The following is a 136,898-nucleotide window of genomic DNA, read 5'->3' as shown; positions in this document are numbered from 1 at the left end:
TTTCTGTATGAAATGATCAGATAGACTTTAATGGAATCTGTGGGGTTTTATTTTTTTTTTTCTGTAAACAACAGAAAATTAATTTAAAGGAATGTAGGTATTTAAACCTGAGATCTAAGATAAACCTAACAGGTAGTTTTGCTGAAATGGATGTTAGAAAGCTAAAAAAAAAAAAAAACAAAACTTAAGATGTTTAATACACATTTTCTTTACATCCAGTCAATCAACTCTGATAATTAAAATGAAACTGATTTACAAGTTCACTCAGCTACCTTAAGGAGCTCAGTTAATTAATAAACTTAAATCAACTTGGCTAACAGATTATGTTAGTTAAGCTAAAATAGATTCCTAAGTTAAAAGAACTACTAAAGTATTTGAATTAACTAAAAAACCCAAGTCAACTGAACTAGGACAAGAGTTTAAACAATAGATTATTTTAATTTAGCTGAAAGGGTTTTCCCAAGTAAAAATGACAATTAAAGGAGTTGAACTGACTAACAAATCTCAGTCAACTAAACTAAGATGAAAGTTTAGACAACATGTGATTTTTCATTAAGATAACAATTGGTTGTGTTATAAGAACAAACTCTATTTCTTGACTTAACTTAAAATTTTAAGGCAGCCCTTTACCTCATATTTTTAAGTTGAAACAACAAGTTATATTTTACAGTGTAGTAACTAGTTACTTTGAAAGTAACGAGTAACTTGAAGTAACTGAGTTACTTTTTTAGAGAAGTAACTAGTAATGTAACTAAGTTACTAATTTAAAGTAACTTACCCAACACTGGTCATAAATCAAGTTACCATAGCCAATGGTAAGGTGTGCAGAATCCACTTCACTCAGTATATCTGTACCTGCAGGGAAGCAAACATTAGTAAGCCACACTCTGGAGACATCAGACTGGTGTCAAAACTCAAACAGCAGGAGCAGAGTAATTAGTGCGCTCTATCTATGCTGCAACTGATTATTAATGTGGATATCAGCGCTTTAGATGTAGCCTCTAGCACTCACAATCCATAGGTGAATCGAATTGCCTCTATGCTCTTAATGCGCACTGTCTTGCAAGCAGTGCAAGTATTTTATTATTCTCCTCAGCTGTGTTGCACCTGAAGTTATAAAGCTATCATTTATCCAGGGGGAGAAAAAATGTGATTAAAATTTGAAAACAATTACTGTAGCCTTGTTACAAAGCCCTAATTGACGTGAATCTTTTTAGATGAAAACGGCTACTGGTTTAACATGAATAATATTTATAAAGTAGACAACAACTGGGACGATAAAATTCTTTGACCATATCGATCTTACATCTGTCCCTTCATTGTGATGTCAGGTTAAATATGGTGAATGAATTTACACAATTATACCTCTGTTGAGGTGACTAAATTTGTCCACGTGCAGATAGACAGCTACAGCTGCCAAACTGACATTTTGCACACCATAAAAACACATACACACACATAAAAAACACAGTTGCCAACAATTGCAACTGTTAACAAAATGGCTCAGATTACATCTGTATTAGGCCATCTACCATTAAACATTGTTTTCATAGCAAAACTACCTCTGTCTAGTCTGCTAATTGGTCATTTATTTAGTGAACTATGTCCAGAGTGATGTGCCAAAACAACATGAAAATGGCTAAATCTGCTATTATTATTTTCCCTCTTTGAAGTTGGCCGACAACAAAACAGTCCAAAAAAAGCAGCAAAACATAGCCTAAAGCTTGGATTAGATGGAAGAGTATCTACCTCTTGCTGATAATATCTGTCCACAGACAGACAGGTAAACATACTGTAAACACTTGCCAAGTATCCCAGAATGCTGTGTGTGATGGTTCATGCTAAAGTAGGTACTTCCAAGACTGTATTTTCTCCGTGATGATGTGCACACAGGAAGACTCACCGCATGAAAGCAAGACTGGAAGTTAATTATCTGATTTTTGTCTGTTTTCTGAGTTCTATTCATTTTAGTTTCAATACATCTAAGTGTTTTTTTACATATTTATTCATGTGTTTTAGCCTCGAAACATCATAAAAATTGGTTGTTTTTTTTCATGTTGTATTATGTCACTCACCTCACCACTTGACCTTATTTTCCTCTTATGTACACTTGACAACACACATTTAGATAAAAGCACTTTTGAATACTGCAATCTCACGTATCTTGCCTGACTAAAACTATTAAATTCAGTAATGATTTGTATTGTGCACTATAAAAATGTTAGTTCTGTCCTGTTAATGCGCTTCGTGTCAAATTTACTGCACCACTCAACCCTTAGAAGCCAACATTATTTCTTATCTTCCAGCAATCATGACATTATGTATACCAACCACAGGCACAATGTACAGATAACTAGAGAGTATGGCAGATCTGTGCAATGTGACATTACATGCTGACACATCCCCCCCTCAAGCCCCACTCAATAGAAGGAAAAAATACAATAGTTATCACATCATAAGACCAGTGGATTCAAAACTGCACCCTTGATTAAAATGCAGAGTGCTGTCTCTGGCAGCAGACAATGGCAGCTAAATCCTCTGACAAGAAGAAAAATTCACAGCCTCGCTTCCTCTCCGCCGTCTCTGTGCTCGCGTGCATTTATTCGTGTCTTGTGCACACTGTCTAACTGCTTAAAAATGTTTTGCATGATTTACTTTCTCCCGCTCAGTAATGTCAACCCTAGATGTCTGTAAGAGAATCAAAATCACCATTTATTTACAAAGCCATGTACCCTTTGACAACCCGCTAAAGATGAAATGAATTCAAAGTTAAAGGCTTTCAGTTTTAGGGAGTCATTTTAATATGCAAACACCTATATGCGGGCACGCTGACCTTTACGAAACACTAGCCCAGCATCATCAACCACTCGTTTCAAGCCGTCTCGGTATCGGCGTTATTCATCGAGTCGTTCTTCTATCAATTCCAGTCTCTCGCAGCTGCCCACCTGCACCAGAGCCTTGTCTACCAGACGGGCCATGCATAATTAAGATGATAACCCACAACAGAGACCTGACCCTGTCACAGCATTGAAAATAAGTCTGACCAGCCCAGGGGCACACTTCACCCTCGATGTGATGCTCAGAAAGTTCCTATTTGGCCTCTCCCAAGCTACCACAACTTATTGCTTGACAGTTTGCTGAACTGTTTTAAAACAATTTTAGAATAAATAAATAAATAACCTGCATATCTATCCCTATTGTCTGTTTAAATATGTAAAAAAGTCTCTATTTTACCGGCTTCTTAAGTATAATGAAATCAAAATTGTGAAACTGTACTTAATATATGCAACAAGAGGCTTATAATCTCTGTGAAGCCTAATTAACTTTTTTTTTTTGTTAAGTATAATTTAGGTGGTATTGGATATGGAAAAAAGATGCTGAAATATGCAGCGTTGTCCAAAAATGACATTCTACATTGAAAGCATAATCAAAGCATATGGAGATAAGGACCGTGGGCTCCATTCACACCATTTGCTATGACGTTTTCTTTCTTTAACCATGGAGGAAGTGATGTCTTTGCTGCACAAAGCCAACGTTTTTATAGACAAGGAGTTGCCAAACCCACATAAATAAAGGTCCATCATATGTAAATAGAAGACTGGTGCAGAATGCCCTTGTTTCCACAGCTGAATCAATTTATCAGTCTGTGATCACATCAGTGCTCATTTAGATGTTGTGCGACAGTTTAATAAATCAGCTCTAGAGAGGTTCATATGTCTCTCCGAGTGTTTGAATCTGTGCCATTTCCAAGACGCTTTGATAAATGACGGCCAATATTTTCAAGGGTGATGTCTACATGTCATTTCCTGATAATAGTGGTTGGGCTCCAACAACTGTAACCATTGTAGGAATACATTTTATAAGTCAGCTTAAGGAAGAGAATGGATGTCCTTTGAAAAGACATCAATCCCTAAACACCCACCATGACAGTAAGTCCTATCCCCTGATCCATCCTCACACAGTGCATTATATCTTGTCCGGATATTCTGTGGCTTTACTGTTTTTATTTATTTTTTTCATCTTTTTTTTTTTATTTCTTGCAACTAATAGCAACAACTCTGTTAGTGGCTTGCTCTGGTGCCTGGCTAGACTGACAAAGCCTACATTAAAGGACAGTGGGAGAGATAATCATTCCACCAGTGCAGCCAGCTTTTGCGATCTTTGAAGTTGTTGCTCGCTCGATCATTACAGCAAGGGAACACCCTGTTGTCTAGCTCTATACAGTGTATCGGTTTATATTTACACAGTTACTGTCTCAACAGCAGATACAATAGCAGTTGGTATGTCTGTATTATCACGCTATCATTAGCAAGTTTGTATTTGATCTGCTGTCAGACCTGAGGCCATTCTTTCTTTTTCTTTTTTTCCTTTTCTTCCTCCTGTTTTTCCAAACTGTCCTAATCCCTGATTAGTGCCACCTACGGTGCTGCAGTGCACCCACAGGAGCAGTTTGAGTCATCATTATCCTGGTTTACAAAAATGTGCATATCACTCTCTGTGTCCCTTGCTAACCACCAATTTTACACTGAAGGCAAAGAGCAGCTGGCTCTGGAGAATTGTTGTTGTGTAACCCGAGTGTTTTTCTTTGGCTTCTGTGTCACCTGAATTACCCAGCACCACTCACCGACTCACCCGCCTCTCTTACCTAACGGCGGAGGGGAATAATTACTAGATCCCCTGCTGAATTTGTAAGTTTGATCACTTACAAAGAAATGATTAGAATATCAATCAAAAACCCAGAAAGGAACACACATTACATAAAAGTAAGGATGTTTCTTGTAGTCGGTCACCAGGTTTGCACACATCTCAGGAGGGATTTTGGCCCACTCCTCTTTACAGAAACTCAGAAACCATGTCACCGCTGTGCTTGCCACCATGGATTTCTCCACCAAGTACCAAGTCATGCTTTGCTGGGAGATCAAATGCTTATTTTGCTAAATGACATGCAAATCAATTTATAACTTTTGTGTGATTTTTGGATTTTTGGTTGATATTCTGTCTCTCTCTATTAAAATTAAACCCTGATTATAATGAGAGACTGTTCATTTCTTTGTAAGTGAGCAAACTTACAAAATCAGCAGGGGATCCAAGTAATTATTTCCCCCACTGTACCTTCACTTTACCTATGCAGCTCATTTGTTTGAGCAAACGTGTGAGTGATGGAATGGAAACCAAATGCATCTGCGTTTGAAAAAACTTGTTTTCACGTCAGTCACTTCAGGTTTCTGGAGCTACCTCTTCGACTTGTCGTCCTGTACTCGACACTGTATATTTAAAAGGTCACAGAATGGTGGGTTTGACAGTTGGGAACGGTGAGCGGAACGAGACCATCAGCAAGTGTGAAGGTGGATAATGTCTAGACACAACAATCTGCTTCCTTATTTCTCTGCCATTGCACTTTTTTTTCCCATTGACTTGGTACCTATACCCTGCATTTCCAGTATACTGTCTTATACTCATCTCTGTTTTGTAATATCATATATTCTCAGTACTCTTATGTTAAAAGTAGCTGTAACTGTAATATGTCTGTATTACATGATAGCCATAGGCAAACCTAGTAGTAGTGGGATTTTGACCAAGACTAGAGCCTGATTTGCAATTTAATTCGCCATTGTTTGCTCTGATTTACTATGGAGGAGTGAAGAATGGAATGATGCAAAGCAGGAAAGGAAATTTATGATGAAACTGGGTTATGTATTGAGGTATTAATAACAGGTCCTTGAACTGGACCGACCTATAGCGCTGTGTTGTGGGTGTTCTAGCTGCTCTGTAGTATTGGTTTTACGTTGGAAGCTTAAGACTTAAAAAAAACAACAGCAAAAAAACCAAACCCACGTACATCCAGACAGCCACATCACGGTTGTGTATGCATGTATAGGCAAGCGTGTGTGTGTGTGTGATAAATTGACTTTTTCAGCTCTGCAGTGAAACAAAAGTACATCAATGATACTCAAACCTTCTTCTCACCCCATTGACTCGCTTTTTTTCTCTTTACCACAGCCCTGCTCTCACAGATATCGCACCGCTCTCTTATTTTCTCACCCTCTCTAACCTATTCTCAGCCTCTCCCTCCCTTCCTTCTCTTCTCTCCTGCTGCCCTTCCTTCAGTCCCTCCCTCACAAAACTACTTGCTATTCAGTTCAGGGAGGCTGCAGGCAGCATTGCTCTAGCTCCCCATACTGCTGCTGCAGGACTAGACTTTTTTATTCCCTACTCTCTCTCTTTCTGTCTGATAACCAGACATTTCCCCTCACTCCTTTTCTTATTCTCCTGAAACTATGCACCTAAAACCTTGGCTTACAGCCCAACACACTTAATATTTAACCCTCACGATTCCGCTGCTTCTACTTGTTTTCTTTCTTTCTTTTTTTCGGGGGTTGTGTTTTGAAGAGGGCATTCACATTGTACATAGAGATACTGTCTTTTCAAATAGGCAAACCTTTTTGGAAACTATACAAGAGTCCAATATCTTCCCATGCTGGGTAGATCTTACCGGGATGTCATAAGTATTTTATTCACTTCAGAGCCCTCAACAACCCCTGTTATAATTTAACATCACCTTTCCTGTTACCAGCTCAGCCGCTGACTGACTTTTTTTGGGATAATGGACAGTGATAGTTCAGAGCTTCACAGTGCCGTTGTACTGCATCTGACTAAATGGAAATGGATAATAAAATCTTAATGGCGTCTGTAGACTATGGCTGTAAAGGCCACATAAGGTCTGAACTAGCTTACGACTATCAATTCAGTAGCTTGGTTGAGCTTGTAATAGATTCATTCAATCATACATACACCTAATGTGTGTTCCTTAAAACCAAATCAGTTTATGTATTTACGCTCTTTATTTTAATGCGCTTTGTTCACATCTGGCTGTCGAACAAAGTGCACAGCGAGGTAATAAACTCGCAACCAGATATCCTTTCTTTCCTGCCTTTGCGTGTTTGTTTTTGTTTTTTTAATGGCACCACCTCTGTCTTTGTTGTCTTTTTGCTTCCCTGACCCCGAATTTTCATTTACATCAAGTTACAGTGTTATTTGTGTACTTTAAAAAGCTAGGCTGTGCAGTGTTAAACTGAGGATTGTCCTCATGCCCCGAGTGGTTTAAGATGCATACCAGCTTGTGCCCTTTGCTGCATGTCTTCCTCATTTCTCTGTGTCAGTGTGTATTTGTAGTGTGTCTTTTCAAAGGAATAACAATGCAGCAATCATTTATGGAGACAAGCTCGGGAGCTCTAGTGCATTTGGCTTTAAAAAAAGAACAAAAAACTTTGTTGAACTCTGTAGTTCTTCATTAAGTCTCTGAATTTAGTGTTTGTGTAGCATCCGTCAAACAATTAACATTTAGCCTTTCACACAGGGCGTTAATACTTCCTTCTGTGTTTGCTCCATCCCAGACAAACTGTTCATTTCATACTTACGATGCACTTGATGATAAGCCAGATGCTTCCTCTCATGCACAGCCTGCTTGACCACAGATGCTAATAGCCAGTGACAGGCCCACAGTCTAAACATGAGCCAGTGTAATGAGAGGAGTAAGCAAACGGCATCAGCCATTAAACATAAGAGGGCTTGCGCCAGAAGGCACTCCGGCTCCTCCTCAGGCAGTGCCGTTCTAGGCTGCATTAACTGTAACTGACAAGAGACTGCCAAGCTAAAACAGCACAGTTATAGATACTATGGGTAACCATGTGAGAGGAGAAGAGACTTGAAGCTCTCATATAAGGACTGCATGAGAGGTTGGGAGTCTAGTACTGTCTGCCTGAAGGGTTAGAATAAGAACTTTACTCACTCCTTCATTCTCCCAAAGCAAATGGTTTAAGAAGTGTGTGTGTGTATGTGTTTACTGTTTAGTATTGTACTGAATGTGATCAAGTAAAAGGTCATTGACCACTTATCTGACATTATACCGCTCATCAAGAGCGTGACAAAAAGCCCTTTGTTTAATCACAAGTAATTGGTTAAGCAACACTATGATCCAGATTTTTTGTTAATCTAAAATAAAATTAATTATAGATGAGACTGTAATTTACCTAAGCATTGTGTAGACCCTCCTCAAAATGATAACTGATGTGTATAATTAGTGAAACATAACAGATAATGGGTAACATGAAGCCGACAGGGATTCAAGGACTAAGAGCCGTTGCCTTGGGTCATTATTGAATTCATTAAGCCTCATTTATTTTAAAAAAAGAAAAAAAGGACAGGTTAGTGTTCGCACCTATGTGCTTGTCTTTAAAGACATCACTTAGTGTTCAGCTCATCTATTAATCAGAGCTTTCAGCAAGTCTTTCTTTTCCTATTTATTTCAATTTGGTATCATTTCAGCATCAGTTAGTGTAGAAAAAAACTTACCTGAGACTGTCACAAAAATAGCTGAAGCATGTAAAAATTCTGCAAGACAGGTAGCAAATAAAATGTGTCCAGTCAGTACCATTGAAATTATGTATATTGTGCAATGCAGCTCACCAACCTGCAGTGGTGGGAACACAAACAGCCACTTTCCTTCTGAGTGAACTGTGGGGGCAGACTTCTACTAAAACCTACTTGGCACAGGATAAACTTTTATTGAATATCCATATTTTCAGTTTTGTCTTTGTCCAATTCTTTTCCTGTCTTTCTTTTTTGTGTACTGAACTTTCTTCATGATGTTGTTTATTTACTCAGAGCTTTTCAAGGACATAATTTGAAATGTACAACTTTTAATTTAAAAAAAAAAGAAAACATTAAAATGGAAATAACTGACAAAGAAATAACAATATGACTCATACTTCATCTGCATTAATGCATCAGAAATTCTAAAACATTATCTTTTTTGGTTGTTGTGTTTTTTTTCCAGATGAAAACAATTTGCTTGCATATTAGCATTTCAGGAACATTTTATATAAAGACCTTTGTCCACATTATATGCCTGAATAAGAAAAAAACCTCTAATGCACATTTTTTCAATGGGCCAACAACAAAACTGTGTAATAGAAAAAAAACGAGACTACAGTTTAATGACAAGAGCTGTGTCTTTTCATATGCATAAGAAGCATGATTGCAGACAATGTTTCCCTCATTTTCTAAAGAAAAGCAGGGAAATTATTCACTCTAATTTACCTGCGGTGTCAATATGTGAACGGTCGCCTGTCTGTCTGTCTCTATGCGTTAGCCTTGTGATAAACTTGGATAGGTTCCACGGTCTGCATGATAAGCAGCAGGTGATGGATGAAAACAAAAGGGCATACCACCTTCACATATGCTCCTAACTTTTTCCATTGACCTTTAACCCCCCCGGAACAATTTTCAGGTAACTGACCTGTTTGAGTCTGTGTGCAGAGACATTTGAAAATATCTGGTCACATGCAGACTGTTAATATTTACTGTTATGCTTCAGGACTGAATTTTGCCTGTACCTAGTAGTTTAATGCGAGTTTAGAGGCTTTAATGAGATTATGATATGAGATCTTTTTCTGCACAACATAGCTCTATCATCTCATTTAAAATGAGTAAAAAGAAAATTCTAATCGGAACAACTGATCTCGAAGTTTCCTTTTTTGTCGGCATTGTAGTGTGTTTTCTTTTTGGGTATCCTGTAATCAAACTATCTGATAGCTGCCGCTGCACCTCTTTAAGATGCACTTAATGAGAACAAGTCAAATTGGCCCATCTGTGGCACTACGGCTGAGGGAGCACAACTTATCTTAATGAGGATCTAGCTACCCATTATATGCTGGTAACCCGACCAACATGTTACCACTATTATCATCCCCCACCCCTGGCTCTCGCAGACACAAACACATTTTCTCACCCCCTCATTATCAGCTCGCCTCCCCCTTTAAGCCTGCTGCAGACAGTGTAACCACATTGGACAGTAATTGTACCTCTCGCTCCTGCCTAATTGAATTGACAAGGAGCCGGAATTGATATCATTTAACACATTGATCTTGGGAGACAATGAGAAACAATGCCTAATGCCCCTACCCCTTCCACCTGACTTCTATTTTCTTCCCTCTGATTCATCTTCCCATTCCTTTGATTTGCCATGTTATTGCCTATGAATTACCATATTCAATCCAAATCTCTTTCACCAGCCATCGAGTTCGGGATTCTTTTTCCATTGTCATTTTTGTTTTTTATTGCATTTGTTTGAAGGGAGGAGCAGAGAACAAACAAGAACAACTATGTAGTTCATTTAATGCGTGAATGCAGTCACCCTGTCTTTTTGAATGGCTTTGAAAACTATTGACCACCTGCATTTTCTTTATGTCTGCTCATTTCTTTGTTTCCTAGAATAAAAGCTTTGGTCATTTATTCAGTTATTGCTCAAAACATGCCATAAAATAACAGTTTGGCCTCAGGAAATCAAAGACCAACAAAATAAAATGTATTTTCTCTCAATTCTGCCAAAAACATTAACTTACAAATGCATGCAGTAGACCTCTGTATCTGATATAAATACATACAGTCAAAGTTAAATTTCAGCCTTGTATCTTTTTTTAACATTTCAAAGTAACCATAAAAAAAAGGAAAGCACGTCACATCCTTTCGTGCATTATTCGGCTTATATGTGGCTATTACAGCTGTGATCTCACCCTTATTTTAGACATTAGTATATCCAAAGGTTTCCTCATTAAACATACAATGCACATGAAACTTTTCCTATGTCTCAGTTTAACACATTTGCATAACGAATTAGAGTCCAGGTGTTGGCCAGATCAGAATCAGAAAGACTGTATTTATCCCCAAGGGGCAATTAAGACAATTACAATTAAGACAATTAGGTTTTTGGGCTCAGTGCTAACATCTTCTACATAGAGTCTTGTGCTGGATTTAAGGATGTCAGATTGGAATTATGAGTCCTTATAAATAAACATTAGCAATGGATGTACTCTCAATGTCCATCTTTGCTCAGAAAATTGGATTAGTTTGTGTGAGTCATGCCTCAATCACTGTAACTTTCAAGGGATTTTAGAAGAGGCGTTATCAGGTGTGTGAAAGTGTAAAATTTTGCAAAAGCAACCTGTCTCGGGTGAGACAAATGGTCTTATTGTGTCTCATCATGAACTGAAGAACATTAATGAGACAAATTGTCTCATCAGAGAGTGGGCATCCTGCAAAGCCCACACCAGTAGCACGCTTTAGAGTCAAATAGAATTAAAGAGACACAAATAGAAACATCTACAACTTTCTAAAAAAGGCAAAAATTGGGAAAAAATGAGGATAAAAACATTATACGAACACGGTGCATGGTTTAGAGACACTTTACTTTTTTAATCGCCTGAAGAGGGGGTGTTCAATCAATCCATGTCAGAAATATGAATGAGTTTTATAGTGAAAGAGGAAAACTGTGGTGAAAGGACGTGTTATGAGTTTCTAATCCAGTGTGTTTAATAAAGGCATTAGAGCACAGCTGTGTGTGTGTGTGTTATGATATTTAGTAACACTGTGCTTGACTGGGTATGATCAGTCCACATTTTATAAGAATTCAGCGGAGATTAGAAAAAAAGCTTTTTCTTGCTACCATATATATCTTATTCCTTTGTAGCAGGGTTGAAGGTCAGGCAGTGTGCTGAAACATTTGTGGTGCACTGCACTACTCAATTACACACTTACTGTGAAAAAGCCAGCAAGAGTGAACATGCTTGCAGCCCTCAGCCTTTCCACCAGCACACACAACCACCATCTTCTGGAGTGGGAAAGAATAACTCCACTTGCTCTGCCTCCACTACCCCACATACACTAGATGCTTATTTTCAGGCAGCCTCAGTCTGTCCTCTTCTCACCAACAGAGAATGAATAAGTGCACACCAGGGGGTGCAGAATAATGGATGGGGGACAGTTGGGAACATTGTTGCCAAAGCACCATGGGGAATTGTGTTTACCAGAAAACCAAACATGCACATTTTATTATGTGGCGGTCAAAAACTAAGCAATCAATGTTGCTATATGGGCGACAATTCAATCAACATCCAAATGTGTTGTCAAGCTTTTAATGGTCATGAATCGGAGAGCACCATTGCCTACACTACAGGGAACACCTGGACGGGAATGAAGGAAAGTCAAATAGATTTTCAGATAAACACTGTAGATACATAAATCCGATATTGTGACTCAGGCTGTTTTAAACACTCATATGCACGCATATACCAAAGGTCGCGGTTTGGACTGAGCTGAGCTGAATACGAGCCCAACACATCGGCTAACCTATGATTCATCATTGTGGGACCGCCTTGTATATAAAGTTTGTGATGGGGAATTCATGCGTAGTCTTTTTAATTGGGTGTTTTATGTTTTTCAGAAAACCCAACATGAGCAATACATTTTTCATCTCAAGTTGAGGAAGCTTTGACATATTAAAATGGAAGAGTAATTAAAGGATAAGGGAAGCATATTTTCAGTAATGGTCTTTTTCACTTATTGTAGTTGTCAAAAGTGTCGTTGCTGCATCCGTCTTGAAGATTCAAGATCACACAAAACGCTGTAGGAGCCTTAAGAAAATACTCTGCTGCTGCTTAGCTGTCAGTAAGATCTCAAATATGCGCGTTCAGATTTTCGTCCCTTTACCTGACATCACTGTTCTGTTTTAATCTTCTTTACTCAGATTAATGAGTTCAGAGATCTGAGCAATAAAACATCTGAGATTTCCAGTTCTAGTAAATAACATGGTTTGGTTTATCAGTGTGCCTGATCATCAGATGAGTGTTTAGCGAGGGCGTTTACAGTATTTGTACCATGACGATGTTTCTCTTTCACTTCAGTTTGTCAGTTAATGTATTATAATACAAATATTTTTGAAGTGTCCTCAGAAAGGTTCCAGTTAAACGCCTTTTTATTTTTGATGGTGAGCGTTTATAATCCTGCACGTCCCTCTGGAGCCTTTATGACACATTAGGCTCTTTAGGCAAAACAATGACTAATGCTGTCGTGTCCTCTTCTCTGTACATTAACATGAAAATGTGAGGGCACGTGTAAGGCTCTAGTAATAGAAGGAAACTTTGTGCTGTCTTCATTTCCTCCCCTTATGTCAGTCAGAAAACTGGTTAAAAGCCATCTTCAGAGTCATATTTGCAAATATAATAAAACTGCAAGCACCGTCACATGGCCAGGTTAGGGTCAGGCAGATTTGTTTTTTAAGATAGAAGTGAATCTCAAACATGATGTTAAAATTATGTGCGCCAGTTTGCTTCTTGTCAGTTTCAGACATTGCACTGCAAAAAACTCCAAAATGCAGCATTGTGTGATTGCTGTTTGATAAGAAGGAGACTAACTATAGTCTAAGCTTGGAGATAAATTACTCTTCTTTTTTTTTTAAGCTTAACATCTATATGAACAAAAACCTTTTTGTTATGTCAGCTTTGGCTAAGAGCAGGGTGGTGATAGATTAGATAGAAAATCACACTGGGAATTATGTTTGTTTGGCTATAAACACATCAGTTAGCTGGCAGACATGTGAACTCTCCATAGCACATGCCCACAATGAAAATACATGTTGAACTTGGAGTGTGACAAATCCCAAAAAGAAAACACTACATGATTGTGGTTGTTTGTCTTCATGTTGGTATATTCCTGAATGTCAAGTCTTCTGTGAGGCCGGAGAAAAGAATTTGAGTCGCACAAGTTGCTTTTAACTTCCAGAGCATGGTGCCTGCTCACTAAAAATGTAACATAACTACACTAAAATAGCGACCAGAGCTAGTGTACTTCCCCGTTGTGCTTCCAGTGCATAGGTTCATAATATCAGTCTTTTTTCGGTTCCTCTGTTGTTCAGAGAAGGAGGCCGGGTTGCAACTAAACTATAATTTTATAACCCGATAGCCACTGAAAGTAACAATCAGTGTTTACCTTGAGAGCAGTTTATCGTGGGGTGAGTGTCTGATGTGGGCTTATTTACTACTCTGGATATAAACGCTGAGTTGACACAGTAAAGAGAATACTAAAGTCAAGTTATCTTAGTAAGTGTCTGAGCTACTAGTAGCCGCCCGAACAGCTTCAGTGCTGTTTGCATTGATTTTATAAGCCTCTTAAACTAAAGTCTCTCTAGAAAAATAGATTCTATATATGTAGATTTAGAATTTGTAGACATGGGACAGGACCAATTGTACTAGAGGTTTGCAGTTTTTTTTAAATATGTAACGAGAATGATACAACATTGGATTTTAAAAATCATAACATAGGTGCATCTACTTACAGTCTCAGTTTGAATTTCAGTGACCTTTAGTCTCTTTGGGAGACTAAGAACCTGAGCACTGGTGGCCACCAGTATTTTTCAAATTTATCTGTCTGTAAACTATAAACCAGCAGGTAGAAACTGGAATCTTGACTTTGAAATCTGCTGCCTACACCTGAAGTGCTGGAAAGCTTTCTGTTGCCTTTAAGAGGCCTTTAAGTTGGCAGACTAGAGCTGCACAATTGGTCGCCCATTCGTTCGCACATCGCGTATTGGCTTGAAGTTGGTTGCTTGTCGATATTCCACACACCAGTTGCCTAGATGCTTAAAGTCTGAATGTCATTCACTGTCTGTGGTCTCTGGTCACCACAGTGATGCAAATAGCTTCCAGTTTGGACTCAAGTTAACTGATACTTTGTTTCAAAACTGAGTTGAGATCTGGTGATTTTAAAGCCTACAATTCACATTAAATCATTAAGTGACCACCTCTCTACCCCAGCCCCAGTGCCCCATGGAAGAGGCATTGTCATCCTTGAAGAGACGACTCCCATCCGAATCAAACTGTTTCATCATAAAATAAAGGACTCAGACTGAAAAAATACCCTCCACAGCATAATAGAACCACTGGGTCCCCTCACTGCAAGATCCAAGGGTTCAGGTTTTCCTTTAATTTGTTACATGTTTGTTTGTCGATGGGTGGCATTATGCTCCATTTAGTTATCAAAAGGGCAAAAAAAGCAACGCTGAGATAAAGAGGCAGTCTCATGGAGCAGTACAATAAATGTAGGCCTTTTTATTTGACTCATTTTGTACTGGAGTGGTCAGCGTTTTTCCAAAATCCTCTTATAAAGCAGACATAAATGAAGTGAAGTTCATATGATCATGCGTACGTTTTTCTTCAAGGATAATTTGGGCCTTGATGCTGGGCAGAACTGTCAGATGGTTGCCTGGCAACAATACAAATAATATTTTACGCTGGTGTTGCTTTGACAGAAGATGACTGTCTTACAATCTGTTGATCATCCTGCTAACCCCTCTCTTTTTTTTTTTTTTTTTTAAATAACTTGACAAAAAAATGTGAATAAAAGGAGCCACGCCGTGTGAAGGTTTTCTACAAACAAATTTGGCTTTGTTTTGTTTTTCTCCTGTTAACTTGTTTGCATACAGCATGAATCACACCATTCAGTGAACAACAGGACAGGTTTCAAACACGAGATGAGACACATTTTTTTCTCATTTGTCAGTTGTCAAAATAAAGGGGCATAGTAATTACCATGAATGAATATTTGTTCTTTTAGTTTAAAGAGTGATGGCTTTTGACACATAATAGCTGATTGAAAGGTATTAAAAACACCAAATTCTTCACTTTTAAGGAACATTTATATTTTTCTCCATTTCCCAATTGTTACTTCGTCTGCAAAAGTTTGTTTCTTGTTCTTTTAGTGACACCTGTTCAGTGCATATTTTTAATAAAGCAATAACCTTTATTTATTTTAATCATAATAACTTCCAAACCAAGCTGCCATTGAGAATGGGATAGAAAAACTGGACATTCGCTATATGCATTTACATAAAAATGCCTTTCCAAGCAAAAACAGTTAATCCTCTAAATGAACAAGCAGTGACATGTAACTGAAGGTGGATCGGCTTGCTTGGCCACACTTTTCGGTGAACACAGTTGGCATATTGAGTCATAGTAGGTTAGCAACTTTAACTAGTTGATTGGTATGCTTGTTACTGGAAAGCATGGAAGTCTAAAACAGCAAGAAGCTCTGCACTGCTTGTTCAGTGAAACTCCCCGCAGTCAGGTGAAATGAAGCAGCTTGTGACTCTGCGTGTATCAGGTGAAGTCTACACCCTCCTAAAGCCAGCAGTAGGAGTTGGCACTGACAGGAAGTGCAACGCACAGGGGCACTGGCAACAACTGAAGTAATACATGCCAGACAGGCTAGTTGCTGGTGACATTACACACATTTTCTGATCTGTTTTCACTGACTCCTCTCGGATTAGGGATCTCTTGTAATGTTGGCACATGATTTTGTGGTGAAGCGTGTTTTCAGTATTAACAATCTGCACTGAATATACCAAAAAAGTGAGAAAGAACTGAAAAACTCACAAGAACTGTAAGATGTATTATATTGTGCATTGTACTGGAACTCCACTAACCTGTTTCTACTTTTTTTGTTTTTGTTTTTTGTTTTTACAGACTGGCAGAAAAGAGAAAGGTGACCCACTGAACTCAGCCATTGACAAAATGACCAAAAAGACCAGGGACCTGCGAAGACAGGTGAGTCCTTGCCCGCAATGTCTCAGACCTACTGCTGATGAAAACTATGTTTTTTAAAAAAAATAATACACCTCTAACAATGACCTTCACTAAATATTTTTGTTATTACTACCCCTATAAAAAGAGAAATACTAACAATATTCCAGTCCATCTCAGTGCTATTTCAAAAGATCAGGTCACAATTATGTATTTTTTAAGCTACATTTTTGGCAAATGTTTCTCAAAGAGCAGCACGTAGCGTATTTATTAGAGAATTTATTTATTGAAGTTGACTTCATGCTTTCGTGATTGTTTATAGCAGGCATATACTAAATATGGAATTGAGCTAATTAAGCTTATAAGTATGGCACAGAAACAATATTCCTTTGATGGTTTTTCGTTGGCTTTGTGCAGAAATGAAGATAAATGCCAAACATGATTTTATATATGTATATATACAGCACTTAACTTTATGAGACCACTTGTCACAAAAACTGACAAAAATGTGTTTAAAACTTCAAATTGTTTTAATTTGTCAGGCAAAAAAATGAATTCACATTTTAATACCCAAATTTAAGCTGGCACACTGGACTTCTCTGAGAAATCAGAAATTAATTAAGCATAACATTCAACCACTGAAACTAATGTTTCTGTTCAGAATGCAAGTAAATAACTCAATAATTTGGCATCTTAATCAAAAATGATGCCGTGCTTTACTATTTTTTCTGCTTTTCTTTTTTTTTTTGTTATAGAACTGTAAATCTGAAAATTAATGGATAACAACAATAATTATATTTCAGCATTAAAAATACAATTGTAAATAAATAACTTACTGATGGATTAACCTTTACACAAACAAAGAAAAAAAAAGATTTTGGCAATTAGAAATGCAGCTAATAAAGACCAGCGGTAGCATATATCTCTTTGCTGATGCAAGCTTGTAAAAACTAGATGGACCGGCAATATGCATATAATAGTATATATCATATCATTGCATCTGTAACAAACAGGACCAATAATTGTTATTGACCGAGCCCCTCTGCCACCTAATCGTGATAAGCAGCATCAGGGATCGTGGGGATTCATTTGAGACTGTGCTTTATCTGACCCTAGACAGGTCACTTCTAATAGGGAAACAACAGAAAAGTGTTCATGTAGCTTTAGAGCAGACAGAACCACCTTAAGGACTCAGACCAAGCAATACCTGCCATCTGCTGACCCTCTGTGCAGCTATCTTTGATAGCTAATGATACCTTTAGTCTGGGGCACTGCTAAAATAGCTCTGCCAGCATCATTCACTTTTTTGCCAGTGGTTTTGTTTTCAAACTACTTTGAGATTTCCTCTTATTTGGGTTAGCTGCACATCATGAACTAACAATTGACAAGAATTGTAATGAATAAAATTAGTATCAGGCCACATATATAGCATTAAATTCTAATATTGTATCATGAATCTGGATTAAAAAACAAAAAAAGATTTCTGAAGCTACCTTCTGGTGGTGAATAAGTACATGATTCATGCTGTGAGACAAAGTGTCAGAACTCAGAAGCAATGCTGGTTTCTTTCTCATCTTCACTACAGACCAGATTAATCTGGCTTTCCACTGCTGGATCTTACGCAGAGGAAAAAAACAGCAAAGACACGACAATACTTAATGAGTGCACACAGGTGTCTGTTGATGTAATACTGTGACTGCAGTGTGCTTTAGAGCTACTCTTTCAGTCCTAATCAATTATACTCAAGTGAAGACTTGAGTGCAGTTGAACCATCTCCTTGCCCCATCCAAAAAAAAAAAAAAAAAAAAAAAAAAAAAAAAAATCAGAACATCAGTTGTGTTCAGTATTCAGTTTTTCCACCGTCACTTCTGGCACTTTTTGGAAATCGACAGTAGCAGCTTCCTGCACAAAGGAGCTATGCCTGTCTTTTCTGACCTCTGAAGACCCAGAGGATCATTCCAGATGGGAGGCTATAACTCTCCCTCCCATCGGGCTTTTGGTGGGGCTGCCTGACAGGCTGGCAGGCGGTATTCACTCTGACAGGATGTTCTATTGACTCAGGGGTTGGCTTGACAGAATGGGTGGTGTGTTTGAGCTTTGAGTTAAGATGGGAGGGCAAACTTGCAGCACACTTGCAGGCATTACATAGTGCTGTGATACTGTAATTATGTCAACAAAACACATGTTGAGTTTAGCAAGTCAGTGGCACCGTGTAGAGACACAAGACCTTCCTGAGGGGAGGAGCACAGTTGTGCATTTGAGCATCCAAGTTTGCGACATCTCCATTGTGTAAAGGAGGGATCAAATAGCAGAGCAGACAAGCGCAGATGACAGACAGCATTTCTAAAAGTGGAGCAGGTAAGACCAAACATGCTGTGTGACAACACCACCAGAGACATGCAACATTGTTTTCTCTTTCATGCTGTTGTGTACACATAGATGGCAATCATAAGCTGTTTCTTATCCATAGACAATTCAGCTGATGTCTTTTCCGCCCTGATTTTGTTTTCTTGGAAAGTGAAAACTCTTGCGATGCTTTCTAGTCTGTTAGAGGAAATGCAGTGCGGCTTAACCCCACAGCATTAAACAAATGTTAACAAAATGTTCAATTGCCAACATTTTATATATTTTTTTGTTTTTCATCCAATGAGTGAAACTGAGAAATGCACCAACAAACGTAGAGCTGGTCTCAAAAATTGCAGCCTGGTTCCCTTTTATTCCATTCACAATGATTACACAGTTGGTCTTTATTCACAGCGTTTCAGTTTTTTGTATCTTCTTATGAGAGACCTTCAGTGAAGTGTGCAGTCAAGTTATTGCCCCCTTATTCAAGGTTGTAACGCCTCAGTACGTATGACGCCCGTAGCTGGGGTTGGTAGTCGATGCGGCGTCTCTTCAGGGAATATTTTTCAGTCATGTCACAAACACTTGTACTTAGCGATGAACCGAAAAATTTTTGGTGGTCAGGGTCAGTGTGACCTTCATCCTATTCTCTTAAACACAATATTGTTTGACAAGTTAAAAGAATTTCTTCAAATTCTGCAGAAATGCACATTTGTACGCAAGAATATACTGAGTAGTCGGTGGTGAGCAACAGCTCAAATGAATCGACTGCAATAAATATGATATGCTATTTAATTTACATAAATTAATATAATTATATAGTTCCATAAGTAGTTTGAGGAGCTAATGTACTCCTTCTTCACCACAAGCCTATGAGGTAGGCACTTTTGAGGCTCGTCTGTGGCCCTCAGCAGAGTAGAGTACTGTATTAAAATTTGCAGTCAGCACCACCCCTAAAAAAAGGCAAACATGTAGGCAGTCTGACTAAGAAAACCACCTGTGCACGCACTTTTATTTCTTGACAAAATCAGATAACAAGTTGTTGTTGTTTAGAAGGCAACTTTACATAAAACCGCTTCCTCATAAGAAGTCAGTTCCTTACCTTACAAAGAGCAGATGACCCACAGCTGCGATATTGCAATGAACACTGTTTATTGAGAGTAATGCTTACTGTAATTTAAGACACAGTTTGCTGGTTAATGAATTAATTGCGTCCACGGTAAACTAATATATAATATGTTAAGAAAGGTCCTTATAAGGTTTTGCTCGACACATCAAGTAATCTTATTTGTGCTGTGGTTTTCATTTTGCTCCAATACAGAGTAAATCCTTATGTTCTCGTAGAACCAGCCTTATTATTCTTATTCACTGTTTTAATCAAAGTACACTTGGTATAATTAAGAAGCCACTGCTGCTATGTCTTGTTTGTATTTTTTCCATTTTTTTTTTCACAAGTGTGAAACAAATTGCTTTACTACTCACTTATGATGCTCATGCAAAAGAGAAAGTAAATGGAACCCCATTAGAACATTTAAATGCAATTAAAATTTAACATAAAACTATCTGAGCTTTGACCTTGAGGCTTCTTAACAGATTAGAAAAATAAAATGTCAAGGCGGGCTAATGAGTGATTCGAGTATTCTGAAGCACAATAATTAGCCCATCAACTCAAGCTTGAAAATTAGCAATCCAAACTGGCATTTGTTTAGGAGAGTGGTCATTTCTAAAGTTCAGCTTATTCATAAACAGGCCATAATTTCTTTATAATATTAAATGCACATTTTAAAGCACTCACTTGACTTTTTCATGACAAAAACACTGTAATTATTTGTTCTCTCCCGCTACTGTTCAGAGCCGGAGGTAAACAACATAGCACTTTAAGGCTCGGCCACTTTGAGACATATATGGGGAAATATTTTGTGAAATAGGGGGAAAATGTTAGATTATAATAAATGTATGTAGATTTGCAGCAAACCCAAAAACCTAATGAGATTCGCTCTTAAATCATTGGGTCTTCTATAATGCCCCTAGCTTTGAGTTTACCAAGTCGGCCTGCATTTGTGTTCTGCACGAATGCACTACAAAGTAAGTTATTGCATTTAAATTAAAGGCCTGTTTGCCTCAGTGCACAAGTAAACGGTTTCTTATTGCAGTTGGATATATCAATCTTATTTTGTCAGTGATCGTTTGACTGTCTTTAAAAATCTAAGGTTGGGATAGTTGCACAGGAAGCACACTGAGGAGCCTGGGAGAAAGTAGTCATTTGGCCTCTCGAACAGAGAACAGCGTGGAGTGCTTTATTCACTTCAGAATAGGTGTGAAATGCACACCTACTCCACAGATGTAAAACACATTTCCACAAACAACTTAGTTCAAGCACATCAGTTGCCATCCAATAGTTATAGGTAAACTCCCCCCTTTTCATTTCTGCGTGTTTCACACTGAGTGAGTTGATGGAGACATTGTTTTCTCCATACCTGTAATCAACGAAGCAAGCAAAACAATTGAAAAGACGTTTTTTTGCTTGAAATGGGAGGGTGAGTGGACTTTATATAAGGCAGGCATGAAGAAACAAGTATGTAAAAAATATAAATAAAAACACTCATCCAACCTTTAAACTATAGTATAATTCTGAGTTGTTGTTTTTCTCTCTCTTTATTAACATTCACTTGATAGCCAGACCAAAAAAGCCATTGGAAATGAGCCATGTGTTGTACCTCCTGTCATCTTGTCTGTAATGGATGCATCTGTCAAGTCATCTCTCTGGGCCATTTTTTGACTGATGGCTGATTCCAGGATTCCCTATAGCACAACTGCCACGCATATTTTGCCTCACAAATTTAGTTTTTTTTCTTTTTCACTCCCTCCCCCTCCTCTCTGTCTGCTTTGGGTTGTTGAAATCATTTCCATTTTTGCTATTAGATTGTTGATTGGTGCAGCTGTTTTTTAATTGTTTGGGGTTTTCATGTTAAGGAGAAACAGCTGGCACGAATCTTGTCAGCTGTAACTCTTTGTTTAGACTAACAATTTCCAAATTATTTTTGAATCCCTTTGATCCGTTTTTTTTTTTTTTTGCAAAGTGTTTTGAGGCTAAGTATTCAAGTTTCATTAGCTATGGTAGTGAAGACTCCTGGTTATCTCGGGGGGCTGCGAAAAAAAACCCATATTTTTCGGATTCGTTTATATAATTGTATATGGTCACCAGCCACTTTATTAGGTTAAACTTGCTGGTATCAGGGTGTACTACCACGTTCAGAGTTGTTTTAATTCTTTGTAGCCTGGATTCAGATGCTCTATTGGATAGAGATCCGTGACTGTGGAGGCCATTTGAGTACAAGGAACTCATCGCCATGTTCAAGAAACCAGTTTGAGATGGTTTGATGTTTGTGACATGGCATGTTATCCTAATGGAACCAAGCATCAATGATGAATGTGGTCAACAGTACTCAGGTACGCTGTAGCATGTAAAAGATGCTAAGTTAGATCATACTGAGATAAGATAAATATCCCTGACACCATCATGCCACCACCAGCAGCCTAAATTGTTCATATAAGACAGGATGGATTTATGATATTTATCCCAAAGTCTGAACCTACCATATGAATGTCACAGCAAAACTCAAGACTTATTGGACAAGGCCGTTTTTTGGATTTTTTTATTCGTCTATTGTCCAAATTTGGTGGGCCTATGTGAACTGTAGCTTTAGTAGCTGACAGAAGTGGCACCTAGTGTGGTTTTCTGCTACTGTAGGCCATTGAAGTTTAGAAATGCTCTTTTGCACATCTCGTCAGCTCAGAGCATTTAGGCCATTCTCCTATGACCTCTGGCATCAACAAAGCATTTTGACCCAGAGAACCGCTGCTCACCTTTTCAGAACGTTCTCTATAAAACCAAGAAATAACTGTGTGACCAAATCCTCATAGATCAGCAGTTTCTGAGATTCTTAGAGAAGCTCATCTGGCACCATCAACCATGCCATATTTAAGGTCAGTAAAATGACCTTTCTTCTCCATTCTGATGCTGGGTTTGAACTTCAGTAGGTTGTCTTGATCATGTCTACATGCATACATGCAAGAACAGCTTTACTTAATCAGTCAATGAATGATTGTACATCAAGTTGTGTTTTTACACATCAACATAATCCTAAATCCATGTTGTCCCTGCTTTGATTACGTTTGAGTACAATACAGAAAATGTCCAAGTGCATAAATAGAAAGATAATAAAATCTAGGCATCAATATCCTGTTTTCTATTTTAAGAACTATAAGATGCTTTTTGGGTGGCCCAAACATCTATGTGTGAAAAACTTCCACTTTAGAACCTTCAGGGCTGTTTTCAGGGCAAAAGGAACCTACCCCGAGAAAGTCTTTGGTAGGGCTAGAGGCTGATTGGTTTTACTTGAAGACAGATAAACGTGACAGATTTAAAACTCCTGCAACTGAGTGCAGGCACAAGAAAGAAAAGAGAATAGGTAAAAAAAGAAAATATAAAAATATAGGTCAGAAATACATCGAAGAGGCGTTGCGTGTTTTTTCTTCCTTTATTACACCAGTGATGAAGTCCAGAGAGATTTCATGTCAGAGAAAGCGAAAGGCAGTGAAACAGACAGAGAATGTGAGCAGGAGAAGTAAAAAGGGAACGAAGAGAACCAGTGGCGTTAATGAAAACAAAGCAGTGAATGAGAGAAATAAAATATAAGTGTCTAATTGTTTAATATTGGCGACATTCTATAGCACTAAAATTACGTGTCTACACATTTGCACAACCCTGCAGGAAGGTGCCGCATTGCTGGCTTTTTGTAACTGAAGACTAGTCTTCATTCTGTCCACTGCTGCTGCTTTGTGTGCGTGCACACAGACCCGCAGGTACAGAACAGAAAGAGATGGATACAGTCGAGAGACAGAGAGCAGAAAAGAGAGTCGGAGACAGACAAGATATAGTCTGTATGTGTTGGAAACACGGCAACAGTACTTCGAAGGAGCCTTTTAGCAACCTGAAAAGGTTCCTGAGAGCACAACCTCCAGGTTGATTGGAAAATGAACCTTTTCTTCTTTTTTTCCCCCACAGTCAAAACACATGTATGCTAGGTTAACTAGAGAATTTAAATTGGCCATATGTGTGGATTAAAGGTGGCTATAGTGCTGAAGTGCATGCAGTAAAATGTCACTTGTGTTGAGTGCTTTGCACAGTTGTAAGGCTAGAAGAGCCCAATAAAACTGCCAGTCCATTCTATTTGAATCCTTACTTCTGCTGCATTTTATCTTGTTTTCGAACCCTGTAAGTTTGTTTATAGTGGTTACTCCGCTAACTCCAATGACTAACGAGTCATGATCATGCCCCAGTGAAACATGGCTAAAGCAGACCCTGTTTGTCGCAAACCATCACAACTTTGTAGTCAGACTGCAGCCTGCCCTTTTTCCTACTTTTCCTTCTCCAAATGTGGCAACACTCTTCTCATTACACTTGCTAATAATGTGCATTTTCAGTGTGTGACATTAATGATTGAAATGCTACTAATCAATGTAGCAAACTAGGTTAGTTAGCCACTGCATATGTTGTAGAATTTTGGATGAGACAAGCTTTAGGATATAAAGTAAAAACAAAACAGCTCAATAAAGGTTCATAATGGATAATGTGTAACCAAAACTATGTATTTAGGGTTGCAGCACGGTTACCATTCACCATGAACCACTTCTGCTTGCCTCCTCATTGATTAACAAGCAAGACTAGAGGTAATTAGGCTGGGCTTAGAAGAATAAAAAGATGCCAGTCAGAATTCATCTGCTCCAGTTTTAGGACAGACTAGCGATGTGGCGCTGTAACACACTGTGGAGCATAGGAAAACCTGACTTCACACGGAGCACAAATGCTTAAAGCAAGACAAGCACCATTTTTCATGTTGGATACTTCTGTTAGTACACTTCCTTGTAGTACACTGTCTACACAGTGGCATGCAAGACTTTGAGCACCCCTGGTTAAAGTTTTGGTTGCTATCAATAAATAAGTGAGTAAAAGATGACCTGATTTCCAAAAGGCATAAAGCTGCCTTCTTATAGCGTTCTCCTGTTTTGCGGTTATCAATTATTTAAATTTTCAGAGTGCTAGGCAGCTGCTTAGAGAAGCCCATGGATGCAGATTGCTTAGACAAGGTTTTAGGAGTCCGAGTATTTAAAATGCTTTGAAATTTACATCACTTGGCCTTTTCAAACGATGATTGTGAACTTGCTAATTAAGGTCTGAGACCTTAGTAAAAGTTATCTCAAAGCTCAGATCTCTTGGGGTGCCCCAACTTTTGAGTAGGACTCCTTTCCTTTTATTCATTCTAAAACTGTACAAAGCAAAACCCATTGCTTAAATGTTGAAAAAAATGTTGTATCGTGTTTAACTGTATGCCTTTTGGAGATCAGTTCATACCACCCCACCTCCCTTTCTTTTATTCTGCTCGGCTTAGACCCTGCAGCCACCCTGGCTCAGTTCCCCAGCCCCACTCCCCCCTAAACTGCTACTTCTACTACTTTGGTGTCTGTTTTTTGTTTGCACTTAAAAAAAAAATCCCGGTTTTATTGTTAGAACTGGGATATTTATAGTCTCTGCCACTTTTTCCTTCCTCTAGTCTCTTAAAAACAGATCACACTCAACTTTTTGGCCATTGTGAGTACACCATCTGGATACTCATAATGCACTGCATATTGTAATAATTGTCAGCGTGAGCGTGCTTATGCACTCATACTTGCAATTGTAAGTAGGATTCAAGACATGGCAAAGTACTGTGTGAGTGTTTTCTGTTATTGCAAGCAAAGTAGGGAAGGACAGTGAGGATAGAAATGAGTAAAACTGGAATAAAGGATCATAGTGCACCTACACAGTGTGTGTGGATAGAAAGAAAGAAGTGTGTTGTGCTTAGAATTGGCTTTATAGATTTCAGCTGTAGGCTGAAAATGCATTTTACAATGATTCCTCAGCTCTTTGAAATCAGCCTGTAAAAATATAAATGTTTGTAAATACAAATATCATTTATTTATATGATAAAAACCTCTTTTTTTCCACACAGTCACTTCCTATGCTGATCAACTGCTGACATACATAGATTCAAGGCAAACACTCTTGCGTGCACCAGTCATTATCTGTTGCAAAGAAATGAGTTAACATAACATCATGGCTTTGTGACCCTGAACAGACTGGAGCTGTAGAATGAGTCAGTCTCTCTCTGATTTGGTCTCGTGGAACTTTGAACACACTGGCTTCTTTCCTCATCTCTAACACATTTGTTCTTCTATGCTAAAGTTTCAAATCACTAGTTTCACAAATGAAAGTACTAACTACCTTAAGTAGTACCTTCCTATATACCTAAATATTGTAATCACTTTAATGAAAAAATTTTTTATATATTATTTTATGAAAATAATATTTAGGTTCTAACATGCTCTATATGAAGAGTCCTGAGGTCCATAAAGATCATCATACCCTAATTGAATTTGACTGATTTCACCACCAAGTTCCTCATCTTGACTCTTTTTGTTATTGCTGACATTTTTAAAAGTGGAAGTTGTGTTATCAATCCGGCCAACTGGGCAGCTTTGGAAAATGTGAAGGACAGGATACATTTTTAACTTTAAACTATATTTTCATAGATTCCTCATGCTCATTTTTACTATACCAAAGTAATAAAGTAATAGATAAACAATTAAATGACAGAAAGGCTCCAGGTTTTATACATTTTTGTCGTTGTTGTTGTTTTGTTTTTTAAATAGATCCTTACTGGAAAAAATTGAACATTTTCTGTGACTTAACAAAAACTTTCAATATTATAATTACAGGACAGACTGGGCAATGAGCTACCAGAACCTTTTCTATAATTTCTATAATACAATATAATTCCAAAGAGTTGTGCTCACAGATTTCTTTCATTTACTACAGCAGCTTTTCTTTATCATATAGAAAAACTGAGACACTCCTTTTTCTTATTTTAAGATATCTCAGGGAATAAATGAGCAGTTAAACTTCGTGACACCGACAGAAAGGAGAATTTCACTGGTCCGGCCCACTTAAGATCAAAATGGGTCTGAATGTAAAATGAGTTTTACATTCCTGCTCCAGTGTCTCAAAACAGCAATCGTTCATCTTTTTTTTAAAAGAAATGAATAAAGTTGAAAACCCCAAATACAGGCAGTGATCAAGGTTGTGAGTGAGGTTTGTGTTTGCATGGTCACAAAAAAAAAGACATGTTCAGTGTGTTCTGAGCTGGAAGAAATGGGATACTGGGATGCACCACAGTTCAGGTCATTTTCACTGAGTTTCCTCTCTGAGTCCTCAGGACATTACAACAGAACTCACTCCAGCGGTGACACGTTTACGGTGCACAACCTGATAAATATTGAATAAAACTAACGAGCAAGCTCATGGTCTTGCTCCTCACCTGACACTTTGCCCTTGGGGTTTAGAAAATGTGGACTCTTAAACTGCTGACAACTGCTTGGTCATAGCTGGAGTCCAGGCTTTCAGCACCTGCCTCAATCCTTGAGATTCACAGGGAGCAGAGTGCAAATGGTCATTAATCTAACAATAATAGCTGTATTGGAAGCTGTCTGGACATGCCCAGGAAGATGACTTTGAACATGATCAAATTTTAATCAGTTAATATTTTTTATAATTTATCGGTAAGAAAAAAAAAAGCATTTAGATAACGACATTAGATAACATTTAGTCATTAACAAATAATTACTGGCATTACCAGAAACCAGAAACTTCCTCACTCAGCGTTAATCATGAAGCATCTCCACAAGTACGTTTCATCTTCTGCAAACACAATAAGACAATCAGTACGACTCAGTGAACTGCGTGTTGAGACTATACATCCACTAATGTAACTGAAACATGTAACATGTACTCACAGCGACAATGACGTTGGAACAGTTCCACTGAATCTAATCGAATTTCTTTTCTGTCACTCTGGGCTCAACTGTCGTCATGCTGCAGGCTGATCAACGCGTCTGGTCGCACAGTAGATGTTACATGCAGATGGAAGACATTTAAATGAGTTTGTTTTAAATAAAAGCAGGAATAGTCTCAGAGAATCTAATATATACAGAGAGAAAGAGTGAAATACAATCATGTGACAAAGAAAGTAGACCCTCTGTCAATTCTAAATTTTAATGCATGAAGATCTAATGAATCATGTGGCACTTAGCAGGTCTTAAACTTAGGTAAAGGTGGCCTCAAATTAACAACAACACATGACATACTAGACATGTCATTATTTTTTTGAGCAAAACTCAGGCCAAAATGAAGAAGCAGTGTGTGAAAAAATACGCACAACGTTATTTATTCCATAGGAATTAAGAAGGTAAGTAGCAGCCAGGAGCTACTAATAAAATTTATTTGATTAATGAATCATCAGCAAGTGTGACCGCCTCTATAAAAGCAGACGTTTTGGCAGTTTGCAGGCCTGGAGCATCGAGGTGTGTGTTAACACCGTGCCAAGGAGGAAAGACATCATCAGTGATCGTTGGAGAAGCAATTGTTGCTGCCCATCAATTTGGGAAGGGTTATCAGGCCATTTCCAAACAATTTGAAGTCCGTCTTTCTATAGTGAGCACGATTATTAACAACTAGACACCATAGACCACTTTCAGTCTACCCAGGAGTGGACATCCTGGCAAATTTACTCCAAGGTCAGACTGTACAATGCTCAAACACGCTAAACTCAAGAGCCAGTGCACTTCCCTCCAGCACCATCCAGCAGAAAGACAAACTTACCAGTTAGCTAGCTGTTAAACACCCAGAAATACGTCTTAATATTATTAAAGAAAAGGTTTGGCGCTTAAAAGAAAGCATGTAATGGGGCTGTTCCTCCAGTTAACCAGAAGCTTCAGTCCACCTAAATGCCAGTTTTCTTCCTATTTAACTGTTTACGAGAAAGTGCTTGATATCAATTTATTACGTCAGTAATGTTCAGGAATTGTCAGACCCCCAAAGTTATTAAAATACATGCTGCTTATTTCTGGCGATGAAATTTGGGAAGCACTAAAATGTCAAATCAGTGTTTATTCTGAGTTTCCTTGTTTTCAGCACTGGATTCCCTGGACTAGTGTTTTATTCTGCAAGATATACTAAGGCTCTGGGATTAGGTATCATATGTGTTTGTCTACAGGCTATTGATGCCCTCTCAGTCACTCTCTCACCGTTTCATCTCAGCGCTCTCCTCTCACTCATCATCTTTGAATGCTGCCTGATAGATATCATATATGAGGGCTATTACTTAATTTTTGATTTGCTCAGGCTGTTTTCCCTCAGCCATTACTCTAGCCGCTTAAGCTGTGATTGCTCCTGACATTTTAATAAGAAACTTTCCTGTGCTGACCCTAAGGTACCCACCACTATGTGTTCCGAATCACAAGTGAAGTGTAACAGAAACTAAAGTGCAAAAGTAAACATTCAAAAATCCACCACGGTGTTCTCTTCCAGATTCAAATCCACGATTTCCACTTAGACTGTAAACAAGTTACTAGAGTCTCTCATGCATGTGTGTGCAATCCTTTGTTTTCCAGTGATACACTGATGATAGTCAATGTTTGCAAAAATTTCCCTCAGGATCTGTTTTCTTTTTGTGACAGAGCAGATGCCTAATCCCACAAACTGCAGATTCCCCATAACTGAGCAGATGCAACAAATGATTGCTCATCTTATTTTTGAGGATCACCCTCTTATCATTGAACAACGTTATGTCAAGATTTGTTAATCAGATCATTTTAATGTTTGTTCTTTTTTATTCTTTATGTTAACCACTTCATTATCTGTTGGGATTTGAATGTATCTTTGGATTAAACGACTGAATAAGCAGGAATAATATAACATAATTTCTCAAATTATTAAAAGCCACTAGCGAATGCCATTGATCATCCTGATGTTATAGCTCCACAAAAAACAGAAAAAAAATATTAAAATCCAGTTGTAATCACATTTGATTCAAATGCCTCTTCAATTCTGCTTGACAACCAATGCAACAGTGACATTGGGTCATCTATCTACATCTACTGGTGTGCTGGTTTTCAAAAAAACATCCTTTGCATACATATGAACATTAATAGTACATCTTTATGTATCTCTATCTAACTTGTGGAATGTATTTATTTATTTAACCTTTTAAAAATGGTTTTAAAAATAGTTACAATGTGTTATTTTTGTTATATTTAAGGTGTTTTGTGTGCATAGTGGCTGTTTTTTATTACCCTTAAGCTAAAAAAGGGTGATCGGGTATGGGGCTGACAGCCAACATGGACACCTAAGTTTGTGAATGCGATAACTCAAGAATGACGTAACGTAGCAGCTTTAGTTGATACCATAGGTATATCTCCTAGGAGGCTGAGAGGTACCACTGGAGGCCTCCGGTATTTTTATGTCTGGTTATGCTGAATTACTGGTTTACTTTACGGTTTCTGAACCCTTCAACATGTGGAGTTTGTTTGATCATGAAAAAGATGGCCCTACATTAAATCTGATGCTGCACGGTTACTAGCTAGTTTCCCAACAGTTAATGTTCGTTTACATGTTCATTTAAAAGCCAGTATTACATTTAGCTATTAGTATGATAGTTTATAAAAGCATATAAAAACTTTAGTAAACTAGTTAGAAAGATAAAACTAACAGAAACAGAGTTGCTGCAGTCACTTTCATGCTTGTTGGAGTAAACATACAATCCCAGTTGCAAATGCCATTTGATCAGCCTCCACTTGTCTTGGGAGGCTCATCACAAGATTTTGGTATTTGAGTGCAAGAATGTTCTCCTGTTGAGGATCAGAAGTATTTGTGAGGTCAGATACGGTGGCAGTAAAGCCTAAATCACCATTGATTTTCTAATTCATCCCAGAGCTGTGCAGTCAGGCTGTATCTCTCTGTGTGCTGTCTGCTTTTTCACTCATTTTCAGTCAATGCTGTACCATTTTCAAGGGAATGTTTGTCTTGTTGGGTTTTTTTTTGTTTTTTTGTTTTGTTTTTTCCTTAAGCCACTTAACACTGATCTGTGGATCATTCAAGCATATGAATGGCACCTAACTCAATGGATGAACCAGTGTTGTATCATAACAGACAACTTAGCAAAGAAACTATTTTAAATTGTTTTTTTAGGCACTTTGTGTATATGAGCTGCTGCAAAAACACATAACATGTTCTGCTTTTTTTTTTTTTTTTTTAATGAATGTATGATGAATTTAACACAGTTTGACAGGCATAAAATAGTGTTTCTCCCAAAGATCTATTACCACAAACCTAACCTCACAATTATATCACGATATTTAAAGGAACTCTTCAGGAACTACAGTACTGTCACATGATAAAATAGGTTGCTGTAACTTTTGTCAAGCTCTTTAAACAGCTGCTCAAAGCACTCCTTTTCCACCATGTAACCATCCACTGTTTGCACTTGCTGTCCTCACAAATGCTCACAAAAACCTGATATTTTTTTCTTTTAAATTTACATATATTTCCTTGTTTTAGCAATTAAATGGATACATTAATGTTTTTCTGCTGCCTGTAGGTGGCAGTACTGCATTTAGAAGTGGTTAACCTATCTCCATTAAACAAACAAAAAAACCTGTTGTGTGTGAACAGTGACATTTGATTTTTACTACACAAACAAAAGAAGAAACTTAAAGAGCAAAAGGTTACAACAACTTTTAAGTGCTTCTGAAAACTTCAATGAAATCGCTGCCAGAAAAAGCTAGCATGTAATTTGGGAGTGCAGCGCGATGGACAGCCTTTAAAAAAAAGGCTGAACAGCCTGATGATTGGAACATCCTACCACACAGGTTGGTTTTATAAGCAATGGACTATTAGCATTAAAAATGAGCCCAAATCATTAGAAAAAATTACCTTTAACTTTTCCATATACTTCTTTGTCTTTGACATGACAGCAGTCTCACAACTTTTTCATTTTTCTGATCAGTCTACATTCTTACAGCCAGCAGGACAGCGCTCTATAAAAATAAATAAATAAATAAATGCATAGCTATGAATGGCACTCAGAACTTAATATTCATCTCACTTCTCAGGAAATACAAATATTAATATGTAAAACTTTCATAGCTAGAACCGCACTGCTTGATAGGTGAGACAAATGGCTCCCCCACTAACTTGTAATGGGCAGAGCCTTTTCTATCTTTTGAAATTCTAGATCTATTTTCTTTAAGTGTAAGTGAAATACAGACTGGCTGTTAGAGGAGAGACAGTGGGGGTGGAGTATGGAGGGAGGTGAGATCTGAAAAATTGAAGATGGATTTCAGAGGGAGTGGTGTGTGGGCATTAGAATGCTGATGGTGCAGGAGAGCGTGCAACTTGGGAAATCTCTAGTCTGTATCGCTTCTGCACTGAAACATTAGGATCAGTTTCACTGTTAGGCTTTCGTGAGTGTCCTAATGCCTCACGCACTTTTAGGTTCATGCATGTCATGCATGTGTATTTATACAGTTAACTAATGATTGATCATCATCAACAACAAAAACTACTCATGACAACTGCGAAGACATTTTACTATGCGTTTGCATTTCAGTAAATGACATCATCTCTAAGATTATTGTTATAACCTTCACATTTAAAATGAAAAAGGTCTGTTTTTTAATTTGTTTGTTTGTTTTAATACAGTATTCAAACTAAACTGTGTTTGGCAAACAAAAAAGAATACCATAAGGACGTTTCTGTTAACAATAATGCTCAACAGAAATCATTTCACTGAGCAATACCAAGATAACCGAACACAGAGAGAATTATTTTACTTTGCTGCCTTTAATGCACAAGTGACATTCATCAGAACGGAAATGATTGAAAGCACATAATTGATGGAAACGCTTTTCTTTTTCGTTGTACTTTTGTTTTGCAGTTATAACACAGTGTAAGTCTGATCTGTTTCAAGTAGATAAAAAGTAGATCCAATCTTTTTTGCTTTTTTGTAAGCACATTTGCCTCCATAAGCCATCTTTCCCATTGGCTTATTGTGTTACATTGTGTTGTTTTCTGCTCTGGAGTCTGTTCTAATTGTTCCTAATTTTACTAATCTAAATAAAATAAATATGATGGACATGCAACACATATGAAAACATACATGTTATATGAACATGCTGCATTCAAAACCTGGATAATTAATAAAGTCATATAACACAGTGGTTGTAAGGTAATTATTTTCCCACATGCAAAATGCAGGTCACCCTTTATATCCTGAAGTAAGAAGTAAGATAAGACCTCCAGACAACTCAGATCTTTGCATGTATCCACCACGACTTTCCCGTGTGCTGTAACATCACTAGAACAGTGTGAAGATGGTTCTGGCAGTGCAAGATTTTTATCTGCACTGTTTCCTCACCTTTCCACGAGGTGACAGGATAGCAAGGTTACAGAATAGCACTGATGCCGGTCTCATCTCTGCAGAAAGAATAAGATGCAATATTCCCAATTCAGAAATGGCAAAGTTTATCAGCCTTTGAGAAAAGCATCATGTTATGGTATTGTATTGCATCTCAGATGCATTGCTTCACATCGGTGAGCCGCAAGTGTATAGTTCTGGAGGAAAAAACAGTGAGAGCACTCCTTTATCCAGAACCTTTTACATGTTATGTGCTTACACTGAGTGTGGGCTTCGGGGCGGTTACAGACCTGTCCTCACCACTAAACTGTCCAAATCTAGTCTGTTCCTAAAGGTAGTGGTGATGGATTATCTGCCCTCCAGAATTCTCAATTATTCTCCTCTCCTCTGTGGACTGGCAATTAAGTTTGTTATTGCCGCAGGTGATTTAAGTGCGACTGACAGACTAACATATGATTTTTTTTTTTTTTTTTTTTTGTAGGCTAAATGATTTTTTCTTGTCACTCGGTGCTATTAGTCTTCTCTTCTGTGTAGTAGTCAACATTTGTAATTTAGGAATATATAAATGACCTATAAACCAGTTTCATCTTAAAGTTGTTATAATACAATCAGAAATACGAAACAGTACATTACTATTTTAATTTATATCAACTTTAACTATGTTTGATACCAGTTTTTTATTTCTCATGCCACCGTTTTCTATTCTTCTGTCCTTCTAATTTGTTTTTGTGAAAAAACATCAACAACAACAACAACAACGGTGATAATTCAACCCACTGGAGTTTTACAGTGGCACTACATATAAGCAGTATTTATTAAAGGTAGATAATTAGAGCATTAGTGTAGTAATTAATTAGTAACAGAGGCTTTGCAAATGAAAGGATCCTGAAAACAAATATCTGCATGTGCGGGAATCTACTTTCTTTTCTTCTGACGTCCGTTCTTGTCTGTCTTTGCTCTGGCCTCATGTCCTCATGTGGATATCTCCCTCTTTGTGTAAGATAAAGGACCTGTCTATAGTGGTTTCTATACTGTTTCCTTTGGCATCTCATCAGATATCACAGTGAGCAGGATCAGGATCCATTTACTGTCTTATAAAACAACCGGTCCCTTGCCAGTTTGGTACAAAATGATTCCATAAACAAAGTCACAATGTCTGCCCCAGTAAAAGGCCTTATGGGAGCAATGACACCTTATGAGCAATTTACGCTCCTGGCCTGGAGTTTTTTGTTTTTTTTGCTCTGTCTTTTTCACTCTTCTTCTTGTATTCTCCTCTCTCTGTCCTTTCACCTAATTATGTTACTACATCACATTCATTACAATTCTAAGTGATATGTAATCATTGCCAAATGTAATAGAGTGAAGTCATCTGCAATATTATTAATAATATGACCTCTTTTCTGTCTCTCTCTCTCTCTCCCTCTGTAATCTAGTTGAGGAAGGCAGTGATGGACCACATCTCAGACTCTTTCCTAGAAACCAACGTCCCTCTGCTGGTGCTTATTGAAGCAGCTAAGAGTGGAAACGAGAAGGAGGTGAAGGAGTACGCCCAGGTGTTCCGTGAGCACGCCAACAAGCTGGTGGAGGTCAGTCATGAATTAAACACGGGGGCACAAACACACGTACACATGCTCACTGATTTTCTCTAAAATTTTGGCTAAAGGTATATATGGACATGTAGTCTCTATAAAATGTCCTTTACTTTATATTAAATGACACATAACAAGAAAAAAACAATATAAAGTTTATAAACTTTAGACTTAAATTAAAATGATAGAGTGAGCAGGCAAACTGCAACTGAACATGTAGCTAGAGGTTGTTTTTTTGTACTTGTCTTTTCTTGACTTTAGGTTTTTCTCTGCATATCCCTGAAAATAAACTATTCTGCTGGACTGAAAAGACTATTCTGTGTATTAAATGCACTAACAGAAGCAAGTGTGCATGTTCATGTGCACTTGACAATTAGTCATTGTCTCTTTGGCTTGGTTTGCCAAGTAGTCTTAGCTGCATGGAGACGGTATGAAAAGGTTTGACTCTCTTAATGAGTCTTTTCCATTCATTCACATGGACAAGGCACAAGCTGCAGCTTGGCTTCATTACGTAGCAGAAACTACACAGAAGCATATCTGACATGACGTTAGGCTTAAATGTTTGTCAGTAACAGTGTCTTTATCGCTGCCGTAATGGCTCGTGTACCATATGTGCTATTGGCATATAGCATCAACCTCACGCATATTTTATTAGGCCACATGCATGGTGACAGTTTTTGTGTATTGGGTTCAGAATGTGCGTGAGTCTGTTGCTTCCACTATGCTTTCTATGTAGAGATGAAGGGAGGCAAATGTCTATGCAGCAGTAAAAGGAATCAGACTAAACTTATGACTAAACTACTTGGACTTCTTCCCCAAAAGGTTAGAAGCAGTTCTCAGTAATATGGTTTTTGAGGTTTTGATTGGCCTCGGAGACTTAGTCAGTAGAAGAGAAAGAGAGATGGACTATAACTTCCTCAATGCAGTCTTAAAATTGTCGGAGCAGTTCAGACAGGCCACTGTGAAGACCTTTTGGCCAGCATGCCATTCACTGTCTATGACGTAGCATAATTGACTGCCGCAAATTAGGATGCAGTCAGGCAGTAAGAAGGATTTTTTTAACCTAATAATTTAAGCCTTCATGCTCTCCTTTGACGGTGCCCGAAGTTCCCAGTTTAAAAAAAAACTGTGACCTGGGATTTCGGGATGGGGTATGTTTTTTGGTATAATTTTGGTGGTCTCACCATACCGAGGTTATTTGGTATAAGGGTTCCGGTAGCTAGGAATCCGGTACTGGAGGTTTCTTGGGCAGGCGTTGTTGTATGATGAGGTGCCCCATAGGGATCTATTCCAGTCCATGTTATATGGACTGTCTAAGTATCTCCAAAGGTTGATTCTGTTCATCTGGACGTAGTGTTTTCAGAATCAACCTTTGGAGATTTACTTACCTGGATGATTGAGAATGCATCAAGACGACTGTCCAAGTACTAATTCATCAGTAATTTCCCAGCATGGATGGGATATCACAAAATACCCCTGATAAATAGTGAGAAAGGTTAAAAATGTGGAAGAATATGTGTCGTGTTTCACTTGAAGTTGGTTTTAGGACATTCCATATTGCTTTTATGAGGTTTTTGTTTATTGCCCATCCACTCAACTGCAGGGAGATAGTGGATGGAGTCCTGTGATAAATGTCTGTGCCCTTTGATGGGAGTTGCCTTTTGTTCTCATGGTCCATTCAGGGGAGCCTTTAGAACCTTTAGAGCCTTTATGTGGGCCCCTCGTAAAATACTGTCACTTAAAACAGCACTCTCGCTTTCGTTGACTTCAGCTGAGCGAGTGAGTGATTTGTGTGCCCTTTTGGTTTCCCCCAGCTGTTTGTTGATGAGAGAAGTCCTGACTGATGCTACACTCAAAATCTGTGCTTTGCATACAGCAATCTTAAAGCTTTCTGTAGCCCTGGGACATTTCAGGCAGATGAATTCTGTTCTCCTCATAAAGGAAAAAGGAAGCGACGTTGCCTTGCGTTTATATGCAGTTGTTTGTGTGCATTGAGTTGGCTGTAAACCCCAGTCAAACCTGAGGGTAGTTTATCAGCTGTACATTGGTTTGTTGCAAGTTGTTTTTGGCTTGTTGCAAGTGGTTGTTAGCAGGTACAAAACCCAGATCAGCTGTGTGTGCAAATTATTTTATCGAGCAAAGTGAAAAATATTTATGACAAAGTTGTCTCTAGCTGCGAACACATAATGTGCACATTGTAAAGGTCTTGGATGTTAAAATTGTATTACAGTATCCTGACTGTAACTGTCTGGTTCTTTCAGGTCACTTATTCTCTTTTAACGGTTTCACCAGATGTAGCTGTGGGCCAATATGCTTCTAATGGAGCTAGTTCTACACAAACTTTCTTTGGTATAAAGATGATATTTTCCAATGAAGACTGATTGGGAAAAGATATTTTCATGCCCCAGAGCTCTGTAGGGTTAAATTGGTTCATCAAATGCAACCTGCAGCGCAGCACAAGCATCTAAATTTCCGTTCATGAGATAATGAGGTGCTATGTCAATAAAGTTCTCTTACAGTGCTTAAGCCGTGATTGTATGCCTACATTTATGGTTTCTTTTGAGTTATTGGAATTAGTTATCATTGTGGCAGAACACTGACTCGGCTGTCACGCAGTTAAGTTTTTTTAAGCAAACTTGTTAAAGGAGTTTATAGAATAGTGATCAGCTCATTTGAGATTTTTTCCTTCATCAGATTTAATACTAAGGAAGCATTAAATTTGATGTTTGAATTATAAATTGATTTGATTCTTAGATAAGTGTGAGTGCTGCAGAGAGAGAAACATTATTTTAAGTATTCCAATTAAAACTTCAAAACAGAATGTGCAACACATATTGGCAGCTTTGTAAGTGCATGTTTCATGTGAGAAAAGTGAACCACTATGTAACTCATATGGAAAAGTAATGTACTCAGGTGTGTCTCACTGACCACTCAAAGTTCTTTAGACTACAAGTCACATTTAATCATGCATGTGCATTCATCCAGCTTTGTATTCTATAAGTTTTAAGCACTTTATCTACATCAATCCAAGCCCAATTTTTCGAATCACTATTTTACTTAACATGCATGTCTTTGGACTGTGTTAAGAACCCAGAGTATCTGGAATAAACCCACAAAGGCACAGGGAGAATATGCAGACTCTGCAGAGAAAAGCCCCAGCTGGGGTTCAAACCAGAAACCTTGCTGTAAGGCAGCAATTTTAAACCACTGGCACAATACACCAACCTAAAAAGTATTTACTGTTTTATCGTTCTTTTCTCTTTGTTCTTCCTTTCTCTCTTCGCTTTGCCCTCACCCTAACTAGTGTAGGCAGATGGCCACCTTCCTGCAGCCTGACTCTGCCAGAGGTTTCTCCTTGTTAAAAGTGGACATTTTCTTTCTCCACATTGTGACCAATTGCTTTTTTTTCCTTTGTTTTCTTCTCCTTAGTATTGTCAGGTCTTTACTTTGCAGCATAAAGTACCCTATAAGTACTGTTAAAGACTGTTTGTTGCAAAGAAAAGGTAATCTCACAAATCCCAATACATACCAAATTAAAAAGTGCCATATGGATATTACAAGTTTAGAGTGTGCAATGTGCAACTCTGCGCTTTTGTCAGGGTAAGCATGTAAATCACTTGTCCATACTAGCTAATACACTCACGGCTGTCCTATATAGCCGGCAATATCATTGTCTTTCCTGTCATCATCATTATTCGTGCTATCGTAGACATAGTCATCATAGCCACCATTGCAATCCTCTAATATATTATGGTAATTAACATTCTGATGAATGTCACTGCAGTCATCTCCCTGATGTCAGGGAGGAGCTGTCTTAAGCCATTAGAACAGAGTTTGGACACGATCAGAATCAAAGTAAAGTCAAATCAAAGTGCCTCTCTTCACGTCTGCTTGGTTTCCATTTAATTCTGTCCCATTTGGCTCCACAGTATACAGTGTGTGTCTTTTCTTTCACCATTGTTCTTTTCTCACTTCGGTGATGAGCAAAGTTTACCCTGAGGACTCCTTAATCACATCATATTCATTACACCAGCTTGACCACTAGCAGGAAGTAAATAAACTTTAAGCTGAGAATGTGATTGGCTTAAAGAATCGTAATGGCAAAATGAAAGTTGATGCAATGAACCTGCCTTAGCCAGGCAAAGATGTCTGTAACTTCCAGAACTGATACTCTCAGTTGTATTAATTTGATCACATATCCTTTTTTTTTTCTTTTTTGTGTGGGATACATGCACAGAGAAATACAGCATTAGCTCTTTTTCAAGTCGGCGAAATAAATTTCTGGGTATCTGTTTCACTATTCTATTAGCACAGATTGTGCTAATTAATTCCCATGACTATCCTTAATGAGGACCTAATACTAACCCATCATCAGTCCAAACAGAAGCATCAGAGGTAACAGCATAAAGAACTTTGACTCCGCTTACACAGAAGCTTCTAAGATAAAAGAAATGAAATGTGCAAAGGAAAAAATATTATACTATAATGTTTCCTCTCTCAGGATTTCATGCATATGTGCGTTACATAAACATTCAATATATCCTTATATATAGTTAAGGCATAACTTTTAGATAACCTGTTGTTGAATCACAAATTTCCTGTATTGCAACTATTTTCCAGTTGAAGTCTAGATATTTTTCCAAGTTGCTTGTTCAGTTCTGGCTGTTATAATTGGAGCTATTTAAATGTTTAGATAGCAATAAACTAATTAAACATGGGGGGGTGGTTAAATATAAATTTATGAAAAAAAAGCCTTTCAGTACTAATGATAGATCTCTTTTGATCTTTACTTCTAACCGCTCTTTCCTGACTAACTGTATTTGTCTTGCTGTAATTGTTTGTTTTCTACTTTCTACTAAGTACATATGTACAGTTTCATTTGAACTTTTCTATTACACCTGCAGACCGAGCTCACCACTGCCCACATGGATGTGCTCTTGTTAATTTAAACACAAGATGAATATCCAATCTTTTAAAGTTACCGTAGTTCCTTTTTATTACCACTGCAGTGAGAATCTATACGTGCCAGCAATTCTTGGACATCTAAAGGACGTTACGCTCCATCACTATTCTAATGTCAGAATCAGATTTTCCTCTGACCTTGACTCCATCTTGGAGCAGTTCTGTTCAGCAGCTGTGCCGTTATGAAGGACACTTCTACATATGCTTTATCTCTAAAATACCTCTGCAGTGCTTTCAGAACCATGCTTGGTAAACACACAAGTCCACACGTTGTCTGATGCGTGATTAGGTTGCTTGGCCTCTTTGCAAGCTTTTAGATTTTTGTCTTTTTTCGTCTTGTTTGATGAGATTTTATTTTATGTCACAGATTGTGCCACAGCTTAATCCCTTAAGTTAAATATGCACTAATTACTCACAGCAAATGTAATATTTCCTGTTTAGGAATTTGATGTATTGTTGTCTGTGAGCTGTAGAGTTTTCTCCATACGTGGCAACTTTTGCTGTTCAGTTAATCTTCACCAGTTCATTAGCTTTTCTTACTTTTGATTTACAGCAGCAACCTTACTTTGGACATGGACTGAATAAAGGGGATAGTCATACCCTCTGTGATTATGCTTAATCAATACAAAGTTGAATGTAACAAATACTGAACTGGCCTTCGGGGCTCAACGACATGAGACAGACTGCAGCACTAAACATTCCTCTGAGGTCACTGCATTAAGCACTTTACTGGACGGTTAACGGGGAAGTGGATGGATCACTGTTGGAACAGGTCTGTTTGCGATGACCTGAACCTGTAGGCCAACATTAATCCTCTCTTTGCATTCAAAGTTTTTAGCCCCCAAAAGAAATCATCCTTTGAAAGATTGGAAGTGCATAAAAAGGTACATCACATGGTACCTAATCCACCTCATGTTTTTCCCTTTTTGAGTTATTTTTCAGGTGTGTTGATAGCAAGAAAATGCCATAAACAAATGCAGACACTCAAACACAGTCACACTCGAACTGATTTCTTTTATCATTGCGATTCTTCCAATAAATCATGTGATTGAATGCAAATTCATATTTTTGCATCTAAAAGCCACACTTTAATTTTGCTTGTGTTCATTTTGAATTCTTGACCATATTCTATATGTGAAACACAAATACATCCACTATAAACTCGATCAACAATAGCAGCCTTTACATGAGTTAAAGTGTTTGTAATACAGCTGCAGCCATTGAAATTAACCACTTGTTATGTGGAGCTAGTTTTTCCACTGGGTGCCAAGTTTCTCTGATCTAAAGATGCCGTCTTTTTTGTGGTCACCTCTGACTGCAAGTTTAAATCCGCTTAAAGTTTGAAAGGGAAGTTCTTCTCCTCAGTTTTACTTTTCATGAAATGACCACGAGATTAGATGGGAGTTACAGTTAAAGTTTAGCACAAAGGAAGTAGAGGAAGTACTTTCATTTTCTCAGCAAAGCAGGTAAAACTGTTGAGCGCACACTGAGTGCACGCTGAACTTCCCTGGAACTGTAGGTGGGTTTTTTTTATAGTCAAAGCTATTGTACTCTTGTATTTCCCTGTGGTATTGTAGCAAACTATAGTCGTGATACAAAGCCAGCTGGCACAAGAACACTGCCCAGCACCTATAAGAGTCTTTGAGGTGGGTGTTTTTTGGTGCTTATTCCTTAGGCCTCTTGGTGCTTTTCTACCCATCAAAGATATCTAATGGGCAGCCAAGGTTTTTACACATTGCAGGGCATGTCAGACCTGAAAGTGTAGCGTCAGTTCAGTCCATTAGAATTCAAAGAGAGAACTGAGGAGAGGTATACCTCTGAGGGAAGTACAAAGGGGATTTTGAAAGAATGTGGTTTGAAAGAAAAAAAAAACCCAGTTGGCTGCATCATTAGGAAGTAATACTAACTATAATAGACCTAGTAGTGATTGAAATAAACTAGACAAGAGTTTCCCTGGTAATAAAAATGAGTCTGTAATATACTGGCAATATCTGATATCTCCAGAGAGCAAATGTCAATCCCAGTTCAGTGAAGTCTGTAAAAATGTAGAAATGTATTGTGTAAAAGATCAGATCAAAGTTTATTAAAACAAATAAATAGATTCTAAGAATAATCCTACTTATATTGGTAACTGACATGTTCAGAGTGGTCTAAATTTCACTTAAAAATAATAATTATTTTTTTTTTATATAAATTGCAGTTTTAATCGGGAAATGTATTAAATTTTATAAATGATTAAAGCGGATCCATTAAATTAATTCAGCTATTTAGCTATGGCTCCCATGAAGAGTCTTTAATTAACTCAATCTTATAGACTTTAAATTTGCTTCCTAATGACTTATTGAAAACAGCCAGTGAGTCTTTAAAAAACACTGGAGCAATCTGCACAACAGAGGTCACACAACACTGTACTGACGCTATTAAACCAAAGAAAGTGTGTGAGGGACATGTTTTTAAAGTCATGAATTTAGATTTGTGAACACAGCATTTAAAGAAACAAATCGTCAACATTTAAAACGCAGAAATTAAGCTTTTTAAAAAAAAGTTGATTTGACTAAACCAGAACTGTAAAGAAAACATTTTAATGTCCACATCTAAAGTGATGCAAGTGAGGATACTAGACCCACCAGACCAGTGGCTACCACTCTACCAGACCGACCTTGATCACCAGCAACAAAGCACTTTTTTCATCCTTTTTTTCACACCTTGCACATAGCTATGGGCATCCTCTGACTTATTAATGACATTTAGTATAATATTTAATTACAGAATTAAATTAAAACTCTCCCTACATTTCCATATACACTGATATTCACAGTTTTTTAAATATGAAAATATTCTGATTGTTGTATTAACATTACATAAACGTGTTCTGAAATGTAACTTTTTTCAATAAGACAGGGTCATAGACCATACCAGGTTTTTTTTTTCTTCTTGTTTTTAGCACATAGGAAATATGAGGCTCGATTAAGGCTTTTCCTTCTGATTTCCAACCCACGGCTTGTTTCCTTTTTATAGTTATCTCCGTACTGCACACAAAACTGCAAACCAAAATGAAAACCCCACACTTTCAAAAGAAGACTGGTAATGGTTTCGGGGATTTTTGCCGTGATTTTTTCTTTCGTTTTATTTATGTGCAAAATGTCACGACAGACTTTTCAGCTTTTTCATTTTTTACATTAATTGAAACGTGTGCTAATGTATGTGAATTGAAATATAAGTTAAATATTCACATTAACAGGCTAAAATAAACCAAAATTGTAATATTTTGTGCTGATAGATGTAATTATTCTAAGACGATTACATTTGATAATATGGTCAAAACTAAATTTGCTGCCAGATTTGCTTGGGGGAAAAAAAAGAAAACTGGCAGCTAAAGTGAGACCCAGTCCCTGCGCTTAGCAGTCATTTCTTACAGTTTAGTATTGAGGGTGGTCTTAGGGGGATCAAACCTAAAGTAAAGTAATCTGATCAGTACTGCTACAGGCCACAAACAGTAAGTCTCAGCCTTGAGAGGTTCTCACTGAAAGAGAGCCACTGCTAAAGTCATTTATTTCTCTCAGCTGTACTGTTCCACGTTACAGTAGTGATATGGCCTGATATTTTAGCACTACCATCATTATCACATATTATTCTTGTCTGCTCAGTATTAACATTACATCAGACTTATGGAAATACTATGACAGGAGATGAGGTTAAGCTGTTTGCACTGATCATAAGGTTTAAAGGTAAGATGTGTTTAATAAAAACCTTAATTCTTCTCCACAGTGGCAGATGCTGAGGAGACATCGTAAACATATATATATATGTATATATATATATATATATATATATATATATATATATATATATATATATATATATATATATATATATATATATATATATATATATATATATATATATATATATATATATATATATATATATATATATGTATGTATATATATACTGTACATAATGTAGAATTTGGATTCTAATAATAACGCGGCATCTTTGGCAGCTTTTCCTCTTGGGCTCTTTGTTAATTTCTCTCTGACTCATTCCACATTTCTGAGAGGGAATTTGTCATCATCCCTTTTTCTGATGAAATACCGCTGCGCCCTAGGATGGAATCAAGCAATCTTTTAATCTGAGGCTGACATTTATATTCTTTGTGTTACATCTCCACTGTCCCTAAAAGGGGGAAAAGAGAGATAAACAAATGGAAATTACACTGGCATCAAGCATGTATTCACAAAAGAGTGCCCCTAACCTTCCGCTGCAGGCCTAAGGGAGTCAACTCAAGGGTCTGTTATCTCTCAGAGAATACAAGAATTGGTTGCAGTGTTTGTGTGGCAGACTTCACCAAACCTTGCCCGAGCAAGTTGCCGTGGAGATAAGCTTAGTTCTGAGAAAACAACGTCAGCATTCCCGCTAAGAGCTGGGATAGCTTCTCTAAAGGTGCTACATGACAAGGACTGGAGGAATTCCTGTCATGTTTTTCAGATATGACACTAAGTGGATTACACAAGATTAAGTCTGACAAAAGAAAAAGCAAAAGAGGAATAAGGCTTGACATAGTACCATGGTTCCATGCTTTGAACAAGTATCCTTCCTATGGTAATATGAAATATAGCCCAGCATAAATCCTTAATTATATCATGTACCCGTGGGGCTTTAGTCATATCACTTGAGATGTCACATAATGCCTGTTTCCCTCAGATTCATGTACCATTTTTCCAGGATACGAACAGAGTTTTTTAGCGTGCAAGGCATCCGGACATACGCCTTCTGTCTGTAATGCAGAGCTACATAAAAAGGAATTCTCCTCATTACTCATGCAATGAATAATGTATAGTATGAACTCCTGGGACAACATTTTTCTAAATATCTGGTAAGGAAATGAGTAGATGATGACCTTGAATCGAAGTGTCATATTAGTTTTCCGACCACTGAAGACTAATAGGTGAGGAACACTAACCTACAGCTGAGCTAGTCCCTTTGTGGTTTTATAGTGAAAAGCATGGAAAATGTGTGCTGTGTGGGCATGGCTTTAAAGAATAGTGCATTAGAGAAAAAATTATTTTCTTATTCACATCAGTGGAATATGAACCTCAATTAGTCATTGATTGTGTAAAGGGCATATACTTTGAGCAGGGCAACAATTCAGTATGTGCAATTAGCTGCACAGTGATATTATATCACACACAATAGTCTGTCTGTGTGAAATAATTCGAGTTTTACAGCCAACTAAATATCACAATAATGCAAAACAATGGATTAAAGTGGATTTTTATGGTGGCTGTGAAGATTCACAGCTCTGATGTGAAGAGTTTCTACATGTTCAGTTGTGTGGGAGATGATAGATGTCTCTTATATTAGGAAAGAGGTTTAGCATGCATAGCGTTAAAACAAAGCCAGGGTCAGAGGTGAAGATGTTTAGACTACATCTTCACCAGCTCACATACTATAGGTGTGTGAGCTGTGAAAACAACTCGCATTGTAGAAAACCACTCAGTTCAATCTGTTTTTGAGAGGACACACCTGAAACTTATTCATGCCACCTATGTCTTGACTACCCGAGCCACAACTGGCTAAGAGAGAGGTCTATTGCTATGAATAGAGTCAGCATGTAACTTGCAGTACCATAGAAGGCCTGGATACATTCATGCACAGAACAGTCCATAATTTTCAATTTTTCTCTTCTCCTTTTCATTGAAGGAAAGACCTCCACTAGTCATCTTTTGTCTATTAAAATTTATCATCCATAGAGCTACTGTAATGGATGGTGAAGAGACCACATAGAACTCTCTGGCAGCTTATTTCAAAGTGAAAATTGACTCTTTGTACCTGCTGATGGGTATTTTTAAAGCGAGATCTTAAACTCAACTCTGTGAATGCTGAGTGCAAAGAAAGATAAATGAAAGAGCTGACTGACAAAATAAAATGTTTTGCAAAAATGGAAGTCATTTGGCCTACTTCACTGAACATACCTACATTCTCGGTAACAGCTTTAGCTAAAAACAAATAAGAGATGGGAATTTAAAGGATTTCATTTTCAAATTGGACCTTGCCTCCATAAGTGCTTAAATCTGTACTATTGTCATAGATTTGACCACAAGTATCACAGCGATTCTCTGAAAGCTTAGATTGATCGGGACTATTGACTGCTCATCCAATTCCTCACTCAACCTGTTCACCATCAACCGTGCTAATACACCAAACCAGGGGTATAACTCTTTTCCTTTGGCTCATCAATTAAACGACCTCTTTATAAAAGGGTAAATTAAACCTCGTCCCACAGCCATTTTACCTCACCGACAGCAGGTTAATGGCTCATCAAGAGTCTGTTCTCTCTCCTCAAACTGATCTCCTCGATCTCACTCCTGCTCGTCCTTATCTACGTCTCTGTTTATGACATTGTGCACATATACATGTAAAGGGCAATCTTTTACACATGTGTGGCTTTACTACAGTAAAAACTGATTTTGATTTTCATGTTGAGTAAGTGGAAAGCTAAAATTCAAGGTTTTGGTGTCACAGAAGGACAAAAGAAAGGGAGACTCTAAGTAACCTTGTGTAGTGTCACAAGCAAATGAGCCCAGATTAACTCATAACTCAAAGGATGAACCAGTGTTATAGTTAGCAAATTAGCAACTTAGCAAATAACCAGTTAAAAATTTTATTTTTAGGGATTTGGTCACTATCAACCTTCTGTAAAAATATATAATAATATTAATTGGTCCCATTCCTTTAGATAAATATATATAATATAAGTTAACACAGTTTGGCCAGTTTAAAAAATTGTATTTTTGCACCAACATAATTCCTAAAGACGAAAACTTGGCATATCTAGGCATAATGTGTAGTATTTGCTTAACAATTTGAGAAAAATAGGCAACTAGAGAACTAAAGAAGTGTCAGATTTTTTTTTAAAAGAACAATGCACAGCAGATGACGAGTATCTAAAAGTCACATCCTTAAGAAAAGAAAAAAAAAATCAGTCAAAGACCTCAGCCCCTTAGATGTAGCTGCACCTTCAGTTTCAGTTCAATTGTTCATTGATGCCTAATCAGAAATGGTCTGAGTAGAAGGGTGGCGGTCAAGACGCTGTTCTTAAGGAGGGAAACATGGGAAAAAGGCTGAGGTAAATTACAGAAGAAGTGGAATGAAAATCAGTGGCCACATGTCTTATTTTTACACAGCTGAGGCTCTGTCATTGCACTCAGTGATGTTAGGGATCTTATCAAAACTGCAATCTCATTTTTTTGGAACTTGTGTCTATAGGTGAGGGTAAGGATATAGATTGACTGGTAAAGGCCACCTGGGTTGGCTGGAAGACTGTTTACTTAGCCTGGCAGGGCGAAGGACACTGTCTCAGCTGAACTCTGGACACGCACACACATACATATACACTGATATGCACACACTCATCCCCCCTCCCTTTCCAAACGCCTTCGACGCTTATTCCCTTCCGATGCTGACGGTGGATCATGGAGACCAGCGCATAGGCTGCAGGCCCGGATGTACTGTCTAAATCGGCTGTCTCTCACCCTTTACCCGCCCCTGTTGCTTGTCATGTGTTTCTTTGGTGTATTAAGAGTTTTTTCATGTGCTATGTGCAGAGGTGTTTTTTTCTGTTCCCAAACTGATCTCCCTGTTGGAGCTCAGTCTGGGGGGAGTTATTTTTTTCTCCTTATCTTTCCTCATGTTGTGCTTTTCCATGTTATACCCCTCTGACCTGTCTTCCCCATGTGATGTTTTGTGTAATGTATGTATGGTCGGAGGGTAAGATGGCGCCGCCATTGCGTGCAATAGGTCGGCAGCCTTATGAAATTTCCCCCTTGTGGGACTAATAAAGGTATATCAATCAATCAATCAATCAAATCATCAGATTTGTTTTCCATTGTCAGGTTTTTCTTCACCACAGCAGCCCACTGTCTGTCGTGATGCAGATGCTACCTGCTCCATCTGTTCATCTCCCACTTTCCTCCTCATACATGGCAAAGTTCACCACTCACTGGAAAGAGTCAAACTTGTTGCCATAAGTGCAAAACAAACACTCCCTGGTTGTAATGAGACTGAATGGATTCATAGCAATGGACCAGATAACCAGCATCCACCATAGGAGCCCATCCTCCATTCAGCCTTCTTAATCGTCTTAAAAATAGGAACCACCCCAAATCGCCATGCCACATTCACCAAGACATCCCCCCAACAGTTAGAGCTTTAAGTAACTCAGGGGGAATCTGATCCACCCCAGGGGGCCTGCTACCAAGGAGCTGTCTAACTGACTTATTGACCTCATCCCCTGTGATGGGGGAGTCATCCCCATTTGTCCCCAAATTCTCCTGCTGCTATAGAAGGTGGGCCTGCCTGAAGACTTCTAAAGAAATTAGAAGAAAGCTTGCCTCAGAGAGTTAAAGTTATGCTGAAGGACTGTCAAAACTCTGTTTTTGCCTTACATACTATAATTCCATGTATGTGTGTACACGTTTCACAGCAAAATGTAAAGAAATGAGGGTTGAGACTATTGCACACTACTGCATTATTTTAGAATACAAGTGTATATAAATCACTGCAAGGAGTGTATACTCAGTTGATACAGACAAACTAAAATGGTTTGACTTGCTTCACCAGTGTCTTGATGTCAAATAACCACTTGCAGCTAACTGATCACCTGATTCCAAACACCAACTTCAGCTAGCCTTTCTCAGCTATTGGGAAATAGTCCTCATCAAACTTTCCCAGTGTTCGCATTGATGTGATATCAGCCAAGTGCATCAGAGTGAGTACAGTTGTCGATCCCTGTTTAGAAATAACTACACGAGAAACTGTGTGCAGTGATCCCTTAAAGTTCCCTGTAGACATATCTTTGATTTTTAAGAACACGCTTCTATAACTGGTTTCCTGTATCATTAATTAAGGCTTAAAAGAAAAGCTACAAAAAAGATGAATGGCCACTATTATAAAAAACAAAACAAAAGGAAAAATGAACCATCATTTTATAGCCCCAGTATATTTAACTTTCTCTACATTTACATTTTGTCACTGTGCTGGTATTTGAAACTAGAACCATCCTGTTCTGTAATATGAATGTTAAAAAATGTACCGCTCGACTCCTACCAAGCTAGATTGCTAATGCGGAAGTAAAATCTCGAAGGAGCTGCTCCACAGCCCCGTCTTGCCTTCCCTGAGGTAGAAAGCCCTAGTTTGAGTGTTCACTTACATCATCAAAGGGCCCTTCTGTCTCATGTAATATTAACATGTGCTAAATCAGTGGCAAACAGCAGCAGCAATGTTTACACAGCATTAGCACAGGCTTGCAAAGTCTCATAGACAGGGTCTCTCTTTGTGTTCAAAGATTAGGAGGCTGTGACACCCACATGAAGTGACAGGATTATTGTATATATGGGTTCAGTGTTTTACAAGGTGGTTAATTTAGACTCATTGCATTTGTCCCCTACAGGAGCCTTTTTGAGCAGGGGGGGACATTCCTGTGTAAACTGTCTGACTTTTTGACACTGGCTCAAATCTAATAATCAGAAAGCTTTTCGAGGTGAAGTAGGCTGTCACCGTGAAATCAGATTTGCTGGAAATTAAGTCCATTAATCACATAGTGTTTCATTTAGTCCTTTCCTATATACAGCTCTGAAGTGTGCCTAGGTGAGAGAATAGGAGAGACCGGTGCCTTCAGTTGGAAATACTGAGAGAAAGAGAGAAAATGCTTGGTGGTGCAGAAGAAAAGCCATCAATTCTCATTATGGACAATAGATCATCTCTCCTAATTAGTGCTATGGCTTTTTACCATAGTACAAATGCCAAATAACGCAAGCTAGCGATTGCCGGCACCTCCCATCTCTGATTAATTAGATACACGAATAATACCTACAAGGGGCTCGAGTTTTTGCCCCAGATAGCTTATTAAAGATAAGATGTGATATATTGCTGGTCAGGTCCTATTGGAAAATATATGCTGAAATATATCCATTCACAAAACCGTTAAACTCTGCTTAGTCTGAAGCACGTCTTGTTGTTTAAAGCAACGGCTGTAGCTTTTCTTTGGATTAACAACTCGATCTGAAGATTTCTGAAGGTTTCAAGTTACACTCACTGGCATTTGTTCAGTAATCATGAAACAATAGAATAGATGGGGTGACTGGGATTTGTCCCTTGTCAAATTTAGAGTGATGGGTGTAGAGAGGAGAGGAATTTTGGCACCAGCAAGAGAGCATTGGTCGAGCAAGGGCCACTATAGATAATTGGGATCTTCCTTTTTAGATGATTAAGATGGTGTTACAGATCTAAAAAAAAAAGAAAAGAAAAGGAGACAGGGAGGGGCTTCATTAAGGTAAAAAACTTTTATACTTGTCCTTACTTTGAAATATTCAAAGTACAAGAGGTTAATTTAAAAGCTAGTCTTTTAAAGGCTACTTGTGTAACACATATGCTATATTATATAGTACATAAGTGCTGATGCAGTACAGTTTTGATTCATTGACTGTATAGCACACATCTTCTCATCTGTCACATTTGTCCCAGTTTTGGAGATAACATCCCAACTGGGTCCCAAGACACAGTGCCTTCTGTCTTTTCTACATGACTATTCATATGCCCGTTTTTTGTCCATGTTCATTCTTTAATATTTCTGCTTATGGAAAGCATGCCCACTGCTCTTAAAATACCCACATGTTTGCTTCTGCAGTTCTCGGAAAGAAATAAGTAAAGCAGGAATCTAAATCCAGCCAGGCACAAACAGGACATATACCTAATTTCATTTCCTTTCTCTTCTAACCCAGTGTAGTCTTATCTCTCTCCTCAGCACTTTTTGTGCTTTGTTTGTTTATTTCCTCGTCTCCATTTCCTAGTTTCTTTAAAGACTATAAGCGAGATAAGTTGCGGTTGGTTTAGAAAAGGTCGCAGATGGAGAGAGTATCCCGGAAAGGTGAAAACACTGAGCAGTGCAACTCGAGTCTTAATGGACTCATAATGCAAGTAGAACATTTTCTTGTGCATATTCATTAGGCAGGTACTGCTCATCACACTATCTTTGATCCGTTTCAATAGAGTATGCAAATGTGGACACAGAAGCACACAAGGCATTTCTAGACCTCCTGCTGCCCTCTCATATCATCAGACAACATCATCCAGAGTTATCCACAGCTGCTCTTCTCCAGAATTTACATTACAAACACAGTTCACTAGACTGTCTATTTTAAGTTTTATGAAAGATTCTTCATGTGTTTGTTAAATAGTAGTATTGTATTCAATGTAGCTCCAGTGGTATTTGAATTTGAAATGAGGAGTAACATGGAAACACAATAGCACAGGTGTGCATACATGAGAGTGTCATACAGCTGTTTTACACAGATGGCTATGGGTGGGTGTACAAAGACATCTCAACTTCTTAGACAAACCCTGGTGAAAACATGCACATATGTGTGTCGCGCACACAACTGCATACACGTCGGCTGAATTTTTCACCATTTGAATTTGACAGTGACCTGAAAAGCATGCCAGTAAAAACACAATATCTTCACAAAGTCAAAGCAAACATGTACTCTGTATAAAAAAAAGTCACTACCAATATTACTGTAAAGACAATTTTTATGATTGTATTTGCTTCCCTAATGACAGAGCAGAAAGAAACATTTACAGGTTCAAGGTTGTCTTCTGTTTTATTGTGTAAGGTAAAAATAGAACTTGAAAATAATACTTTTTTTCCATGCACTGACTGTTGCCCCTTAGGACGTCATCAGTTCAGAAATTGCCATGAAGTGGAATGCAACTGGAACTGCTCTTTCTTAGTGTATACTGTAACTCCATGGTACTTTGTATGTAGATAGATAGATAGATAGATAGATAGATAGATAGATAGATAGATAGATAGATAGATAGATAGATAGATAGCATGCCATGCCATGCGACATCAGTTCACTGATCCGCATCATTAGGATCTACAGCAATGAAATGTCATTTGGACTGGGCAAGTGTATTCATATGATAACAAAGAGAGGGAAAGTAATCAGAAGGCATTACATTACAGTTATTGAGGACAGCTACAAGTACCCGAGGGGATCCCACAGGCAAATGGGAACCACGAAGAGGCTGAGGCTGCTAGGAAAGCTGCAACCACTAAGTACCTGCAGAGAGTAACACAAGTCCTGAGGAGTCAGCTGAATGGTAAGATCTTGGCTGTCAACACCTACGCCATGCCGGTGATCAGGTACCCTGCTGGGATAATAAGCTGGCCAAAGGAGGAGATGGAAGCCACTGACATCAAGACCAGGAAGCTCCTGACCATGCATGGAGGGTTTCACTCCAAGTCCACCACCCTGAGACTGTATGCTAAGCGAAAGGAAGGAGGGCAAGGACTACTGATTGTCAGAGCCACTGTCCAGGATGACACAACAAACATCCATGAGTACATCAGGAAGATGGCAACTACTGACCATGTGCTTAGTGAATACCTCAGGCAGCAGAAACTCAGGAAAGAGGAGGAAGAGGGGAACCATCATGGAAAGACAGGCCCCTGCACGGTATGTACCACCGGCAGCTAGAGGACATGCCTGACATCCAGTGGCTGGACAAAGCTGGACTGAAAGACAGCACAGAGGCACTAATCATGGCAGCACAGGAACAAGCTCTGAGCAAAAGATCCATAGAGGCTGGGGTCTATCACACCAGGCAAGACCTCAGGTGCAGGCTGTGTAAAGATGACCCTGAGACCATCCACCACATAACAGCAGGATGCAAGATTCTAGTAGGCAGGGCATACATGGAACGCCATAACCAAGTGACCAGCATACTATACAGAAACATATGTGCCGAGTATGGCCTGGAAGTCCAGTGGTCAAAATGGGAGACGCCACCTGGGGTGGTCGAGAATGACCGAGCTAAGATCCTGTGGGGCTTCCAGATACAGACAGACAAAATGCTGGTGGCTAACCAACCGGACCTAGTGTTGGTAGAAAAGCAGAGGAAGACGGCCGTAGTGATAAATGTAGCGATACGGAATGACAGCAATATCAGGAAGAGCACAACAAGCTTGCAAAGTACCAAGGCCTCAGAGAAGATGTGGAGGGTGAAGGTAACGGTGGTCCCAGTGGTAATCAGAGCACTAGGTGCAGTGACTCCCAAGCTAGGCGAGTGGCTCCAGCAGATCCCAGGAAAAACATTGGAGATCTCTGTCCAGAAGAGCGCAGTCCTAGGAACATCTAAGATACTGCGCAGGACCCTCAAGCTCCCAGGCCTCTGGTAGAGGACCCAAGCTTGAAGGACTGACTGCCTGCAGGGGCGAGAGGGGAATTTTTAATAAGAATTTTCAGTTCTTCATTGCAATGTTAGATTTTTAGTGATGCCAAAAAAAGGTTTCAGAGCAGAGATAGCTCTATCAAACATTGCATGTAATCTACCAATCTAGCTTTGTTAAACCCTTGACACAGTGCCCTTTAGCATTTTAATTACATACAAGTGACATGAATGTATATTACAATTTATAGTCCCAGCATAATCGACTCATCATTTCCGAAAATTGCTGACATGTACTAAGTAAACAATTGCAAACAAACTGTGACAGATTGTAATGGTTTTTGCAGCACATAATTACTGTACCTGCAGTAACAGGCAAATGACACAGCAATGTAAAAACTTTTAATCCTTGCCTGCCTGCCTTTCAGAATGGCAAATTATGTTTCATTTTTCTCTTTGTTCAGTCAGTAATGAAATACTGTATTAGCTCCCTGCTTTCTCTATCACCATGGCAACAAACATTCTTCTTGGTAATAAAGCAGAAGAACACTCAATCATGCCTGAGTCACTGAGGTGAGAACATTTTTACCCCAAAACAACATGGAAATAGGAGCCACGCTTTTATGGCTAAAGCACTTAACGTGAGATTTCACTGTATAATCAGCTTTATACTTGAAACAGGGCTTCATCGATTGACTTTGAGTCAAAATATTTGATTGAATGCCATTTAACCGGGGGATGGCTTTAGATAAATACAGAGAAGGTTTCCTTTCTTTCAGTATCTTACTTGGACTCTTTAAGGACATGTGCATTCATGGATAAACAATTACGGTGTTTTAATTTTAAATTTTAAATCAGATTATTTTATTTATTCTCATCATAACAAAAAGGAGTGTGATGTCAGCTTGTCAGCCATTTTTCTTTTTTCAAGAACGCTGGCTTTGACCATTTTTTTTCACCCATTTCTTTCAGATAATTATAATTTCCATTATATGTTAATGCCTCATAATGTGAGCCAATACCAAGTGAGCAACACGGGGTTTGCTCTGTTCCATTAACTCTTAATGTGAGTTAGAATATTTGGCATTTAACTTTACTAGAGTGTCACACATGTAGTTAAGAAGCCTTGTCTGCTCTTGTTGTGTGGGAGGCCTATTTTTCTACACTGACCCTGTGCTATTCTGGGCCAACAGCTCTGCTATTTGACAGCCAACTTCTGGTTGCTATTTCCCCAGAGGTTTGGCTGAAGCGGACATCTCTCCTTTGAGACGCTAGGCTAACATAGACACAGTCTGTGCTCCTTGAGGACATCAGCAAGCAAAACATACACCACAGAGCGCTGACGTTCCCAGAGGTGTCAGATGGAAGGGGATGTTTCTACTACCTTCTACACAGAACTGAACTAAAAGTACATCATAGTCATCTAAAGCATAAATTACAGTTGAGGCAGTGCCACAGCTATGCTGTAGGTGCAGTGTGACTAGCTAGTGACTCGTCGCTGTGTGTAGACTGCACCCGTTGACTGTTCACTGCGGCACATTAGATTGCAGTTTTTCACATTCATGCTGTCAGAAAAGTTGTAATTATGTAAATAATCTCAAATACACTGCATGAATTTACTGAGTTGTTACAGTAGCAACAAAGAAGTGGTTTGAATCGGAATCACTGTCATTGCAATATGACAAAAAGCTGTTTTGTCTAGCGTTACTGAGAAAAGACAAGATTTTGACCCGTTAAATGCTGTCGAGCAGTGCAAGCCGACTAATGACGGTGCTCGTGACATCTGGGTAGCCTGCATGGCTTCATGACTGACGAGGTGCACAATGGCCCCACAGACTCCAGAAACTCCTGTCAGTTTTTGGGAGCTATTTATCTTTTTATCCATCCATCCATAAATCTAATACTGAATTGTTAGTTGATAGGAATTTTTTCTACTTCTCATAAGGCCATATATAATTCCACTACATTGATAATTATAGATGTGATTTAGGGAAATAAATAACAGGACTTCTCTTAACTTTGTTTTGACAGTTTTCCAGTTTTTCTACAATTCATCAAACCCTTTATCAGTGCTGCTATGTGACATCCCTTGGTAACCATGGACACCAGTGCAATATAATCTGGCCATTGTTTGTCTCTACTCTGTCTCTCTTTATTTTCTTTCTCCTCCTCCTTTGCTGTCATTGCCCCTGTTGCATTCATGCATAGATGGCATGCTAAGTGAAAGAGGAGCCAATGGGGATGAGCAATGCCTGCTAAGCTGGTCTTAGTCACGGGGCATTGTCATTAGATTAATGGAGCAGAAGGAGCCATCCCTTCTCTCTCCAGAGGGGAGTTTTACTTTTGGTGGGGTAGGGAGAGGAGAAAATGAAGGGGAGGATGTTCCTCAAACAGAGGATGATGATGGCAGTTAGCACTGTCCCCCTTCTGCTCATGCCTCCTGCTGATCTCGTATATCTACAGTGATGTTTCTGGTATGGTTTCTTGTGATCCTAATGGGCTTCTAGTATTCTCACGGTGGGCTTCAGCGGACATTAACACAAATATACATTTTTAATCTATGTTTTACTTTCTCTAAAAGCGCTTAGTTTTAGAAGAAGAAATTTTAGAAAAAAATAAAAGTAAGATAAATATGTCGCACTAGCGGAACATCCCTACACTTTGTTTAATTATGCTTTACATTTTATATTAATATGTTTCAAATAAACAGACAAAACAAATGACAAATCCATTTTACTGTAATTACATCATGTCTTTTGTACAGTCATTAACACCTAATTACATATTAAGCTGTCTGTAATTACTGTTGTCTTTAATGAGGCTCTGCCCAAATTCTCTAAAAGAGCAACTTTACAGCTTTGCCCGTAGCATGTAAATTTATATCAACACACTTCATGCAGTGTGGAATTAGGATTTTGCTCTATTGAATTAATTCTGGCAAGAGGAAAAGCAATAAAGTGAAAACCTGAGGAGACTAAAGTTGCACAACAGTGTTAGCTGAGAGGAGAAAGAAGAAAACTGTTACTATGGCAAATAATTCAGAACTTCTTTGCTTTACCATTTTCAGCCAATTACCCTGAGACAAGTGTGTCATCTAGGTGGCAAAGGTTTGCAGCTATAAATTTACTTGTATCCAGGATGAGTAATTCAGCAGAAGCTACATGTAAAGATCTTAAATTTGAGTTGTTGCTAAGGCTTCTTTTATCTTCTACCTCAAGTTGTAGATGCACATCTAAAACTCGTTTCCTTAAAACCATTCACATAGTCAGTTTCGTGGGATGATCCTATGCCTGATTGTTTAATGATAGACAGCCAGACCAGGGTATTGTTCATAATTTCTTAAGTGACTGCATTTGAACAATTTGACAGCAATTTGTAGGCTGTAGGGTTACGGATAAGCATCGTCAATTGAAGTTTAGCATGAATGAATATATTGCTATAACTGAAATGACTGTTTACATGTTTTCTTATCCTTTACACTGTAAAACAGGGAATAAGGTTATTCTGTGGCAAGCACGTGAGTGTTTGGACAGCACTGAGTCATCATCTCACTGTCATCATTTATAGCGTTCAGTTGTGCTTCTTGCATTTAAATAAATAGAGATACTGCAATTTTCTTGACAATTTTTTAAAAGGTTAATCCTTTTTTGTATTAAGTATTTAAAAACACCATAAAAAGCTGAAATTAAGAAACAACTGCTATTTGGGTTGGTTTTTGTTGTTGAATTTTGTCCTCATTTCCCCTTGCAGTCAGCGAGAAAACTCTGAACAAATTCCAGTTTTTTTTTTTTCTTTTATTGGAATGATGATTGCTTATCAAAAGTTCCTTACTCCCCCTTAGTTAGACACTTGCAGGTTCATCTTCTCTCTGTGGGGTGCTGTAGACGTCATTCTAAATATTGTAGTGATTGGACTGGCAGACGAGGAACTCTAAAGAGAGCTGTGGTGTTAAAATTGAAACAAGCTGCATCCCACTGAGACCAACAGCAATTAAGGCACATTCAAAGATAATGCTGCTGAATGCTATTCTTGTCTCTTCGTTTTCTCACAAAGGAAATAAGAAGCAAAAATTGATGGAAATTAATTATTCATCTTGTCAGGGGTAAACAGCGTTTCTATCTGTCTGTTTAAACATGTGTTTATGTGCCTGTAATGAGGCACGTAAAATGTGGCTTTAATCGCTTTGACCACCAACACGCGCTTTTAACCTTTAGACTTACACAGCATTTTAGTCGCTTCTTTATATAGTGTCAATATATTGAATTGACCAGTAGTGCTTTGACAATTGAGTCATAGCCAGAAGGGTCATCTGAGTTTTAATTTGAGCTGTGAGAGAAAAGGTCAAGTAAGTCAAGACATCGGGTCATCAAATAACTTTTAATATTGAACAAATTCAAAAGGCAGTTTTTAAATGATTGTTTCATTTTTTAAGGGAAAAAGTTTATCCAAATGTACCTGGCCCCTAAACTTAATAACACTTAACTCCAAAAACCACTCAGGCAGTAACAGTAACTCACAATGTGTTTTTTACATCACTGTGGAGGAATTCTGGTCCACTTTTATGTAAAATTAATTTAGTTTGATTTTTCGCATAGGAACAGGTAGATTTGGATGTTTTTTTTTTCCTGAAATCATCATTTATATACTATTTGTATGCACTCAGGTTATCTTTGTCTAGTAGAAAACTTTGTTCTGTAACACCTAAGTATGACAAATATACAAAAAGTGAGTGGCAAACACATTACATATAACATAAATTTATAACACATTGCTTCACAATTAAACCAGAAATAAAATATAATTTCACAGGAATATAAAACTTTAAAAACAAAAAACAAGTAGTCATATGACAACTTTACTGGTTCACATGTTAATACTATTCCCTTGTAGTAAAATTTCTACTGTGGCTCTTCTGCAAAGCCAAACAGACGCATGATTTTTAAGTCAGATGTCTAATCACATTGTGAAGCAGCAACAGTGAGATTAACACCGTTTTAGGTGACTCCCTCTTACTGCTGTTTGTTATACAGTTGCTAAAAAATGCAGTGCAATGTTACTGGATGGACTCCGGCTGATCATAAGGCACCAATTTCTGAAAAGTAGTTGATGACAGCAGCATGCTATAATGAGTTCTTTATATGAAAGAGCATTTTCAAGGTTGAAAGAGTAGTGGGTGAACAATATTTACTGTGCTAATGTCTAGACGCTACTCTCCAAGGAGCAATAGGTGCAGCGGTGTTCAATTCCCACAGCTTAATTAAACCAATCCTAAAGGAATTGGACTTACAATTTATAGTTTGCCATTGCTATGTAAGAAAAGTACCTGTAACACATTTGGTTCCAGGGTTCACATTAATTGGCAATCCAGGGCAAAAGTTATGCTTGCTCCTTAATTAAGTAATTAGCTAAAGTCATTGCATCAGTGGGTTGTGCTGATTGCATATTTGACTTTGTCTGGCCACTGGTCCTCAGACTTGAGATTCATTTATAATTTTGGTGAACGTCCTCTCTTTGAATATTTGCTGATATCACACTTTTAAATTTAAAACCGCTAAGACATTAAACGTAAATCAAACATAGATATGCAGTTCCTCTAACGCTCCTCTTTCCAAAAACTTATTTTCATTAAGGTAATAAATGAAAAATGAAATGTTGACATTGTGATTTTTTTCCCCCCCGCAAATGTGACCAGAATATTTAAGTGCCAGGAAATTACCCGAAGACAAAATGGCTTCTAGAAAAAGAAAACTCCCAGAGGTTGTTTTTTATCATTTTCTGATTTACCCTCTGTCGTCATGTCAGGTCTTTATCACTGCTAAAAAAAAGAAAGAAAAAAGAAATCCACAGTGTACTGTGAAATAGAAACTGCATTTATAAAACTATTCAAATATCACCAGCCTCAGTACACACTGCATTCTACACTATGTGTTATTTATTAAAACCCTGAAAGGTTAAGGAAGACTAATGGCCATCTTGATGTAGACTATTTAATTGTGCTTTTAATTCTCCTTACAGCCAGTGCCATCATGGCCTTTCACGTCTTCACACTTCTTTGTTCTCACCTGAGAGAAAATTACACAAGCATAAATTTAAAAGCACAGGAATAAGTGTGACATTTCCACTGGCACATTTAGACTGCCTAACACACCACATACTGTAGCTCAAATCAAGTCTGTCTGATGCATCTATTTTTCTCCCTCTCTCTCTCTCTCTCTCTCTCTCTCTCCCTCTCACTACATTTATATACACACACACACACACACACACACACACACACACACACACACACACACACACACAGACAGAGACACACATGTTTCTAATTTAGGCACTCAAGCATTAGGTCTTTTTTTCTTTGGCAGCACATGGAAGGATGTCGAGGTTTTTCTGCCCCATGTGCTGTGATATTTACATTTCCCCACCATGCTTTACATGCGCATGATATAGAATGAGTAATTATTGTCACCAAGTCCTGTCCTGTGCTCATGTTTTTTGTATTTCATCTCTCTCTCTGCCCATCCCCCAGTTTAAAGGTTGAGGCATTAAGGACTGACAACCGCTGACCTTTCCCTCTGCGTGCATCTATTATCCAACAGGACTAATCATGTTTTTCTTGTGCCTTAGATAGATGTGAGAAGGCAGAGGGGTGTGATATGGAGAAATGTCAAGGTCTTGCTGTCTGAGATTGGAATATGTTGTTATAGATCCTTTGGATCAACTGATAATCTAGTTCTGTATGAAATAGGATGCTATTCTCTGATCTGTTAAAGGCCTTTGACCAAGGTTATGTAGATTACACACAAACTTCTCAAATATCACAAACATGGGGTTTAACTAAAGTTTCAGGTAATAAAAATTACAACATCTATGATGTTTAATCTAGAAAGTTAATTTGATCCTGATACTGAAACCGATGACACATGACACTGACTATGTTTTGGGCAAGAAAACCCTTTAGAGACTGCAGCTACTGTACTCAGCAGGCATGCTACGTCAATGTCTAGAGAATGAGCCTGAATTTGGAGATTTCACTCACTTGTAAGTTGTGGAAAGAGCAGCAGTTACTGTCTACATCAAGGAATTTTGTCATAGCTATTTGACAGGAACTATCAAGCAATAAAATCTCACGTTGATTTGGTGGTTAGACATCTGTGACTACAGTATAAGTACGTTTATTTCTTTCTAATTTTGGATAAATGTAGCAATGCAGCTGTTACACCTCATTTAGACAGCGGCCAGTGTTGTGCTACGAGTAAGTTTACCGTTCTTTACAGTGATGTAGGTTAAACATTTCAATTCCCCTGAAACAGTTTTAAATGGCTTCTGTTGCAGAGGGACTGTGGAATGTACAGACAGATTAAAACAACCCAGAGGTCCATTTTCATAATTATGTTTTTGGTGCCAAACCCAACTGCTTGGCCAGCACTCCCAGAAAGGGAGGGTGGGAGAGAGAGGGAAAGCAAAGAGAAATCAATAGTTCAGTTGAAACAGCCCTAGCTGTGTATTTTTTGGGCGGGAGGGGAGACGGATGGAGAGGACCTGTGTGAGAGAGGCAGTCTGACCCCTGTGGCTACAGTACCAGCTGGAGCAAAAGGCAGAAGATTTTGTAAGATGAACAAACTACTGTACTACCTGGCAGACACAGCTTTTTGACTGTATAGGTGGTACCGACCACACAAAAACCCATCACTGGATGCTCAAAGCAAAATCGAGAGCTATTGGTCTACCCAGCCTTTACTCCCCCTGACTTAAGCACAGGAAAGCAGCAAGACACCTTGGCCAGCAAGAAGTGTGAGCAGTTGCCCCCTGCCGAGGGCAAAGCGAGCCAGCCATTTGTTCTCCTCTCCCTTCCTTCTTTAATGCTGTGTCACTCACAGTAATGTGAACAAGATAATCCAATCGCCAGGACTGAAGCTATACAGTAAGGCACTCATCTACAGCATGTGCAGACACATGATTTGATTTGTTTATATTGCTTTCAATTACCTCTCTGTGTCCCTTGTTGAGCTCAATAAAATTTTATATTGTGGATATTTATCTCTGGGTGCCCATTCTCTCGTCTTATGCCTTCTTCATTTAGGCATTACAATTTCCATGTAAATAAATCATGTTTTGAAGCCTCTGTATTTGGTCACTGAGGAAGCCAGTCGTCCTTGGCATTTTATAAAGGATCAAACAAGCAGCGTACAGAGTGCTTCAAACAGACTGTTAGCATCTTCTTTTGTGTTGCATCAGATGCCTGTTTTCTGTTTTCCACTAGTCTGAGTGTGTACACACATAGCCATGTGCATGTGTCTGTGCTTACTGTGTTGTCATCCACCCCTGCTGTTGTCTCATGTCAGTTCTAACCTCACCCCCGCTAGCAGTGCTGGTTCACATCCCCAGGAGCCTGCAGCAAATTATCATATTTATCGAGAAGCGAGCCATAGCATTAGCAGGAATACACAAGCCCCGGCTGTGGCTCCGGAGAAACGACCACTGTAAATCACACTGTCAGCCTTTCATGCAAGCTCAGTCATGGTTGTCAAGGAGACTGTGATGTGATTCTGAAGGCTACTCTGTTTCCTGGAGGATTCAAGGATACATATTATAACTAACATTTGATTTTGCTTCTTCATAAGTTCAGGTCAAAATCAGGCACTTGGGAGCTGCATATTGGAGCGTTTTCATACTCAACTTCTAACATTGAGCCAACAAAAACTTTGATTTATGCTAAATACAGGCTTCTGAGAGTTCTAAAAAACATTTCAGAATCACAGAAATGCTTAAAAAATCCATGATAAATAGGATTCCTAACATTTAGCCACCTTTTATAAAAGATAAAAATATTAAATAGGTTTGCAAGTCTGACTATATGAAAGTCGCAGCGAGAGCTGATATTGCTTCAGTCTGGCTGGGAGCTAATTCACAAAAAAGACTGAATGATTACCCACCAAATCATACTGAATTGTAGTAATATAAATGTCACTGGTTTTAGACCATTATATTTTTTTTAATCATTAGATCTAAGACTTTTAGACGGCACACTATGCAAAATCAGCTTTTTTTAAAAAAAGATTAAGAGATTCATTAAGATTCATTTGTTCCGTTTACTCCACAGAGACTAACAAAGCCTGTGAGATTTAGAGATGAAACGTGAAAGACACACTGTGCGAACATATGAGCTTTTCATAAAATTGTTAAAAGCCATACTTTATTGGATGTTTACTTTTGCCTTATTTTCGGGAAGTATTGAGGTTTTTGAACCTTTCTGTTAAAGAATTTAGTTTCAGCAAACTTGTGGTTTATTAGCATTGTAAAGAACAGGCCTGAGGTAAGATTAAAGAGAATTTTTAAATGTTTGTTTTTCTTATAAAACCCTCATGAGTACTTGATCTATATACACTGCAGGCAGTATTGACCATGAAATGGGAATACCAAAACATTAATGCAAGGTCTTTTACTCCAACTGTCGTCTCAATAAATGCAAACAGAGGACGGAAACTGAACACTGCAGGACTCAATTAAAATTAGTGCTGTCAAAAGACAAGCTTAATCACTTAACACGCCGAGGAGCCGCATTAAACACATTACAGGGTAATTAATGTGGAAGCCTTTTTTTTCAGTCAAAGAAAGTCATAGTATATTAGTATAATCAGTGTACGACAAGCCTCGTGACTTCCGCTGTAGCCCCAGTGTACGTCTCTGCTTCAGTCTGACTCGCATACACGTGTTCATGTTGTAAAGGTTGGCTCAAAGGAGATGTGTACAATTGTTAGAGCTGACCTAGTAGCAGCTTTGTTAAGGATTCATTGACCGCACGGAACAAGGTCACTGAACTTCTATGTTCCTATCAAGGCGTCATTTTGGATGCCTTAACCTTGGTTAGTTACAGTTTAGGAGCACAGAACATGAGCCAACTAGGGCCAGTTCTTGCAGTAATACATAGAAATTAGAGCATTTTTTTACAGAAATTAATTTTTATTTTAATTTGACATTTATCTAGTTTTGTACTTTTTATATTGATCATTTGATTTTTTAATGTTTGCGCTACAGAAAGACATCTTTATATTTCTTTATATTGTTTTCATGTGATTTATCAGTATTGTAATCTTGCATGCTCAGTATAAATCTCCCATCCTTGAGCCTAGGGTTATTCCCGATGGCTCTCGAGTGAGTGAAGCCTACAGTTAAGGAGAACTTCTATGACAAAGAATTTAACAAGAGATACTCATGCGCTCATGTGCTGTCGTGTGTGTCTGCATCTTTGCCGGCTGGCTACATTGGTATGTTGAATAAAGGCTCTGTAGAGAGACTGTGGAGCAGACTGTATCCCAGCCAGCCACATATTAGTGGAACTGTCTTGGTAAACACTGACTTAGACTCATTTCCATTCTGAGTTAGGAAGTGTAGAGAGAACTCCTAAGTGCATTAGAGTCACTCGCAATTTAGGTGCACTTTGTCTTTCAGTCGAGGGTGAATGTTGAGTTGGGGAAAAAAGGTAACAGAGGTAGAAATTTAACAGGAGCCTGTAATCAAAGTCCTGCAAAGATAATGCTGCATTCTCTTCATACAGACCAGCAAATGGCATTGGCAGTTTTTTGCTGTTTTTTTAAAATATACTTTTTAAATATTAAGTATGTATTGTTATTTTATTTAGATACAAATTCCTTTTTTTTTTTGCTTACTAATTAGCAACTAATTACTTTTGCAGGAGATGTCCGCCAATCGAGAAACAGCTCAACTGGAACGAGATCCAAGCATAAAACAGACATCACAGTTATTATCATGCTGAACTTGCTGGAAAAAAAAAAAATCTATTCCTTTTGTTCTTGTTATTTCACACTTTTCTTGTTTAATATTCCACAAGTTCTGGCATTCATTTTGATGTTGCTGCGAGCCCGGTGGGCATTCTTCCGGAGGCAATATGCACTTCACTCTTTAATAGGGATTGATTTTCAAAGGCGTGGTTTGTAGTCATTCACAGCAGGTGGTAAACTCCTGCTGCTTTATGTCCCCCGTAGACTTGAACCTCACGCAACCCTGACAGCTTGTGTTATCTGGGGTCGTGCACCTTAACCCGTTTATGTCACCTCTGGTCCATGCACAGTATGTAAAATCTTTACTATTGGGAGTTGGCAGCTCCTGACTATAACAAATAGAATTGCTCCTGTGAGAGCTGGCCTGTAATTGTTTCACACTGCAGTTTGTATTCCCCTGTTGCGTGTTCTATTCCATCTATGTTGACAGACTGATTTATTTACTGCGTATGAGTGTATGTCGGTGTTTATGTGTCTGCATAAGTATTAAAGAGGCAGTAAAAGGCAGGGGGAGGTTACAGTGGTTCTGTGAAAGGGATATAACAGAACCACCATCTAATAGACCCCAACTTTAAAAAATGTACCATCCCTGCAACTAGTAAACAGCCAGATAGTTGACTTAAACAGTATTTCTTACATCACATACAGTAACTGAAAGACATTTTTCTCTTTTCTAAGCTGCCTTCCTGCTTTGACTCAAGGCAAAGCTGTTTTGCGTTGGCAGCTCAGCTAGTTGTTCTTGAGAGTAGAAGTAACTATAAGGGTTATTTGTGTAGTGTAACTGCTTTGGGGCTCTTTAACTTTTCTCCTTCTATCTGCTCTACCAAGAAATTTTAAAGATTTTGTTTTAAAGCGGAATTAAAAAAAAGGTATTGATTCAAAAGTACATTATATAAAGAGGTACAACAGAGGATATTCATGAGATTACTCAAAGACTGACTGATTATGTGCATTGTATGCAGTCAGTGCGGTAATAAAGAGAGTCTGCTGAGATGTTATTTATTGTATTACCCTCATCACTTTGTGGTGATAGATTTGAAGTCCACCGCCACAAGCTCATGTTTAAAAAAAAAACTTGAAAAAAAATTAACACTATCAGAGCTATTTCCAGTTACTGAGCTCCATTTAGGTGATTTAGATAGCATACATGAGAATGCCCATCTCTCCAAGTGCCATGGAAACCTTCATCAAATTAGAATTGAAGTGATTATCCAGGGCAGGGCAAAAGGACAAAATCGATAGTTCTTTGTTCGAGGCTAAAATGAAGAATGGGCATTCAGCGGGGATCTCTCCCTCTCTATTGCTCCCTTTCTCTCTCCTACACACACACACACACACACACACACAGAGGCATGTGCACTCCCACACGAGCCTCTTTGAATTGCCTATTCTGTTCCAACATCCTTGACCGTATCAGCATTAGGCTTGCATGGTGTAGTCTCAAACCTTCTGTCTTGGTTTTTCCCTCCCTTGATAGGGGAAAAAAATCCTCAAAGGAGAAATGCTTCCTTAGATAATTGCAATTAGCAGTTTTGGCTGGATTTTGTAGCTTTGGCCCTGACCCGGCTCTCTGTGTTAGGTAAGAGGGAGTGGGAGTGGGCTTGTTAGGCATGTTTCCAGCCTCTAGAAAGCCCTCTGCCCCTTTGCCACACACAGGGCCAACGCTGCACTCAGAAAGCTGGGTAGAAGAATAGATAAGAAACTATGTAAGCAAATAAAGACAGAGAGCAGAGACTTGCTTTCTGCTAGTTAGGTGCTGCATTTATACTATAATTACAAAAAGCTCTAAATGGGAAAGGTGCTGCACTGTGGTTTTATATCTTGAAAGCTTGTTACTTAGCAGAGACAAAGCTAATGACATGTCAACACTTTGCCAGCAAAAATGTTGCCATTTCCAGAAAGGCTGTGTAAAATACAATGCCATATCTTATGTAACTTTATAAGTTTAATCCCCATTTGGAATTTGTTGTTCATTTTGAATTTAGAAGAGTGGCAATAAAAGACAAGAAATTGTTAATTGCTACAAAAGGAAACAGACAGGTGGAACATTTCACAACAAATTGTGTTAATTAGTAACATGACTGAGTATGAAAAGAGGATCCCAGAGAGGCTGAGTCTTTCAGAAGTGCAGGTTGGGAGAGGTTCACCACTCTGTGGATGAAAGTGTGGGTAAATATTTAAAGTACTTAAGAAAATTCATTTTCTGATGTAAAATTGTAAAGAATTTAAGAATCATCTGCAAAAATATTATGTCATTAAAAGAGAAAATGCCTGTTTGGAGGAGATAACCAGTGCTGAATAGCTGTGATCTTCGGGCCCGCAGACAGCACTGCATTAAAAGCAGACACAATTTTGTAGTGGAAATCACAGCATGGGCTCAAGAACACTTCTGAAAACAATTGTCAGCAAACGCAGCGTTCCCTGCATCCAGTTAGAACTCCATCCAAAGATAAATCAAACATGTATGTACGAAATTAAGTAAAACCTTTTCTGCGCCAGATCTTTACAAATATGTGCTGAGGAAAAGCGGAAAATTGTCAAAGCAGGAGTTTTTCAGTGCACAGTTCAATAGTCCGTGATTAGTGAGTAAAGTATATGGACAAAAGCACTGGTCTACATACACAATACATCTTCTAGAGCTGCTTGGTCATGCCATGAAGCCCAGTTTTTGTTCTGTGACTTTGTCGCTGAGTTTGCCGATCGATCGCAAGAAGTTGCAATGATGAGCTGATCGCCCGAGACTGAGCCTGCAATGCTGTCAACCAATAAAATTCTGGAATTAAGTAATAATGCAATATAGCTACCAGTGATAATGCTAAACCACATTCTGCAAGTGTCACAGCAGCATGTTCGGTTTACACTATTTCAGTAAAATATAGTTTTAATCAAGTCCTTGCATTCTGTTTTACAAAATTCCCATTCCCATGTATTTTAAGATAACTGGATAAACAAGTTAAGCACCAAGAAGTACGACTGTACAGCTAAAAATATCATGTGACAGAGAGGAATAGGTCCATTTACTCCAATTTCATTTTTCATATTAATGTGTTTAATGAGAGAAATTATTTTAATTGCAGACACAATAGCAAGTGTTTATTTTTCAGTCAGGAAATGGGAATAGCTTTAGTCCACTGCAGTAAAATGAAACTCTGAAGGGCGTTTTAACAACTGTTGAAGTATTTTTTATAAGCTTGTACATTTCAAAGGTGCTTTGCAAACAGAAAAAGATTTTTCAAAAATAGTACAATATTATAAGAAATATAGAAAGGTTATGCAAATTTAGCGAGAGCTGTAACTCAGGTAACTTAATTTATGATTTGTGTAGCTCTCAAATATGCAAACCATCTTTCACATTTATGTGCAGTGAAGGCTCTCCCCCCCCTCACACACACACACACACACACACACACACACACACACACACACACACACACACACCGCTTTAAACACATACACACTCTGATTCGCATAAAGGCCTATAATCCATCAATGTGCTCATTGCTGTCATGAGTAAAGAGACAGAGCTCTAAGCAAGAGTCCTCTAACACAAATTTGATTTACCTCAATTTGCCTCAAACAGTGACATGTGAGTACTAGAAGTGCTAATGCAGACTGGCACCTTTTACTGCCAACCGGCATGTGTCTGTTTAGCTCAGTTTCAAAGCCTGGGCCCATGCCGAAATTTGATTTGTTTAGAGATGGTGTTGGGTTTTAAACAGTTTAAAGTTATGAAAATTAACAGCGAGAGACAGTGATATTGTGGATGACTTCACATGGGACTAGCACAAACTGTGCCCCTGTTCCTCATAGCCATAAAGACAAAAAAATTGCTGTGGTGGCTTCAGATATTTTATAGGAATACCACACGCAGACACTAAAATATAAAATCTTGAAATGTTGTCAAGCTCTTATAATTAGTTTAAAAACTAGAGAAGCATGGGATTTTCTAATTTAGTTTTTAAAGTGAAGCTTTTTAACAACAGAGTCTTTAAAAGTTAACTTGGATAAGCCTCTCTGTGTGTCTCCCATAAAGGATTCAAGCTGAAAGCATGTTATCAAGAAACTGTGCCTTGATATAAAGAAAGACACAAATCAACCTAAGGGGTGTGTCATACATAAAAACCATCTGGCAACATAATTATATAATAAAACACCTCTCTCCTCCACCACCAGGCCTCGTAATGATTTAGGCATGCCAGTCATGCTTTATACCTGAAAATCCTAATTGCATATACATATTTGATAAGCCTGGCCATTCGGATCTGAATTAATATTATTATCTACATTCAGCCGGTGCAGCAGTACTCTACTCTATCACAGACCTGCCTGACGCGCATACTGCAAATAGTTATGTTACTGTAATACTTTAGACGTCTGTGCCATTATTTTCCATAAGAAAATGTCCACACACAAAAACATCTGCATTATGTTACCTGCTGCTCATTTACAAATCTATTACGCCGCCTGTCCAGCAGAAAAATGAAAATGAAACCCTTGTAATCATTTCTGATACCAGCTAATTACTGCAGTTAAAAATAAGACGGGTAATGCTACTTTGTTGTGCCTGCCTTTTGCCACTTTTTGCCTTCAGATCTGTCTTCATTTTTCATGGCACAGATTCACCAAGGTCCTCAGACATTTTGGTCCACATTGATATGATAGCATCACACAGCTGCTGCAGATGTTACGGCTGTTCATGATGAGAATCTCCTGTTCCACCACATCCCAGAAGGTGCTCTGTTGCATTGAGATCTGGTGCCTGCCATTTAAGTGCAGTGGACTCACTGTCATATTCAGGAAACCAGTTTGAAATGATTTGAGCTTTGTGATATGGCACATTTATCCTGCTGGAAGCAGCCATCGGAAGAGTGGGTACACAGCGGTCATAAAGGGATGGACATGGTCAGCAACAATACTCTAGTAGGCTGTGGCATTTAAATGATGCTTATTTGGTACTAAGAGGCCCAAAGTGTTCCCAGAAAATATCACTCACACCATTACTCCACCAGCAGCCTGAACCATCGATACACAGCAGGATGCATCCATGCTGTCATATTGTTTACACCCAGTTCTGACCCTATCATCCAAATCCTGCAGCAGAAATCGAGGCTCGTCAGTCCAGTCAACATTTTTCCAATCTTCTATGAGCCTGTGGGAACTGAAGTCTCAGTTTCCTTGTCTTTGCTTACAGGAATGGCACCCGGTGTGGTTTTCAGCAGCTGTAGCCCATCTGCTTCAAGGTTTGACTTGTGGTGCATTGAGTGATGCTTTTTTGAATACCTTGGGTTATTTGAGTCACCGGTGGCTTCCTATGAGCTCAAAACAGTCTGGCCATCCTCCAAACTGCCGCTCACTGGATATTTTCTCTTTTTTGGATCATTTTCTGTAAACCCTAGAGATGGTCGTGCGGGAAAATCCCAGCAGAGGATCTCAGCAGTTTCTGAAATACTCAGACAAGCCTGTCTGGCAGTAACAACCATGCCATGTTCAAAGTCAACTAAATCACCTTTCTTACCAATTCGGATGCTCGGTTTGAACTTCAGTAGGTCCAGCCTGCAGGTTGTCTTCACCGTGTCTAAATGACTAAACACATTGAGCTCCTGGGATGTGACTTATTAGATATTTGCATTAACAAGCAGTTTAACAGGCATACTTGTTAAACTACTGTACATTAAATTAATGTACAGTACAAACACAAATGTTTCAGTTGCACAAATAAAGATACAAAAATAACCCAGATTTGTATATTAAATGATAGGTTAACACTCGTGCTCATATGGACAATGAAACACAAACACTTACTTTTCATTTGCAGATAATAGAGAAAAGAATTTTCTTTCCTCTTTTTGTTCAAAATTGCATTCTAACTTTACGACACACCAAGTATGAGTCACAATTACACCAATCAAGTGGGATTTTATCACAGTTACAGTATTTTTAATACAAAATCCCCCTCGTTTCTCACTGATGTCTTGCTGTGCTATGGAGAGAATACACAGGCAGGGAGTTTTGTACACAAAGAATAGACTGTGCTGGCCTGTACTGGAGTATAATTTTGGAACTTGGTTGCTTTAATTCAGACTGTTGAATTCTACCTTCAACTACACAATAAAATGTTTTGCCACTTGTGGCCCTCAAACTTAAATTGAAACTGGTTTAGAGAGGAATTTATGGTCAGCACGCAGAAATATTTGCTACAGCAAAAGTCTTAAAAAAGATGAAGATATCCTTTTTGGAGCATGACCGCTTGATCGAGGCACAACATTTTTTCTTTTTGTTTTCCTCAATGCTAACAGTTTCAAGATTAAAACAGCTAGGTCTCTTTTTTGTGTTTGATTTATTCAGGTGGCCAACTTGGCATGCTCCATCTCCAACAATGAAGAGGGCGTGAAGTTGGTACGAATGGCCGCCACCCAGATCGACAGCCTGTGTCCACAGGTGAGGACTTTAAAACACCTACATCACATAAAATTAGTGCTGTCAGCGTTAAAACGCCATAACCGCATTAACGTTGCCTACGGGGCGATCCGCGCTAACTCACTAACGGAGATTTGCTGCTTTAAAGCGGTTATGGCGTTAACCTCATTTTAATGAGGTTAACGCTGACAGCAATACATAAAATACAAATTCTTAACATAAGATCAAATCAAAATGTTCTTTTAAGGAAATTTTGTATATTTAATTACTTATTTATGAAAGTATAATATTTAGGAATGTTTAAGAAAAGAAGTCGTAGTTGTCGGATTTGGAGGAAAAGCTATGAATTATGTGTAGGAGGACCTTGTAGTGCTGTTTTGCAGGAAGAAACAAAGGAGGATGTTGAAATCCATCAGTTGTTTCCAAGGTTAACAGTAAGCCTTATCCACACAGGACCAAACATTGTAACGAGAATGAGAAATGGAGAAGGGAGGCTGATTTTAAGATTCATGATCTAATGTGCAGTCTCCGCTACCCGTACCTACCGAGACCAACTAACTTATAAAACTTGGAGAGGCGCTGTCCCCTGATACTGCTTGGCACAGCTGAACACAGACAGATTAAAAAACATAATAGACATAGGCTTTGTGACTGGAGTAGAGGGAACAAAGAGGAGGTGCAACAAAGAGAGGTATTTCCATCTGTTCCGAGTAGAGTTAACACAGACTGGTTATTCTTTACACGTGCAAATGCACGCAGTCGTGCACACACACACTGCCTCAGTGACTGCCATGTTCAGATCATAATCTAGATCAGATTCATTTCACTAAAAGTATATCTAAAAAGCACAAAGTGAGAAAGCAAAGGCACAAAAAAATAAATAAACTGGTCCTTGTTGTTAAAATGGCAGTGCTCAAGTTATTTGCTTTAACTTTTCATTATGCAGTAAGTGTTTATTGAACAATTTATTGGTGGTACTAACTCTGCTAACTGCCTCCGGGTATGAGATCCCCCGGGAAAATGAGGGTTTGACTGTGCAACAAAAGCAGGAAGAGAAGAGCACTTTCATTTTCCAAAGGAGCTACTGCTACTTCCCTCGGGTAGCTAAAATATTGTCTATTGGCATTTCAAAGTACACGATAAGGCCGGTATTATTTTTACCATCCCTGTATCCCTGTGAAGTATTTATCTTATTTTTTTCTTTGTCCTAAAGCTGAATGGTTTACCTTGCACATATCAAGGTCTTGTGCTTTCTTTAAGCCTGGCTTTTTTTAAGCTGTAAAAGGTTCTGCATCATTTATTACATTTATGCAATTAACAATATATTTCAAGCATTTTTTTGTCACAGCAAATGTGGCAAACGTTTGGTTGCTAAGTCCTTTTAGTTTGTAGCTGTAGCTGCTACTAGCAGGCCACAGCATAGACTGAAAACCTTAATGACTACTACAGGAAAGAGCATAGGACTCACTTACTGTGCCACTGCTGCCACACTGTTCACCTCACAGTGTCAGAGTCTTGACATGATAGCCAGGCTTTGTTTCATCATGCTGTATGTTCTTATATATCTTATATATAAACTAGTACAGATGTCTTTTCTCCTGAAACGACTCACAGATGTGCAGAAATGTCTTTAAGACTTCATTTTAAACGCACACATGTACACCCACGCTACTGAAAATGTTTCTGTCTTTACCTCTTGTCCCATGTCAGGTCATCAATGCTGCACTCACTCTGGCTGCCCGCCCCCAAAGCAAGGTGGCCCAGGACAACATGGACGTTTTCAAAGATCAGTGGGAGAAACAAGTGCGCATCTTGACTGAGGCTGTGGATGACATCACCTCTGTGGATGACTTCCTTTCTGTGTCAGGTATGAGCCAGCACAAATTCCTCACAGACTGACTGATTGAAGCAAATGATCCACATGCTCCTGATTTTCCCTTGAAGCGAGTGAGTGATTGAACGTCGTGGCTTGTGTCCTCTGGCACCAAATTTTCACAAAAAATCTCTATGGAGGCTTGATGTGAAAAACAAAATAACTATTTAGTTAATAAAAAATAAGAAATCACTGCATTTGAAGCAAAATACAGTGAACTAGAAAAAAACAGCAAACAGCAGCAGAAAAAAGTTTCATTTTGGGGGTGTCCAAAAAAAAGCAACAGGGATTGAATTTTATCCATAATCAACATGTTTCTTGGAGAAATAAACTGAACAGTGTATCCACATTTACAGACAAATGTGAATCATTAGGTTCAATTCTTGTTATCTCCACCAATGATAATAAAAATGATTTTAATTTCCAGGAAAATCAGTTTATTAAATAATAATTATGTCTCTCAAAAACAGAATCTTTGGGTCCTTTTCATTTTTCTTTCCCACTTTCATTCACTGACATCTTTTCTCTCTCTCATTCTCAAGAGAACCACATCCTTGAGGATGTCAACAAATGTGTAATAGCTCTCCAAGAGGGTGATGTGGACACTCTTGACCGAACTGCTGGAGCTATCCGGGGCCGAGCTGCTCGCGTGGTCCACATCATTAACGCTGAGATGGAAAACTATGAGCCCGGGGTCTACACCGAGCGTGTGCTGGAGTCCATCAAGCTCCTGTCTGAGACTGGTTAGTGCGCTTTACACGGAGCCTGTGTAGCTGCAGAAGATCCACAATGAGCCATAGCTTAATGTATTACTAGTATGATGCATACACTGTGCTTCACCCACAGACTGTGTCAAAATATTTTGCTGCAAGCTTTTTGGCAAGCCGAGCTACTTTTAGGAATAGCCTAACACATAGAAACACATACGTATATGCACCCACACACACAAATGCACACATGTAGAAGCTACATTAGTCCACCAGTCTGGTCTCTATTACAGATACGACTTGACTGCTTCTGTGTCCAGTGTCTTAAAGTTTTGATTAGTTTCCTGGCTCTAACAGAAAGTCTTATCCACTCTCACTTTTTTGTTTTATTTATTCATTTACAGCCTCTGTCCAATGTCATCTTCCAGGAAAGTTGCATTTGTCTCAATTCCAGGCCGATCAAACAATGAACACATTTCTAAATCCTTGTTTAGGAGACAACTTTGAATTCTTATATTGTCTCAGTGGTTTTTACCTCTGAACATACTGGGGAAATTCAATTTACATCAGCACAAGGGTCAAAAAGAAAAGTGAATTATAGATATATTACAAAAATTGAATAAATAATAGTAAATATTTAAGGTACAAGAGAAAACTGCTAAAACTGCTAAAAATGTAGAAATAATAAGAATCAACAGGATTTTAATATGGTGTTGGAATACCATTTGTTGCTATAACAGCTTCAGCTCCTCTGAGAAGGCTTTCCACAAGGTTTAGGAGTGTGTTCATGGGAATTTTTAATTAAAATTTAATTTTAATTATTCCAGAAGGTCAGACACTGATGTTGGACAAGAAGGCCTGGGTTGCAGTCTCTGCTCTAGTCATCCCAATGGTGTTTTGTTCATCCATGTTTTTATGGACAGCTAACAGCTGACTGTGGAATATTTAGTAGCGAGGATGCTTCACAACTGGACTCGTTGCACAGGTGGCATCCTATCACAATACCACGCTGGAATTCACTGAGCTCCAGAGAGCGACCCATTCTTTCAGAAGTGTTTGCAGAAGCAGTCTGCATGCCTCCCTGATTAATTTTATACACTGTGGCCATTAAAGTAATCGAAACACCTGAATTCAGTGGTTTGGATGGGTGAGGGAATACTTTAGACATTGCAGTGTAGTATATTGTAGATCTGAGTCTACTTCCTGACTGTGGTCTTCATTTGGTAAACAGGAAACAGTGTCAGATATACAGAAAGCATCTGTGAAAGTGAGTATGTACAGGAGGTGGTAACATCAGCAGGGCTGAGTATACAGTTAGTACAACCGGCAAGCCCAGAGGAGGAAAACATGTATCACTCAGTCACCACCTACACCACTTAAAGCTAAACTTTGACATTGCTTCAGCGTGTTTGTAACGCTTCCACTTTCAGCGCAGGTGTTGAGCTGCAGCCTAGTATTATTTGCGAGTTGGGAGAAGGTGAAAGCCTTTGCTGTGTTCTTGACGATATGTGCACCGGTGAAGACGTGCCACATGAAAAATGCAGAGAGGTCTCAGTAGAAACAATTTGTTCATTTTTGCCAGGGCCGTTCTTGTTACAACTCCAAATGTTACAGCAATTGTTCATACAAAAACATTCCTGCAATACTCAGAGAAGCAGACTGGTGACAGTTTCTGTTTTTAATGCAATTTTGTGTTACTTTGTCTTGTTTACAAAGTGTCTAGACACAAGCAAGGAAGATAAAAAATGTGCAGCGTTGGCTATGAAATACTGTGTCTTAGCCAATCCCTTAAAAATGTACCATAATACGCCTTTAAAATGTGGCATCATGAAAGATGGCCAAAAAACCCCCCACCAAAAAAATGCGGGATGAAAGGAGAGAAGTAATTTCGCAATTACCTGTCCACGAGAATAAAATCTGACCGCAATCCCTTTTCACATCAGCACAGCAGCAACTCCCCTCCTTGTTATATTTCTCCATTCTCACCCATCCTTCCGACTTGGCTTTCTATCTCTCCCATTAGAGCCCATTTAGCGAGGTGGTATATCTATTGTTTCGCTCGTTACTTTCATCTGCCGGGATAATTGAGAGACACAATCAGCTCCCCTCCCTGCTAGCTGATAAGTCGCAAACAGCATTAGGTGTGCCACGTGTGTTCACACAGCCATCTGTCTGAGACCCTCTTCTGGCGCTGAACCCCACCATAACAGTCTACTTACAGTATTAGTTATATGGTACTTTAAGCACATTCTGTTCACTTATTGCATGATTCAGTTTAATTGATTGGGGTAATTAATTGATAGAGTTCAGCGGTGATTATCTTACAGAGACTTGAGGTCAATTTTGTATGACTCTAACCTCGTCACATGCTTCTATTAATCCTCCATGGAGCAAGAGTCAGCACTATGAAGAAGCATTATGTCAGCGTTACTAACACCAACAAATCGAGAGCTGTTTACGGCTTGACGTCACATGCACAGTTTCCTGCTTCACGCAGGCTGTGTTTTGCAGCAATTTGATAGATGCAGGGCAGTAATTTCTCCTGTAAATTTAGCACTTTGAAAGGAAATGATTGTTACTGATGTAACACTTCCCATTTTGCAGTTGAGGATTATGTGTGCGCGCAAACTTTACACTGTGGTTCGTGACAGCCTTCGATTTCAGAAGGTAAAAGTAAATCTAATGGAAATGCATTTTCACACCTTGATCCAGTTTTTGGTTTAGATTTAGTCGACTGCGTGACCTTGCACTTCACTATACCCACAGATAAACAGACTTGTTTAAAACTCAGGTTTAAGGCGACTGGTGGCCAAGTTCACCTTAAGGTGAGGGCTGAGGTGATTTATTCTTCACAGAAAGAATGTGCACCAAACAAATTTTTGTTGCGTTTTCTCGAGATGCCGGGCCTTCGGGAGGGCTTCTGTCTTCAATTTTAACAAGGTCTCCTCACGATTTGCTAATTGAGACGTTAAGGTGGGGAATTAGCAACCGTGTTAGACGAATGTTTCATTGGCTCCATATTTCTCTTTGATTAAGAGCTGTTGTGTTTCCCCTTCCTGTTTCCCTCTTAGCAGTAGTTGGGGGTTTTTAAGGGCTACCATGCACATCTGATCTGGACCATAAAGCACTTATTGATCCTTGTGAACTTTTGCCTCCCTCTCCCCTCCGTCCTCACAGACCTGATGTCTATGGATTTGAACACAGTCAAGGAGAAATCTATAGCTAGGGGGAAAGATGATTAAGTGTAGCTGAACAAAGGGAAGGGATATAGGACCACACAGTTTTTAGAGGGTACTGAGCCCAATTAACTAGACTCCACCAAAAAATCAATAGCTGTCACCAAGGATTTCACTAAGCGATTTGCGCAAGGATTTTAGTGGAATTCATTGATGTGGTCCCTTTTTCTTAACTTTCCTCCAGTGGTGAGCATGTGTAAAGCATTTATCCCCTTACTCTGTCTGTGCAAGTGTGTGTGGGTGTAAGTGTGCGTGTGTGGGTAGTTGTGTATTCTGCATTGGCTATTTGTGTTTTTATTGGACTGCTCCTGTGTTTATGCCCACAGCCACTCATGCCAATCACAGCCACTTGCCTTTCTTTCTGACAGCTGGCACACAGCGCTCATCACAGCTACCTACCCTTTGACCTTGTCTCAATTTGCCCATCCCTCTTTCTCATTTCGAGTGTGGCCAGATTTATACCCAGGCCAAAACACAGGCAGCCAAGGCTCACAACTCTTCAGTGTAAAGCTTAGCCATAGATTCCTGACAGACAGTCTACACATGGGCCCGGGATTGAAGCGTGTCCTTGAGAGAGAGAAAAATCAATAGCCTAATGGGAAAGTGGTTATGGCTTCCCTCTCTTTCCTCCTCTCCCTCCTTCCTTACTGATACACTATTCTGCCCACTAACTGCCTTGGTTTAGACTAATCTTCTCCTCAAAAGGAGGGACAAATTTTTAAGTTGGTCATTAATGTGGTGCCTGGAGAGGGTAGATTAAAAAACTGATATATTGCCTAAGTCAGAGTGCCATTTAGGTAGCAGGGCGATGTTGCTCCTTGTTATTACATCAGGGCACAGTAAATAGGATTTAGCCAGGGTTTTGCAGTGAGTGCAGTGAGTAATAACACACATGGACACACTGCCACCCACATGTCATGCCTGTAAATCAGTGGATCAAGAGCACTAAAAGGAAGTGCATCAGACACTAAGGCTCGGCTCATACCTGGCATTAACATGCGCCTTCAGTGATCTGATCTCAAGTAGAGTGCTCTCAAGCTACAACTTCCTCGCTTTATTTGCAGAAAAGAAAAAAGGAAGCCTGCATCGTTTCTGTTTGCAAGGCTAAATGTCAGTCCAGACCACCGGAACACCGGGGTCCTTAACTGTCAAAGTTTCCAAGTGCAGGACACATTCACAGAGACACAAGTGCTAATGGAATGGGCCCATATGCAGGAACAATCTGCTTTTAATGACTCATCAGTGTGTTGGGCACATTCACACATGTACCCAAAGAAGCCACTTGTTAATGCCAAGTGGAGGGTCTAATGGAGAAAACCAAAGACCTTTCATCCAATGTGTCTCTAACAAATAACTGTTAAGGGCAAATAAGGAAGAGAATCAGTGGTTTTTATTATTTTTTTAACACTCAAAATGGCGTTTTTTATATGGCCCATAAGTGTACAACACGGTTGTTGAGATAAATGAGTTATAATTTTTGAATCTGTGTCTATTGTTTTAATGATAGGAAAAGAGTCTTTAACCAGAATGTGAAGCAGATGGCAAACTAAGCTTGCAAGGAGAGGAGGTGGGGCCTTTCAATCAGTGCGTAAAAAGAGGCAGAAGTTGGGAGAGAGTGCTGATGAGGAAATTGCTATGAGAATAGCAGTGCAGTAGGAAGAGGTACGTGGAACAATTTAACCAAGGTTAGAGTGAAGGAGAGGAGACCAGTAAGCAGGAGGAGAATCACATACGGCACATTCTCTTTGTGGTTCGACCGCCGATCATCGAAGCTGTTAAGTTTAACGTTTTCAAAATTAGAAAGTGGCTATACAAGCTGTGTGGATATCTTAAAGCGCATTTAGTGATTTTGCTTTATGTAAGTGCAGTAGCATGAGATTTTAAAGGCCTTGCTGAGTGTTACGTAATGCATGCCAGAAATTAGCCTTTTCCCATTCATCATCCACACTGAATGGGGGAAAACGCAGTTTTAACTCTAGAGAATAATCTGATTGAACAGATAAATTGCAACGCTCTTGAATATCTAGCCAATATGAGTGAGGAAGTGGATCTGACCTCTCATTTGGAAAACACTGATTGTTTCTTTTTGGTCACATTTTTTTGCCTACCTGTGCAGGGAATTAATACAAGCAGCAGATAAGAGGCGATGCTGCTTGGCCGCAGTGCGTGTAGGACAGGGATGAAGGTTAATGACAGTAATATGTTTTATAAAAGCTTCTATAATTTTCAATTTCGTGGGCTGCTGTTATTAAGCCCCTAGCTATTCTTGACGCAACATGTTTTGCAACCCTTCCCACCTTCTTTCCTCTCCCATTCTGCTTTTGTAAATTACACCAGGCGAATTATGGTCTGACTAAAGAATTAAGGTTTAGTCACATGGTATTTCGTATCTTCCAACATTTGCCCTTTTCTCAAATTCTCATTGGGTCACACGTTCCCTGTTTGAATCGGTGGATGTGCTCATTTAGCAGACATCAGTGTACTGTACTTGGAGGTTAGTATTTACGCTTGTTTTTATCTCGAGATTGCGAGTGTTAATCGCATTACCAGAAAACAAAACTGTACCATTGGTCTCATTGTCTATATGAATCACATCTCTGGCCTCACTGGCTTTGAAATAACTGTGCCAATTACAGTGACGCATGACAATTACAGCTCACCAAATAGACTGAGGCTTCTTGAGGAAAACATTTTATTCTATCATAGTGAGTGAACACAACACCATCCACAGCCAGAGGCAGATGGCAGGGTTTTTTTCTTTTTTGTTGCTTTTTTTTATATAACTCGTACAGGGATGATGGAAATAAATATTAAAACAATGCGCATGAAATTGTTCATGTGACCATCATTAATTCAGCACTGTTCCACTTTTTGCCTCTGTATCCCATCGTTAGTTTCATAAAACTATACATTTGAATACTGGTAAGGTTTAAAGCCTTACCAGTATGAGAGCTGGTGGCTAGGCCTTATCCCTACCAGTGTAGGTGTAGTAGTTTAGCAGATGAGTTTGGTTTATGAATGCAGATTGCTAACCAAACTTGCAACCCTTGATAACGTTGCAGTTCTTCTTGTTGTCTAAATATAGTAACTCGTGACTCCAAACAGCCGACATATCAGCAGTCAGAATGTTACCTTCGAGGCTTCGAAGCCAACACAGACGCAATGCACATTTTTTATTTACAGTCTGTGCAGCATACTTCAAAATGTTACACAATGATGGCTTTAATACTGAACCGGGTTAATGTGTAGCACCTAAATGTAATTTTCATATGATTTAATAAAGGTAAACATGGTGGATCCAGCCTGCATAATAGCACTTCACGTATTTATCAGCAAATGTGTCACACCGCCATTTGATAACTGCTCTGGTTCAATGAGCTGAAAGAAAAAGCTTTTCACATCGTATAAAGGAACTGTGCATAACAAGTATTGTAAGAATGGATCATTTGGGTCACTCTAGTGGCATTTTCTTTGCCTTTAATTTAATTATTTACCTTGTTGCTGCTGATAAATTCTCCAAAAAAGGCAGCAGACTGACATAATGCGAGAAATAAATATCTTTCTGTATGATGTCTAGATAATGATGGCTTTGTATTGCCTCATTTTAGTGAAATTTCCCACCAGGTGTGCATAGCAAATTTTAAGGTAAATCACCTAACTGTGATTGTTAGCTCCATTTGCACACTGCCATTAAAGTCAGACGCAACAACACATGATTTCCTCTGAAGGGAAATGATCATACAGCAGTTCAAGAAATGGTTAAGAGGTAAAACAAAGATTGTCTAAAGGTTGTACTAAAATATATTTAAAAATTATTCAAGTATATAAATTTGAAAACATATAGTAATATTTTAGTAGTAATATTTTAGACCAGTGGCTCTCAGATTGTGAAAGGACTCTTTGTGAGTCTGTCTGTGTGATGTTGCTGAGACAGGTAACACTGTGGAGTAAAACTTAATATACATTACTTTGTGAATTAATAGTCACACTTTTGGTTTGCACGTTATGTAAATATCATGTAATAACATGATAAAGTAAATACCATGTAATTAAATAATGAGCAATACCCAAGTAATAGCTTAGTATTAACAATGTTGTGTCTGTGTTATATTGTCTTGGAATGTAAGTAACAGGGCAATAAGGAAATGAAAACAATAAGTAAATGGGTAGATAATTGTAAGAGTGGTAAACAATGGCATTATATTTTTCATGTTCTTTGTAGAGCTCTATCACCTGTCCCTCTGATAATGTCCCTTCAGAGAGTCTGAAGTTAACAAAGAAAGTAGAAAACCCCTGTCTTGATAACCGTTATCGTTTAATATTTAGAATTTATCAAGTCAGCTAACAGAAAGTAAGTCAGCTATGTCAAACCTGCTTCATACTACAGCATTGCTTGGGAGTGCTTTTCGGTTTTTTGTTGTTGTTTTGTGTTTTTTTTAAACAGACTGTGTTGGGGAATTGTGGAAAGAATTGAACTGGATAAAATGCAACTTTGTTGCTGTGATATGTGATATCTTACTCTAATATCCAAAATCTCTGTCTGTCTGTGTGTTTATTTTTTGCTTTGGTCGTCAGGAGTTGAGCAAACCACCTAGCAACAGGCTAAAATGATCTGTTTTTGTCATTTATGCATCACTAACACTTTATAAAAGCCTCACATCATTTACATTTCACAACACTGTGATCTAATTTATATCAGCAGAAGTTGAAATATCCATGGTATGTTATGGCACCAACAGACTGCCTAGCAACCACTTAGCAAAGGGTTCAAATGACCCATTTTTAGGATATAAACAACATTTACTACCCCTCGTTTTTTACTTCTCTCACTATGATTAAATAGCAGTTTGCCATCATCATGAGTAGGCCAAACAATGTTGTAACATGCAGGTGTAGTAGTGTCACACAATATAAATAGTTGTGTTAAATCTGCACATGCTTATTTTTTCTTATTTGTTTGTTTTGATTTTTTTGCCACCAAAGTGCAGAAAACACCCACCACAGTACCACAGATTTGGAAACCTCGTTCACAAACTTGTACTTGTTAAAATTTTCCATCCCAGTGGGCCAACGTCATTGATTTGGAGATATTTTTGTGTTCACCTGTTGAATGTAAGTGCGTGCTTCCGTGCAGTTTTGCTGTGTGTTTGATTGTCTAAATGTAGCCGTCTTAATTCGAATTTTGTGGCTTAGAAATCAGGAACTGTGCAGATTGTGCTGTTTAAATCTTGTTAAACATGGCACAGGGGCGCACCATGTCTGCTTTGAGGTTTGAGGCATTCATTGTACTTCCATAACTTCTCACTTAAAGTATGCTTAAGCTTAGAGGGTGAAAAAAATCCATCCCTACATGGTCACATTTAATTCCCTTCATCATTTTTCAACTGGAATGAGTGAAATTGCTCCTTACCATCAGCAACTTTGCTCATTAAGAGCACAGAGAACATTTAAATATTTCTATTTAAAACGCCTTCCCAGCAATTCCCAAAAGCCTATTTTACGCTTCTCCAGTAAGTGGATTAAACTGAATTAAAAATGAAAAGAAAAAGGGAGAGACTTTTTTTGTAGTGCCTTTTATGTTTGGTGAAATATAGCGTATGTTTTATATCAGACAAATAAGCACACTGCAGATTCGTACACCTTTAGTGCAAGCTATTTAATTGATTTAGTTCACTCTTCATATCAGAATGGGGCGAGAGTGTGGAAGATGCTAATAAAATCACAAACATGGCTCTCTGGCCAAACTGCAATACCTCATTTGTCCTTTCCACTGTTTTTCTTATCTCTCTGTGCTCATTAGAGCTGTCTTCTCCTCTAATGATGTTGTCTTCAACTATTCATAGTATCAGCACTTCAAAAATCCACTCCATTGATACATATTTGTTGCTTATTACTTCTAAAGCAGCTGAATTATTTTTTTTCCCTAAAACACATAAAACAGTATGTCCTTCTCTTACTTTGTCTCACCCTGTCCTTCTGTACATAAAGTCATTTTCTAATATCTATTCCGGATTCAAAGAAAATACTTTTCTATTTGTGCAACTGAAATGAAATGAAAAGTAATGGTGGGTTTTTAGGCTTTTGTAGTATTTGAAAAGAGACCCACAAATATACAGTAAATGGACACCTTTTTCTAGCTGCTGCTGGCTTTCTAGGTAAGCCATTGCTTTTGTTATGATAATTTGCTACAGCACAAGGTCCATAAGAAGAAAAAAAAGTACATTATCATACTTGGAATTCAATTATTGTGACACAACAGGAGATTACTTGGAAAGGTGGCCTGCTAAATATTTAAAACCTTCAGTCTGTATTTTTGGATATTAAACAATGTCTATTCATATTCAGCACAATTCATTTGAAGACACAAAGAGCATAAAGCTCTTCCATCAGGTCTAGCCAATGGGTACCGACAACAAAACCAACCATTTTTTATGGTCAGTAGGGACGTTTCTTTTGTTGCTTGGCTTTGTCTGCCTCGAAAAGACTTTGATGAAATTGTTTCCCTTCATCGGCATTGTGAATTGACAGGCTGAGCTCGCGTCCTTGCGCTGTAACACTGAAGCACACAGACATCTCCGAGCGAGCTCCCAGGTTACGCACACACACATACACTGCCCTGTGCCACATGGCAGCAAACACGCAAACCGATCTAGGACAGACAGGCCAGTCTCCGTGCCGGGTAAGCCGATGTGGAGTAGCTAATTGGTGTGCAGTGTGTGAGTGGCATATTGTTGTTTACACAGACGTTTAGGGTGACATTCCAGAAGTGAACACAGACTGATGAAGAATGTGCTGCGAGACATTTTGAAGACAGTGGTGGTCATGTCCTTGGACAGAGAAACAGCACAGTCATAGCTGTGTTTTCTTATATATTTTCCTCTACTTAATCATAACCTTTCACCTATCATAGAAAAAAGTGATAAACCCATATCTCCTGTCTCTCTTTTGTTCTCTATCTCTACTTCCATTACCTCTCTCTTCCTGCAGTAATGCCCCGATTTGCTGAACAAGTGGAAGTAGCTATCGAGGCACTGAGTATGAACCCCCCACAGCCCTTTGAGGAGAACGAGTTCATTGATGCATCCCGTTTGGTCTACGATGGCGTCCGCGACGTCAGAAAAGCCGTCCTCATGATAAGGGTACGTCCATTATCTTCTTTAAGAGAGCTAAAGGGAAACACTAGCTGAGATACTTTGAAATGCTTCTAGAGCTCAGCGACAGTGTCAAAGTGTTTTGAAATGCCAGTTGGGGGAGAAAAAAAAAAGCTAATTGCACCAATTTCCTGTCTTCCTTTGTGTATTCAAAATATTTGATTGGGTATTTTATTTTAAACATCTGAACAGTTTGTTCATTTCCTAATGCTGCTAATTTGTCATTGACAAAGTGTTGAGCTTATTTAGTTTGAATATATGCTTTTTTGCACCTTCACTACCATTAGGCTATTTTATATTCGGTTTAAATATCTGTCTTGTTGAGGTAATAACCTGTGTTTTGTGGGGGGTTTTCTATCATAAAACCTGTGACTTTAAAAACTTCCTGAATCTACTGGTGAACATGACAAATTTGTGACACTTGCACACCCCTTTCCAGAATTTTTGCTATATATCATAGGGATTCCCACTGAAAACTGTGCTGCCGTCTGTCTTAGATGATAGTGGAAGTTTTGTGACAAAAATACATCCGCCCTAAGGATGAAGAAGCGCATAATTGAAATCTACAATTCTCATTTGGAGTGTCACACCTGTCACATGATCTGTGTTATGAATCTGGCAGAACCCTTGACAGCGTGTCACGATAAAACGGCTGCATAACAACAAGATACCAGCTCTACTGTTTCACGTACCAAATCTGATGTTACAGTATCTGCACCCCCCCACCCCAACTGTCCCTCCTCTCTTCACCACGTAATTCATTTATTCAACTTTATGCAGGCTGGAAGGTTTCCCAGTTCAGCTTCGGAAAGAAAAAAATCTAATTATGGAAAATAATTTGATGTTAGTAAATAATGTAAAACAGGCAGCTTTGAACTGCCCGGGACCAGCTGGCTTTATAATCCTATCCAAGTTCAATTACTTTCTGGGGAAACAACTTGGAAGATCCTTGCTTTCTCTGTCGTCTGACTTCATCGTATAGATAGCAAATGTTGGTGCCACGTGTAATTTTTTTTTTTTTTTTTTTAAGTGTACTTTTTAAAATTTTTTCCCCCACTTAGACCGAGTAATAGCTCCTTTAGAATTTGTACAGCACAGATCTCATGAGCAGTCAGTGGATTAAGAAACCAATTCTCCACAGTGTTTAAAAATTGAGGCTGAACTTGAGTAGAGTGGAAAGTTATTATGAAAGTTCTTGGAAACATGGTTTTTGTCCTGGCCTTTATGTACCCGCATACACATGCACGCAGGAGGGAAGGGGGGAAAGTAGCAAGTATTGCACAGAATGGAAGAGATATGAAACTGAACAATGGGTGGAGACTGCAATATAACCAATATTTACACAGTTTCCCAGTCTCAGGAAACTGACCTACAGCATGTCTCACCTAGAAAGTTCAAACTTACTAGACATTCAGATTAAAAATGAAATCAATGAAAGGAGCTGCTGTGATCTGATGGGGTTAAGTTGTTTCATGGCCTGTGTAAATGCTCAAATGTAATCGCAATAGTAGGCCTCTTTTATTGAAAGATCCTTAGGCTTGTTAAAATGATCACTAGGTAAATAGCAGAAACCTATACACATAGCAACACAATCTCCAAGGTAACGCAACCTCGGAGTTGGCACCCCCACGCAATGACCTGATTGAAATCAATGAGGGGGCTGCTTTTGTTTTTTTTATCACAATCTTAATGTCTGTGTGATCTCAGCTTTAATCAGACTTTTTTTTTTATTGACAAAAAGCAAAACCGATCATCTTCACTGCTGCACATTCACACAGCTGGCCCTTTTTTTTTATTTTTAAATTGGCTATCATGAATAACCTGTCTCACAAAGATAGTAACTGGTTCCCTTATCCTGGATATTTTACCCGAGACTTAAACAACTGCACCAGAAATATACTGCATTTAATTTGTGACACGATAACACTGTTATATCTATAAAATGAAATTAGATCAGTAAAGAAACAAGATCCTATAATTTAGTGAAGCTACCAACAAAAGAAATGATTAAAAAATGATTTGATGTTCAATAAAACAGTAAAATAAATGAATTGTATGCTAGCTAAATTGTAGGTTTTTGCAGTAGAATGAGTTGATAAAACATTTGCTTTTATAAAACCTTTATTACAAATGGATACGCACGACACAGGCTATTATGGAAGTATAAAGAAATTTTATTGTGAACAAACAAACTGTCTTGAATTAAAGAATGGATAATGAAGCTCCATATGGCCTGAGATTTGTGTGAATAAATTATAAGTAGCTTATTTCCATTGTGTAAATGCTCTTCCCTTTTGCCTTTTATTTCCTTAGTTCAACGATGCAATCATTAGGGCAGAATGGGCACATTTTTTATTTTTATTTAGACAATAATCATATCACTGATTGAGTTGAAAGAAAATCATTCGCATTGTACTAAGATTAAGAAGGAAATTTAGCACAGTTAAATGTAGCCCTTCTAGCAACCTGTGGTACTTTTGTGGTCCTGTTTTACACTCTAAGTGCTCCTTTTGAGAAAAACTAAACTACTGTTAGTTTATTATAATACCGATATAAATAACCAGGCAACACTATGCTCTTCACAAGCATAGCTGTGACAGAACTGTGAATACAGGCTGTCACCATGTAAGAATAATTTTACACAGATACATGTCTATATTTGATCCTCTGCTCCACAGAAGCTAAGCCGCCCAGCTGTGTTATCATTGTGATGCTGTTAAAACTGATCCATCTGCGTTAGATCAACTACTTGCTTTGAAGTTACCTGGCAAACTAGCAGCCTTTATCATTGGGACGTCACTTAAAAGACAGCAGAGAGGAATAAAGATGCTTATTAATGATTGAGTCACTTGCCTCGTACAGAAAACACATACAAAGTTATAAACAAACTGAAGCAGATATTCTCTCATTTCTTCCTCTTCTTCTTGCTAATTCCTCTGAATTCTTTATTTGATGAAACACACAGGGATTTTTCCCAGGCTTTGAAAATATTTTAGCCTTGAATTACATTAAGAATTTACAATCACTGCACAGCAGTTTTTAAATATTATGCAAAAAAAGCATTCAGCCTTCAAACAGTAACTTAAGAGTTTGGCTAAAGACTTTAAGTCACAATGTTTCATCTTTTTAAAAGTAAATTAATAATAACACTGATTATAATATTTAAGCGATTGAAACGATATTGGTAGCATCTCTGTTATGCTCAGTTTTGATTTTGAGCTTTTCCCTTTCACAAATACTCTGCCTGCACCATCGCTTTCCGCCCCAAGCTGCTTCCTCCCCTTAATTGACTAAAACTTGGCAGCCCTTTTTGGCTTCCTTTTTAACATCATTCTGTATAAACTGCAGTTACAATCAATGATCTTGTGGAAATGGGTCCAGATATTTACCTGTGAATAATGCACAAATGCAAGTTTATTAAATTTGTTCTTCTGCAGTTAAACAACATGCTTGGGGCATGTTACAGTAAATGCATTTGCAGATGACTTTCTCTTTCCTCCCAGTTATCTTTTTAGCACTCAGTAAATAATGCATAAATCATTATGGCTGTGAGTTTGATTCAGAAATACCTATTGGATATGGTTTTTAATATGACGGAAGACCTTACGTAGGAAAATGGCAGAGACAATTAACTTTTCGGGGATCTTTAAGCCATTCTCTACGCATCAGAAGGACACGATTTCAGCACATTGGGGCTTGAAAGCAGAAAAAACTGCCCTTTTCAGCTGTCTATTTCAGTTTGTTTCCTGATCTCTGACTTTATCTCTGTCTTTGTGTTTGCTGCAGACACCAGAGGAGCTGGAAGATGATTCTGACTTTGAACAGGAGGACTATGATACTCGCAGCAGGACTAGTGTCCAGACTGAAGATGACCAGCTTATTGCTGGACAGAGTGCCCGGGTGAGTGGATGTTCACGTCCCTTCTGTGCTGCAACTGCTCAAATGCACATCAACATCAAAGCTGACATAAAGAATAACATATATTTGTTTTGGGTAAAGAGTAGCAGCAATACCAAAGTGACTATAGTGTTGCTGCTTTATATACATCATCACCGTTCCCTGTCTACTCATAAATTGATTCATCCAACCGTGTCCGTTTACATAGCATATAAGTCCATTTAAATGATCCTAACAAGCTGTATTATTTTAAATAAACACCGTTCCGGGATGGCAGGTGTAAAATTGCAATCACAAACACAAAAGTAATTACCAAATTCCCTTCAGACACTAGCCACAACACAAAATACAGTACAGTGCTGAGCCAAGGCTTCAGTCGTGATCGCCATGGTCTGGGCTTTGTTTCACATTAGCGATTTTTCACTTGGGCCCAGCTTAAAGGACATTAAGAGGGTATCAGTGCTTGCTCCCCTCCAGCAACACACACAGAGACTAGCGGTGTGTTGCATGTTGAATGGATTGTGGATGGCAGGAGTGCGACTTGGCCCGACGCCTCTCTCTGTGGCAGAGGCCTGCATTATCCCGCCCGTGTCTCTCCACAGCGTGCACGCGTGGGGCTAATGCATAAAAAGGGAGAAATAAAACACATCAAAACAGCAGCTTGTTATAACTCAATGTGCTACATGTGATACGTGGTGTCTGCTGACAGGTAAAACAAAACAGCTAACTCCTGACTACTGAACCCTGTGCTGGACACTAGCCTGTGTGACAGTAACTGACTCAGTTAGACATTTAGTCGCAGTAGTCTACTGGTCATGGCTTCAAAGAAAGGCTGTTATCTGTTTTTTTGTTTGTTTGTTTGTTTCTTATTTTTTAATCTACTTATCAGAAGTTCAGTGGTTCGATCCCTGGCTCATCCAACCTACACATCCCTGAACCCCGAGTTGACCCCAATGCATTCACTGTGTGCTTTAACATTAGGGCAAAAGTGCTTCAAACTGCATAGAAAAACTGAATGTAAAAGTAGGTGAATGAGGATTGTAGTAGGAACGTGCTTTGAGTGCTCAAATTGAGTAGAAAAGCACTCTATAAGCACCAATCCATTTACCATTATTGGATTTTAGAAACTAACCCATAAATGGAAGTTTTCTGTGAGAACATGTTGTATAACTTTTCAATATCATCACATGATTCCTGCCAACAAACCCTTGAAAACAGAACCAAAAAAATATATATTTTTTTATCATTGCCTTGGGTTAGCTAAAGATTATTTTCATAGTTTAAAGAGAGAAATACAGAAGGAAACAAATAGGCTCCTGTGGGCAAAGCTGCATATCATGTTGAACCATCCACCCACCCCAACCTCTTCCCTCCCACATTACGACTCTATGACACCATCTTGCTACTTCTGCCTTTGCACCTTAAAGATGGAAGTCACAATCAACACCAGAAGTGCTTGTGAGTGAAATTTAATTACGGCTCATATCAGGCATCTGATCGAAAACCTGACACTGTTATTTTTCTTAATAAAGCACCCAGAACATCAAGAACTAGCAGCACGTAGAAGAAAATGTTTAAATGACTCAGGGAAATTCAGATGATATATTTTCCATCCTTAAAAACAGACCAATAATGTACACTCTATATACAAGCATGGAAGAATACTTTAGATTTGATTTCCCTTCTCCGTGGTCATAAACCGTCAAGAGAACAAGTGTCAGTCAGTTCAAATGAAGAGTAAGAATTTATTCTAATTATGAGGATTAAGAACAGGCGCAGGCTTTTGGGTGCACAATAGCCGATCCAGCACTGTAGGGGTCCTGGGTGCGAAGTACTTTAAGTTTGCTGTATGTATACGCCCACTAAGGCACCCGCGGTGTAACATTGCGTGGCCATCTGAGCTTAGACGCACCAGCCTTTGCACACAAAGGAGCTCCACAGCACCAAACTGTTAACTAGTTTTCCTGGCACTCAGCTGTGATTTGAGTGGGCAGCTCTTCTTGGAAACAGTCTGAAGTCACAACATGTCCCTTTGTCATAGCTTATTACTGCGATATAATGATATAAGGTGGTTTAAATTAAAAAGCCATATAGCCGAGCTTGTGTCGCATAAGCAGTTTATCACGGCGGGTTATCAAACGTGATTACTCGTATACGTACATTGAGTGTGCATCGTCATGTGGTGCCTTCTTAGTATCTGGCGTGCTGACAAAGCTTCTCACATAGTTAATTGATATTGCCTGTTTTACTCATGGCTACTGTTCTGCCCTCAGAGCTTAAACATGCATGAGGCAAGTGCATTCATAAAAGATGTTTTTGCTGTGAACCGCTGGTGATCTGCCCAGTCTGCCTCAGCCAGTCGTGTCAGGATAGAGCTTGCTATCCTCTCACGGTCATGCCAAGTCCATGCTAGCGAGCTGTGTTTCTATTCAAAGAGACAAGAGAAAGCGTAATCCAGTTTCGCCATAGGAGTTGACACGAGCATACTGGGGTTTACAGTCACGATCCCTCCAAGCCCCTTCAGTATGTCGTATCACACACAGGACACAGGCATGATATCTTCAGTAAGTTCCTCAATCTCTTTCTTTCTCCAAAGAGAGGGGAGGAAAACATCAAATTAAGTCGAGGGCAGTCCCAGGAGCCTTTGTTCCCCAGGCTTGTGCGGCGCTCTGCTTGTCACTTGTATTATACTTTTGCATAAAGCCAAGTTATTAGAGCAAACATGTATAATGAGGGGGCAGAAAAACACAGAGGCGAATTGGGTCTGTGTATAGTGTCTCTTTCTATCAGAACATGCCGAAGCAAACTCTGCTGCTATAACAAGCCACAGATAATGCACGGGGAGCCAAACATAAAGCACCCCAACACACGGCAAACATTTCTTAACACTGTGATTGGATAACAGTGCTGATAGGTCATCCATAAAATTGAACTCTGAGTGTCTGGGCAGTTTATTTCAAATGAAACAAATTAAAGTCATTTCAAGATGCCGCTCTTGGTGAAGAAACCCGGAAAGCGCTCTAATCCCTGCAGACGTAGCCGAGCCGCAGAGTGTATTGGCACAGAACTCCCTCGGCCGGATTTGCCACTATGTTAAGCTCCCGAGGCCCGCTCCTTGTTGTTATCAGTAAAGTAGGGAAAGGGATTTGGGGATAAGTGAATTCTAGAGTGCAGGATAGAAGGAGGAGGTGGAGACGACGGTGTGTGTGTGTGTGTGTGTGTGTGTGTGTGTCTTCGTGTCTTCGTGTGCTCGTGTGTGTTTGGCGGGGGGGGGGTGCTTCACCAGGGGCCCTTCCTGCTCCCCTGACGTCCCAATTGGCTCGTGTGTTTACCCCTGTGCTTGCAGCTCTCTTTTGTGTTCAGAACCTCTTTCTCTCTCTTTTCCTCCCTGATGCACTCTCTTTTGTCACGCCGTTTTCCGAGTGAATCGGTATACTAACCAAATCCCTCACTTTCTCTCCCCAACCTCCCCTGATCCCTAATTTTAGAGAAGGAATTTTCACTCTAAATTGTTGAGTTTCAAGAGACTTTTTGCTCCCTTTAGTTGTTTAGGAGAGCAGTTTCACTTCGTTTTATGTAGTTTCTACAAGCAGAAGATGGGCAGAAGGAAAAAAAAACATCTTTAGTGCATCTAGAGGCTCTCTGATTCTCAATTTACATTTTTATATCCCTGCCTCATTACAGTGGCATTTTGCAAAACCATACCATACATACTATGTGGCGTACCCACCCTTTTTGACACCAGCAGCATACTGTTCAGTATAATAATAGAAATAAGTGAATTATTGATGCCTCAACAGTTGGGTGCAGGAAAGATGTGAACAGCAAAGATGATAATGACCACCTTCGAGACCCGAGGTCAGAGAGCTCTGCCTGTCACAGCACAAGCACCGGTGTCCCTATTGTTGAGGCAGCACTCACAGTGCATTATATTTTTGGCCACACTAAGATGTGAACATGTAATCAGCAAGCCATATCCAAGGGGGGGCTATTGACTCGTCAGACCCCACCCGCTGAGAGCACAAGCACCTTTAAAGAGTCTGGACTAAAATTTCTTTTGTTGTTCTCAAGGTTATATTTGTGAATACTTGAAGTATTATTCAGACTCATTTGAATTTAAAAACAGGTTGTAATTCAAATCAGCAACATAAATACAACTTTCTTAGAGCTGAGACACAGCAAGCGGTGTTGCATAGAACAAAGCAAAAAAATCAGCCGAGAATTTCGAGAATATAAATGTAGAACATGGCTAAGTGTTAATACTCAGCGTTTAGACTTTGACCTTGTCATTTCCCACATGAACACACCTGAGGCTCAGCTCAGCAGGTTGTGACTTCTCCACCAGTGGACTGTGGGGTTTAAAAAGCTTTTGAAATGGTGTAAGAACAACTGTAACACCAGTGGCAGCAACATAGATTCAGGTCAACGAGAAGGAAGCAGGTGTGCATGAAAAGAGTGAGCAGAGCAGTTCATGCAACATATTAGTGTGGCCACCATCCAAGAATTTTAAACTCGATACTGATGCCCACAGAAATACTTGATACTTGACACCATTTTTGATGTCATGGGGGGAAAAATGACATGTAATTATGAGGCTTTTTTTTTAAATTGTTTTGAAGATTAGAAGAAAACAGCAACATTTTTAAGTTGCTTACACAGTCCAAAAAAAATGTATATTAACATAACTGTACGGTTATGTTAAGGCAAATGTGTTAAGATTCTCTTAGGTAGTTTTGAAGAATAAATCGAAAATTAAAAAACAGCTGTATTTGAGGTTGTCTGAGGTGAGGCACTGCTGTGCTGCCGGTGACTTGGTTCCATGTTTTCATTGCTGATAAAACAGAGTTGTTAAAGTAGGCTGTGACTGTTCCTGAGTTTCTTCCACGTCAAAAAAATACCAAAATAATAAAAAAAATAGACACAGCATCCTTGTTTAATTGGCATAAATTAGCCCCATTTGAATGTATTAACTTTTTTTTGTGATGTAGCACAGTTTTTACGATTTGTAGCTTATTCTGCAAATTGCCATCCATAAAAAAATCATCATTGGGACGCTATGCCACACAGACACCGCTTTAAGAACCACTTGTGACTCTAATAAAATAATACAAATCTCCTTAGTGATCTAACATTTGGACGTGTTTTTGATGTGTAGATGAGCGAGCGCAAAGTCGATGTTCATCCAGTCAGCGGTGTCGAGGACCCAGAGCCCCTGAGCAACGCACGCAGGCATACCTGCAGTGCGAATAGAAGTTTGCCCTGCTGAAATCACTTGTGTGATTTAAATGGTTTATTCCTCATTGTGCAGTCTGAATACATAGTAACTTGGTATTTGTTTTAAATATGAGCAGTGTTTTCACCCCACATGCTGTTAAATGGGATTTGCTTCAGCTCTGTTGTTTGTGTGTCTTGGCACAAGCAGCAGAGGAAATCTACACTGGGCTTGAGGGGGCTGGTTTTGCTTGTTTGTTTATGCCGTATGGGCTTTTTTTCTTTCTTTTCTTTTTCTTTTTTTTTCAAGCTAACCGCCATCAAAGCTTTGCAGCACTCCGCTCACAAAGTGATCAGTAGGCCAAAGCTCATGGACGCATCTGCTGGCCTCTGATGAGAAAATTGTGCCTCCATGCTTCTCTATTTCTGTCTGTAATTTCAATTTTCTCTTTTTCATTGTTGGCCCTCTCCCCTATGCTTATTCGCTTTCAAAGAATTTCAAGAAGACAAGTCATCTATGGTTTTTTTTTCCCCCCCGTTTCCCTCCTCACACATCTACCAGGGGCACTGAGCAAAGTGACGCACTCGCTCATCAAGCTCGCCCCACACCCCCACACACCAGCTTTGCTGTGAGAGAGGGAATAAGGAAGAGGGAAAGGGAGGAGTACGGTGATTATTTCATTAAGAGAATGGCAATTCTTGGAGGGCAGTCAATAATAGATGAGGTTAAAAAACAATGGCGACTTTCCTTTTTTCACTGTACTCGTTTTCTCTCTCACCCTCTCGAGTCAATAGAATCGACCTAATGGAAACCAGGTTACTCTTCCTTCCATCTCACCTCCCTGACATAATGTTGAACAAATGCATTATTCATCCTCTGGTCTAAGAAGCGAGGTAATTATACATTTATCTCCCAAATAATACTGGGTCCTTACTGCGCCTGTGACCTTGCCACAAGATTTATGCCATTTTGGACCTGCCCCCAAAGGCCGCTGAGAGAGCAAATGTATTCTCATGGAAGGAGAAAAAAAAATGAAGGCGAATAAAAAAAAAAATGGATTTGCTTTTTATGGATATAAGATGTCAAGTGGTTTGAAAAGTTCCAGTCATTAAATATAAAGTTTAGAACTTTATTTTGAAGTGTTTCAGAGGAGCAAGTCGTCAGACCCCAGATTTAATGTTTAACTTTTGTCCAAGTTTTTGTTGAGTGGATAAAAAAAGTGTACCAGAAGGGGGAAGGAAAAAAAATGAACAAATGGTGCAACAGCTCTTTTATAAATGCCCTCTATGCTGTTTCTCTTAGCATAATCCCTCTTTCTTTCTCATTTCCTTCTCATTCTCTCCTCCCCAACTTTAGCTCTCTGCTTTATTTTCTCCACTGTTTTTTCCCTCATGAGCCATCTTCCCAATTTATTCAGCTCAAATGTACCCTTTCATAATATCTTCCTCCTCCTCTAATGCTTTTTGCTTCCTTCATACTCCCGTGTTGCCTGCAGGCCATCATGGCACAGCTTCCCCAGGAGGAGAAGGCAAAGATTGCTGAGCAGGTGGAGAGCTTCAGACAGGAAAAGTGCAAGTTAGACGCAGAAGTTGCCAAGTGGGACGACAATGGCAACGACATCATTGTGCTCGCCAAGCAGATGTGCATGATCATGATGGAGATGACAGATTTCACCAGGTAAGAGTGACACACAGTGGACATTTTTATTTTAAATGTGAAAATTATGCAGATGGAGATTGTTTGAAAAGCAAACTATATTCTGTTTTGTTGAAGGCAAAAAAAGCACTTTGTTATGATCAGACTGTAACGGTTGTCATGGTTCAGAGATGGGCTATATGTTGATTCCTGCTTTTTTTTAAAGCCAGCAGTCTCCTTAATCTGAGCGTTCAGACAGACACATTAACCCTGCCACAGTACTTAAGCCACCTGTAGTTCGTGATCCGTAGGTGTCCTCAGGACCACATTTTGCCACGATGACACTTACTCACGCATACAAACACTCACAAGGTGAAAACAATACCGGTCACGCCATTGCGGCTGGTGAAAATCAGAACCATGATTAGTCATGAGTGTTTGTGACTGCGGTGCTGTGACTGCACCGTTATTACTTGGCAGTGACCCCGTTGACTCACGCTGGCATGAACAAACTGAATGGAAGTTTCAACTTCCAGTGACTAAAAATGAGACATCAGTGAGAGGCAGGCACAGTTCTATTAGTCACATTAACTCTCCCCTTTGTTGCAAAAAAGAAAGAAAAAAATCCCACTTAGATCACAAACGCTCTGGTTTCCTCTCCTGTATTTTTTCCCTTTTACCGTAACTTCTCTGAAAATTTTCATGTTTTGCTTTTAAAGCATAAATTGTTTCCTTCTTGGAGAGTGCTTCAAAGCATGTCTCCAAGATGGATCATTAGGGATAAAGGTAGACTGTGTTTGTTTCATCCATTATCTGGGAAATTTTTTTGTTATTGTATTGTGTCATATTTTTAATGCCACAAACAGCAAATTAGCTTCCCTACATGCCTGTGCAGCACTGGGGTGAGCGCAGTCTTTAAAGGGAAGCTCTGCATGCCTCCTGCCTCTACAACTCCACCCACCATCCCTTTTTTCCTTCTTCTCTCCTTGAATTTTCCCAGAGGCAAAGGCCCCCTGAAGAACTCCTCAGATGTGATCAACGCAGCTAAGAAAATTGCAGAGGCTGGTTCCAGGATGGACAAATTGGCCCGTGCTGTTGCAGATCAGGTAGCTTTGCAACTCAGTTTGTGTCTGCTTAGTTTAATTTTTGCCATTATACACGTACTTTGTATCAGTCTAAATGCGTCTCTGGCTGTGTCACGGTTTCTGGCGGAGGAGCAAATTGTGAATAAGCCGGCATGGCCGATGGAAATCTTTACTGTGGGCATTGATGAGCCTTGCCGGAGCAGCGGGGTGTGTTTCTGCATGACTTTGTCTCCCAAAGGGACCAACACTGAGAGAGCAAGACAGCAGAACCAAGTTGTGTCTCTAATATAATTAGCTCCCAACCGAGGTGTTGCATTCATTATCAGATGAGTACCTCTCTAAAACACGCTGACAGACCATTTTCAATATCTAATCAATCAGCGCTGCGCCGGGGGAAGATGGAAGTGAAAAGCAATACGTGTGTATGTTGTGTATGTGTGTGTATAGCAAATGAAGTGGGAGGTATTTCAAAATGCTAGCAGCACTCCAGGTAATGCATAATGTTCTTCTTCATTTCATCTGTCTCTAATAAGAAGTGAGAATAAACTTAGGCTCAAGACTCACTGATTCATTAAGGCAGCCTGTTGTCATTGTAATTGCTGCTGCTGTTCGCTAGCAAACCTTTGGAATAATCATTGTTGGTTTCACTAACACACACTGGGCTTCCATCCATTGCTGCTTAGCTGAAGAAATGATGGAGCTCACATTAAATTTTAGACTTATAACAGTGAAATCTCTTTCTGTGAAGCCTCTATAAAGCGTCATGCATCATCACACACAGCCACGTTATCTTAGTGAAAAGCACAAGATTTTTATAAGTATAATCTCTATACTTAAAGTTGTTTTATATGTTATATGCATAATAAGTGTGTACATCCATGAAAACTGACCACACAACTTGCCACATACACTCACTAACCACTATATTATGGTATTATTCAACTTTATGCACTTTTTTGTTCATTTTATTGTCCAGCTGCTTGTTAATGTCAATATCTGATCAGCTAGTCCCATGGTAGCAGCTCAGTATGTTTAGGCAAGGTCAATACAAGCTTTGAAGTTGAAACGGAGCATCAGAGAGGGATTTGCAGAAGGTGATTTCAGTGACTTTAATGTCGCATGGTTGTTGGTGTCAGGCGAGAGGGTCTGAGTATTTCAGAAACTGCTGATCTACTGGGATTTTCCAACACAACCGTCTCTAGGGTTTATAGAGAATGATCTATAAGATATTTACTGCTGCTCCCCAGAAAATATCTAAGGAGCAGCAAGTCTCTGTGTGACAATGCTTTGTTGATGCCAGAGGTTGGAGGAGAATAATCGGACTGCTCTGAGTTGATAGGAAGGCAAAAGTAACAAAATAACCTCTCACTACTACCAAGGTATTCAGAAGAGCATCTCTGAAATACACATTGAACCTTGAAGCAGAAGGCCACACTGGCTGCCACTCCAGCTAAGAACAGTAAATTGAGGCTACACACAGGCTCACCAAAACTGGAACAATGTTGCCTGATCTGATGAGTCTTGATTTCTGCTGCAGCATTCAGATGATGAACGAGCGAGTCGGCAGCTCAGGCTGGTGGTGCTGGTGTAATGGTGTGGAGATATTTTCTTTGCAGACTTTGGGCCTTTAAGTACCAAAGGCCCAAAGTCGTCGTTTAGACACCACAGTCTACTTGAGTAATGCTGCTGAACGTGTCCATCGCTTATGTAATGTTCTCATTTTAATACTATACACTAAAATCTCAGAGGAATGTTTCAAAATCTTGTTGAGTCTGAACTCCAATATCCAGTGTTAGATAGACTTAGTAATTGTTTTGCACAGTTAACAGGCTGTTAAACTGTAAAATGGTAGCTACAAGAATGTCTGTTGGCAGCATGTAGCATGATAGCAGTACAACTGAACCAAAACAGCAGTAGACATACTTTTAAATGAGAAAACACTTGTGTTTTGGCCTATGACCTAACCTTCTGGAAAATTAAAATATGTTGAAAAGCTGTTTAGATGTCCGGCATCTTAAAAAAGGCAAAAAAGGAGAAAAGAAATAACCTTTGTAACATCTTTCCTTAATGTGGACTCAACCAAAGAGGATTTTGACCACCCCTTTTAAATGTTCTTTATCTTGTGCCTTCTTGTGACAATATGTGACTTCACAACAATATATCAACAAGCCTTCTGCTCTTACCACAGCACAGAATGCCCGCTAGTTTTTAAGGCTGTAGAGTATGTTAAGCTTTCAGCGGCCCAGAAGGAATCTTTAGTCAAAGCTGGCACTTTTCTGCTCGTGTCACACTATCCTGCTCTCCAGAGCATATTGCACTACAGAACAAAGTTTCGGGCTCTTTTGCATGTTTCCATGTGTGAAAACATTTGCCTCTGTTTGGCGGTGCGTATGTTGTTGAGAGAAATATCTGGGACAGAGAGTACAAAAGAAGCACGGATTTGTATTTGTGTGCCTTTGTATTCACTTCTTGGCTCGTAGACTGCCAAGTGATGATCAGTGTTTAACAGGGTTTAGGTAGGAGTGAATCTGTCACATGGCAAATCACTTCCAGAGCCTGTGTCTGAATCAACAGTTGCCGTAATGAAAAGAGCAGGTGGCTTGCCATTTTTAATTCTCACTTAAATGTTTCCTAGACCAGTGTTTACTGAATATTCAGAGCCTTCTGCTACACTTCCAGGGACATCAGCACTGTGTACTGAAAATAAAGTGGGACTTGAGGACCTTTTCATTTCCAGCATGTATTTATTCTCAAAGTACTCATGTTGGGCACTCGGTCCATTTGCTGCCATGCCATCTAGTAATCAGAGTGAGTTAATAAAAGTTAAAAGCTGAAAAGTTTGCTTTTATCAAGCATCTTAATGGAATTACACAAGAAATAAAATGACCTTTATTGTTGCGGATAAAGACAAGTATTTTGCATTCGCACATTGTAGTCAGTAACCGGTGCTTGTCGAGAGTGCTGTGGCTTGACAGTAAAAGTAAAGCCTTCTCCACTGCATTCAGACAGGTCCCATAAGTAGCAAACCTTGTCACCATGACTCCACGTCAGCCCTATTGATGAGCACATGTGAGGCAGAAGGCAATTCAGTATGGAAGTGGGGGACTTTCATAGTCGTTTGAGCACAGCACATGACATAGAAAAAACCCTAGAGGCACTTCACCCCATTTCACTCCAGCAATGTCTTTTTTTCTACTCTATTTCTCCCGCTTCATTTTCTCATGGTGCTTGATTTGTTAACCCCTACATGCATACTAAATATCTAATTCATCATTTCATTCAGTTTAAGCATCCAACACCCCAGTATTTCTCAAACCGTGTCTCTAATCCAAAAGTGCATTTTTTTTCTTTCTTGGAGCATCTTTTTGCTTGTGTTATGTGTTTTTAGCGGTACTCTGAATGCACATGTTGGCAAACAAAAACTGTGTATTTTCCAATTTAGCACAGTTGTATTGTTGTCCCACTGTTGCACAACAATAAAGATTATGTGAACGCAGCCAGACACTGAGGCTTGATCGCGGTTTAACATAATTCAACTCAGTTCAGTTCAGTTTTATTTATATAGCGCCAAATCACAGCAACAGTTGCCTCAAGGCTCTTTGTATTATGAGGTAAAGACTCTACAATAACACAGAGAAAACCCCAACAATTAAATAAACAATTAAATGGCTTCAAAGGAGCAAGCACTTGGTGACAATGGGGAGGAAAAACTCCCTTTTAACAGGAAGAAACCTCCGGCAGAACCAGGATTAGGGAGGGGCGGCCATCTGCTGCAACAGGCTGGGGATGAGGGGATGGAGAACAGACAGGCTGTGTAAGACAGCCAGAGATTAATAATAACTAACGATTAAACGCAGAGTGGTATATAAACACAGTGAGGGAATATGAAACATTCAAGCCCCCGGCAGCTTATTGCAGCGTAACTAAGAGAGGATTCAGGGTCACCTGATCCAACCATCACTATAACCTTTATCAAAAAGGAAATTTTTAAATGTAATCTTAAAAGTAGAGAGTGTGTCTGTTTCCCCAATCCAAATAGTATAGCTCTAATCAGACCTATCAGGAATACCCATTTAAAGACAGGAAGTGAGCTTAGAAGACATAATAAATAAATTAACTGAAAGTATTTTTAAGAAAACATGAACCTGATGCACCTGATGAAAATATGAAACATTTATTTATAACAACAACAAACATAGACGCAACAATAACGCCACAAAGATGCTAATTACTCCTGAATAATAAATGCAGTTGATGAATGAATGACTGAAAAGCATTAAACATGAATGTGCCGCGAATTAATAAATATGAAAAAACAGTAGCCGTCACCTCAAACAGCAGCTGATAAATGGAGTGGCGAGTTTGGAAATGCATTCGAGGTTCTGAAAAGCGAGTAAAATTGGGGGAAAATCGTGGGTGAGTCGTCATCTTGATGGAGCTCGAGGACAGCATCGGAGACCCTTCCAGCTGTTGTTCCCCACACCCAGAAGATCAAAGTTACGATGTCTTATATGTACAGTTCTGGAGGCAAATTTAAAGATGCATCTGACTGATCCCAAATGTTTTTATCATTTGACAGAGGTGCGAGTGTTGACTGTCTTCTGTGGACATAAATGGAGGCTTTGCACAACATAGCAGCTTTTCAGATGACTTTGAATGTCCCTGCAAAAGAAGTGAAACTGGGGTTTAAAGATCTCAGCGAGCAGATCTTTGGACTCCTCACGCCGTTAGGATTCTTATGACACCAGCCACCATCAAGTTTATCTTTAGGAGTTCGTATAGCGCCGAGCACAGCATTATGAAAAACAGTGACATGTAGCAGTATGAATAACTTGGCTTGAGGCAGGCACACTTTGATTGCTGAGTCATTCTGTCAACACAGGTACTTGGTATCTGTGTTGACAGTTGTCGTAGGTGTCTTTACATTTCTGTGTAGTATGTCAAGGTGAGTATTGTTACAGAAAATATGACTACACCTGAGATGGTAAGAACTTCAGGTTGGAGCTATTCTTAGAAAGGCATTATACAGAGTGACCCTGTAAGTGTGATACAGTGCCCATATTCAGTGTAATATTAGACAAAGTAGTTGTCTTTGATAGAATGATTGTGGCTTCACAGAAGCTATTTACCAGGAGGATCATAGTTTTCTTGCCCTTGGTAGTATTATAAGATTTTCCTGCTAAGACGTCTTTAAAATATTTAATACTGCCTCCCTTATCTTTTATTATATTTCACATTACTTTTGCTGCTTATCATTGCTTTGAAAAAGTACTTTTCATTTGCGTTTCACTTTTGTAAATATGCAGTTTGAGCACTGAGTTGTGTTGCACAATAATTTATTAAAGGTCATTACAAATGGTTCAAAACATACTCAATTTTAAAGCTACATACACAGACTTTCAGATGTTGCTTTAGTTGTCAGAGCAAAAGCTTCTGTCACAGTGAGTGCAAACCAGTACCAGCAAAGCTCCTGTCATTTCGACAGACAGCAGCAAAAGCTAAACTTATGTCTAATTAAAAGATCTCACAATATAAACAAAAATATACAGTTTGATAGGCACTGGCTGGAGCAGTCAGAAGTAGCTGTATTTAACAGTGATTGCTACGGCTCAAGAGGTAGCACAGGTCATCTACTAATTGGAAGGTTGGTGGTTCGATCCTGGCTGCTCCAGTCTGGATGCCAAAGTGTCCTTGGGCAAAATAGTGAACCCCAAGTTGCTCTTTGCATTCATCGGCCTGTGTGCGACTGTGAATGTTAGAAAGAAAACACGTGGACACAGAAAAAATGCTTTGGTGAATGAGAGATTCACTTTGAGAGTGCTCACGTAGAGTAGAAAAGCACTTTATCAAAACCAGTCCACCTACCATCCCTGTCGCCAAGTGAAAGGTTGTGTGGAAGACTTGTCAGATCTTCCGAGTGCTTTGTTTGCTCATTTGTTAAAATCCTTTTTTTAACCTAAAATATTTTTGTGATCACATTGCAAGTGTGTGAAGTGAAGAGGACGTCACTGACATTATAAGTTTTTGGTGGGGTCCGTAGTTCTTATAGGTAAGACAAAACCCAGGCAGAAGATTCAGTTAATAATAATTTTAATTCTGGGCAGAAATTGCACATTTTAGATGTAAATCAATAGTCACATGTTTAAAAAAATCATGAATGGTACTCAAGGTCACTTGAATTATTTATTTTGTCGATGGTGGGAAATTGTAATTTTTCTTTTAAGACTTTTCCTGTGCAACATGCCAGATAATGGAATAAATCATAAGAAGAAGATGCGGTGCATTAGGAATGCACTAAAATATAATAAGTGATTTCAGTATGTATGACAGCACAGCAGTGCTCGGCCTTTGGTGGAGATGCAAAGACTGAATGAGCAAATAGAAAGATTACCAGCTATCTTGACTTAACTGACAAGTGACAGCTTACCATCAGAGAGACTGTAGCTGTCCAGTCAGCTAGAAGACATATTGTGTAACTGAGTGTAACATGCTCCATTTGAATCTGTCATCGTACCATCTTCAAGTCAGCCTTTTCTCACTCAGATTTCATCCTTGCCTTCGTCTACTGTTATCCATTTAACGCACAACAAAACGCTACGATAAAGGCAAAACAGCAACAGAGCTCAGGCTGCGAGCGAAACAGTTTTTATTTACTAATTACTACTTCTTACAAAGTGAATCATTTAGGAGAAAAAGTCCAAGCCTGCTTATAAATGCAGCATCAGCGTGAGGTGTGACTTGTGTTTTGACAGACTGCCACACTCTGATGGTGTTGCCCTCATCTTAGCAAGAGAGTTCACATCATCTTGCTAAATTATCCATTTGGAGCATGTTTTATTCATTTAGGGCCAAATTATGCAAAAACAAAAAAGAACTCTCTTGCTTGTTCCTCTGGACACTAATATAAAATGTTCATATAATAGTGAAAGAAGAGAGAAGGTCAGAGAGAGTTTGGCGAAGGCCGAAAAAGTCCAGTTGTCACTGCACGTTGTTTCCTGACTAGACAGTAATGAATCCTATTTCGCTATAAAGAGAGAGGGCTTCAATGAGCCAGGCAAAGTAATGGGCCATACAATTTATTTACATCAACAGGGAATCTGTGGAAGAACTGGGCTATTAGTCAACTGTACAATAGGGAACAATTGTGTCATGTCTGCATCAAAGTTGCCTCGGGCAATAGTGTGAAGTGCCAGCAGTGCGAAGTGCAGTTAGCAGTTATTCTAGCCAGGACTGGCGGTGCAGTGATAATGCCCAAAGAGACGCTTCACCCTCGCTGGCTGCTTTATGAGCTAGCAGCTCGGCCTCAGTCTGCACTCAGTGAGAGGAAGATGGTGCTTTATTGTGCTGTTGAAAGTCCTGCTCTAGCCGTAACTATGCCTTGAATTGCTTTTTGCAATTATTTTTGCAGGTTGGAAAGAAGAAAAAAACTCCAAACATTTCACCAAAGACAAAAGACAGCCTTTTGCTATCCATTTGTGAGCATCAGTGAAGGGCACTTTGGGCCGGTCGATGCAATTTTTCTTGGCACAGGAGGCCTTGTCTCAGGTAGAAGAAGATGAAACAGGAAGCCAGGAAAGTTGTAAGTCCTGGAGGGGGTATATTCATGTCACAGCTCGATGTTTAACTTGCCATCCCCATATACCCGAGCCCAGAAGACAAGGAAATGAGCTGTGCATTTCCCCACACAGTGGTGCTGAATGTCCTAGTTAGGACCGTTTAATATTAATGGCTGGAAGAAAGGTGCTGCTACAAAATGATGCTCACAGTGTTTAAGCAGCTGATGCAGTGTTCTTAACCCACTGGGAGCTTAGTGGGCCATAGCTGACTCCTGGAAGGCTTCCAGATGGAATAATAGGGGCAAACTGTGTGATAGTAGGATACCTGAGGAGGCTGTCCCCTTATTCCCTGTTGGTCCATTTGCTGCTCTGTATGATTGGTCTTTCTCCTGTTGAAGTAGCACAAAGGCCAGCAGGACCAGGTCAGAACTTCTGATTCAAAATAATAATATAAAAAGTGGGCCATAGGGGAAGAAAGGCTGCTGTGGAAGTAAGTCGTTCTGGGTTTGAAATATTGTGTCCGTTCATTGTGGATTGATCGGCTTTCTTCTTCTGCAACATGCTGTGACAAACTCGTTTCATGTGAAATGAATGTGTTTGACACCCTGCAGTGCAACTCAACTCGCCTTTGAAACTCATGCCTGCAACAACTAACAATGGAGAAAAAAAATGTTGAGCAACAGCCTTCGTGCTCTGCGCAAAGACGTGTAATTAGCAACCAAAAACGCCGGAACCCCGCTGTTTCTATTTTTTTGCTTGTTTTTTTTAGGATTGTTTTTCTTGGTATTATAGTTTAAAACCGGCTCAACTTCAGACACCATCACTATTATAACAATCCAATTTGATGGAGAACTTGGATCTGAATTATTTTTGGGGGAAAACTTAACGCCTTTAAATCCAGATGGTAGTTCTGCGATAGGCTTAGACTTAGATTTTGGCAATAATGTCTGAAACAAGTCCTAAGACCATTTTCCATGGCTTTGACTGGATCAAAATGTAAAAACATTTTCAGCCATGTATACAAATTACACTTCATACAGTGGGAGAAATAGTTATTTGATCCCCTGCTGAATTTGTAAGTTTGCTCATTACAAAGAAATTAACAGGTTTTAGTTTCATTTTAATGAAGACAGAATATCAACCAAAATTCCAGAAAAAAAACCACACAAAATTTATAAATTGATTTTCCTCTCATCGAATAAACCATAAAATTAGACATTTCAGACATTTCATTCATTTCTTTGTAAGTGAGCAAACTTACAGATTCAGCAGGGGATAAAATAATTATTTCCCCCACTGTAGATGCAATAATCACATTTGCATGTCACTACACATCATTGCGATGATGCCGGAAGATGTATGTGATTCTCTGTGTGAGTCTGCTTATATCCATTGCATTGGAAACTATTGCATTAAAACAGTGTACATTTCTGGGCACATCCCTTTATTTGTATTGCAGAATTTCTGAATTATGATGCGCAGCTGTCAGTGTGAGAAGGCTAAAGATGAAAAAGTAAAAACTGTCGGGTTTTGCAGCTGTTAATTTAAAGTCTAATTGCCATGATCATATATTAACTGCATGTGTCTTTGCACCTCTTTTCCATTCAGTGCCCTGATTCAGCGTGCAAGCAGGATCTGCTGGCTTACCTTCAGAGAATTGCCCTGTACTGTCATCAGCTCAACATCTGCAGCAAGGTGAAAGCTGAGGTCCAGAATCTGGGTGGAGAGCTCATCGTGTCTGGGGTAAGTGCTTCACTATCACTGATGTTGTAGATACGCTTTAAGCGTAGATTCACTAGACTTGATCCATTTAAGACCTTTTTATGCTCCATGCTGCGGATGGGCAAATCTTTTTGTTCAAGGTCATAATGAAGCTTGGAAGATGAGATAAAGGGTCGTGTAGATTATGGCTGATGCAATTATTTCAAAACGATTGCCATCTAATAATACCTGAAATATGCACCACAGGCTTTTTTCCAGTTGTAGTGTTCATGCCTCATGAACTCCTAATAGTGCTCCAACCAAAATCAGACAATTATTCCATGTTACTTGGATTTAATATTCATGAGGTTCTTAAACTTCTTATCCATCATGTTTTTCAGTGAATGAAATACAGAAGTCAGGTGGTTAAAAACTACAACAATGCACAATTTTATGAATCTTTCTAAACTAAACAGTATAATTTGTATAACTTATAAAACAAGCTGGTATACGAGTCTCTTCTATCATCATTAGTGCAGCATTTGTGGACTTTAAACACATTTTAAACTATAAAAGTTGAGCCCTGCAGTTCTCTTTACTGACCAATTTTTGTGAATTTTGATTTTATCAGGGGGAAAAAAATAAAAGATCTGTTTCAATTAAGCCAACTAAAAACAAACTTGACTTTTATCTTTGCTTTGGATTTCCCCGCATCCTGGGTTGATACACTTCTTCATTTCTCAGGACTCTAATGTTTGTCTCACATGAGATATGCAAGCCCTGCTGAGATTTTAACCTTTTCATGGTGGCCAGCTGGAGTCCACACTCATTAAATCTAAACTGTTGACTCGTCTCAGTGTGATGTAGGAGGAGGCCCACTGGCCACGACCCTTAAATGTCAGCCAAACAAAACAGACGGAGACAGAGGTGCACCTGACCCCTGCCTCTGCTAATTAAGAACTGCTAAAATAAGATGTCATATAGTGAGAGTGTTTTTATCCTCTCTAATTGCCGGTTGCGGCACAGACCTTCTAGGTGTAGTATCTACAGTGCTGTGCAAAAGTCTTGAGTCACCCTTCATTTCTTCATATTTTGATTCCAAGGAGCCAGACTTTATTGTGAATTTTTTAATTGGTTTTAAGCAATAGTTCTCCAGGCTTTTAAAGTTTTTCTGTGGTCATTCGCTGTTTTTTACCAACTTCTAATCCAGTCCTTGTACCTTATCATTTTTAAAGAAGCATTTTATGTTGAACCACTTAACACTGAAGTATAAGTGCAAGTATTAAAAAGGGCACTTAATTCAAGGGATGAAGCAGTGTTGTGTCTAAACATAACAGATACCTTACAATTTAAAATTCATTCTTTGCTCTCTTTAGTCACTTTCTTATTAGTAACCTTTACAAAAACACATCATTTGTTCCCTTCTCTTTAGTTGAATCCATGAAAAATGCAACAACAATGTCATTCTCAGAAAGCTGTTAGCCAAAAACTTGGCTAATTTCATTATGGTGTGCAGTGTGGCCTTAAAAAATCTGAGGAAACTGGACAAGTGTGGGACAGACTTGTTTAAAAGACCCAGAAATCTGCAACAGATGAACGGTATCTAAAAATCATGTCCTTAAGAAATAGGAAGGAAGAAATGGAAACAGGAGAAAAGTCTGAGACACGCCAAATTATGTAAGAACTAGACTTAAATTTTGTGGTAAAAGGTCATATTGTAGTGATGAATCCATTCATCATCATTTGAATCATTTGAAATTTTTGGTTCAAATTGGAGCCACACTTCAGCCAGCAGTGTTCAGGATCGAAATTGATTGAATTGTGAACACAAAAAGGTACCATCACATTTTGATCCACCATGCAAAACCATCTGGAAAGCTTCTGATTAGCAACAGCTTCATTTTTCAGAATGATCCCAAACACACTGCTAATGCATTAAAATCATACCTGGGTAGAAAAACACACAATGCAACATTATCATAGAAATAGAGAGAGACCTTATTAATCCCACACTGGGGAAATTCAATTCAGTTACAGCAGCACAAAGGTCAGCAAGAAAAAAGTGAATTACAGATATATTATAAAAATAAAATAGAAAAATAAATAGATTAGAAAAAAAATTGTGTACCAAAAAAAAGCCAAAAACATGCCCAGAGCCTGGACGTCAACATTATTGAAGAAGTGTTCGATCATCGTGACAGAGAAGAGAACAAAAGGTAGCCACGGCAAGAAGAGCTTTGAATGTCCTTCAAGAAACCTGGAGAACTATTCCTGAAGATGACTTAAAGCTTGCCTAGGAGAGTTCAGGCAGTGTTTAAAAAAAGTGATCATACCAATATTACATTACAGCTCGACAGAACTGTACAAACTCTGTTTTAACTCTGCTGTAGACACTGTGTTTCACTGCACCCATTTTTCCGAGCAAATTAAAAAGAAATGAGGGTGGCTCAACACTTTTGCACAATACTGTAGCTGATATGTTTCAATGTTGTTTAAGGCAAGAAAATTAGTGTCCTTTTCATTCTAAGACAAACCGACTTTTGATGTAATATTTTTCTCTTTCCCCTCCAACTCGTCGTACGCTCTTCAGCTGGACAGCGCCACCTCCCTGATCCAAGCAGCCAAGAACCTAATGAATGCAGTGGTGCTGACTGTAAAGGCGTCTTATGTAGCTTCCACCAAGTACCAGAAGGTGTACGGAACAGCTGCTGTTAACTCGCCCGTTGTGTCTTGGCGCATGAAGGCCCCCGAGAAGAAGCCTCTGGTAAAAAGGGAGAAGCCCGAGGAATGCCAGACTCGCGTACGACGAGGCTCCCAGAAGAAACACATCTCCCCCGTCCAGGCCCTCAGCGAATTCAAGGCCATGGACTCCTTCTAAGAAGAAAAGGAAAAATGAAAAAAGAAGTCATGCTTAAGAAAAACAACTCAACGTGACGGCGAGAAGTTGATGAAAAAGTTCCCTTTTTACATTGTGTTAACCCAGCTCTGTTTGCCCTGTGTGTGCTTGGTGACACCTCAGGAGGACTACAGTATATATTAAAACTGCCACACTGTGGCTCCTGTTAACACTGTGGTCCTCATGGCTCACAGACAGCCAGCACACAACCCAACAGTATTTATCGATCTTATTGTAGCTTAATATGTGAGAGCCAAAATGTGACAAAGACAGAACGACATTTTGAAAATATGAAAGTTAAAAAACAAAAAAAAGGGGAAAGAAACATATCAGAGGAGGAAGTGAGGCATTTAAAAAAAAAAAAAAATTAATTGTGGCAGTTGATATTCTAGCTGTATCATTAATGTGCTACTGACTGGCTGCTTGTATACACACTTAAACAGTCTCAATGGAAATCTTACATGGTTCAAGGAGTTGCTCTAAACGGAGGTTATCAGTGGTGGTATGATCCTTGATGACTTTGTTTGTTTTTTTCAATTTGAATGTTAACCTGTAGTGCTAGGAATAACTTATGTTTAAAATACCTGGAAGTGTCAGCATCCGAGTAGTTCCCCCATTCCCGATGATTATAATAATAATAATATTAATAATAATCCATATGGTGTTGTTTTTTTTTACCAAAGCACACTTATGGTCTATTGTATTGCCTTTTTAAACCCCTTTTCTTGAATGGTAACGTCACTAACTATGATGACCTTGTTTGGAAGTCGTGTAGCGTATAATATAGACAGAGAGGTTTGACTAGTTGTGGTTTGCTCAGAGAATAGAATCCCTGCATACGATACCTTTATATCCACCCTTCTCTAATAAATCCCTCAACTTGACACCTCAAGTTTCCTGTGTCTTTATTACTTTCATATAAGCAGCAGCTACAATATCAATCAGAGTGTTACAGCCCGTCATTAGTCAGAAGGATCTGACAACCGTTCGAGATTCACGTGCAAGATGAAGGAGGAGAAAATATCCATTAGTGCCGCAAGCTTACAAGAATAGGTGTATTGATTCGGGGTCACAGGTCAACTCTGCGCTGTGACTGGAGATAATTGGTCTTGGCTCAGCACGGTTAGTGCTGTCGTTGTGATATTTCCACACGTTCTCCACACAAGCAGTCCTAACGTATGTGATCGCTTCAGCCTTGAAGATCTCAGCACATCTGAAATGGATCCCCATGATTTTTACTGACATTCATGTTTAGCAGGTGTCATGTACCCTTTGTAACAGCGCAGCGTCTGCCACTAAAGTTGTATATTTGTCCTCAGACATCATCATCATATCCTACTTCCTTGGAGAGTGGGGGGAATGGGGGGGGGGGTGCTCTGACCTTTCTGCTAATGCCTCCACAAGACTGACGCTTAACCGAAATGTCTTGACCACGATTGTATGGATTGATATTGAGCGTAGCGCCGATATTTGAGTCCCGTGTTCAGGCTTTGATGGTTCCTAAACGTTTCCCAGAGCACCATTATCGACCCAAAAACAAACACTTAAATAAATGAACAAACTCCGTCCTCACTTGTGGTGAAGCCAAAACATGGCGACCATAAACACCAGCTCACCATCACCACGTAAGCGAGCGATGTTCCCACTTCACTCAAAGCTTAGCGGTATTGTATTCTCTAAAATACACTTTGTCTATTAAATTGACATCCATGTGACGGGTGTGATGTGCTGCCAAAGCTGTATCAATTCCTCATTGTCCCAAAGTTAACTGCTGACTCCATGTCAGGTGTATAAGTCGGTATTGATTACTGAAGTCCTTATCAATCTCTCTTAAATCTGCTGAGCTGTCAGAGAAGGAAGGAAAGGATTGGTTATGAAAGAGGCGCAGCTGTTGGGGAGGCAAGACGAGAAGCCCCACAGTTCTCTGAATGAGGAAGTCGAGCTCTCTTAAAGAAAGAGATCAAAGATCAGCGTGAATACGATCACTATAAACTTTATACAGCAGCGAGACCTGATTACAACCTCCTGTTTTGTTTAATTCCAATAAATTCACTCAGTTTTAGAGACAGCACAATACATTCATTATTTATATATATATATTTAAAAAAGTCCCCAGAGGCATTTGCACACTGTGGCATTACAACACCGGAGAGCAAATCAACCAACTGCTTAACACGACCTCGATCTCTTACGAATCAAATCAAAAGCATCGACATGCATAATTGTCCCAATAATGGCTCATGCGACATTAGTTTGAATAATTCTGCAGTTGGGTCCCTGATAATGAATAGGGTTCTTTATGTATCCACATTGTGCTGCTAATGACCATTAAACACAACATGCATCAGGCATCCGTGCATCACCAGGCCACCCTCTGTTTAGGAAACAGGGCCACGGGGGAGAAGTAGTAACACAATCCAGTTAATGGAGGGATTAATTCCTGGCTGTTGTGCTGTCTTAACTAAAATAATCCCTGTGTGTATCCATCCCTCCTATCCAAATAAAGCGGGCCGCGATGGCTGACAGCCTGTTCTCTTCGAAAATTAAAAATAATTAAAAAGAAATAACGACGGTGGCGGAAATGCCAGTGCAGTGTAGGGTTTTAGCACTTTGATTTGAGATGGGATTCGCTGTATTAAAAGGATTAAAACAGAGTTCTAATCTAGTTAAGCAAACCTCCCTCAAACCAACTATAAAAATAGACGGAGAGGAAAATGACTGTCAAAGTCCCAGAGGGAGAATGGTGATGAACAGCACACAACCAGCTGCCGCAATATGCTTTTTTGGCTTCTGGTCTATGGTGTCACAATCCTTCTGACACCAAGCACTTTGCCATCTGCACACGCGCGGACATCAGTGCTGTAAAGGGACCTCTTTATGGCCGTTGTTGTAACGTCAAGATTAAATCTGGGAAACCATCTTAGTATGACTTGATGACACTGTTGAGTCTCTCTCTCTCTCTTTTCGTCCATTCACTAAGACAAGAAAGGTTATCAGCGAAATGCGTTTTCTGAAACGTCCTTAGCTCCACATTAGGTAGGCAGGAGGTGGTTGTTTTCTTCTTCTGGACAAAAACATCACGAATGCAGCGCACAAATATTTACCACCGGATGAATAATTCCAGTCTGAACCCACCGACACATTACTGCTGCAAATTAATTGCGGGCGGTTTTTGGGGAGATATGAAATGAAACCTCAGGCTTTGTCTTCTTTATTTATTTATACCTTTAGCTCTTTGGATGTACTTCCACAAAAGGGTCAAACCTATTTCTAATTCTAATTTTCTCAAGAAAGCCACGAGGTATAGAGAGTCTAGACAATTCATAATTTCTTCAGAATGCTGGGCTATGCTTTTAAAAGAGTCTGAGTAACACAAACACTTAAAGTCCTGTGCCACTGTTTCATACCTCTTTCAGGTTTAGCTCAGCTCCTCAAACCTGCCTGGAGGTCGAGCAGGTGTGGCTTCCCAGAAGTTGAATACTGTTGCATATTGATATTTCAGTTTTAATCACATTTGAAATTTACCCAAAAAAACACAATAAAACTGATACCACCAGACTGTATTGCTATTTAGTCCCAAAATAACGCTGAGATGATGTGGAAATATTCACCAACTGCACTCTGCACCATTTTTTAAAAATCATAAATATTAAAGAAAATCATTATCTCCATAAATATTCAATATTCTTCCTCTAAAGTTCCCTTAAATAGCTCTTTGTTTAAGGCGATTGCCAGCTGAGGAAGTGCAGGTTTAGGTACTGATACTGGACTCGTCTACAAAAGAATGCACATTTTGAAAATTCCTGTAGATTTTTATGGCCTGGTTAAGATAAGACTACTAAAAAATGGGTTAAGATTGATTTATTTATTTAAAACAAATTTTTCTTTAACTGTTGCATTGTGACAGGATACAAGCTGCAGTCTCCTGCATCAAACTGCATATGCTACACCCCTCCTACTGCTTGCTGTGCTACATAAAGGGCACACTATTTCCAGCATTTGCTGTGAGTATTTGCGCTGGACATAAATCATGCAAAGAACAAACATCCAAATATGAGTGTAATACACAGGTTTTCTGGACTGGATATATAGTTAAAGGATTATTCCTTCGGAAATAAATCTTAAGGTCATTCATCTTACCAACAGTGCGGTGCACTGTTGTGTGACCCACCTTATAAGGACTGCCACACATTCTCATTTTCCTGCTGTACGTCTCAACTGGCTCAGTAATGCAGGAGATTTCAGTCTTGGAAGTTACTGTGGCTCTGAGCTTTTATGTGTAAGAAAGGGATGAAAACATTTCCCCGGTTGTGCAACACAACTAAGAAGTAGTTTTAACGAGTTGAATAGAAAAAAGAAAAACTTTTTTTTGCTTTATGTGTTGCTTTGCGTTGTCTTTTCTGGAGGCACCGGCATTCATGATGTCAGAAGGTATGTTGAACAGATGCTGTCAAACCACCTCTGGCTGTCTGGTACATTTTCTGTGCACTCTAAATGCTGTCAGAGGCCACTGCTCTGCTCCGACAGAATCTCCTCAATTACCTTCTCACCTGGATGGCAGTGATGGACAGTTGGGGGGAGGGGGCAGGACCTGGAGCGTTGTCTCCAGGTGTGTCTTCCTCTCGCTCACACACACACTCACACACATGTGCATTTGCTGCTTGGAGAGACAGTACTCAATTTTTATCCAATAATCAAACACATTTAGAATTTATAAAATGCATTTAGTAATTCTGTTTTTTCATCCACATTTTAATCACTTGAAAGCCCACTTCCTCTAGTTTTCACTGATTTGTTATGTTCTTCATTTAGGCTGTTTATCATTGATGGCTCACAGCCAATGAGCTCATTTTTAGCCTAATTGCATCTCTCTGTTATTTCAAATAGCAAACAGCCGTAAGCTAATACTAAAGGTAGGACCAGTGGTCCATCTTTTCATCTTTGTGCTTTATCCACATACTGTGATGCATACAATCATAGTTATGCCAACTATGAAGGTCAGTTTTGGCAATTCAAAGGAGTTTGATTATGGATTTACAGATTTCTCTATCTAGATTTCTTTAATTAAAACAAAAAGCCCTTTAGTTGCTTCTCTGTAGTTTGAAAAGCCATCAGATCAGCATCAGTTACTGTTGGTTTACGTGCTTGTAATGGAACTGCATGTAGAAAGTTTTCACTTTAGAAGATTTTCTACACTACATGGCGTCACCAAAACAACCTTTGGCTATATCCTGCATTTTGAAGCAGCGAGCAGCAGTTTCTCACAAAATCTCTCATTATAAGAACAGCTTGACATCTTGGGAAAACAACCTTTTTTTGCTTTGTTGCCAAAAAGTTCTAAGCGATCAATATCACTGTGGCCACTCTGTCCATTAGATATAAAGTTACTGCAGCAAAGAAAAAAAGAATAACATGACATTAAATAGTGAGATGTAAATATGCTGAGAGCTGGATTTAATTTTTAGTCACTTAATCACTTTTTAAGTAGCGTTTTTGCTTTCATGTTTTTTCACGGTTTTCATGCAGTTCATTGCTGATACTGTACATTTAATGTCTACTACTATAGTGCTTTAGTCACTCATCTGCCTTCACAGGAATATAAACGTGAGTGTCATCTCATTTGTAATCCTTACGGCTTTAATGATATCAGCTCACTCTTTGCTGGTATAACAGCTTCAACTCCACAAGGTTTAGGAGTGTGTTTATGGGAACCATTGGAACCATTCTTCAGAGGTGCATTTGTGAGGTCAGACAATGATGTTGGTTGAGAACCTGGCTCACAGTCTTCGCTCTAATTCATGCCAAAGGTGGTCTATCAGGTTGAGGTCAGGACTCTGTGCAGACCAGTCAAGTTCTTCCACACCACACTTGCTCATCCACGTCTTTATGGTCATGTCTGGTCATATTAGAAAAGAAAGGGTCATCCCCAAACTCTTCCCACAAAGTTGGAAGCATGAAATTGTCCAAAATGTCTTTGTGTGTTGAAACTTTAAGAGTTTAAGATATGTTTGTAGAAGCAGTCTGCATGCCTAGGTGTTTAGTTTTATACACCTGTGGGTAAAACTAAACACCTGTGACCATGGAAGTGATTAGAATACCTGAGTGGGTGAATGAACACTTTTGGCAGTATAGTGTATATCCTTTATACATCCTTACTTCTATATACTCTCTTTGTGCAGATCACAGCATTATTTTCTGCATGGAACAAACCTAACTGAGAACACCGCATACATTTCCCTCTTCACGGGCGCTAACACGTGAGGCGCTTTAAAGCTGAGCTGCCCCATGGCCCATCACACAATAATCAGGACAAACTTTGCCTTCTCCCTCATAACAACTTTTAATCTATCTGGAACATTGTTGAAAATAATGTTAACAGCTTAGAGAGGGGATTATTGGAGCCCACTGGAGGTCTGCACTCCACTGTTTTCTTCTTTTACAGTGCATTTCACCAGATGGTACCTTAATGAGCCGGAGCTGTCACTGTTTAAATTACGGAGAGCGAGGGATAGAGTGGCAAGCAGTAAAACGACCTTTGCGTATTTGAACAAGGTCACAGTAAAGTGGTCAGCAGACGCTCAAAATAGCTGTAGAAACAGTGTGATTAATGTCTTTTGGAAATTAAATGAGGAAAGAGAGTGACCTCTTCTTGACCAATCAAATGGAAAGCTATCACACACGAATGATGTGGACCGCCTTTTTTTCCCTCTTTCTATCACCCACTATTATCATCCCCTCAACTATTAAATATATACTATTAGCATTAGCTTTAAAAGAGAGCAGACATGAGAGGAGCTCTTCGGCTGGAGTCCATATTTACCCATCAGAGGGGATGTGCTTTCTCATAGAGGCTGAAAAGTGTTTGACTGATAAAACTTTAAACACTTCTCTGCTTGGTCAGCAGCTTTTTATGGGTTATTCGGCTCAAACAGTAAAACACAGATAACTACTGATATAAATCAAACTATGGTATAAAACCATTTGTTTTAATGTTTCATCAAATTATGGTCTTTTATGCCTAGGCTAGGATTCATATGCTGAAACTATTAGTGCCACATGGGGCTGGAGTGGATGGATGCCCCTCAAAAAATAATTCAACAATACAGTGAAAAATAGGTACATAAGCACACTGTAACAGGACTAACATAGGCCCTGTGCTCTGTTAAGTGGCCTCGGAAACCTCCGTTTAATGCTCCTGAAATGCCCCCCCGCCGCGTACAATTTTATAAAGCCCATTATTTCTCGTGTGGTCAGACAGTCGTCTATACATCCTATAATATTCGTCCCTCTGAGTTTATGGTTCTGTGACAGCACATGACTCAGTGTGTTGAGCTTACATGTCTCATTTATCTAGAAACAGACAATAACATTTCAAATGTCTGTGAATGAAGTGTTTCATAGTCTTTCTGTAACCCATTCCTGCTAATTACCCGTTCCTTTTCTAAGCTTCTGTGTTGCATACAGTATCTTTAGTTCATTATATTGTATTTCAAGTTTTGCCTTAGAGGAGGTATTACTCTTGTTATTTGGGATTTTTGTGAAGGTGTAACATCTACTTTTTATTTTCCAAGTTGTACAAGTTCACAAGTGATGTTTTACTTTGCATTACCTTATATGCAACGGAGAATCTTCACCAGCTAATAGCACTGACACAACTACTGGCTGGAGCGACGTATTCTCCCAGGGAAGCTACCGATGAAACATACTAGTGCTGTTGCTCTTCCAGTGATCATCAGAGGGAATGTGACATATACACGTGCTTTATGTAAGATGCTGCTGCACTCCCACTTGCCAGATCACACAGTGATTGTACTTCAGGACTTTCCAGGTTAGCTTCATAAAACCTGCTTCTACATGCACACCACCCCCCAGCAGGGCTTCTTGCTGACTGATAAGGTGTGATATCACATGAAAATTCATTACTCAATTTCCAAAAGTCAAAAAACAGAAGCATATATGATAAAATAAAGTACACTGCAAGGTGATGATATAATAATAATTTTCATTTTGCAACTTTTCTCAATCATTTTAGTGCAACTTTCACATCACTGCTCTTAATGCATCTCCCCACTGATATTAGACTGATGTAGCACATTAGTTTCCATGTGTACTTCTAATCTGAATCTCACAACTCATTGTACTTTTGTCAGTCAGAACTCTAGATCTCTCACTTTCCCGAATACTCCAGCATTGCATCGTTTTCAACCAAATTACTTCAAACTTTTCGTGTCAGTAACACACCATGAGTGGTAATGAAATCACCCTTAATTCAAATTCAAGCAGAAGACCACACAAGATGCCACTCCTGTCAGCTACTACAAGGTGTTGAGGTTGCGTTTCACATGGACTCACCAGAGCACCTTTGAGATGTGGATGAAGGTGAAGTTTGGAGGAGCAGCTGACAAAAATCTGGAGAAAAATCTCTGAGGAGTGTTTCCAGCACCTTGTTGAATCTATGTCACAATGAACTGAGGCAGTGTTGAAGGCAAAAAGGGGGGTCTAACCCAGTACTATCAAGATGAGTGTATATATACTTGCTTGTGTATAAGTAGCAGTGCCATGGCACACACTTGGCTGAGTATTTCTATTTATTGTTTATATTTGCTTTGAACTGAAGAATAATTTTACTGCTAACACAGACGGTGTGTTGCTGGCCTTGCTCTCTCATACATATTTGAAAAAAGATTGAAGTCATGCGATCGAGAATACTAATGCAGTATTTGATGTTATTCAGGAAAGTGAGAGATCTAGAGTTCTGACTGTCAAAAGTACAAATTGGTTTGGTGACTTATGAGATTCAGATGAGAAGTGCATCAACACAATAACAAATATCTTTAGCAGCGACATGAGTCTGTGAGGTTTTGATAAAAGAATAAAACCATTTGGTGTCCAAGTCTTACAATGCAGCTGATGGAGGTTTATTTGTAGAAGTTTTTACATCTGTGAAAAAAAGGTTTTGATTGTTTTATTGTCTTTTTGCACAGATGAGTCTGTGTTATGAATTATGGCTTAACTGATTTGAGCATCGCATTAAGTTCTGTACATGTAAAGGCCATTACACACTTAGTGCGTTATGAAATTCTGAATTTTGTGGATCCGAACTGAATCCAAAACACTGAAAGAATTGCATTTTCTGCAGAAAATTGGTCCTCAAAAAAAACACTGTGAAAAAAGTAACGCCGACTTCAAGCCAATGATGAGCTGGTGTTGATGTTTCTAAACAAGAAAAGGAAGAAACAGAAATTCTGGGTTCATTCAGTTCTCAAGAGAAGGCAGCAGTAGGGAGAATTTCATCTTTTAATGTCACAACTGCTTTCGTACATATTTAAGGATGTCAGTGGGGCAGTTTCATCTTACTAGAGATGGGACAACATCTGAGGAGGGAGAGAAATCATTTCAGAGAACCTGTTGACACACAATAATGTCTAGCTGTGTGTCTGAGGTAAGACAGTGATATTTTACTATTTCCATATTTTTGTATGTTCAGACCATATATTTGGTCCATATTTCGAGCTACGTGATCACTTGTTGCCACATGCAGTTGTCTGATTGGTCAGATCATTTATTCAGATTCAAAACATCAAGCTTGGTTAGAAAATCATAAATAATACAAATTCATCCTGCAAAATTACGCAGTCGGTGTGAACAGCAGCAATAAGAATAGTTGAGTCCAAAGGTTTTAACCACTTTTTAGCTCTTTGCACTCAATTAGCACTAAACTCACCTTTCTCCAGCACAGCCTCTGGACCACTGAGGAGAATGGCACAAAAACACAGGAAGTAACAACTACAGGAATTCAAAGATCACACAAAGAAAATAACAGCGCCCAAAAATATGATAATAAAAAATAAATATACATAATGCATAAAAAAATAATTAAAAAAAGCAAACAAGCATAGAGAATGGACTTTCTGTGAAATACAAATCTATCATGGGAATACACCTGTTAATACACCATATTACCCACTATGAGAATTTCTTATTGCTGATGCTGTTCCCAGTTTGATTCAACACAATGTTTGAATTCCTCCATCAGCTGACACAGAGGTCATCTAAATGACTGTAGCTGTTCAGAGAGGCCGACCATCCTCTGCACATTTACTGGACATATGCAGCTGAACACGTGCAGCTATCCTCTCATTCAGCTCCGCCACAAGGACAGACAAAGAAAATGTTTAACACTTCCCACCAAAATACCTGCATTCATCTCAAATTTAACCTCCTGACTGTATCATAATTACCGATTGATCTATTGAGGTCTTCATTGTAATATTGTACTATTATTATTATTGTATTGTATTTTATTTGTTTCTTTAGGTTTTCGGCTGTTGTAAGAGTAATTTCTGAAATCTTGGAATAAATTTGTTTTCTTATCTTTAAACACATTTACACATTTAGAGTTTTAAACTGCCTTTGATTGGGCTGGAGAACTAAATAACCTTCCTGAAAGGTATTTTATGTCACAAGAACATTTTCTCTTCATAGCTTACACAATAGAATATTGAGTTTGAGAAATACCTTGTGACATCCTGTCCTTTGCTTTTATACTGTATATGTAGTCATAATAAATTAAATACTTTTGCTCAAACTTAAATAGACTTTAACTGTTAAATAAGCAAAATCATGCTTTAAACAAACGATTTAGCTGTGGAGTCAAAATGAGGTGAATATTGTTAACCACATCTTGGAGGATGTTCAAACAATTCTGGTTTTGTTAAGTTAGCTCACTCCACATCAGTCTATCTCACCTTTGGCTCTCCTCTCTGGCTTTCTTCATAAGTGATTTCTTTTCTTTTGACTCTTTTTTGGCTCTGCTTTCAAGATATTTCATTTCATTTGTGTTGTTTGTGTAAATAATGACTAAGTTTAATTCGTTTACCAAGTTTTCTTTTCATCAAGTGACAATTCAACCCAAGCAATATCAGTTACAATACATTAGAGACTAATATCATCTGTTTTTCTTCACAGGGCTGCTCCATCCAGGCTGAGCACTGAAAACTCGCTGCGTACACATGAGTGGTGGTTACCACTGTGATGGCATTCAGTCAGCTTACCTTCAGCTCAACGTTACTGATACTCTAAATTGATCTGAATTAGTGTTCAATTAATTTCATATCAAGGCCATTAACTTTAGCTCATTATTTTTGGTAGACTGGTTCAGACAGGTTTATGTACTGTTTAAACATTGATTTGGTCATTTCAGCTTTGGCTCAGAAATGCACTTACCCAATTTATAAAACAAAAGTTCAATCTTCTATAGTTACTATTTACTAACATTCGTTAAAAATACAAAATATAATCCAAACTGCATCGGCTGAAATTGACAAATTAAGAAATACTGAAGAAAATAATAAAATGTTTGGAAAAGATCAAATGACACAAATGTTACAAGACAAAAAAGGCATAAGAATCATTTGCATGATTACGCCTAATAATATGCAGTATATACGATACCTTAGTCAGAAAAATCAACTCCACCACAATATACACAGTGTAGCAAAATTAATCAGTTACAAAATGTCAGATTAACACAGGAGGAGACACTGCCAGCTTTTTTATTAGATACAGTTTGCTAGTACTGGGTCAGACGCCCCTTTGCTTTCAGCACTTTTTTAATTCTTTGTGGCACAGATTCAACAAAATGCTGGAAACATTCATTTGAGATTTTGGTCCTAATTGAAATGAAAGCATCACCCAACTGCTGCAGACTTGTTGGCTGCACGTCCATGATGCCAACCTCACATTCCACCACATCCCAAAGGCGGTCTAGTGGATTGCGAGCTGGTGACTGTGGAGGCCATGTGAGTACAGTGAGCTCACTTTCATGTTCAAGAAACCAGTTTGAGATGATCTAAGCTTTGTGACATGGCTGCCGGAAAGAGCCATCAGAAGATGGGTACAGTGTAGTCATAAAGAGGTGGACGTGGACAGTAACAATACTCGAGTGACTGTGGTGTTTAAAAAAAAACTAAGGGTCCCAAAGTATGTAAAAAAAATGTTCTCCACACCATTACAGCATGAGCCTTGATTATTGATATAAGGCAGGATGGATCTGTAGTTCAGTGCTGTTTACATCAAATTGTGACCCTACCATCCGGAAGTTGCAACAGAAATGGAGACTCATCAGACCAGGTAACATTTTCCAGTCTTCTATTCTTTCATCTTAAACTTGATTTGGACTTCAACTGGAAATCTACGTCCTAACTGACGTTGTAACTGGAAACTCCTACACCGCAAACTTGCAGGTAATTCAAGTTGTTGTGACTTGACATGTTATCACGTTTCTCACAAATGTAAAAGGTGCAGAAGGTTGCAGCGTTGCATTAAAATGGGGTTCCAGTTAAGTTAAGATGCAGAAGTATAGTTCACATATTAGTGAGCCCGTGTGAACTGAAACCTCAGTTTCCTGTTCTTAGCTAATCAGAGTGGCACTTTGTGGTGTCATCTGCTGTAGCCTGCTGTAGCCCATCTAAACCCATAACAAGTCAAACCTTCATCCAGAAATGCTCTTCTGCGTACCCCGATTGTAAGAAGTTTTTACTTCTTACATTTTTTACTATCTGTATTGACCAAGAACTTTGCACAGAGAACTGCCGCTCACTGGAGAGTTTCTGTTCTTCTGACCCTTCTCTGTGAATCCTGGAGATGGCTGTGTGGGAAAATCTCAGTAGATCAGCAGCTTCTTAAATACTCCTTGAAAGGTCATTTAAATCACCTTTCTTCCTTATTCTCATGCTTGCTTTGCACTTCAGTAGATCATTTTGACCATGAGTTGCTGATATGTGATTAGCTGATTAGATATTTGCATTAATTACAAATTAACCACCGTTCCTAATGAAGTGATCAGTTTGTGTATATTCATATTGTCATAACTACATTCTGCAAAATAAATTCTTGTTTCTTGACCTTGTTTTTTTCCCACTTTGTAGTTAAGTTTAGTGCTGAGAATAATTATTTAAATGACCCGGACTGAGGCCAGGTTGGATGATGCATGTTGACCTACTGCAAATGACGACCAACATATGTTCAAGTTGTGCGCTTTGTTTTGAAAGTATAACGACATTTGTCCTGACCTAACACTGCATTAACCTCACTGCTTATTAGAGCAGCAGGCATGCCCTTTTTTTTTCCTACAGAGAAATGCAGATGTGGTAATATCCAAAGGCTTTATATATCATCACATAAACACAGTCCTGTTGTGACGGATTCCATTGGTGTTCCATTAAAATTAACCTTGCCAAGTCTAGAATCTAATGTGGAGCCTGTTTTCACAGCATGCTACTGTCACGTTAGCCAGTGCCTAATTCTATCTAATTGAGTAATGACAACAACTCTGCAGAGTGACACCTCCACTGCAAGGTCAGTCCATAGCGTTGCCAGCTTCACACAGGGAAACTGAGTCAAACCCACTTGTACCACAGAGCACATAGCAGGAGACACCTCCGAATCCAATAAATCTAACCGCAGGTATCAAACACACACACACAAAGACACACATGCGTGCAGGAATGCACACGCAGTCAGATACCGAGCAAGTGTCTGTACGAGCCAGATTCCGCAAGGGGGTTTTCACGACTCCATGGTTGGCGTTGTATCATCACAGCAAGATGGATCTGAATTGATTCAGACTTTTTTATGTGTGTGTGTGGTTGTTGCATCAGCCCTTGTTTCTGCCATCATTGTCTTGGTACACTGACTTCATCTTTGGGCATAACCATGAAGTGGAACGTCTTCCTTCTTTTGTTGATCCCATTGATCTAACCATCCAGGGAGCCAGATTAATCAAAATCAGTGTAGTTTTATAACAAAGCCTATGCAAACCTACAGAAGTGTTCATGAACATTATTTTGTAAGATTTAGCTGAGTACATGCATTTTTTTTATGACTCTTGTATTAAACCGGTGCTCCATTCATAGCTTAGTCATCATTATTTAAGATTAGAAACCTGATCAAGGATTTAGCTTGTAGCGTTGAGGTCAAATTGCATTTGCAGTAAAGCAAAAACTCATTTGTTGTGTAAATGTGTGTTGTTACCTTTAGATAACCTGATCCCCTAAAAGAAAGAGCCTTCGAATGTGCAAAATATGGTAAAAAGGTAACCTTAGAAGTATTTTGGGTGCATAAATCTGTTCTGCTATGACTGAAAACTGAAGAAAAAGGGATTTGCTAAAACAGGCTGGTAAAAATGGAAGATCTGGTTTGTGCTTCAGACATTAGAAACAACTGACCAATATTTTATATGAAGGAAATGTTGAATAAATTGTAGTTTGTCTAAATCTCCTAAAGGAGTTAAATAAGAAGCAGAAAATGGATGAATGGATTGAAAAAATGAACCATACATCCAAAGGCTTGATGCTCCATATGTCAGATTTGGCCCTGCTGGTGTATGTTTGCTGAGGAATAATGAAACACATATGCTGTCCAGATTGTAAAGCCCTCTGAGGTAAACTAGGGACGTTAGATATAAATTAAATTTCATCGACTGACACATTAACAAGAGAGAATTTCTGGTGTACTTCAAGAATAAATGCAGGAGGACAAGAGGACAGTCGCACCATGCCACTGTTTGTCCACTGATATTCTCCGGGGTAAGGATTCAGACGACTAATTTCCTTTAAACCTTGTTCATGACTTTATAATTCCATTCTTGTTGCACTTAATAGCAACAAGAGCTTAGAGAAGGGCACCAAGGTGCTCCTCTAGCCATTAAAATGTTCCACCGCCCATTAAATGCATCTGTACCTTTTTGTAAGTAGTTCCATCCATCAATATTATGACGGGTGAATTTTCATTCACATGGTCCTGGAGAGACCATCAGCTTAGGCTGAACACAGAAAATATTGTCTACTTAAAGCCATGTTTAAGAAAGAGAAAAAAAGGAAAGAAGCAGGAAAAAATAGGGGCTGGTACCGAGCACGAGACCAACCCCCAGCTGAAAGCCCCGGTCGTGAGCCAGCAAATAGAGCTCTGGTGAAGCTGTGTGGGGTAATTCTTCATGCAGTGGATGAAGCTGGAATATAAAATTATTGATTAACATCAATGTTGAAGTATTAAGGATGCAATAAATCATCAAAATGATTCTCCTAGAGACAAAAATGACTAGAGCTGGTCAATAAAGTCAAATATATGGTCACAATACAGCATTAATGTTTCATATTCTTTGATATTGGTAATAATCACAATATAAAATACAATATAAATGCAATAATGGGATAGCATTATCAAGAAGGTTCTGGGTTCAAGCCTTCCTAGGGCCTTTCTGTGCGGAGTCCATTATGCCTGGTAGGTTTTTGTCCCCGGGTCCAAACATATGATAGTGTTGCGCTGTGTTACCCTGCGATGGGCTGGGTTTACCCTATCTCTGGCTCAGTGTCAGCTGGGATGGGCTCCAGCTAAATAGTTTGCTAAGCAGTTTCAGAATATGGTTCCAGGAATGGAAATTAATACTATTAATGAGGAGAAAGACATATTCAATACATCAGTTAGATGATAGGGATTTACAAGAATCTCTTTCTTTTTGCTGTTATTTCATTTTGTTGCAAATTTGAGAGCTCTGTCATTTTACCTTTGACACAGAAAAGCTATTTTTTAATTACACTACCACGGTGTGCTTTTACCACAAAAAACAAATTTATTTTGGATCCAACTTTACTAGGAGACAACTCGCTGACGGTTGTCACAGTCTAACCTCCTGTGCTCATCATCAGCAGCTGTGCTTAAGCATCCTCACCACTGTCACCAGATTCAGGTGGGGTGTTTAACCAGCACGTTTATATGAGAACAGGCTTTTTTCCCCTCACAGCACAGGAAAAGCAGCTATCCCAGTTAAACATAATTTATACATAAAATCTATGTTTTAGTTATACTGTGGGTAATGCATACGCAGAGGGGTCAGTTAACCTTAAGCCCATAATAATATGTCAGTGAAACAACGTGCACGATACTCTGAAACCACAGAAGTTAAAAGGAGCCAACAACGGTTTTATAAACTGCTCAGCTTGTCCTACTGCAACATGGTGATTTTAGTAGGCACTGTAGGTTTGGCCGTTTAATGTAGACTTTCCTCAGCAGTATGGTATTTCTTGTCATGTCTTCTGTTATTGATAGTTGATTAGTCAAATGTCGTCATGCACTGAACACATCTTGATAACATCCCACATAACCACACTGAGAAAACACCTGCTGTTATTTCAGTCTGTCAAATGCATATGTAGTCTTAAGGTCTGACTTGGTATGAGAGATATGAATATTGCTATGAATTATAATAGGGTGTTTTGGTAATGAAAAATAGTTGCACAAGAACAGCATGTACTGTAAAAGAAAAGGCTGAGCCAATAGCCAGGCTTTTAAGGGCTTTTGTTTTTGTTTAAAAAAAAAAGCATAATCATGATTTTTTTTTAAAGTAGGTTTTTTAGGTAAAAGAAATTAGGGTTTTTTGCATGGCATCAAAAAAGAAAAGAAAAGCATATCAGATCCATTAATTGTACTAGATAATGACTTTTCCCCTCAAACAGGTTGCCACATTTTCCATTTGATCTCTGACTGTGGTTATAAAAGCCTTCTGCAGAGAGCTAAGTAAATTCTTTTTTCCGCATACAGCCCCCCCCCCATCACTATTGTTCCTGGCGCCAGATGTGAAGTAATACCTCTTCATCTCAATGACAGGCACTTGGTAGAAATGAGGCTTTTAACTTTAAAAATGACTTAATGGGAAGCTAAAAGAATACTAAAATTAAAAAAACCCATTACATCTAAACTGAAGCATTTTCTTCATCAAGCCAGCCCCAGGTGCATCACTTTACATGGCTATGCATGTGAAATTGCACCCCCCCCACACCAATCTATATTAACTTCACAGCTGTAGAGGTGTCAGCTTGGGCTAAGCTGATGTGTCCATTTCAAACAGCATTTCATTGCTATTCAGAGCCCCTTTACTGCATCTTCTCTGTGTTTACCTCCAGTCCCTCTGGCTTCGAAGTAAAGTATGTACAATAACATGCTCAGAAATGTCCTATCATCAGACAATGGCCTATTCATGTGATAAAAGGTTCTGGATGGCAGGCGAGGTGCTGCCCAGTATTTCTGACAGGAGGAGGAATACAGGGCAGCCGGCTGAGCACACAGGCACTAACGACTTCAAAATGTAATCTTTCATCTCACCAGCAGTCACTGAGACATATCATTCAAGCATCAAACGCAGCAGACGCTCTGATGTAGCAGAAAAAAGGCCCGAGGTGTTTAAAATCTGATGGCCCCTTTGCAGTTACCCTCTGTGATTAACAATCTTAAAGAATACACAGTGTGTTGTCATATACCGCAGAGATTAATGAATCGCTCTATTATCTAATATCTAACAAATCCTGCATCTGATCGTGTCTCTAGCGATGACCACCGTCCAGAGCGAGCCAACAGTCGAGGTCGTACATTTGCTAAAATGCAGAGGCAACAACAAAAGTAGCAGATGCCAATATACACAATGCGACATAACTCATAAATTAGAAGGTCAGCATAGTTTTTGCTTCTGAAAAGGTCAGAACCAGAATCTTAAATAAGTTACCACAGAAATACTTGGAGGTCTTATTTTTAAAGAGAAAGTTAAAAAGAAAAAGTTGCAAAGTAGGTCTCTGTGACTTTAAAAAAATGGAGCGTGTATTGTCCAAGTTCAGATGCAAACTGTAAAATAGTCTACAAAAGTCCAGTTTGCAGTATGGAAGGTGATTTATTATGCAAGCATAACAGCAAAAGTTTGCTTTAAGTGCCTCCTTCTATACGTCCTCACTTTAGCAGACTGTTGATTATAACTGTTTCAGGGGAAGAAGGCAATAAAATATGAGCCCAAGACACCATATGTCTCTTTGCACACATGCGTACGCGTAAATTATCACACGCACGCAAACACAAAGGGGGCGCACGCGCGCACATACACATCCTTCTAATTTTGGTAAAATAAAACGCTACCATCCCCTGTGCAATTTAATACTGGGCTGCCTCTGAGAACAACAAGCTAAATGTTGGCAGTGGGGCCTCTTTGATTTCCAATTTGGAGTCAATTTGGAAAACATTGAAATTGCCATTGTTGCACAACTTGCTTGATTACATTTTTCATTTGTGTGTTGTATTTTCTACTCAACAGGGAACAATACTTGATGTCTACATTTGCATGGTGTACATTTTGCAGAATGTTCTCCCTTTAAGCGAACACTGCGAGCATCAGCTTTGTTTGTGCTGAATGATTTTTGCATGAAATGAGCCAATGTTTTCCCCGAGTTATCAGAAACACAGAAATGGGTTCCAAACACGACAATATTTGATCGCATGCGTCAAGTGAAGTCACCATGTACTTTCTTAATATAATAAAGTAATCAGTTTAACAGGTATGCAGTGCTGCTGCGGTTATCGCAGAGGAAGACAATTCTTCCCTGGTAGTTATTAGGTCTCATCAAATTACAACAAAAACCACAGATTAAAAACTCTACTACAGATCTGCGGTGCAAATAATGATCGTGATTAAAGCACGAGCACGGATTCTGCAATCCCATTAGGTTGGAAAATCAGCCATGTGAAGATAAATTGAAAAATCTGCTCAGTGTAATTCTCAAGGATAAAGCAACAGTATACTAAAAGGCTATAGAGGAGCCTTTGAAATACAGCTTCTTTAATCTATCTACTAGCATTGTGCTCCTTTTCCTGTTGTACTGCAGCACACCCCCATCCTTCCTTCATTTCTCTAGCCTTGGGAACCTGGATGTCTCCAGAGACCTCCACTTCAGTACAAAAACGGCATTAATGAACTCTTTAGCCTGCGCAATTGCTTTCAGGAAAAGAAGAGTGCAAAAAAATACTTCTATTTCTTTGTTTTTTCTCTTGATTTTCTCAAACGATCAGAGATATTCCTGAGCCACTAATTTCTGGCAGTGATAGTTTGACTGTTTCATCCCCACAGAGTTGGGGAAATAGTGAGAGGGAGGCATAGAGAGCAAGATCATTCTGCTTTGACTGTCAGATAGGAAGAATGGCAGGACTTGAATGAGCCTGGGGGCCCACACTCTGGATTCTCTTTATAGCTCTGCCATCCCATGCAAAAAGGAATTTTGAATGTAGCTCCTACATATTTAATACACAACTTGTTTCACAGATGTTTCTCCAGACATTTTCTGCCTCATAAAACAGGTTATATTATTTTTTAATAAGCCAACATCTCCTGTTGTTATGAGGATAGTTTATGAAGCCCATCAGCGTTGCTTTGATGTGAATGTTGACAGATATATGCATAAGCTGAAATGACAGGGCAAAAGATGCACACAATGCTTACAAGCAACTTTGTGAGCAGTAATGGCTGATGTAGATCTTAAAATAATAATAGTAATAAAAGACAATCATGCAACATATCATGAGAACTGAACTGAATACTTAATTTGCTCTCATTTTATAATGGAAGGTATTATCGAGAACATCGGTAGAAAGCTGTAATTACTGGAGAACATCAAGAGAAGATCAAGAGAACGTGATTTACCAACGGTGGTGGTAAATGCAACTTACAGGTAAGAACAGCAAACAAAAACAAAAGAAAGCCCCACATGAAGTGTGACATTTTACTTTTTTTAATTTAATTGGATGATAGACCAGCTGAAATTCATGGAGGTCGGCAAGGACAAGCAAGGGATGCATTTTACCTTTAAACAAAGATGGTTTACATGGTCACACCTTTTCCTTCCCTAAAGTGATGGCTACATACAAAACAAGTCGTTACTTTTTATTTTTGGCCACCTAAAATGCGCAATAGCAGGTCTTTGCAATTTTTAAGCATGAGACTTCTTGCTAAGCAGCACTGTCCTCATTAGAAATCTGGCACTGCAGTGGCAAAGGAGGGGCTGAATTATCTTTCCTTTTGAAAAATTAATTAATGGTTTGTCCTACTGTCACCAAAGGTCCAAGAGAGATCAAGAGAAGGATATTTAGGGGCCGGACACAAACTGATAACATCAACTCGACATGTTAAAAAAAAACAAAAACAAACACATTCTTGGCTGTTAAGCTGGATAAATACATAAAAGATGAATGTTGCTTTGGTCTGCAAAGTGACACCAGTGTGTTTGTGACCTGAAAATGAATTCTTTCTAATCACCAGGAACACTTCAATTACTCTATTGCATAAAATAAGTGGACAGGCCTACAGCTAACATGATCTGAAGGGTTTATGGTTTCAGACACTATTTTTATTGAATACAACATAAAGGTAATTTTTTTTTAATTACTGGCCCCTAATGTGGTCTAAAAGGACGGCAGCATGCTTTAGGGCAGACCTACTTTGTTATTCACAAGTCAGTAAGAAGTTGTAGGACATTCCAGCTCACGAAGGTCTATACACTGCATTTGGCGTCAGTACATAAAACATGATGTAGTGCTTGGAGTTTGTAGACTTCGAAGTTCTGTTAATTATAGATATTTCCAGTTTTATTTTTAGTTTCCTTGTCATATACATTTTCTTCTTCATGTACTTCCCTAGTGGAATTTAGTAATTCAGTTCAGTTCAATTCAGTTTTATTTATATAAAACCACGAAAATATAATGCTAAGACGCTACAATAATACAGAGAATACAGGTTACCAAGGTTACCTAAAAAAAAGTCTGCATCATTTCTACTAGGAGCACTCAAATTATCAACTGTGTTTTTCAAGCTTCCTGAATGTAATCTGATCACATGACTCACTAAAATTATCATCCAACACAAATTCACCAACATTCAGTTTAATTACACATAACACACAAACATGAATAAAGAAGTTATTTTCAAATCTTTTTTAAAAAAGGTGCCAAGAAAGGAGCAAATGCAGACAGGTAAACAATGAAAAAAATGTCTTCACCTTCTCGAAGGTGTATTCATACTTTAGTTTCTGGGTCTTAGATTTACTATTCTATGAATTTAACTCTTGCAGTAAATCCCATTATACTGGCTGAAAGACTGGCTGCTTTCAATGAATAGACCTACAATGTACTTTTCTGGTTTTGCACAGTGGCCAGTTTTCACTAGGTGGCTATTCCTTTCACCCCGCTTGGAGAAGCTTTTGAAAGTGTTGGACGTCTATTATGAGCCTTTTAGCAGAGTGGATTCATGCTGAGCTGTGAAAATGCTGGAAGAGACCATACCAGGTCCTTCTTTACTGCAGCATCTAGGGCTCAGGAATAGGTTAGGTTTCTCTGAGATGGTAAAATACCACACTTTATTTTCCTATGTATTTTCAGTGAAAGAGTCTGCGTGTCTAGAGATAGACCAGACAACACTACAGTTATCCCAGTGGTTCCCAAACTTTTTTTGCCAGGCCCCCCTTTTTTACAAGAAAAATGTTCGCGCCCCCCACCACCTAACCCCCCGCACAAACACATCCTCCAAACACACACACCCATATTTTGTTTACAAACTCCATTGCGGTTTATTTCACACCTCAAACATTTAGTAAACAACTAAGCAAATACAAGTAAACGGCAATAAATTACAGGTAGTAATAAAATATACTACTAACTCTTTTACGCTACGTCCACACCTACACGGGTATTTTTGAAAACTCAGCTGTTTCTATGCGTTTGGGTTTTTCGTCCACACGTAAACGGCGTTGCGATTCACCGAAAACGGAGATTATTTAAAACTCCTTTTTTGCGTTTATGTGTTACAGAGTTCGTCAGGCAACGACAAAGGTATGTGCCTCTTTTCACGTCACGCTGTGCGCCACGTTATTGTTTACATGAGATGAATTGCAGAATGGCAGATAGAGACAAAATACTGTTACTGTTAATCTGACTATCTTCAGGTTTTACATGCTTACATACACACACGCAGTTACTGTCCCTGCATTTAGAAAGGCAGAGGCATCACGGTGTAATTATTTTACGTGTAGTTGTTTTTTTTTCCTGTGTAATAATATTCAACATTGCTATCAATACATTTTTCAAAAAATGTCTCTCTGTGCAAAATGGGTTTAAACACATAAACAGCTGTGGGATACTGTTTGTCCGTGATTTGAACAGGGGGAACAAATTACGGCAGGATCAGCCTGATATTATTTGTATCCCACTGTAACTTTACTGCATAAAGAGCTAACATGTCCAAAATGTCAGGAGTAGTTAGTTATTACAAGAAGTGTTTGTGAACTAAAAATCAAGAATGTGGGATCCTGTTTGTCCGTGATTTGGAGAGCCCAGCGCGTGCTCCCGACGCAGGAAAACTAATTTTGCAGGGGAGACCTACCTTGGCACTTGTGCAGGTGAAGCCAAAGGGAAGATATGCTTCACCATATTTTCTAGTCTTTGGCTTGGAAGGAAGTTGGTTTGGAAACATATTCAGCTATGCTTCATCTCCTGCTTTGCGTTTGTGTGGGAGCCCCGTCAAAAACCTGTCCACAGTGTCCAAGCGCTCTTTTTTTTTTTCTTCTTTTCATACCGCGCCCCCCCTGCAATGGCTCTGCGCCCCCCCTAGGGGGCGGGCCCCACACTTTGGGAACCTCTGAGTTATCCTATTTATTTTCTGCATCTTTCCTTAAGAGCAGTTTAATGGTCTTAACAGAACCACAGAAAGTGGAGGGTTCATTTGGAAAATGTTCCTTGTTAACATAGACAACTCTGCACGCAAGTGATTAATCTACAATCATTAAAAATTAATTACACCAGTATGCCACCTTTATATTTATATATATATATTTATTCTAAACCTGTTTTCCATAGCTCATGTTACACCAGAGTCAGAGTTTAAAAATCCATCCAAACCTCTTCTCCTCTCTTTCATTAATTAAATTACTCAATAAATCTGGAGAAATGAAGACTCTTACCTTCAACAGCTGATCCAGTCAATGTATTTAAGGAAAAGGCAGTAAATCCCAATACAGAATATAATGAGAGTGAATCTGACCATGGAAGATGGAAAGTTGTCATTAGTAAGGATGGAAAGTGAAGATAAGTGGGTGAATTGAACCAGTCTTAAAATCTTAAAATGGGGATGTTTCAGTTGTAATATGCTACCCCCTCTGTCGACTTGAAAGTTTTACATATCAGGACATAATAAACCAGGTCTTAAATTTATATAGATGACTCCTCAGATGAAAAACAATGCACAGTGTATTACACCGCTTCTTTAACTATTTAACAGAAATTAACAAAATTCAATTAGCAAGTAATTCAATTCAATTTTATTTATACAGAGCCAAATCACAACAACAGTTGCATTAAGACCCTACAATAAAATATACAGAGACAAACCCAGCAATCCTATGATTCCCTATGAGTAAGGACTTTGGCGACAGTGGGAAGGAAAAACTCCCTTTTAACAGGAAGAAACCTCCAGCAGAACCAGGCTCAGGGAGGGGCGGCCATCTGCCATGACCGGTTTGGGTGAAGTGCATCTCATGATTCAGTAGCTTGTAGAACCATCACCTTAATTTTCTCCATGAGTTCATCAGTCTGTCACGTTGTTGTGGAGGAATCTTGGCCCACTCTTCTTTAAAACGTTGCTTTGGGTTGTTGAGATTTGTGGGCATTCATTTATGCACAGCTGTCTAAAGGTCACACCACAGCATTTCAGCTAGTTGAGGTCTGGAAGACTTGATTCTTTTCTTTTTCATTCATTCTGCTGGAAATTTGCTGCTGTGCTTGGACTCTAGTCATCAGACAGACTTGCATTTTGCTTCAGAAGTTTTTGGTATACAGAACATATCATGGCTGACTCGGTGACTGCAAGATGCTCAGGTCCTGTGGGTTGAATAACAAACCCAAATCATTGCCCCACCACCACTGTACTTGACAGTATGAGGTATGAGGGTTTTGTGCCAATATGCTGTATTTGGTTTTCTCCAAATGTGGTGCTGTGCATTGAGGCCAAACACTCTCCACTTTGTCTTGTCTGTTCAAAGGGCATTGTTCCTGACGTCTTGTGGTTTGTTCAGATGCAATTTTGCAATCCTAAGCTGCCATGGTTTATTGTGTTTTTCCAATAAAAAAAAGTCTTTCTCCTTGTAAACCTCGCTCTTCAGCCTAAACCTCACATGTAATTAAATTTAACATTTCATTTGCTAACTGTGGCCTGTAGATGCTGATGATGCTCTTGGGTTTTTGCTGTTTCTGAGCGTTGTATGGTCCAACCTTGGGGTCAATTTGCAGGAATGTCCAGTGGCAACTGTAAATAGTTTAGAAATGGCTTTATCCAAGACTGATGGGCAGCAACAACTGCTTCTGAGGTCATTGCTGATACCTTTCCTCTTCGGCACTGTGTTAATGCAAATCTGAATGCTCCAGACCAGCAATCTGACAAAATGTCTGATTTCTAAATTGCTCACGCTTGCTGATGATCAGTGAATCTCGTACATCTGCTTAGGAGTACCTGCCTGCTACTTACCCTCTTAATTCCCATGGATGCAGCAAGGATGTACTTACTATGACACATCTAACGTAATTTTCATAGTTGAGCTGAAGTTGTATTTACCTAATTTTAAAAACCTTATGAAGTAGCAGGTGTGCACTTACTTTTTACTACAAAAACAGTATATGATGGCTAACCTGGCAAAACCATATGTGAATGAAAATACTAGACCGAACCCTTTTATCGTTGACAGTCCCAACAAAGTCATAAAAAAATGCCGACATTATTTTTTAAAATATTAATTGTGATAGAAGGCTGAGTTTATTTATTAAAAACTATTATGATATGCCTCTCTACCAACTAAAAGTGCAGATATCTCTTAAAACTGTGTGCGAATTCATTGCATCGCAGATGCATTGTGAAACAAACTCAATGCCAAGAAACTGTCTGCTCATTGTGTTTTAATGGTCACGGCACACAAGGACATGAGACTCGAGTGGCTCTCGTATCATGAAGCTAACCAGAAGGGATGAATAATATTTGCCATGTGGATTCATGAAGCAGTGATGCTATAAGCACGGACACATCCTCATCATTATCTGCATAATATGCTGACAGCATTGGTCTGGATTTTGCTAAATCCAATTGGAGTTGCTCTACTGTCCTTCACTTACTGCTGAATTAAGTCAGGGCGCTCCTCTGACAAACTGTCATGCTAATAAACTTGTCACTTAGAAGTATTTCACTGTAATTAGCTTTACTTTTTTTCTAAGAAGACACAGCATGGTAGCTTTAAGTGTTTCATCTCTGGCATTGAGCCACAACATGAGAATAAGCAGAGCTCTGCTGGCTGTCGTGGGGGTTTGGACTTTCTGATGAATTATCTACAGCTGCAGAGCCTTCTGGCAAGTAAGACTGGACAAGGTGCCCTGCTACAGTGCTTAGCATGACTGAAACATATAGTTCAATCAGAGTGCTCAGAGGGAGTCTTCTTTTAGTCATTCACTCTGCAAAAAGATATAACTTGAGACATAAAGACATTCTTTTTGACAAAACTGGTCAGAGAGCAGAATTGAAACGGCAGCATGATTTATAAAATTAGAGATCATACAAATGCTACATCAGAATGGAGAGAACTAAATTACTTTAATTTTTGCTTTCCATCGTTAATTTGTTAAAACAACAAAACATCTTTGACAGGTTTTCAAGTATTTTGGAACTGTGGTTTTTGAAAACCTGGAATTGAAATGCACTTACCTGAAGAGCACTTTGGATCAGCTTCTGTTGTTTTAAATGTGCTATATAAATAAAAAATAACTTGGCTTGACAGTTAACACAAAAGGATTATTATATCCAGGCATTTTCATACTTCACATTTGAATTGTACTTTTTCATTGAAACTAAAATAATTCACTTAACATGATTCAGTGGGTTGAATATATTGTTTGAATGTCTGAACATAGTCTCTAACTAATGAGCCTGTTGAGGTAACAACTATGACGACCAATAGATTTACAGTCTGTTAATGATAATTTCGCTACCATTAGCACGAATTCTATTCTGCGTAGTTCTATTCTTATTTTTTCAGATTACTTTAACTTTTATTTTATCACTGTTGGATATAAAACTTTTCACTACTTCACTCTATCAGTCAGATAGAAAATTCAACCTGAGTTGTGAATGAAACATTTTCAATAGTTGCGATATCTGGATATTTGTTGCCTTTCTGAAAGGACAATAACAGTGGCCCCTGTTTCTGCTGGGGGTCTGTCTGAGATTTTGTTTCTCCTCTGTTTCTTTTCTTCCTTGTTCCAAGAAAAACAACAACAACATGTTTTCATGCGTTTATATAAATTGGTGCTGTTGCGCCATATATAGAAGTTCCAGTTCAGTTTTTTAATTTACAGCTATAAACTTTTTCCACACAATGCTCTTGATTTTCCTTCTGCTGACATGACACAGCAGAGCATGGGGGGACGAGTTGTGTGATGAAATGAGAGCAATGCACTGAACTTAATGGAGGGAAACAAACTAACGCACTAATCTTATCATTATTGATTTGATACCAATACATTGGTATCGCTCCTATCAATAGTTGGATCGATCTGCCCGCCCCTACTTCCTATCCTCATTTTACAGCCTCAAACTACAAATTAGACGTGTGAAGTAGTGATAAAACTCTTACAACTAAAGTGTGAAGTGCTAGAAAATTGTATTCTATTTTTTTTTTTTTTTTGTTAAATTGCAGGCAGTTAAATGGTGCTAAAATATTGTTTCTCAGACTTTTTGAGTTACCCAGGAAGCTTATTGGAATAAAAAAGAAATTCTTGGAGGGAGGTCTAAAATTACATAATAATTTGTAGATGTGCAGCTTTGAAAAGCAGATAATTCTATGAAAAGCAAACAAATGAAAAAGTTTCAGTATTTTTTTGCCAGTTATTTATTTCTTAATTTTTTAGGATAAGATGAAAAATTCATCCCCTAAAAAAAGTTCAGTAATTCAAATAAACTTGCTTATGTCTCGACAACAACTAAATGAAAAAGTGATCATTTCACATCAGAGAAACCATTCTTTGGACACATAATTTTAAGTTAAAGAGTTGTAGCCAAAAAGTGCAAATAAACAGGAGAAGAGATCCAGAGAACTGTGAAACTCACAAAGCAGTGCACCATCGAAACTTGCAATGTAACAAGTTCAACACAGATAAGGTTTCAATAAAAGAAAATCAAGCATTTCCTATGCTAGTAATTAAATGCATGTAAATGCCCCTGGAAATGCAAAGCAGCATGCAGTTTGTAACTACACAGCTTCTTTCGGTAGAATAAAAAAACATACAGTTCTAAATCAAATGTATAGAGGTCTGACCGCTTACTGTCCTTTAAATGCTTGAGAATTCGTGTCAGAAAGAGGGAGACATATGCTCCTCTTCATTACCCCCAGGATTATCCTCTCCAGAGTGCAGCGCAAGCATGTACAGTGATTGTGTGGGATGCTTTGAAAGCTGACCCGCTGTTATCTCGCCGGCAACCTCCATGGCCTGCTTGCACTGTGTGCCTTTTATGAGATCTACTGAGAATACATAGAAACACACTACTGTATGACCTTGTGTTGCCCTACTAATATCCTATAATATATTCTAACTACTAAAATGACTCATAAACCATCTTCCAGAAGCTTTAAAATCATATTTGGGCCCGACATTCTTTGACGAGGCATTTCATCTTGAACATCGGTCCTTGAACAGTACAAGTTTGGACATCTTAAAAGCAAATAGAAAACACCTGCAACAACTTTATGTTTTATTTGTGCACTTTTCTGAGAATATGCTATGGTTATGAGAAAACAACGTTAGAATATACATCAATTATGCAAATAACACAGCACTTGTTGTGGGTAATGTTTTTTCTGTGTATTGAATCAGCATGACAACAGATGTATACATCATCATCTTTTTGAGTAAGAGGGGAAGTGTGTGGGAAGTAAGACTAGTTTCTTTACTTTAAAAGTGCATTAGGAGCATCATTTTTTTTGTGTTTGATGTATTGCATGCAACTGTTAGATGCATATGCTCCCTGTTTTATTCATACACCTCTAGATAGTATGCTAATGCAATTTCTAAAATGATGAAATACATAAAAAACAGTTTATTGCAGGTAGTGAAATTCAAATATCTGCTTGCCCTCTTCATTTACCCCATCCTCTTTTAATCACGCTCCTTTCTTTTTCTCTCCTCTTGGTATTTCTGCAGGTAGTGAGATGTGATTTGAAGCTGTTCATGTTCAATATAACCCTTATTGACATGTGCACAGAGGCTACTTCCATCACATCTGTAGTAACTGTTGTAGTGCTTTGAGTTTTCTTTATTATGTTGTAGAGCCAGAGGTTGCTGAATCTACCAGCTTCTTACTGTATTATTAAATTCCTTGTTGAAATTGTTCCAGAAAACTCAACCAAGCACTCCGGATCAATTCAACACTAAGTGAATGAAAGTATAAACTTCTAGGGAAACCAAATTTAAGATTTACCCTTAATTCTCCTAACAGAACCATTTTTTAATGCTCAAATCAGGTTTCTCAGTTACCTATTACCTGTTATGCGTGGCTCATTCAGGGGAGCAATGTTAAATTTATTAAAACTAAGTGAAACCAAATGGAACAGATGGATGTGTGGCTTAAACAAAGAATAACTACGACACAATCAAACCAAAGAAAACTAGTCTGGGTGCCTGAAAAGCACAAGTCTTCCAGATTTGCAGAGCGACAGTCATCAGTGAGGGAAACCATTCCTCCCACTATAACCCTTTGCTAACATGAGAATCACATGTAATTTTGACTATAATAACCTAGATGGATTTCCATAAGATTTTGCACCTTATACTCATATAGATTTTAATTCTTCATATTCCTGGGTTTATTATGTAGTTCCCAGAACTAATTGCTAATTGCTAAGGGTATCATATCCCAATCCCATGTCAGATGCATCATCTGTGTATGTATTTGTCTATTTGTTATGCGTAGACCTATAACTGTCAAGAAACCGTAATGTTACTTATTAATTGATGAACTAGGCGTTTACATGCAACTGTCAAGATTAAAGCATGTGAGACATGAATCACATCTATGGAAGGCTATATGAAGTATGCTGACATGTCAGAAATAATAACAGCAACAGTAAAAAGAATTCACAGCATGCACTACATCTTTAGTTCCAGCCTGCAGAGACAGGTCAAGTCAGATTAGTAGACGCAATGTTAGATTAAGGTCATGTTTGTTGTCACACACACACAGCTAAATATCACAGCATTAATTAAAAAGGACACTGTGCCAGTTTATGCAGGAAAAAAACATACATGAAATGTGTAAATGAGAAATTAATTTAAATTAACAGATTTATTTTTAAACCTTGAATCAGTAAAGACAAGGACAGTGAATTATTTCCAAGATGTACAGTAAGCACTGGATGATTTGCAGTATCAGTCTTAAAGGAAAACCTTATATATATTTATACATATAGAGCCCAGCTTTTGCAGTGTTAGGGATACTGTATGCTGTTTTCAAGCTTCTCTTTTGTTTCTGTGTAATCAAGTTTTAGACATAAGATGTGCTAACACGTCAACATTTAGACAAAATACCTGCATTCTGTAAGTTCCATTTCCTAACAGGGCTTTAGGCTGTGCGCATTGGTCAAGCTCGAATGCTTGGCTCTGTCAGAGTCAGCAGACAACGAGCTGACAAGGGAAGTCTCCAGGTCTGTCTCCCTGGAGAGCACCTATGGCTAAGGAGGTTGTTATTGATCTAAGTAGGGGGAGGAAAGAGAGATACGGGGCAAGCAGGGAAGAACCTCTGCCCTATTCTGCACTCTAGTGTCCCACTAGACAGAGCAGTAAGTCTTTATCAACTCCACAAACTGCCCATGTCAGAAAAAAAAACAACAACCTTGGAAAATGAGGCCCATGATCTCCACAAGAACAAAGTTCAAGAAAATAGATAAATAAATATT

General features: G+C 38.8%; 2 protein-coding genes across 2 annotated transcripts in view; one reads left to right on the top strand and one right to left on the bottom strand.

Annotated features, from left to right (window-relative positions):
• Nucleotides 1-1,019, bottom strand: part of prss12 (serine protease 12) — a 28,963-nt gene extending 27,944 nt beyond the window's left edge. The window contains exons 1-2 of the mRNA XM_039613490.1: nt 1,013-1,019; nt 805-855 (exon numbers count right to left, since the gene is read on the bottom strand). Of these exons, the coding sequence (XP_039469424.1) occupies nt 805-855; nt 1,013-1,019 (58 nt within the window). The remainder of the gene's footprint in view (nt 1-804; nt 856-1,012) is intronic.
• Nucleotides 1,020-16,358: 15,339 nt separating this feature from the next.
• ctnna2 (catenin (cadherin-associated protein), alpha 2) lies at nt 16,359-107,927 on the top strand. Its single transcript, XM_031754055.2, has 11 exons — nt 16,359-16,436; nt 34,540-34,692; nt 70,035-70,127; nt 71,817-71,973; nt 72,522-72,722; nt 82,910-83,061; nt 86,860-86,973; nt 93,678-93,859; nt 94,818-94,923; nt 104,067-104,201; nt 106,750-107,927. The coding sequence occupies exons 1-11, from the start codon at nt 16,404-16,406 to the stop codon at nt 107,035-107,037; spliced, it is 1,614 nt and encodes a 537-aa protein (XP_031609915.1). The 5' UTR covers nt 16,359-16,403; the 3' UTR covers nt 107,038-107,927.
• Nucleotides 107,928-136,898: the final 28,971 nt, after the last annotated feature.

Source organism: Oreochromis aureus, linkage group 6 (genome assembly GCF_013358895.1).
Source record: "Oreochromis aureus strain Israel breed Guangdong linkage group 6, ZZ_aureus, whole genome shotgun sequence".
NCBI lineage: Eukaryota > Metazoa > Chordata > Actinopteri > Cichliformes > Cichlidae > Oreochromis > Oreochromis aureus.
The sequence above is the reverse complement of the archived record's forward strand: the minus strand, read 5'-3'. Positions and strand labels throughout refer to the sequence as shown.

Bases quoted from the DNA above. Each gene is read 5' to 3' on its own strand.
- ctnna2 (XM_031754055.2), top strand. From the start codon at position 16,404: ATGACCAAAAAGACCAGGGACCTGCGAAGACAG. The intron at 70,128-71,816 runs GTGAGGACTTTA...GTCCCATGTCAG, and splicing joins TCGACAGCCTGTGTCCACAG to GTCATCAATGCTGCACTCAC. The intron at 94,924-104,066 runs GTAGCTTTGCAA...TTTTCCATTCAG, and splicing joins CCCGTGCTGTTGCAGATCAG to TGCCCTGATTCAGCGTGCAA.